A 121,896-nucleotide genomic window follows, 5' to 3' on the forward strand; every position below is an offset into this window, starting at 1 on the left:
ACATTGAGTACCATAACTTAATAAGAAGGCAACAACTGAATTTGTTGAAATCGATTTTCCTTTTGTTTCCAACAGAAAATCTTTGGGCCTGTATAATAATAAGATGCAGTGCATGGAGCAGTTAATTATCAATGAGTAACACAAAAAGCTAAAATTAAATTTCTTTTTGAATATGGAAAGAAAATGTTGAGTCTCCAGGGCTGATGTTTAAGCAAAAGAAATTTCTTGTACCTCTTCCACATGTGCATTCAAGCAATGCGAATCATGGAAAGGTGAATTTCAGCATGTACTAAAATCACTTTATAACGTAAATAAGTAAAATTATTTCAGAGATATGTACCTACAGAAGCTATAAATTAATGCCGAAACATTTTGGTTTGAAAGGGCAGTATTTATTTAAAATTCCAGCAACATAATTTTAACAGTAAGTCACTGAAGCAAAATCCTGTGGCACAAAGTGATGCTGCTTTTTGTGGTGCAGAGGGGCCTGCCTTCAAGCAGCAATTGAATGCATGTGAATACAGAGTCAGCACAGTTCTTGCAGGCTGGCTCTGAGCTGCGCTGAGTATTGCACTGAGTGCCACATCAGCTAATAATTTAGTTTAAACTTTGATAGAGACCTTTTAAGTTGAACATAATGCAATTTTTGGACAGGAAAACCTACCCAAATCGCCTCTTGTGTGGTAACTAGCCAGCCAGCCAGCCAAGCACTTTGCAGGTATGTTTGGTCAAGACAGGCAAATTCTGAGGAGACAGCTGGACTATAGCCCCATCGAGACAAAAATCTAAGCAATTGCAGAGAGCACCTCAGCACTGCCACACCACCAGCCTGGCCTCATCCACAGGCGAAGGGAGCAGCTCCATCCTCAGATTTCCTCCTTTCAGATCCACCAACGACCTCCGGGGTCTGAACGGGTAAAAGCACGAGAGCACTGCAAACAGGGAAAGCAAGAGAGGAGAAAAGCCTAAAGCTGTCTTCATAAGCTACGCTCCATCCTGAGGCACACGCACAGCTCCAGTGCCTTTGGTGGTAACTCCACTCACTCAGCAGCAAATTGCAGTGGCTTTACTTTAAATTTTGGTTTACTGCCAATAAAAATAGATTTAGCCATCAATCTCCAGTTAATTACACACACAGTTTCCCAGCCCAGCTCTCACCCCAGCCTGGCATGGGCAATTGTTTCCAACATTCAAGCTTTTCCCTTCGTGTTTGTCATGTCAGAAGAGGAGCCTGCTGCAAGAGCAGCATTTGCACAATAACTGGGAATTGCGCCAAGACACCCAATCTGTTAATTTGGACAGGTTTCCAAGAAGCCTTCTCATGAAAACATCCATGATGTCAACTGACCCAGCAGGATTTGAAATAAGGCCTAGAAGCAAAGGCTTCCTCTCAACCAAGAAGCCACATTTTTATTAAGCGTATCACACATACCTGTGCATCCTCCTGCTCCTTACAGGGACTCGACCACCCTTCTATCCAAACACCAACCAATATTTAAAGCAGGTTACAGTAGTAACTTGTAACTTCTTGTCTCTTCTCTACTTTCCAGCCTCGTAAGCACAGTTCAGCACGCAGCGGCACAGCTTGGTACCAGGCTCCAGGACTGGCCCAACTCGGTGTCCAGAGAGGTCATGCAGACTCCACACAGGAGAGCGACAAGTGCCTCTGAGGAGGGTTTGTAACCCCCAGCCAGAGACGTGCGTAACCGATGGTGGCCTCACACGGCCTGCAGTGCAGAAGGGAAGATGAGGCAAGCAACAGCCTCTTTGTACCGGGGTACAAGGTACTGAATGAAAATACTAATCCATGTATTTGAAATTCTACAGGGCGCTCAAGGTTTCCAAGCCCATGAATGGCCTTGTTCTGCTTCAGGACCAGGCACAAGTGTCACCTCAGAGAGAGGGGGCAGCCACCGGCCCAGACGGCTTCTCTTGCCACCCAGAGCAGAAACTAGGCAGGCAAAAGCCACACGAGTTTTTTTGAGAGGAGCTGACTGAAAGAGAAGGGAGATGGTGCAGAGTAGGCAGGGGAACACACGCATGCTCATACCGACAGGCAGGCTAAAAGGTCCCTGAAGCGTCGGGGCTCTTGAAGTAGACATCGTCCCGCACTTTCGCCCAGGTTACACCACACCCAGCTGAAACAGCCTTCTAAGTCAAACACAAACACCCAGAAAACATAGTTGGAAATATCTAACTGTTCAGTGGCATCACCTAAATCAGGTAATCAGTGCTCTAGTTTGATACTGATGAATCAAAGATATTAATACATTTACCAATGCATTGTTAGGCCCCCAATTAGTTGATACTAAAGTACTCAACTAGGAAAGTGTGTGTCTACAAAAGATGTCTCAAAATCTCTAACGAGCAACTATTCTTTTCAGAAGAGGATAAGAGCACTTCACTCGCAATATCTATTCAGATATTTTGACTAAATAAAAGCTAAGACTCAATATCAGTGAAAAGCTGAAAATTAACTTCTATTTTCTATGCTGTTATCATGCCTACTACCATGGAATATGAGTTCATTTAACAAAGCATTAGTCAATGAAAATATATTTCAGGCAGAAAAAGAAAAAAAGAGTAATTAGCAAGTTTGTCAACATTTTATCCATACGTACATAATGGAAACAATTATTGACACATATAAATATGAAAAGTTTATGGTTTACCAATATGGCTATTTACTATATTGCTGACTTTACTATAAAATGTAATATTTTATAACCATTTCCTCAAGGTGAATGACGATTAAAAATTTGTAACACCCAATTTCTTCAAGAACCCTAAACTGTAATGAGTTACTACTTGAACAAAATGCTGTATTATTTTTATTTAGAAGTGAGGACTGACTGCTAAGAGCATGGATATATCCTTGGAATTTTGTAAAAGTTCCATGAAATTCATAAACCACCAGCATGCAACACAGTTTGCACTCTCTTCACAAAATCTCAACTACAAATTTATGAGTCTAAGGACTATCAACCTTAGGATTGTTTTAATAATTTCAAATACTCAGTAGTCAATACACTTTTTTCTTTTCCTAAGCAGAAATGACAAAATAAAAGGCAAAAAAACCAAAGAAAAAAACCCAACCAAAACCCACAAAAACCCCCTGAAAGAATAAAGACATGAGAATCAAGGTATCTAGAAATTCAGAAGGCCACCTTAAGAAAATGTGAAAGCAACAGTTCTAAGGAAAGACAAATAACAGAAGCCTTACTGGACTATAAACCCTCACTGTGAAGCAGCCTCCTGAGGAATATTCACCTGTTAAGCTAGAGAAAGAAGACACATAATGAATGCCATTTACCAAACTGCCGAGTGGAACTGAAGATTTTGTGGCCTTCAGCAGTGTCCACCTAATTAACAAATGAGAAGATAAATGAAGATGACTTTTCAGCCTGTTTTCTTATGGCAAGAAACTGCTATGTAGAAATGAAAAGGTCTGTTCTCTGAAAAACGTTTCTATAGCCTGACCTTCCCAAAAACACTGAATGCATACAGCAAGAACGATAATCACGTGACAATACCAAACTCCGCTGCAAACTCCACAGCTACTGAGTAGCTCTGCAGACAGGATCACTGTTCCCACTAAATTTCTGATGTTTGAACAGAGCATCTTCTCCAGAAGAGTTGGCAGGTACTGCTTCCAAGAAAATCTTGAAAACAGTAGACTTTAGTGCTGGTAGACCACCGCAGAGAATATGTAAGAAGTAGAGACTAGCTATGGGATCATGCTCAGCCTGGCACTAAGCAAAGCTATCTGAAGAACTACAGTTCGTGTAGTGAACCCAACAATTGCTTTGGCCTGCTACTGAGGTCAAGGTAAGGTAATCCACATCTACTCCCAGCTCCTTCTTCCTGGTCTAGGTGGCTCACCTGAAAGAGTGAGGTCTATCAAAAGTCACTGTGAAGCAGACAGAATTGCTACCAGCCAATGCCAGGATAAACTGGTCTTCCGGAGCTCCTTACTGTCTCTCCTTTTTTTCTGGGGGCTCATCCTGAGAAAAAAGTGGAAAACTGAGCATTCATTTAGAGCATGCACCTCTCCAAGCAGAATATCTAGCTCGTCTACTAGTGATCAACAGCTGCAATGACAAAATTCCTGGTCCCTACCATTCTATGTCTCCTAGACTTAAGCTCTAAAGTATTTTATTTTTGTAATATATCAGAGGTATGGAATAACAGAAAAACAGTAATATACTTTAATACAGGATCAACATACATTGTATCATACCGTACTAAGAGACAAGACAGGCAAGGCTGTCACAAAAATACAGGCACTACTAGTATTTTATTTTAGATTACAGGAAATTAGAAAGTTTGAAAGCAGATGTGGAACAGCCACACCCCCCCCCTCACATTCAGCTACCATAGCCTGAAGGTTATGAGAGGTACAAGAGCAACCAAATAGTTTGATTTGTTTTCAAACAGCAGCCAAGTGCATGGGCCCATCTGTACCAGAAGTATAATTACCAGAAGACATCAGGTTCGTATTAATTTTTATTTTCATATATGTACAATTTAAGAAACAAATCTAAATTTGAAAAAGTTCAGAAATTATCTTTCAACAACACAATGTAGACATACCTTTGAGGCAGCAAATATTACTCCTATTAAGGCTCTTATGAAAGGATGAATATCATGCAAATGCAAGTAAAGAGTACATTACATTTCAAAATATGCAAACCAACTTCAACTTTAACTCTTTCAGAAAAAGAACATAAACATTATAACTGTGACCCACCGAAGCATTTACATACATGCTTGAAGCTAAGTACACGGACTAGATAAACTTAAGTAAAATGTAACAACTGTCAAGCTATCTTAACCAGATCAGAACTACAGTCAGTGATCAATCCCTTCCAACATCAGAGGTGCCAATGTCTGCACCAACCATGTCATTCTACATTCACATGGACCGCTGCTGACTGCAAAATTCCATATGCTTTTTCAGCCTGTAAGGCCCACATTTTTTAGCTTTGGCATTAATTTGTGATCACTGAAAGTACTTGATCCCTCCACTGAACCCGGGGAAGAGGCATGCACAGAAAGTGCCTGTATCATAGCCGTGCACAGCAGGAACTCCAGGCACTGCAGGAGCTGTGTAACAGAAGTTACTTCCATCAGGCATTTAGAAAGATTCTGATTAATTTCCATATACTGTACCCCTTGCTTATGATCTCAAAGAGTGAAAGCTGGATTTTTTTTTTTTTAAACCATAACAGCATTAGCACTAAATCAAACAAGCAATGCTAATCTACAAGAAAAAATTCTTACTTAATACTTTAGTATAGAAATGCCACTTGCACAAACAGTATCTAAAGATGGTCTAATATTACCAGCAGGGAGAAAGCTTCATTCCTTCTCTATGTCATTATAATAAATTGAAATTAAATATAATTAAGATGGTCAGCTGTGTGACTTTTTTATTGTCATAACTCAAAAATAACAGGACTGATAATTTGAAAGCAATGAATATGTGAAAAGAAAAAGAACAACAACTGTTGTGACCTCTCCCAGGATGTTACATGCACTGCCTGATGTGTGAAAGGTGCTAGATGACTACTTTTTCTTTCCTCAAACCGAATGCTAACAATCAAATTTTAGTCATCTACTCAAAAGGAAACAATAAATTATTTTCAAAATTTTATACCATGTAATTTTTTTGGCAACTATCAAATTGCCTAAAGGCCCAGACTTTTCAGAAGTTTTGTATCACATTACTTTCAATGCTTACAAATTTCTTACAAACAGTATTCCTCACCTAAGAAAATAGTAGTTAAAAGTAGGAAGATCCCTTTATTTCAGTCCATCTAATTTTGAGTCACAGCAGCATATCATTTAGATACTGCTAGGCACATACTGTGTGTATATCTGCAACTAGAAGAACAAAAAAGGAAAAGAAAGATCCATTTTACTTTAATCCTGACCAGCAGCTGTTAGCAATTTTCTTTAGTTATCACTGTGGGACATGATGGATGGGAAGACTCAATATGCTGAGGAACTAGTATATAGTGTACAAGTGCTCTCAAGGACTGTTGTTCAACAGCACATTCAGTTTAACTAGGAACTACAGACTGTACGAGATAACAGATAGATCCTGGGAGCATCTATCATTCTTCAGAGAAGCTGTCTGATCAAGAGGATAATATCTGGAAGAACAATTGCATGATTTTTTGCTATATAGCTAGTATATCACGTCATCGAAGGAGAAAAGTGAACATGAACTCAAGTAGTAACTCAAATCAAGAAATCTGCATAAGAGAACAAGTTGAGATATTACCATTTTAAGACTTTCCATACACTTTGCAACAGAAACTGGATACACAAAAACATGCAAGTCGAACAAAGCTAATCTACAATAAACAAAACCAGAATACACTTATTTCAAGACTTAAAACATTAAAATATTCACCCAGTGCTAAATAGGAGCAATGGAATAAGGTCTAGACCTAGCCATGTCATTCAATAAAAATTCAATTGGCTCTTCCAGTCTTTATTTCCCTCCTCTTTTCACTTGTTTTTATAATTTCAGGCCATAAACACTACCATGAGTGACAGGGAGCCAAAAAGCAAATGTAAATAAGGCATCTTCCTCTCTCTATTAATAGCAATGCTCCAGGTATTTGTGATTATATATGTATGTAGCTGCACAGCCTTTTTCCAGCCCATAATTACACGAGATGTCCTTCCCTCAAGGGTAAAGCAGTCAACTACTCTAATACCAAAAATATTATTTGAAAATACATCCTTCTTTTCTGAGCAGACCTATCCCATCCGGGTTGCATACTCATTTAAGAGCATGCATTGACACCCATCACTAACCTTCTGTCTGAAGGTTGTGCCCCATCATTATTAGATGTAGCTCTCAACTCATCAGATGAATCTCAACAGATGAGTACCCTTTTTTACACTACAAGTCTTACAAATAAAAGCCCAGTGAAATAATTAATAACTTGGTCCCCAAACAAAAGCTCCATTCCAAAATACAAAATCAAACTATTAATCTTCCAAATTGCTCAACCAAGTCATCACACCCGTTTGCCCCACACCTTAAAACACAGACTACCAAGACAGACTGGAAATTACTCAAACTTACAGAGATTAATCCCAGAAAACTTCAAAGACATTCCAATATATTTTTAATGACATAAAATATGGGCAGAACTCTGTCCTAAGACTCAAGAACTTTTTTATAAAGTCCTGAATTTTACAAATACAGAAGAAGGTAGCCAATGCAAAGCAGGAAATACAAAGAGTTTAAAGAGTTTTTTTCATCTCGGAACACCTCAAGCCACAGAAGGAAGCAAACTGCACTGGAAGAAATTTACAAGTAGTCTTCAAGGGAAGTACCATGTAAAGCACACTGCATTAATCTAGACTTGACATTATGAGGGCATGTCTCACTGTAGCAAGGTCCATACTGAACACCAGCTCAGAGGCAGAAGATTAAAGTAAAACATTAGATGTCACAGTCACTCTTCTACTGATCCGGGAAAGGCAGAGACTCCAAGGTGAGCAGAAACTATGAACCTGCTTAATAAAGGCCATTCTTGCAAAGTCAAAAAATCATACATCCAACACTTTCACCCCTTCATTAAAATAGAAATACTAAAAAGGAGCACTCCATAACATATCCCCATTGCTTCTGACTGACATGTTGAATCAAAGGTAAAAACAGAAAGTTAGCAGAGATAATTAGAGCAACAAAGATCTTTTAGCACAAGGCAGCATTGCTGAGCAGCCTACCAACCAGAAGATGAATTATTTTGTTTGTTACTTAAAAAAGAAGCTGTTAGTTAACTACTTCAGTTTATTAGGCATAGAAAAGTCTTCATCTAGAGGTCATTCTGCAGAACACCTCACCCTGTGTTTAAGCATGTATGAAGCCCAGCAGAAACCAGTGATAAAGAAGGGAAAAAAAAAGTATAAGTATTTGCTGGCTTTCCTTCCGAACATTTCAGAGAAAAATGTCAATTTAATGCTGACAGCAAACATGGATGTCAGTCTAATTAGATTTTTTTGTTCTGTCATGCTCCTGATCCTATCTAAGTACTCCTCTGGAAAAAAAATCTGATCGATGATGAAGGCACAATTATACAAACCTTAACATTCACTCTAAATGTAGCTATGCAAACAAAGGAGAGGGTACGGAAAACAAAGGTGAAGTATATTTCTCTTCAAATAATTAAGTCAGTTTATTTTCCAACAGCCATATAAATTTAAAATATGAAACAACAATAATACAGCTATAGAATCTAGGTTTTCTTTCAAAGCAGCAGCATATAAAACATATAAAAGCTAAAACCTCAGCACAAGCTTCAAAAAAAACAAGGACTGAGTGAATTTTGCCGAAGACATGAAACTCACAAAATACAGTACACAAAAATACTGGAATGCATAAGATATAAAGCTACACATTTTAGGTAAAGAAAGTCATCGTAAAGTATACAAAATTTGCAAAATTAAACCATGGGATTTGGGGGAGAGTACCATGAATACAAAGAAGTTGGCAATTAATACTTGTAGATGGAGAGAAGAAAGTGGCAGTTTTACATTTAGCATTCAGTTTTCAGGTTCACGACTTCACTTTCTTAGCATCCTTTTTTCCAGAGTTCTCAGTAGCCAAATCTGCTTTTCTCTTCTGTGACTAAAAAGGGAAAAAGAATTATTTTATAAATTCAACGAAATGGTGGCATTATTTAAAAAATAAATAAATAAATAAAAAATTGAAGTACATGACTAACTATTCAAAAAGAAGGTAAGTGACCCTAATGTATTCTATATTTCAATTTAGCTTTGTAGGATGTAACGGAAAGGCAAACAAAAATCTCAGATTTAGACACTTAATTCTGCTACCTTTTTATCTTCTTGAAATCATTACATGGTCTCAATGGTACAGGTACCACACATACCATGAATTGGATTAAAAGATCAGGACCTTGACTTATACACAATTCTGTTCTAAAGATGACAACTTTTCAAAATAAAAGAAGCACTTCTTATCATTTCTTCTTCCAGGAACTACTATGTAGGGGAGGAATAACAATCTGAGATTAAATTAAAGCAAACATATGATGTAAATAAGTAGGTAGAAAGAGGGCAGTGCTACGTTTTCTTAAAAAGAGTCTTCCTCTGCTACTTAAACAAAAGACTCTTATCAAAAATAAAAAGCTCCAAAATACTATGAATTGGGAATACCTACGTAAAATCTAGGAAAGCTGTGAATAGACAAATATTTCAGTTTAATCTCTCAACTAATGTTTTATACTAAAACAATCAGTGGCTACAATTATCTTTTTCATTTTCTAAAAAAAAAAAAAAAAAAAAAAAATTGAATTCTGCCCCACTAGAAGTAAGTGCTGCTAAACATACTGCTGTAACTTTTGCTCCTCTTTTCTTCTTTTCAGCTCTTTCTTTTTCCTCAATTTCCATATTTTCTTTTTCTATTAATGATATGAGAGTATTGCAGCGTCTCTGAAACTCCTAAGGAAACAGAAAACATCAAATTCTCTAAATAAATTATACAAATTCTCTCATTTACATAAATATGTTCAAAATTCTTGAATTCCAAAATACTTAAGTGTTCCAAAAACATTCAATATTCATGTACTAATAAGATGAGCTTAGTCATTGTTCATCTGTCTTTACCTTAGTGTAACCTTCTTTATAAACAGAAAGAGATGTACTGAAATATTCAACTTCCTGACAAGGAGTTTTCAGGATTGTCTGTATCTTCCAGACTGACACCCCAAAACACTGATCTGATCTTTCATCTTGTTTAGATGAAGCAAATTACAGCCTGCCAGCATACTATGCCAGATTTTAGGAAAAGAGGTCTTCAAGTATATCTTTAAAGCAGAGAGAAAAGGAATCAAAGCTATCTTAAGCAATACTTTTCTGTGGCACACAGACAAGTTTTTTGTGATAAAACACTGTAGAGCTCCAAACTGGCAAAATCTATCCAGTCTTAAATCATGAACACACTGTTGTATTTTTAGTCAAACAGCACCCAAAAGGTAGCAGGCCCTAAATGCTTTTAGCATCAAGACTTCCACGCCATCTGAAAGTGATCAAGATTAAATGCCATAAGGTCATTTATACATTAAAAAATATTTCCAATACAACTCTAAAAGTATCTGCATTGCAGTTAATAACAGTTGGCCTGGTTAATAGAACTCATTTGACTGGGACAGTTTCTTGTATCCCATCTCAAAAAAAACCAAGATCTCTTACTAAATACATGATAGTATTAATTTTTGTTATAACTATTCAGTATGTTCTATGTACATTGAAAACAGTGATTCCACGGGCTTTTCTTTCCAACTCAAAGCAGGAAGCTTTCTTCTGAGGAAAAAAAAGATGGAAAAATACCTTATCCCTATTAAATTCAATGAAGCAATTTTTGAAGCACAAGCTATCCTAGAGTTACCTAGCAGCATAAATCTTAACCCACAACTGGTCTATTTGCAATGAAGTGAACAGGTGACCTTTTTGCCCAGGAATTAGCCTCTATTTTCTCAGCATCTGTAACCTGTATATTGCCTCAGCCATCACGTTACATGATGGAAAACAATGCAGCCTCCACACTTTCTTGATCCTGAACGTTCTGAAACAGTCAAGCATATGACTCATCTTTGAGACATTAATATCCTCAAGCTTAACCACATTCCTTAAGTTCTATAGTTTCCACAGATTCCTCTACAAAGGGTGCTCCATGGCCTTCGGTGAAAGCTGTGTAATTCAAAATGGACACAGACAATCCTACCACCACATGAATTTTTTTTTACCACCAAAAAAAAATTCTTCAGGACATTTTTCTTTACAGCTCCCTACTGGAAATGTTCCAGTCTCATGCATATAGTTTTGCAAACAGAGTATTACGAGTCATTTCTACCACATCCATGTAAAAGTAACCCCACATCCCCCAGTACAGCTTCAACCATAAATTAGGGCACCACGCTTGTGCCATGGAATGTGACAGTCCTGCTGGAGCTAAAATACTTTCACTTCAACCAATAAAACCCCTCCAATTCCACCCACACAACAGTTTTAGATAAAAAGGCAACAAGTCTGAGAAAAATTGAGTGCAAGCCATCCCAACATATATTGCATCCCCAAACATAGAACAAGAGAGCTTCTGTCCCAAAAAACTACACTCTACAGATTAATAGATGATAAAAAGTAAGAGACAGAAGTAGAAAGATGATTGTCAATATGTCAGAAGCATTTTACATCCTTTAAATTTGTGTACATCGCAATCAAAGACTCAGGAGCTGTAGGTAAAGACTGATGACAAGCTGCTCCATAACAACAATCAGCTAGATTTTTTCTAGTATATAAGAAACTGGTTTGTGTTAAATTCAAGACAAGCAATTGTCGTGGTTTAACCCCAGCCAGCAACTAAGCACCATGCGGCCGCTCCCTCACTCCTCCCTGCTCCCAGTGGGATGGGGAGGAGAATCGAAAAAAGTAAAACTCGTGGGTTGAGATAAGAAAGGTTTAATAACTAAAGTAAAATGAAATATAATACTAACAATCATAATAAAAATATAAGAACAATAACAGTAATGAAAAGGACTACAACAAAAAAAAAAAAAAGAGAGAGAAATAAAACCCAAGAAAAGACAAGTGATGCACAATGCAATTGCTCACCACCCGCTGACTGATGCCCAAGCACCGATCTGCCCCTTCCGGCCAACTCCCCCCAGTTTATATACTGGGCATGACGTTCCATGGTATGGAATACCCCTTTGGCTAGTTCGGGTCAGCTGTCCTGGCCATGCTCCCTCCCAGCTTCTTGCACACCTGCTTGCTGGCAGAGCATGGGAAACTGAAAAATCCTTAACTCAGATAAGCGCTGCTTAGCAACAACTAAAACATCAGTGTGTTATCCACATTATTCTCACACTAAATCCAAAACACAGCACTGTACCAGCTACTAAGAAGAGAGTTAACTCTGTCCCAGCCAAAGCCAGGACAGCAATTAATCAGAAAGGACTAAGAAATAACCTTGATCCATTTGCCTATGGCACTAAGAAAAATCCTCCTCTTTCCTGGGGAAAAATGCTTGCATAAATACATACATTTATTGAAGTGTACAGGTTCATGGTTAGACTTTCCAGATGGACTACTACTCCAGAACAACATGCTGTGGACAGAGGATGAACTCACAAACAATTTTCTCTGGAGAATCACAGCAGTTGACAGTAAGATGTGACATGCACACAAGTTTCTTCTACACCTACCATCAGAAAGTATCTGCGTGATAAATCCCGCATTGAGCTACTGAAATTTCAATATGGACTGATCCATTCCATTTTATTACCATAAAAATACACTTAAGAGCTTAAAATGCCTTGCACCTTTAGAGATGAGATTTTATTCAGTGTGGCCTGATACATTTCTCTTTAGGATGGAAAGAGATAAGATGTACTTTGCTCACCCCTTCACAGCTATAAAGACTAGTATTGCAATAAATAAGATGGGAGCACTGAACCATCACCTTCTGCATGACTGAAGGCAGAGATGCTGACTTGGGAGTGAAAGTAGTCCTAAGCTCTGTCCACAGGCCCGTATATTCCTGTATTTACAAAGGAGTCATTTGTCTTACCTTTCTGCAAACCCTACCCAGTGTAAAAGAGAATATGCATAATTTATGACTTCAGAAAACAGAAACGTGATTCACTACTGCCATGATATTTTGCATTCTTCCTGCATGGACAGAAATAAAAGAACAATAACAACTAACCTTAAAAATTTAAACCTCTGTGCCCAGTTAAAAAAAATATTACAATTTTAGGCACTCTCAATCTCTTTGAAAACTTACATTTTGGGTAAATCATCTGGTTTTGGAATAAATAAATGAAGCAGATTTTTTGTTTTCCAAAGAGAAATCTTCAGAAGAAGAAACAGAAATAAGAAGATGGAAGATAAATCAGCTATTTATATGGAATTCAAGAGACACCTAGTGGTTAGTAGAACATAAAGTTTTCTCGAAGAGCCTGGTAAGTCCTTTTCAGAATTATGCTGTCCTTTCTGTCTTGTTTCATATCGGTTTCAATGATCACATGTGCATTTTCGTATTCCAAGAAGTTTTATCCACTTTCACTGAACTTACTGTTTACCCCTTTAGAAAGATTTGTATTTATACTTGGTTCATTATTCTTGGCATCAAGTGACCTTCCAGCACATTTCTTCATAAAAATTACCAAGCTAGTGCAAACTGGACCCACAGAAATTAATACTTCCACAAATGTCAGGATATTTGAATACCTAAAATATATCAGTGATTGGCAGTTATAAACTACTAAACCATACATATGATGACAATTTAAAACATTTAAGAAAATTAAATGCACGTTGAAAGATTACTTTAGCTTTGTATTTTCATACTATTCTTTTTCAACTGTGTAATAGCAGAAAAACTAAAAATATTAATATTAATGGATAGAATTTTAAGAGAAAACATAAGCCAAAAGATTCACTATATTCCCAGTGCCTCAATTTCAGCATTAGACACCACAGAACATATTTCTACACTTTAGCAAATGATTCCTATCCCCTTTAAAAAGAAAATTATACTGAACATAAGGATCTGCAAGAACATGTAAACTGAATATTTAACTCTACCCCTGACTTAACTATACATCAACTAATATTAAATGTTGAGCTACATTTTTAATTTTAGTACCCATTTCTATGATTTATTGAAATGGATTCCTCCATAGACAACTTAAAAGAAACTTCATAATAGACTAAATACTGGAGATTTTTCTCTTTATGGACATAATTTTAAAATCCAGTATTTCTTCACACAGACATTTTAGCAAGTAAAGCTTATAATTCTTTTTAATTAAGGGCTAACTGCTGCACTATCCAGAAACACTGTAATTGCTGAAATATCAAGTAGAAATTGTATTGCATAATTATAAGTAGCACTGGGAAAAGCAAATATTCCCACCTGTTCAAATACACATTTTAAATATTTTATCTTATGTTTTATTTATTCTTAGTATAGTACCCAGAACTCTGAAAGAACATTTTATAAACAAATCCTGAGGCCAGGAAATGAAGACAGTAAACAATAATGCACAATGGTTCTGCAATTGCTAGACTAAACTACGAAAAAAATCCACATTAGTATACAAAATGACATTTAAGTTACATGACTGCAGCATAGCATTTAATTAGAAGCTTGCTTACAAGACAATGGGGAGAATCTGTGACAGCTGTATAAGGGACAACGTGCTCCACACTTTTGTATCAGCCATGACCAACATGGTTTTGTATTCAAGCAGACAAAAAAAAAGTTCCAGCTCTCACTCATCACAAGTGAGTAAGATGAAGTTATTTCGGTATTATAAAAAAAATTTGGAAGTTCATTTTTCCCATATAAATACGTTCACATGAAAATGCACGTGTGTGTTTCTTGCATAAGGTGCACAGACTTACAAATTTTACTCGTAAGAAAAAGGAACTGAATCTGAGCTGAGATCTGAGCAAAAACCCAGGGCAGAGCTAACAGCTTTTTATCATTAAAAAGAGTCTCATATTCTGAGGTTGGTACCTACGTAGCTTATTATTTGCAACCACCAAAGCTTCTGTTAGTGTTATCACTTCCCACTTCATGACTAAATTAAAAAAAAAAAGGCTCTGCTCTTCAGAGAAAGGAAAAAAAATACAGCTAAAATTCAGAGTACTAGTCTACTTGCTATCAAACTTGCATTATATTCTCTAAGTATAAACAAAATCTTCAGAAGAGTATAACTAAAAAAAATATAAGCACTTGCATGTGATAATCCTTATTCACAACTACAAAGTGCATTTTAAACCAATCACTTCAATAATTAATTCTTACATGAATTACTGAATTTCCTCATGCTTTTAGAAATTAAGTACCAATATTAGAAAAGCTGTTCTTTTCTCCCAGTACATAATTCAGAAGTTTTCAGTCTTTAATATTGTCCAATAATTCTGAAAAGCAATGATATTTTAAGAGACATTGTTTGGTAAAACTTCTAGTTTGCAATAAAAGTAACAAGGATATTTGTAAGGATAGTCTACCTCTTGCATTAATCCCTTTGGGTAACATGGGACTTCAGCTTGGCAGGTTTTCTAATCTGTTTGTTTCAGCTGTATTGTGGTGTTTGCCATACTAAGGGAAAAGGTTATTTTATTAAAAACTAGAAGTGAGAATAAAACCCAAAAGTTATTCTTTCAGCGCCTGTTTCCTAGAGTCCAATATTCTGGCACAAATCCAAATTTTATGTGATGGTGCTTAAAAAAAGGAACAAGATACTTCATATAATGACTTAGTCCATGTAACTGATACTTACCATTGCAGTTCTAGATTTGATAAACCAGTCAAATCTGAACTGAGGAGCATTGCGCACACACTGCCTTAGTTCCTCGTACACATTTTCTTTGTCAAAGCCCATCTTGTGTAACATGCATATCAAAAATCTGTCCTCCTCTTCCGTGTAATTTTTCCCTTTGTTTGTTCCATACTGAATACGCAACTGATGAAAAGGTGCTTTATACCTTGCAATCTGTATGCAAAACAAAAAAAAAAAAGGACTATTAAACATACAATATTACATCCAAGATTTATTACATTTTAGTGTAGATTACTGACACATAGTATACTATATATGCTATACAAAAAGATAGAACTCCCATCCCCAACTATTCCTTTTCTGAAGGAATTTGGAATAAGTCAGCTGCAGAAAACAAAAAACCTGCAATGATTACTTTGGCATCGAGGGCTTTCTTGATACTGATCCTCCGTTGAATTCTTGCCTCTCCTCGTTCAATTTGAGCCATAATCCTCTCAATGTCCTGTAGTTCATTACAACGTTCCCAGAAAACAGCTAAAAACACAAAACATAATTTGTAAAATAAAATCTTTTCCTCTACTCTTACTACTTTACTCAGTTGAGGCACTCCAGCAAAAAAGGAATGCAGTTTGTGGTTCCATTAAATCTTGAAAGATTTGCTAATACTCTCCCTTTTACTATGCTAGCCAAGAAATAAACTTGCACAGACCCCTTATTCAATGTCTTTAAAAGTTAACTATAAGCAAAGGTTTAGTAACAACTGTAACAAAGCTTACATTCAACATAATTAATTGTAGTCCTGTAAAACTCTGAAAAAAGTTACTTTTAAGGATAGCTTTTCGTAACAATGGTGAAACAGGTTAGAGCTGCTAGTCTAGCAGTGAAACATTCATATTTCAGTTTTCACTAGCTATCTCTAAGGTCAGAGACTACTTAGTCTATCCGTTATAAAAGCTAGTAATTTGTGGCTTCTCCAGTGACACCTTTTAGCCAACCCAAAATAAATTCAACACTTTGAAGGGAACTCTTGTAGAGCTCTTCCTTTTTAAGCTATAGGAAGAACATTGCAAAGTTAGATTTTATGAAGGCGTTTAGTAAAATAAAATCCAATGATGAAAGAGGAAGAATTCTGTACAAATTAAAAAGCATTGTGTCAATACAAAAGACAAAGATACAGTGTACTAGCTAAAATAGCATATATAGTCACAGCATAAAGAATCATGTTGCCACTATAAGGCAGCTTCATGACTCCACAAGACCATGTTGTCAACGTAAATTAACTATGCCAAGTTCTAAATTTTTACTAATGAGGGATAAAGGCAGCTGAAGGCACATTTATATGCTGGAAATTCAACCTTTTCAACAGAATTAAGTCTTCTGAAAAGAACCATCGTGTACTTTTTAAAAAAAATTATTCTTACACACATCCAAATTCTACATCTTCTAATTTTAAAAGAACATGTAGCAAAAATGATGGTGATACCACGTGATTAAGAAATACATTTCAAAATATCACAAACCTGAATACTCAATGACCTCCTCAGGTGACTTTCCCTCCACCTCACGGGCAATATTGTCTATATCGTCACGACCGTATTTCTCATTAGCTTTAATAAACTGGTTAAAATCTCTTTTATTCCAGTTTGTAAAACCCTGTAAGCAGCAAGAGATCAAGAAGGCGTTACTAGGTAGAAGGGAAACATTCTGCAAAATTTTGTTTTATGTATGTATCATTTCCTCCAACTGGCAATGCCTCTGCAACATCCCATAGCTACAGTGGTTAATGGTCTTTCAGGATTTCCATAAACTTGCATTAACCAGGGTTTATTACTGAATCATTAAAAGCCTAAAGAGTTATTTTTGTGCATGACTCCACATGCATTAGTAAGAGTTTTTTAGTCTTCTTTCTTTTTAAACTTTTTACGCGGTATTTCTCCAAAGAAACAAGCTCAATGACAGGTTACTGTAATTTTAAGTCACCCTTCAGCAGATAACAAGCAACAAATTTCTTAGGAGTATAGGGTGCACCGATGCAAGCGTCATTACAAGTCCTTAGAGTAGTGCAAGTATCTAAAGCAAGAGCTCCTACTTCGGACATTTACAAACCTTGAACCAGACAAACAGCTAGACGAAAGCATAAGTATGTCAAGAAACAATCTCTAGTCCAAAAAGATGCAACCAAATGGAAACTCTATAGCACTGTCAAACAGAAAATTTGTTATGTACCAAAGAAATGAATCCAAAACTGAACAACAGTTAAGTGAGATGCAATGCACAAAAACATCATCCAAGAATGAGACATTACAATTTAAAGACAGGGAAAGGAGAAAACATCAAGAACAAACAAACAAGAAAATCACATGCCTGAACAGCGATTTGTAGTGCACTGAGTTTCTTTCATCACAGAAATACATTTACAAGGAACTCTGTCAGTTCTCCAGCTGAATAAACTCACTGCACAATTAGATAGCATCTTTACAAGAAGTCTAATACACACAATACAAATATTTCTTTTTAATCATTAACAGCAGTACTGACATGCAAATCAGCACCAGCTCTAATATTTCCTCTGCTATAAACAGGTGAAATTAATAGTCAAGTTGTGACCTTGCAAATTTCTTCTCAAGGTACACTACACCCAATTCTTTTACAGAGAATTTTCTGAATCAAAAAATCCTGTTACTTTTTGAGACACACCTTTCTCCTTAACAATTAGTTTTTAATAAGCCTACTCAGCAGGGTAACAGTCCAAAGTGTCAAGAAACTAGCCAGTGACAGGGATTCAGTCCCAGTATACAAGGAACATGCCTAACAACCCAACTGGGACAAAATTAACGGATGTGACTTGTCTCATACATCTGTGTAAATACCGTACACGTTGATAGAGGCTTGTCCTCTCCGACAAAACCCTTTTTGATAAAAAAAGATGCAAGGTAGATGCATATACGAGAAACCCACTGATTGGATTTCTGCATGTATTGCTGGGTAGTGCATCTACTATACAAGTCCTTGCCTCAGAAATGTTGCAGACATTCAAGGAAATATTAGGTGACAGACGTAAATTTGTTCAAGGACAGGAAAGGTCCCTCAAAGCAAAACCAAGCAAAATCATTACATATTGTGTGCTTTCTTCTTTCTATAACATCAGTGTAGCTTTCCTGTGCATATTTATTAGTATTTATATTCCATACCAGTAAAAAAAATATGATTAAATACTTCAGCTGTTTTTATTTTACCTGTGTTAGAAGCTTTTCTTTCTCTTCAGTTTCCTCAGTATTCAGAGGCATAGACTCATCTATCTTCTTTTGTTCTTCTTTTTGTACCTGAGCTGCATTTGGGAGGTCAGGATTCCTGGGGACCTAAAATCAAGGGTATCAATAAGCAGTAGTGCAACAATGTTATTAAAGAGACTTGTACACTTTTCTATCAACCTTGATTTACAATTTATAAGCATATGTTAGATCTCACAGGACTGATCTAGTCCACACCCACTAAGCATTTGTTATCACAGAACAAAAAAACCAAACCCAAACAACAAAAAAGCCCCACCACCCCACACCTTGGCTACCCTGAAGAAACCAAACCACAATAAAAATATTTTTTAAAATAACTACCAGAAATTTTCATCAGTATCTACAAAACTGTTGCAAAATTGAAAATATTATCCTCCAAGACAAGGTGATGTATCAAATACTGTCATTTATCTATGCCTGTTCCTTCTTGTCTCACAAGCTCTTAAAGTTTATCTTCACCTATAAGTAACAAAATGGTCCTATTCATTTTTTCTTTAAGAAACTTCAGCAAAAAACACTGTAGAATACATGTAAATGGTAAAAGACATTTTTTCCAACTATTAAATATTAAAGCACTGATCTGTACAACAGTTACCAAATGTGTTTCGCCTAGATTCAAATCTTATTGCTTAAACCCTTCCATCCAAAAATAGGACTAGATTTTGTCAAATGTATGTTAGGATTTTGTTATGCCCTATACCCACCACTTCTACACACAATGACTTAGGGATATTGTGAGAGGCAGAGCCTCACCTAGTGTCAGCTGTCCCAGGTCACTGATTTCAGTGGCACTTTTCATTAGCTAAGGATCTGCTCTCTTATATCCAACGGTTTATAATGTTTTGTAACTACAGTGAAATACTAAGTTCTGCCAGGTTTACTATAAAGCTATGCACACTGCCAAAGTAAGGACCAGACAGACAACATTATGTAAACAAGGCCTAACAACATTTTATTCATCCCCCTCCACATGGACACCAATCTAATATTTGTGACCTTTGAACTGTGTATTGCAATTCCATACCACACAACTGCAAACAAGCCAGAAACCAGTATCCAGTAAAGATTTTGTAGACCTTACGTATTTCTGCAGCAAAAGGCAAAGGAAGTTAAGAGCTGTTTTCCACATCTGGCTAAGAAATTTTCTTGGCTTTGGTGGTTTAACTTAAGACTGACACATAAAGCTTGGTCTCTACCTATTCGATACCTTCTGATATTGTTTATGGCAGTCTTCAGTTTTAATAATAAACTCTCTTCAGATGGAAAATTATACTTCCATTTCAAAGCAGAAGAAACTTAATCATATTTATCACTTCTACCACCAGTAAACAGTCATACTGAGTTTTTAAGATAAGTATTCATGTTTGACCTATCCAGTCTGACAGATTTCATTAACAGGACTGAAACACCTCTCCTTTTTACATGCATATTGTAAAGATTAGCAATTCTCTCATCCTTATTTGTTGGAGCATTAATTAAATAATTTCTTTCCCCAAGCTCATTATACTTCCTTTAATTCTTATATCTTAATTCTATCCTGCCATCAACATAAAATTGTTTGCTTCAAACCAGATTCTAAGACACCTTCTGCTTTTTCTTAAAAATATATTTTGCTAATATTAATTCTACTCTTTTCAAACACCAATGTCCTATCCGTTGCTTTGTATGACAAGTTTATGTTCTCCAACACGTTTTATACGTGATTTCTTCTTGCTGCAACCTGCCATGAAACATGGGGCTTTTTAAAGTAAGTTACATGTCTGGAAGTAGGGGATCCATTTGATTTACTCAGCCAATACTGGTGCAAGTAATGAAAATCAACATCAAAACAGAATCTGTGTTCACTGCTTGTCCAGTAATGTCAGCAGGGAAGAGGGAGAAATTCAGCTAAGGCACAGTAGGGGGGAAAAAAAAAAAAAAGCAGCTAAGTCTGTTGTCTAGATTTCTTTTTGTAGTAGTAATACATTCAGACTTCTCCACACCTTTAAACATTTTATATCCTAGCAAAATGCAAGGAAAATTGATGTCACTTTACTTACCTTCATATCAACACAAAGTCAACATCAATATTACCTTGTTACTTTCTGCACAAGATACACAAAAGCTATAACAAAAAAAAAAAAATCATACCCTGGAAGGTGATCTTATACTAGCCAAAAATTATTTTCTCACCTTAGACCACAGATCACACTTTTGGTTTTGAGAAGTATATGAAGCATCAGAACCGTCTTTCTTTTTTCTACTCTATTTTATTGTTAGGAAGCCACCACAAAACACAAAGCTACACAGATACGAAATTTTTAATGAAGGAAGGAACTACAGATTACTTTTTCTGTTCTGCAGTGGAACAAAAACAGGGGAAGAGAGGTTTTAAGCCATTTCCCTCACGATGAGAAGCACTTTGCAAAAAATAAGACCAGAATGATATATTTTTTAGTTGCTGTCTCATTTACTTATCTATTGTCAAGGTTGCAGTAAATCTGCAGAGAGAAACACAAATACATTTCACTAATTCGAAGAGAAAAAAGGATTACCTTATATCCTATAGTCTTACGATAATACAAAATTTCTTTTTCCAGAAGTTCAAATAACCGTGGTGGGAAAAACTGGAAATCCTGAATATTTGGTTGTTTTGGAGGTCGCGGAGCCTTCAAAAATACACAGATCATTAACATTATACAAGCTTGATTTCTGTGCAATTAAACTGCCATAATTCAGCAGCAGTGGCAACCTATCACTTTGTAAATACATTCATTTTATTACCAGTATAGGGTGAGAGCAGGGGATGCACCATGGGAAAGAAGAGGAGCAAAAGAACAACATAAAAAACCCTCCATACTTGCCAACTTCTTACCTTTGGGACTTTCGGTTCGCTAACACGTAGGGCTTCTCTGAAATAAGCATCAACTGCATAATTAGCTTTGCGTTCTCGTTTTGGAGGCTCTATCCATTCCATCATGCTCAGCTACACACAGAACAGAATAAAAAGATATTAAAGTAACTGTATGCTTTCCTAAAGTCGCAAAAATAATCACTACTGTGGCACTGCAAAATAGGAACGTATTTTTGCATGGTAAATCTAATGGTTGTGCTCAACAATTTGAATACTACAACAGAGCTCAAAAATAAGCTAGAAACTATAGCTAATTATAACATGTATTTAAACACATAAAAGATAATACACAAGTAAGGCAGTGCACTGGCACGGATAGATCCTTTTACAGTATTCTACTTACTTCAGACACCTGAGTAAGGTTATGATTCCATCTACCAAAACACAATGGAAGGACTTGGGACTTGGGCTCTGAATTCTATAATATCTTGTGATATGAATGAATTGCTTCTCCTCTAAATATCACAATGAATAACCTCTACAGAGGTTACAGCATTGGCAAAAAAAAAATAATCTATTAGCAGCAAATTATTCTTAACTAAATTACTTGAATTAAAAGTTACTGAAGCATATTTCAAGACTACGCTGTATTTAGCTGGCTTCTTGTAATGAAATTATCAACACGAAGAAAGAATCTTATGTATATACGCACACATCACACTCTATTCTCATTAACTATTTTATTTTTCTAAATGTTTCTTCAAAATTGATAAGAAACCTAGCTTAAAAGGGCATTCTGTAGTTAACAAATAAGAGTTCACATATCTGATTCCAGATAAGACCTTAAGGATATCTTGACTATACGTCCCGTACAAAACAGAGACACAGAGGTAACATTGTGGGACCCTGAGTAATACCTCTTTGTTTGGATGATCCTTCTATAATTAGGTAAATCGTTGTACAAACAGTTCACATTAATGTCTGTGACTAAAACCTTCACTGCAAAAAAGACTTAAGTCCAAGTTCCACATATAAAATCATTATCAGGCCTGTTTTTTCCTCTCAGTTATGTGGCACTAAAATAATACCGACCGCAGCAGTATAGTAGGATGCAATACAGTATCCTTTCTGCAGCAAAAATAACATTTGAGCAATATTATCAGATTTTACCCTGAAGAAAAACAGTGGGGCTGAAAGCTAATTTAACAGAAATTCAGAACATTGATGCTTCTGCAGAGCTAAGTGAATTTTTCAGTAGCTCCTTACTTCTCTAGAATAACCTTTATAGCTATAACATTTCTAGTATGGCCTTTATGCTTGCACCACTAAACCAAAGTCTTAACGACTAAGAAAAATTACCTTTTGTTTTTCTCTATAATCTTCACCTTCAAAGTTGTATAAGCTCATCTCTGTGTCCATAGTGAAATTTCGTAAGGAGCTCTCCCCCATTTTCTGCAATCTTTCATTCATTTCAGCTGTCTAAAAATACAGGAAGATACTTTTAGGCTCACTCAAGTTGTTTTATCTTTTCTGAAAAAAAACTAGCTTTCATTATTAAAATATTCTCAATGTCTTTTTCTGCTTTAAACTTCTACTTACATTTTTCTTGTAAGGACAGACACCCATAGTGCTTTTCAATTTTGAACAATCTGACTCCAAGACTTTTCATTAAACTAAATTTATTATGTTGGGACGTAGCCCTACAACTGTATGATTTAACTTTTCAATTTAAATGCAATTTATGCCCAATTCTTTGGAGCCGAAATGGTAGTTCATTTTTCCACAGAGCTACCTATTCCCTAATAAAGTTCCATAAAGGTTTTGTGTCTATTAGAATTGTTGGCATGAAATTTACGTCTTTCTAAAAGCCCACAAAATAAACAGTGTTTAAGATATGGTGCACATGGTCTGAACTTTGAAAATAATTATAATTCACTAATTCTGCTCCTTCAAAACTTTCATCAGCTTTAAAATATTTACAAATAGTAAAGTAATAATTAGGCATAAAAATAGATTTACATAATCAGATTTAATTTCTATTTTGTGCATATATATTTAATGTTTCACAGATTTCGAATTCCGTACAAAGCTGTTCTCTGACCTTCTTTTCACCTCTTTCTAAAATAGTGGTTATATCTTCTTCTGTCAGCTCGCTATCTTTGGAAGCAAAAACATGCGTGGCTCCATGTCGGATCATCTGCAGCATTTCATCTTTTGCCAGTTTGTTAGACTGTTGGTCTATGAGCCTTCCTAAAATTAGAAGAAACATGCTGAAAGTTATAATACAAGAGTTCTAGTAGGACCATGCAAACAGTGGATTTTTTTAGTTCACTGGTAGAACAAGAAAGGAAAACCAGAAGAACCATACAGAAAAAATTACATCTCACTTGAGCTGAAAACAAATAGAAATCAGGAGCTTCAGGAAAATAAAAAAATAACAACTTTGGATCAAGCCATAACAAAGAATGTTTCACATTCAGATAATCCAAGTTTTATGTTTAAGATCTTACTCTTAGAAAGTTAGCTGAACTTTTAAGATCAAAATCTTATTTCAAGATGAAAAATGAGAAAGTATTCTGTAATAACCGTTCAGAAGTACTTAAGATTTTTAACACTCACTTCACTGGTTTCAACCCAGATCTCTGAATATTTTTCCCAAAATTCTAATTTCTGTCCCAAAATTTCACTTATCCTATCTCGTCTCTTCACAGACCATCAAAATTTTGACCATCACCCTTTCAGCAGCCCACCCTTTTGGAAATACAACCAACCTTCAAAACTTAGCTTGAGAATCTTAGTTTTTGACAAACTATTCTTCCAAGAGCTTCTAAACAGAGACACACAAAGCAGTTTTAACGTTCAGTAAATTCACATGTGGTAAGAAGCACACCTATGTAATTATTTTTATCTGTCACGGAACGTATCTTTTTTCTTTTTTTCCCTTTTTAACATATGACAAAAATGAAGTAACATCTATTCAGCTGTCGTTTGCTTTCCTCATTTAGAGTCTTAATATAAGTCTATGCCCACATTATTTAGGAAAACAGAATTTTTTCAAAAATTTCAGCTGAACAATGAATAACTTATACATTATAGTTTCTTAGGTTGATTTAGCATACTGCTATTATACACAAGGCCTGCTTTCTCTCATACTGTACATTTGTACAGTTATTTAACCCATACTTTAAGGGACTGAACAATTCTGTTGCAGACAAACATATATAGCAGTTGATACCTTGTTGTATAACTATAGAGTCCAGTCTCAGTTTTATTTCAGCTCTTTCTACAATCCTCTCTTCAACAGTATTATCAGTGATTAGTCGAAACACCCGTACTGGTTTCTTTTGACCAATACGATGCGCACGATCCTAACAAACATAAATCAATGAGTGTTCAGCAACAAAAACTCACAAGCAATAGACAATTAGCTTGCAGTAACAGCAGACTGAAACTAGCATATATTTCTTGGTTCCTTGCTTATTCAAGAGTATACAAAAACGTAAAACCAGTATAGTAATATTTACTTATACCTGGCTATTACACCTTTTGAGTTTGGGTCATTCTATAGTAATAAATGCATCTACCTCATTGTAAATGAAGATAACCAAATGTCTGTCTAGACTGCAATTGGGAAGCGGAGATATAACAGCATATACATACATACATACATCTGCACCACTTTCAAACTAATTCTCTCACTTGACATAGGTATTGAAACTTTGGCATCCCTGGCTTGAGCATATTAATTCCATGGGCAAAGTCCATGCAGCCACAGCTTCAATACTGTAGTTGTCCCAAGCTAGCTACATTACAGCATCAATACACAGATCACATAGTACAGGTACAATACACAGCAAATGAGGTTATATGACTAACATACTATACTTATGTGTAACAAAACTTGTGTTCATTCTCTCTGGAAAATATGAATAAAAATATTATTTTGTCCTCTTAAACAAAAAAAAGCTAAACAGCTGGCCTTCAAGCTGTTGGTACCAGGATTTTCTGACTGTCCTTTAAACATGAGTCATTAAATCTTTTACTCTCCTGCATAATATTCATTTCTTCCTGAAAATCTTACTAAAGCTCAGAAATCACACTTGCCAGTTTCCAGGAAGTCGGTCGACTACTGGTAGTCAGCATGCATATCAAAAGGATGAGTTATTCATAGTAAATATTTAATGTGTTTAAGTGCATAAAAAAACAAAACCAAAAAAATACAAACGACAGAACAAATACCCCACCCCCCCCCCAATCACACAAGAAGGATCATGTGATTTTTATTCCACATGAAACAAATTATAGACTTGATTTTTTGATATTCAGCACTCAGAAAGAGAAGTTTTTAGTATGTTTAACCCAAAGATAAGGTTTTTTTTTCCCCGGCGTCACCACTGAATGGTTTTACACTTATGCAAAAACAAGGTGGGTTGCAAAAGCATAAGCTTCCCAAAAGGGAGGAATATAAAGCTGCTTGCTTTTAATTCTTTGCTATTATTTTGGAAACAGCCCTCTGTTATTCGTTTACTGTTGTCTTCTGGAAAGACAGAATTAAGAATAATTCTATGGATAAACAATATCGATACAGTACTTTGACAGAAGTAATCTTATTCAATTATCAAAATAATTAAGACGGATATTACCAGAGAAAAATCTACAGTTTCTTCCACAATTCTGTTCATGCCGTTTTTATTTAATTCCTTAGTTTCTTGGTATTAAATACAAAAAGAAAAATAACAAAAATGCAAGTTCTGGAAACACTTATACAAAATAGAACAATGACAATTTTAACAAATGAACGTGTATTAGGGAGCTAACTCACCATTGCTTGCAGATCTACTTGAGGGTTCCAATCTGAATCATAGAGAATAACCACATCAGCAGTGGCCAAATTAATTCCAAGACCTCCAGCTCTAGTACTCAGCATGAAAATGAATTTACTGCTGTTGGGAGCATTAAATGTGTCTATTGCTTCCTAAAAGAAAAGGTGTCATTAAAGTATCAGAGTTTTCAAACAAGCTTCCAATATGTTGGTGGCTCTTCAATGAAATTTCTTTGAAATTTAAAGAGTGTTCATACCAAAACCAATTTTTCATAGAAGTAAGAAACTGTAGGTTTGCACAGGTGGAAAAATCCATTCTGAGTCCACAAAATATTACATTTTTCATTTAGTTGAGGAACAAATGAAACCTGCTGTACTGTGGACTTTGGTTAGGAAAAACATATACCCTCAGCAGCATTTTTAAGCTGTAGTGTTTTTGCTTTACTTTAAACAATGATGTAGCTACTTACACATATATGTAAATAATAACTTCTTAATAATCTAATATGTAAAACAAAGACATTTTGTGTTTATATACAACTTCCTCACCTCTCTTTCTTCATGTGGTGTCTGTCCATCAAGTCGGCAGTACTCATATCCACGCCACATGCAATAGTCTTCCAAAATATCCAGTAAGCGAGTCATCTGACTAAAAAGTAGAACTCTGGAACCTGACAGAACACCACAGAAGGTTTCGTCGTTGGTTTTATGTTTTCACATTAATCTTATCACGCAGCCTACTATATAGCATGAGTAAGAATTCATGTGAAATATTCTGTACTATGCCTAACTTAGTCAAGTAAGTCTTTCTTCTGCAGTCACTTTTCTGGTGTTGATTTAACTTCCCCTCAAGATAGGTTATTTGATAATTTATACAGAAGAAATACACAGCTGAAGAAACAGAACACTTAAAACCATTGTAAGATAATTAGCTGACAACTGACGTGCACAGACAAACTAATCCTCTCATCAGAAATTTTCTTAACGACAGCAGAAGGGAGGCTCTGCTCTTCCTTTCCTTCTACTTCTCCATATGATTAGTCTTCCTCATCATTCCTGTAAGACCTCCTTCCCTCCATGTGTTAAGATCTACAGAAAAATGATTTTCAACAACAACCTCACTGAAAGTAATGAATTCATTCACTGGAGGAGAGACAAGAATGAATCTATGCAATTTTTGAAAGGTAGTTTTACTTAGAATGAGCATTCAGATCACTGCTGTTCATAAACGGTACTCACCTTGCTCTCTGAGTTTTGCTAGCAGTTTATCCAGAACTAACATTTTACCACTGTTAGTGATGAGATGCGTGTCAGTGGTGTAAGGAGGGCCCGGCTCAGCACCATCAAACAGGTAAGGATGGTTACAGCACTTCCGCAGCTGCATCAGAATATTCAGCAGACGCATCTTATCCATTTTCCCAGCTGAATTCAGGATATCAATATCTTTCATCAGGATCCTCGTATACCTGAAGTTTTACAGGCAATTTTGAACAACTCTCAGTTTTTATTTGATATTTAAAACATGAATGAAACCGTGCAATATCCCAATTACTTATTTCTGGATGTGGGAGTTTGCTTTGTTCATATAATAATGAGCTATATCGTTATGAAACTTGGCAAAAACATCTGACTGATAATAAGGATTTATAAATCCATACCTAAACATGAAAGGCAATTTGTCTGTGAGTGACAATGATCTGTCATTTACTGGGTTATCTTACACTTCCATTTTAGGACTACAAAGTGGATTAAAGATATCATTTATTTGACTGAAGCTGCTACAGTGACCTGGCTCCTTTTCTCACATCTCTTCTGGGTATGTGGCTCCTCAAGGTTTTATTTTAATTTCAGCTCAGACTTTTACTGGTGCACACATACTTGGATCAAAGGAGAAAACCTAGTAGGCATACGTTCTTTCAAATAGAATTAAGGAAGGAAAAGAAGTTTCTGCTTTCTTCCTCCCAACCCTTTTCATTACCCTTCCTAAGCTCTTTGTAACTTGTGCATCTTAAAGCCCCAAAGACAGCTATAAATAGGCTTCTCCATCTGACTGTCTTAACACGCAACTACAAGGAAGGAAAAAAAAACCCACCCCCCACCCCCCCCAAAAAACAACAGTGTGAAGAGCTGTAGTGTTCTTTTACATCAAAGAATCTTACTTTGATGTAAATAACTCACCATTCCCTCTGCATTTTGCTGAGCCCAAGATAAATTTTTACTTCCTTCTTTGGAGGCAAACTCTTTTCTACTTCAGCTTTTATGCGACGTAATAAAAATGGCTTCAAAACCTACACAAATTAAGAGTTTTTCCACAGATAAATTTATAAAATTGATTGCCTCAAATACAAAATTAACAGATTCAATTATCTGATATTTATTCAGAACTAATCAATATCTATTGCTGTCACGGTGACTCCTTCAGAAAATTCTGCTAAAGTCTGCCAAATGAATTTGTCCACTAATAGGCTAAGTTCACATGTAAATATGTAACACTACATAAAGATCGCCATATTCATCCCAGTTGTTATCCTAAGCAAGGGCCAAACCCATAAGCTTATAAAGTCTATTTATTACCTTTTAACATAAGCTCTGTTTCATTTCCACTAGCAGCATATACAAAATACACCAACATTTCAAAGATAAGCAATGTATGTTGCACTTCCTTCTGATTTGTTTTGTCAATTGACAATCTGACATTTGAAAAGTGTCTTTTATCTCATGCATAGTAAAAAAAAGGTAAAGGCATGCCTTTATTCAGGCTAGCATGACGTGTATCAGTCTACTATTCACAATAATAAATGGCTTCAAAAAGATCTCAAAATTCTTCATTTTCACATTTTATGTATATATTTTGTCTGCTTCAAACAGTAATGTTACAAAAAGCAGTATCTATAATAGTAAGTTCCAATATTTAATTCATGAAAATTCTGCTGGGCATTTCTGTAACTAAATACCTTCACGTTCATCTTCTCAACTTCAAGATGAAGGGGGAAATAATCTGTTTTTCTTTTTTACACTGTGTATGCTAATGATGACACGTGATTACAGCTTTAATTACTTACAGCATGAAGTCTTTCTACAAGTTTCTGATCACCAAGACAATTTTTAGTGTCGAACCATGAGTCAAAATCCTGTGGTGAGAAACAGCACAACTGGTATGAACAGTTTATCATCTCTAGTTTTAACAGACACATATTGACTCTCACTCCAGCTGAGTGTGGCATCAATCTTGAGACAAATGACTTCTATGAGTGAAAGAAAAATCAGTCTGCAATTCTGTGCCAGCTCCCCAGCACGTTACAACATTCAAGTCATATGAGTAGCTCTGCAGACAAAATACTATTACTCCGCTTAATTTACAATGGTTTTCCATGCTCATCACTGCAGGAGCCAAGTTCTTCCCCTTAGTGCTTGTGTAATGATGGGCAAGAAGGTAAAAAAGAAAAAGAAACCAGAATCCTTAAGTAAATGAGATGGACAACAGAGCTAAAACAATGGAAGCAAGCAATACAAGTACAAGGAAACATTAACAGTAAAAGAGGAGAAAGATGACTCAAATTCTAAATGAAAAAAAAAAGCTTACGCTTATTTGGATGCTTCATATTCTTCATTCTGCAGTGCTTTCCCAAATTTTGTTCCACTTTGCATAATTCTTGAACTATTTAAAGTATTACATTTGCTATTACTGGCCTGAGGCCTTATCTGCACTAACAGAATGCACTGTTTTAACTGGGTAGAGCAAAAAAAGCAGTCTACAGTTAGGTAAGCCACAGAGCTTCTACTGAATCCAGGTCTTCCACATCATATGTCTCTTACTAGGCTGGTCATTCTTTTCTGCAGATAGCAGCCTGGGAATCAAAATAACAAGAACAAGACTGTACTTCCAAACCTCAACTTACATCTGCAGAATTGAAGACATCAGGTAAAAGAAAATTGAGTAATGCCCACAGCTCGTGGAGGTTATTCTGTAAAGGAGTTCCTGTAAGCAGCAATCGATTTGTCGTCTTGAACTCACGTACAATCTCTGACAACTAGAAATACAACAAATAGTTATCATCATCATGTACATTTAAGCATAATGAATTTTCATCAGTTTCTGAAACAACGTCAATTAAGTTTAAAGACAGTGAGCTACCTATGAAATTCTTATTTACCACCCAATAGCTTACAGCTTATATTTTAAAAAAACACCACACCTAACACAAAATCCGCTAAAATCAGATGGAATCTTTTGTGTTAAACTATCTTCAAAGTATCAAATAATTTTGAGTTTACCTTAGACTTCTCATTCTTTATTCTGTGGGCTTCATCAATTACCAGGTACCTCCAGTTAAATTTTTTGAAGACTGATTTCTCTTTAATTACCATTTCATATGATGTAACACAAACATCCCATTCACCAGGCATCATAACATCACGGATAAAAGCAGCCTAAAGCAGAACAATTGAATTAATAAACATTTATAAATATGAACAATTTATATGGAATTCAGTGAAACCTATCTCTGCCAACATTACTGATGCTCTAAGCTAGCACACAGAAGACAACTCTGAAACATCTTTTCAGTAACTGAAAGTTACTGTAACAAAAGCCTTCAATCCTTTGTACTTTAGGCACAGACAGATCATCAGCTGGGTTAAGCAAAACACAAATTTTCTCCTATTCAAAACTAAATATTTACTCTTCAGCATAATTTTTCTGTAATTTAGATGCAGTTCATCTTTAGGGAAAAAACCCTCCGAACTAACTAGTCCAAAGACACAATCCACAAAAAAGTGTTTCAAAACAACTCACACAGCCCACTCCCATCTTCTCTCTTTCCTAAAGATCTCCCTCCTCTGTCCCATCTCTATTTTGTAAGGGATACATATCTAGGCATATAAATCCTTCCACATGAAAAAATACCACCCTATGGAAAAGCCACACATACAGGTCTCTAAGAACTGACTTAGTAGGGTACACAGATCACCCCAGCTAGTAGGACTGACAGAACTGTTCAAGTCCACAGCCTTGAAGAGCTGCCTAATAAAGGAGTGTTCTGTACAGTACTACACACTGACTTACAAATGCAAATGTAAGCTCAGAGGTGCTTTAGCCACCACAGAACAGAGAGATTAAGTAGAAAACGAGGAAATGAAAAGTTATGACAACACAAACATAAGACTCTGAAAGCAAAGAAAGTACAAAGTGAAGGCGCGCGATTCCCTTCAACACAATCTTAATTTCATTCCACAGAACTAGCAATAAACACACTGTGGTACAAATATTATCAGACTTTGAATTAAAACAATCTGCAAAGAGCAGTACAGTCAAATCCAAGACCACAGCACTGGAAGGAACTGTCCAACTCACTTGCAGAACCAGCAGTTCCTCTCACAGAATCATAGAATCATTTAGGTCAGAAAAGACCTTTAAGATCATCAAGTCCAACCATTAACATAACACTACCAAGTTCACCACTAAACCATGTCCCTAAGCACCACATCTACACATCTTTTAAATACCTCCAGGGATGGTGACTCCACCACTTCCCTGGGCAGCCTGTTCCAGAGCTTGACAACCCTTTCGGTGAAGAAATTCTTCCTAATAGCCAATCTAAACCTTCCCTGGCGCAACTCGAGGCTGTTTCCTCTTGTCCTATCACTTGTGAAAACAACCCCAGTTCCCTCAGCCGCCCCTCATAAGTCTTGTTCTCAGAGCCTTCACCAGCTTTGCTGCTCTTCTCTGGACGCACTCCAGCACCTCAATGTCTTTCTTGACTGAACACAGGATTCGAGGTGCGGCCTCACCAGTGCCAAGTACAGGGGGACGATCACTTCCCTAGTCCTGCTGGCCACACTGTTTCTGATACAAGCCGGGATGCCATTGGCCTTCTTGGCCACCTGGGCACACTGCTGGCTCATGTTCAGCCGACTGTCGACCAACACCCCCAGGTCCTTTTCCGCTGGCCAGCTCTCCAGCCACTCTTCCCCAGGCCTGTAACGTTGCATGGGGTTGTTGCAACCCCAGTGCAGCACCCGGCACTTAGCCTTGTTGAACCTCATACAATTGGCCTCGGCCCATCGATCCAGCCTGTCCAGATCCCTCTGTAGAGCCTTCCTACCCTCAAGCAGTAACAGGCACCCATGCAATCTGTATGAGGAGCCACAGAATTCACAGGAACATCCAGTTTGTTGATCCCCTTCAAGTTAGAAAACCACCCTATATCTATTTTAAGGCCTTCATTATGAAAGACGAAAAGCTCTACAACAGAATACTAGTTACATGGCAAGGCATGGACAAAAGATGCACGAGATGGACAAAAAAGGCGAAGACAGAGGTAACAAAGTGAGGGCAATAAAGGAAAATGAATAAACACTGTCACAATGCAAACACAGAAGAGATAAAAAAAATAGGTGCAAAAATCAGGAGACAACAGAAAAAGAGGTCAGACAGCTGTACTTTGATCCCAGTCTATTATTTCACCTACTGATTTGCATTTTTTCCTCATAGTTACAAGCATGACATTTTGCATTTTCAACACTAATATAGTTAAAGATTACTAAAAAATACTGTAATTAAGGAAGTAGCTTAGGGAGAATTCCACATACCCACGTACCCAAATACAACATCTTGTGTACATCTTTGAAATGTAAAGCACTTACTCTGGCATCTTTATCTCCAATAAGGCAAACAGCACGTAATGATGGAACCCAGCGTTTGAATTCATTCATCCAATTGTGCAAAGTTGATTTTGGAACCAGGACCATGTGTGGCCCAGGAATGTTTCGGTAATGCTTCAGGTAGCCTAATAATGCTATTGTTTGCAGAGTCTTACCAAGACCCTGCATTGACAAAGAGGGGGGGGAAAGAAACCTGCTAAAATGAAATACCATACAGAAACAGTTTCAAACAATTTTCCTACTATATAATTCTGCCACTTAAGTTGTTTAAAGCAAACAACACAGCAAATGTTTGCAATACAATTTCTTTCATTGCATTACAATTCCAGTTGTGAAAAATCTAACTGTTGTAGAACGATGCATATTATCCATAATATACATTAAATACTACAGGCACTTTAATGTTGCATTTTGCTCAATAATTACCACAAAAATTCCAAAAGATTACTGCTTACCATTTCATCTGCCAGAATGCCATTAACACCGTTTTCATACAATGAGATCATCCAGTTCAAACCTCTAACCTGATAATCTCTTAGTGTTCCTCCTTTCACATCTGTAAATGTAAGATTCCTCTAAGTAGAAAAATACTAATTCTAAGTAGAAAATTTTAACTGTGATCTGCTCAGATTTTAATTACATCAAAGCAAACAGAAAACTGTCAATACAATACTTACATGAAGGAGACTCCTCAAATCGAATACACACATTAGATGTTTTTCGACTCTCTGACAACAGCTCTTCATCTTCTTCTTGTTCTGTGCGCCTGTGACGATAACTAAAGAATCCAAGATTCATGTTTATATGAAATACTTTCAAAACACTGACTATAAAATCAAAAGAGACAAATTATAACAGAAAAATCATTGATCTACAATGTGTGTGTTCCAGTACCCTGACCAGAATCATATCCTGTTAATAAGTTACTCTTTATGGTTCATTCCAGCTTTAATTAGAAAGGCTGTTATGAAGCCCTCTCCTCCAGAGCCATAACTATACTTTACAACAAGTATCGTGAGTTCTCTAAGGTATTTTTCAATGAGCAACAAAGAAATACAAGACACACATCAGTGGTGACACCTTAGAATCAATTACTTGATAACTATACCATTCAGAAGAATCACATATTCAATTAAAAAAAAAAAAAATCTTAAAAAATTTATAAAATAGAAAATGCCATTTTGTAAACATTCCAAAAACTATTTGCTTGCTATTACAAGACCCCTCAGAAACACTACGTGCAGGCTATGTCTGCATTACTAACTAATATAGACAGACTGGTGGAGCGAGACAATTGGTGCTGAGGATCCAACATCCACACTACATGCACGTTGCCTTGTTTGAACTTGGTCTAGCTCTACTCTGGTGTCACTGACATGTCCACTAGCAGCTGGAGCACATCGGGTGCATTTCTGGAGTACATCTTCTAGTTCAGCGTCATGCAAAAGAAATTCAATTCATGTGCTCCAATATCACTCCACAATATGGACCAAAGCATGGTAAGTGGCAAGAATCAGGGAATTTACTGTAAAAGTGCATTCCTGATCCAAGGTCATACCAACGTTGATGGATCAGCGTGCACACACCAACCAGCTTTTAAAGAAATTATGATATACCATTAATAGGAGAAGTTCTAGACTTACTTAAAGCACAATCTCTATGTTACTAACTAAATAGATATGTTAAAATGCATAATTTGTTTGAAAGTGTAAGAAGTCAGAAATAAAAATAAAACATACTCCCCAGCTGAAATCAAACTCTGTTTTTCATCTTTCTTCATCCGTGGTCGTCCCAGCTTTACTTTCAATGGAGATGTTGGTGATTTTTGTGCCGCAGGCTGAATGAAATGTGCAAAAAGTTCTGTCTGCTTCAGGAGGAATTCAAACCTTTTTGCTCGATCTGCTTTCTGGTTTCCAAAGTGGGGAGAGAATTAAAAAAAGACAAATCAGTAACTTTTTTTCATAAAAAAAGTATTTTTTTAGATGCTTGTGAGAACAACTTATATGAGGAAAGACTGACAAGACCATCTGCCTACTGTTAGCCAACTCAGAGGGCTACAAGCCTCATGAAGTAGCTCTTGAGCTGCTAATTTATGCTAAGCATAAATTGCCTTAGAGCACCCAACTGTAACATGTGGTACTTCAAATGATCCGTCATGAATACCACAGCAATCTCAAAGACATGGCAGAACTCGATAACCTCATCCCAGCAACTCATCCCCATTCAAAACTCAAAGATTAGTAAAACAACCCAAAACCAGTTTACTTGTATAGATTGCTTAAGTCTGCATGGCACACCAGCAACTGTGAAGGGATGCTTTAAAGGACTGTCTACAAAAGATAAAGAAAAAAACTAAGGTTCTGACCTACAGTAAGTAAGGGATGAAATCCTAACCTTGCTCAAGTCGGTGGCAAGACTTCCATCAGCTTCAAGGCTATCAGGATTTGATCCAAGACAACAATGTGGTAGCTCTGCTTTTAGAAGTATGACTAAAGTAATGGATACACCAGCTTAATACTGCTTTCACTGAGGTTTGTGAATTTTGCTGTGAGATTCCAAATTTCAATCATTTCAGTTTTGCCATATCAATGAGGCATATGCACTTCACTATATAAACACAGCAAAACATATGTCCTTCTCTATATTTAAAAGACACATGTTACATAATTTTTAAGAAAAATATGATAAAATGCAAATGCTATCTGACAGAAGGCAATTGTTACCAGTTTCTCTATGCCATTTCTAAGCATCATGTAACACTGTACCACTTACAGCAATTTTCATGTGATCTCATTTATGTATCTTGATATAAAAAACAAAAGTGAAATTGTAGTTCTGTACCATAACCTTTCTAAGAAATATACAAACAACAGAAAGCTTTTCTGCAGCTACCTTATACGCAACTAAAAGTGCTCTAATAGCAATAACACAAGCCGAAGAAAAAGGCAATAAAAATGAACCTGACGTGCAATGCATGATCTTGCCACATGAGGGCAATGCATTTCTTTTAATAGTGCACCACTTACCAGCAAATAAACATCTTTACAAAGATCTCCTGGAAAAAATGTACTACTATTTTTCCCTTGCGTTCATTATTGGACCATTTGTGTAAATAACTTGAAAACCGAATAAACTGTAAATATCAAGTAAAACTTTCAGAAAAAAAATTCTAAAAAGGGGAGTAAACACATGGATGTTTATACTCATACAGGATAAGAACAAATCCATTCAGAGGATTTGTATTAAACTAATAATACATGATGGTTTTGGCAAGCTAATCATAACTGGTAAGGTTCTATATTGAATGCCACAATATACTTTTTTGCCTGCAAGATTATTGGCTGGCTGTAAGCAGCATGCTTTGATAAATAGTAAAGGTCTAGCTCACAACTGCACAATTGATGAAAGGTGGATTTTTTGAGCTCTATTCCCTTTGCCTCTCAGAACAACTGAACTAACATTCTAATTTAGGAAAGACGTAAATTCACCATGTATTCCTGAGAAACCAAGCTTAGTTATTTACTCAACTCATTCTCAATGTGTCTTTTTTTTTTTTACCTGTGTGTCTTCTCTTTGGCTAAAAATTAAGTATTCATACAAGTAGGTATCATTTTTTTTTAAGTCTAACAGTGATACTCTTCCCTAGCTTCTATGGTATCCAATCCTTTCAGACTCTACTGTAATTACTAGGCATCCATTTAACATGAAAGCTTTTAAGAAACATGCAGCAAGGTACAGATACCAGCTTCAACCAAGAACTTACTACATGTGTCATTCAAGAACAACTCTTGTAATGTCCTCCTGGTTTCTGCCTCTTTGTAATACAGAAGTTACCCTGTTATCTCTCCTCTCCAGCGCTACAAGCTCCCTTCATTTGTGTCATGGACAGATCCTCTTCTGCATTGTTACAGCACATATGTTATGGGGCGTATCAACATTTAAAACCTTTATGTTTTCATATGACGAGAAACTGGCAGCATCAGTATTTCTCTCATTTAAGAAGAAGCGTAAGGATGCCTCTGACATGACTCAAGGGGTCATCAAACAGAACTAGCAGATACAGATTCAAAAACAAAACGGGAGAGTTCTAAATATAAAATGCAATTGAATAGAAACTCCTTACCACAGGAAGGTGTGGATAACTAAACCTAGATGAGGGGAAAAAAAGCAAGCAGACAAATCCATGGAGAAAGGGAAAAAAAAAATTCCACTGACAACTACTAAGTATAAAAACCACAGCCTCCAACTCCAGAAATCATGCAGATAAAAATACTTGGAAGAGTGGGACAGTATTTAACAGAACTATCACTATCTGCTTCCTCTGTTCTCATATTCTTCACTAAATACCTACTGTTAGCCACTGTGAGAAACACCACATTAGACTAGACATTTAAATGAATCTTGATTTGTTTTTCTTTTCTGACACATCCAGTCTGCAATAACTCCTTGTAACTGCGTTGATCTAGTTCAAGCAAACAAACAAACGTCACAAAAAGCTGCAGTATGTTTTGTCGTGAAAACACTTACCATCTTCTCTTCATATTCTGGGTCAACTTCTTTTTCAGGTCTAGCTGCCTTTGGAGGAAGTTTGAGTTGAAATGGGGGATCATTTTTCTGGAATTCAAATTTTAAACACTTTGTAAATATCAGCTTCTTTATTTACTAAAGCAAAAAGATATCAAACTGAACAAACCTACACACTACAAGATAAGCATGCTACTTGTTAAAAATAATTATTTCAAAATGAAGTGACTGCATTAATCGTATTATTTCACCCAAAGCAGAACCTGAAATCCACGATGAAACTAAAGAGGAGATATGACAAGATAAAACGTAAGTTGAAGATTTGTCTCATCCTCATGTTTATCTCTACAAATAGGATTCAAGTTGAAAGCATCGAAAGAAAGTACGGAAAGAGGACAAAGTTTAATCTTTCACAGAGATCTTGCTTTAAATGCATAATTAAATTTAATATCTTGAAAAGATATTTTAAAAAAATTAAATGTGATTTCTAAATGTAAAATTCCTAACTGTAAATTGCTGGCACTTGCATCTTGGTTGGGTTTTGTTTGTTTATTTTCACTTCTAGATGAATAGTCACGAGTTCATTTGGAAATACAGGTTTAACTACACTTAGCCATATACCTAGGAAGAGAGACAAATTAAACAACCAAATCTATCCATGCAGCAACGACTGCATGGTATGCCCTTAGACAGTTAAGAAAGATAAGTTTGTCTAACAAAGTTAAATAGATATGTGCTACCAGAAAAAAGTTGTCTGTCTACCTCAGGTAAGTATGAAGTTTCTCCTGGACAAAGCAGAACTACTCAATATTATGAGAAACCCTTTTAACTGCAAGTTTTCCAAGTAAAATGTAATGCAATATTATCTTTCTAAGCCCCAAGGCAGATGGCTCTAATGCCAGTCCTGTTGTTACTCAGATTTCCCCAAAAGAAGAAAACTTATGGTGGCATACAAATCAAATTTATTCAGAAATAAGTATTGGTGAATAACACACTCTGAGTTAAAGAAGTAAATGAACTGACATGCAAAGTTACTGCAGCCACAGCACTATAAAATCACATCCTACACCTTACCTTCCAAGACAAAACACAGTTTCCCTGCCCCCCCACTCCTCATTGGAGTGTTTCTGTCGAACATTGATGGCCCCAAAATATTAGAAATAACAAACAGGAGACTGTCAAAAGCTGATGAAAGAGACAAACAACTTAAGGCACATGCGTCCCAATACCCTTTCTCTTCCTCACAACTTACAAGGGAAAAGAATATGCTGTAGGTTCACTAAAATACTATTCTGTGCTGGTGGAGCTAGATGGGTAGTAGGGACGAGCGTCATATCCAAACCTGCTTCTGCAAAATGTTGAGTTATAAAAATCTAGACCTTGTCATTAAATTTTGATATGAGTAAGAATACGTCTCTCTTATTGCCAACTGGATCATGTACCTAATACAACACAGAACCACAAAATACTTCATCAAGTCTGTGAGAGTTTTACCCTAGAAACTTTACACAATGCATCTTCATCACTTAGAGGGCTGACTTAACAGGATCAGCAGAAGCCTCAGCGCAAACAGTTAATTAACCAGCAAAAAAAGTACTTTCGTTTTTAACTCAGCGAGCTAGCTGGTAACAATCTGCCTCTGCCCTAGAAACGTTTTGCATTAAAGATTAAACCCTAGATAAGACAGTCCCCTGAAAACTGGTGTCAGTTAAGCACCTTACAAGAAACATAACCATGCAGCAGTTTCAAAAGTAACAGACCCTGAGAATTCCAAGGATCCAAAACACTTCCCCTTGAAATCTCTAACTAGCCTAAACAGAGCTACTAACTTCAGGCTGAGAGATTTCTATCTAGTAAGTGCAACAGTTAGTCCTAAATTGGGTAGATCACATGAACACCTAAATAAATGACTGGGAATAAGAACAGCTGCTGCTTTAGTTGACTTTTCTCTTGTAACCTGTGCTACTGAGAACCTCAAACAGATGCATGAAGAATAATGAGGACGACTCCTTTTGTGTTTAACTCACATACACAAAGCGGAAATACATTCCAAATAGCCATTAAGTTGAGACACTGTTTTGGTACTACTACAACAAGAAAGACTATTTATAGTGAAGCAAAACAGTGAGAGGGGAACAGAGCACAACAGGTTGTATTATATGCCATTATTATGCAGATCATTAACTGTATAGCTATGTAACAGACCTGTGGCCCAAGGTGAAGTGAAATTCCACAGTCTGAATACAAGCTCAAACAGCAAAATCTTTTTTTTTTTCCTTTCAGAAACATATTGACCAGTATGGCACAGTAGCACAATGTTCATAATATTCAAAACCATTCACTGCTTTCAAATGATTTCTCCAGGCAGGCATTCTCTAAACATTTAGTACCAACTTTTTATCAGTTAACATGTATAAAATTTTGCAGAGTAAGTTGCATCCAAAACAGAAATAGCCCTTAAACTTTTTCCCCTGAACAATTAGATAATGTTCAGAATTACACTGTACTGTATCTCATAGCTGTTTGTATCCATAAGTAACGAAATAAAGAATCAAGTGTTCTTTTCAGGCAAAAATGGACTTTCATCAATTGGAATTAAAATTCTGATTGCATTAATATCAATGTTTCTGCAATTTTCTCCAATATCATAAATATATGACACACGGTCATCATTCTTACTAAGTTTTTATAAGAGTCATTCTTCAGGTTAAGTCTTGTTCCATTCCCAAGGATACCCGAATACGTCACTTTTTACATTCCTTGTGTCTTAGCCTGCCGTCTTTTTTCCAAAAAACTAAAGGGAGGAGGCTGGCAGCCATACGTGCTCTTTTGAGGGGTTTACTCTGCATCACGGTTGCATTTTAGCTGGGCAGAGGGAATGCTGAAGCCCTGAAGCGTGAGGGCTGGGACAGACCGGTTCAGCCGTGAAATCTCCGAGCCGCCACCGCGACATCTCCCCCCAGGGCCCTCGACCCTGCGGAGCACCCCGGCTCCCGCTGGGCCCCACGCCCACCGTCCCCATCCCGCTCCGGGACAGCTTTACCTGGGGACGGGGGAAGGGAAACAACGAGGCGGAGGGTACCAGAGGAGGGGGCCCTGCAGGAGCGCACAGGCTGCGGGGCTGGCGGGGGGTCGATACGGGGCAGAGCCGCCTCCATGGCACGGGAGCACAGGCTAAGCGGCCAGTACCGGCGTGCCCGGGCTGCACGGCTGGGAAGGGGTCATCATAGGGGTGCCCGGACCGTACGGATGGCGGCAGCTGCTACAGCGATGCTGAAGGACAGACGGGGGGGAACCGGCCTGCACGGCGGGGCCGGGGGGGGGTGTCCGGGCGGGACCGGCCTGCTGGGCCGCGGCTCTGGCTCGGCCGGGCCGGGCCCTCACAGACTGCTGCAGAGGGGCCGGGTGGCCTCAGGGTCGGGCGGCCGCCTCAGGGCCTAGGCGGCGCGGCGCGGCCCGAGGGGCGGCTATAGGAGAGGGCGGCGGGGCCAGGCGCGCTCATTCCCGGAGGCTCCATCGCCCGCAGGGCCCCCCCTGCCCGCCCCCGCAGCGGTACCTCCTCGGCGCCGGGCTCCTGCGCAGAGGCCGCCGCGGCGGAGGTGGAAGGCACCTCGCCATCCGCCCGGGCGGCGCCGCTGGGGCCGGTGCCGGTGTCCATTTTGTGCGCCGCGGGTGCCTCAGCCACCGGCGGGGGGCAGGGGGCGGCCCCACCGCCCCAAACACCGCGCGGCCCCGCCCCTCCCGGCGGCCCGCCCGCCCCGCGCGGATCTCGCGATACTTCCGCGAGAGGAGGCCGAGGGCGCGCGTTTCCCGCCGAGCGGCGGTGGTGCGCGTGGAGTGGGCCGGGGCGAGGCGGGGAGTCATGGCGGGGCGACGTCTGCGCCGCAGGCGGGGGAAGGAGGCAAGGCCTCCTGTTGCGGAGTCAGCGGGGCCTCTGGGGAGGCTCCCGGGACCAATTGCTGGCCATTCCCTGCTGGCTGCTGCACAAGGGGCTGCCCACAGCCCACAGAGGCCTCGCTGCCTCCCGTCTTCTCGGGTGACACCACAGCTCACAGAAGAGAAAGTGGTCAGGGCTGCCACATGCATAAGCAATAGCTCTGGACGTGCCTAATGGCAGTGTTAGATGTACTGCACTGTCTCAGGGCCTCCCAGGCATCCACTATTTCGGAGACAACACTGGCTTGGAGGGGCGTGAACCGGTGCAGCCATTGCTGAGGTCCTTTCCATGTCCCACCTGCCACCTTCGTAATCTGCAGAGGGCAGCCAGCCTGTGCTTCACGTGCAAGGGGCAGGATGTGCTCTCCTTCCCCTGTCTTCCCAGACAGGAGTCCCTTGTGGCCCTGGCACAGGCATGTAGAGCACATGGACTCTAGACCTGTTGTGGAAGAAGGAAGCATGGGCGCTGACATGGAGAGCTGACAGAAGGATAAGGTGCTGCAGGAGCCAGACAGTAAAACAGAATGGTATGGGGCAGAAAACTTTCTACTTGCAGTTCATTTTCCTTGGTTCCAAACCCTGTTGCAAATAGCAGGTGTGTTTTCCTAAATGCCCCAGGCTGTATCTGAGAAAGAATATCATCTCTTAACATCTGCAGGGCTAAGAGGTACCAGTGGAGCTCCCAAAGCAAGAGTAGCTTATGGGAAGAATTTATTTTTTTCTTAAACCATTTCAAATTCAGCAGTGTTTGTGTATTTCATATTGAAAATTGCACTAATGAAGCCACTCAATTTAGTTACTGTCAATGCACGCATTTCTGACTGTCCATGCAAGACCTTCAGATTCTCAGCTGTGAAGTCGTGACTTTGCTCATACTGCTAAAGGATTCCAAAACAACCCTTGAGATGGCAGACTTAAAATGAAAGCTCCAAATCAGCCATTTTGTATGGTGATTACTTACAAAGGCAATATTGTGAGCATTTTGTCCAGAGAAATAGATGAAACCCTCACCCAGTAGGCAGAATGAGCAATAAAAGCTTTTTCATTCCAGTAAAAAGCTCGGTAGCTGTTACCAAGATCTTTTTGCATAACTCAGCAACTAAGCTGAGCAAATGGGTTATTGCAGCTCACATACACTGCATTTAGAAAGACCTCTGAGACCTCTTTTGCATCCATACATTGACTCCGATAAGGTGCCATTTTGTGAAGAGTAACTGTATGTCTGAACTGTTCCCATGACTGCCTGATTACTCTGAAATTCGGTATCTGAATTATGGTCCAACACAGAAGATTTAAACTCTAAAATCCCCTTTTTCATGTTGTGAAACAGCTGCAAAACAGTAACAGTGCTGTTCCAAATTATTTAGCACCCTGTTGCCTCCTGCGTCTGTTGCATAGTTTGCAACAAAGCAAGGCCCACAGCGTCTGCAGTAGCCCTTCCGCATGATTTATTTTTAAAAGCTTTGGGAAGTACATTTTTCATAGCACAATTGAGAAGAGTGACATGACTGGTTTTGAAAGAGTACTCCAAATAGCTTTTCCAAGCAGGGCTATCTAGAAAATGTTTACCGTTAGCTATGCAAGAAGTCTCTAAGGTGGGAAAATTCCAGTCTATGACGTGTTTGTTCTTAAGCTTTACGGAAAATAGCTCACTAACCATTTTTAATATTTGACTTTCCTACTCCAGTTTCAAATGCTTGTAGCTTCTGTTTATGCAAAACACTCTCGAGTGTTTGTCACAGCTTGCTTTTTACTTGAAATTCACAAGAACATTACATGCTGTACAAAACAATCAAGCTGCTGCTTTCATGAAAGATCCCCTTTGGATATTTTTTGCTTGTGTACTTAACATTTGCATTTGACACTTTGCATAGATGTTCTGAGTTGCTTCTCTTAGACTATGTTGTGTACTCCTGTGGATCCACAGGCCATTGGCTGAAAAAATCACTTAGTCATACAACAGTATTGTTATATGATAATCTAATTAATTACAAAAAATAGTAGTGAAGTGCTTTTTTGTACTTACTTTATATACTATTTTTTGTACTCATATCTTTTCTAACATATTTGCAAAATTCCATGGAATTTCTCCAGTTTTTTTTTTTTTTTATGTGATTGGGAGGCAGGGGGCTAGTTGTCATGTTAAAGCTGAAGATTTAGGTATTAGCTCTTTGTTTTCCCAGGTTTATTACTCCTTATTTTACAGTCTGCCGGACAAAATCACCAGGGCTGAATGTGTAGTGTCCTACACACTAAGGTTTCACAGCAATTAAGAAGGCCTCCTCTGTCCAACTCAGAAAGATGGCACTGGACAGATTGTATGATGAGAATTATGTTTTCTTGTCAGACACAAACAGAGAAATTGCATATACTTAGGCTCACTGTTAACCACTTTTATGTTTCAGACACTGCTGAAATATGTAAAGAGTTGTGAGATACGGATCCAGGAGCGTTTTCATATACTATCCAGGTAAGACCGTAAGATTTTTGAAATTTTGGACTGTGGCTACTCAACCTTTCCCAAACAGGGGACTAATTGTAGTGGTCTTAATTTATCTAGCACAGATATATTGGGTTTGGGTAACTTTTAAAAATAAATCTTAGTATTCTGTGGAATTACTTTATAGGCCAAGTTGTTATAAAAGCCCCTTCTGTGTGAGTTTGTGTGGATGAGTTGTATAGGTACCTACCTATGGGTATGGATGGGGAAATGTTACCAAAAAGCAGGCTGAAGAAAGAAATAGTACATGCTGAGAGATAGCGTGTGAAAATCCCCCAAGAACTGATAAGCTTTAGAGACCAGTAGACCTGTTGAATTCACAAGAACAGATAAACTCAGTACACCAAGAGTCTGCCAAATCCATACAAGGCCACCAGCACGCACAAGCGTCAAAAGATTGAGTCACTCAGACCGCAACCAAAAAGCAGTGGCTATGGCTGCTAAATACAAGTGAAGCCGACAGGGCTGCGTATACACCTGCTGAAAAAGAGGAGCCTTTCAAAGACTTTCTGAGCGCCTTAGTAAGCAGGTGGGGTTGGCCTCCCAACTGCTGCACAAACCAGGTAACTTAGCGTGTGTATGCGTAATCAAACCATGTGAATGCACTGTGTGGATAGTTATCTGCTGTTAGCAGTAAAAACCTGATTCTATGGATAAGAACAGCTTAAATAATAAAAGGTGTCTTAAATACCGGTTGGGATTTGTGTCTTCCCTGACTTGAAAATCCAGTTTACAAGTGACAGTACCTCTGTCAGGTGCCACTAGGTGGCAACACCGACCTGTACTCGCCTGAGGCCGGCTGCGGGAGTCCTGACATAGTAGTCTTATGTACTACTATTCAATGTGAATGCTGCTCAGTCTTAAAATTGTTTGATCAAGAATAGGACAAAAAATTATATAAGTTAGATTTGTAAACCATCTTTTGCCTGCTGTTGTTTAATTACTTCTAGAACTGTATCGTGTACATTCAGTACCTTCCCCCAGAACAGCAAAAGTGTCTTGTTAAGAAGGGCCTCGGGTAGGTAGTGTCCTCTGACTTTGGGATCTGTTCACTCCCTTGTGCACATTCAGGAGGCTCTCCATTAAATGCCGTAGTCCAAAATCCACATCTACTATGCTAGTCATTTCTAGCTTAAATGTACTAGCGATGAACTTAAACCACAACTGTGTAAAACATACTAGCTGTAAGCAATAAACAGCTTTATAGCTCAGAAACAAACAGGATCTGGGAGTAACAAAAGTGCTATATCTGAGGTGTTTGTAAGTTGACTTGCATAGTTGTCACCTCTATCTCTGTACGTAGATTAGCCTAGCCCAAGTGTGAGCAACTACAGTGCACTAACCATGTGTTACACTGACTGCAGTGTCATGATCTTGCTTAAAATGCTTATATCAAGTGTTGCTATTTAAATATTGTTTATATTAAACACTTATCTTGTCATCTCAGTTGTGACCTGGTTCAGAGTTTCACGGTTGCCTTGGTCAAAAAGACATTGGTGACAGGGCTGAGGAATCAAGTCCTCAGGGCCCAGGGGCACTAATAGACCCTGGCCACCCTCCCTTGCCCATGGAGGCCAGTCTGAGCTAACTCCCAGGGCACAGCAAGGGCCGGCTGCTCCCTGAAGGATGGGGAGCCAAACACAGTAGCATGGCCAACGGGGCAGGGACCTCACCAGCTAGCGTCCAGCCCCACAGCACCTGAGCAAGGAGGGCAGATCTAGCAATGGTAGCCAGGCTCCACCGACGGTCCAGATCATCAGGTGAGTTAGTGGTAACAAAGCAGATTCAAGGTCAAGCCAATCCACAGGTCAGAATCACATCTGGTGAGGGCAGCCAGGATCAGGCACAGTCTAGTGATCAGCAGGCAGGTCCAGCATTAAGCTGAGCTGAAGACCAGTCCTACAGCACTCCTCAGGCAGGGACTGAAGGTCCAGGGCTGAGCCCAAATGAGGCTCCTGGACCTATGGGCAGGGAGTGTGAGGGAAGGCCCCAGGTGAGGCTGGCCAGGATTATTAAGGCCTATTAGTGCACTCAGGCTGCTAGCAAAATCATACGTCTCTTAACACAGCAGAAAATAGGCAATATTTTCCTTGTCTGTATTTCAAGCATCTTCCAGACAGAAGTGCTCTCAAACAGCTCTCCCTAGGCTTTTTCTGGTGTTCGTGCAGGCTCTTATGAATGTGTCAGGGGTTTCCTTGTATCTCCTTTGTCTTGTTTCTTGGTGTTACTGCCTCTTACGTCTCTTCCAAAAAGTAGTTTACAATACAGCCAATCTAACAGCAGTCTGAAAATGGTGGTCTCACTACCCTTCTCCAGGTGGGGTCTCGCTCTGTACGGTCCTGTGCAAGCAGTGCACATCAGCAAGGCTGACCCAGCAGAAAACTATTTCCCGTCTTTTATAATTTTCCTACTGGTTTAATGCTCTAAACAGACTTGCTAGATGGTCATTAAAATGTCAGAAGTGATACAAGGAAAGCGGTGGGAGGAGTTCGTAGCTAGGGGCAGGAAGGAGAGCGAGGCCTCCCTTCCAACAACAGCTGGCTGCTGGGATGTAAATAAACCTGGACTAAGTTCACACCCTGGCACGTAATCAAATTCCATCTACCACCATCTCTGTCTCTTGGTTCTCAAGTCAACTCACAAGGTAAAAACCTTCCGCCACACATCTCTTGTGCAGTTTTAGTTATGGCCTGCGGTTTAATATGTGCCTCCTATTGTTTAAGTTGTCTTAACCGTTTACCTGCTCCCTCATTTGGCCTAAGCTAAAGGAGAACATTGTACGGAGAAGCTGTTTTCCAAATCTCCTAGGAGGGACTTCTTTCAGCGAAGAAATGACTGTTGTTTCTGTGAAGTCTGCTGCCTGGCTGGAGTGGCTTGTTTGGCAGAGAAACCATCTCTGCCAGTTTCCACTATTACGTCTTCTGTTGCTGAGAATTCAGAAATGCCGCCTCCGTACATACGTCAGTGGTTATGTCCTTAGAAGTAACTTTGGTTATGTCCAGTGGCACAATTCTATGCATTCTTGCACTTACCTGTGCAGTTCTGTTTCATTCAGATCCTTATTTCATAGGTTGCCTTCCAAAGTTTATCCACTTTAGGGTTCCAGATTTTTTCCTTCCTCATAGGATTAGAAAGAAACCTAGGCCTCCTCCTCTAGAGCTTACAATATAGAAACTAATTCTAAAATGAGCTCTTGGTTTATGCGTCACTCATTTGTAAACCAGGTTTTGCTGAAGATGTCATTTCTGAGGATGTCCATTGCTGCAGAGCTTTGTGGCTGTTGAGCAGATAAGAGCAGTCCAGCCCTTGTATGACGTAGTTCATGGCTACAAACAACAAGTGGTTACCTGATTCTGCCTCAGTTACAGGCACAAGCACATCCGAGCAATGTACTCCAATAGGCTTGACATTAAGTATTCTTATAGAAAGGGGATTTTTTAAATTTTTTTTTCGTGGTGCAGGCTTCATATTCATGCGTCAGTTTTCTGTATCGAGTTTTCATTTTACCTGACAGACAGTCTCTGGAGTTGCCAATAGGGTTTGCAAATACAAGACCTCATTCAGCATTGAAAACTATAACAAAATAGCTAATGTATCCTTTGTATCTGGTTCAAAGAGCTGATAGCTGTACAAATACTCATTGTTTTTTCCCATCTTGTATGCAATATTGCATTTTTAATTCCAGGTTTTAGCAACCAAAGCTTTACTGTGATACTGCAAATGGCTATATTTCCCAACCACACAGGTTTTTTGCTAAACGTTTTTTCACTTGGTATCCACTGTTTTTTTGGCTGTGTGTTCATTTTCTCAGTGGGAGAGTTGGGAACTCTCACAGTTTGGTAAATTATGAAAGTGAGAAGACTGTCATCTCTTCATGGATGTGATGAGCCAGGTTTATGTGATCACATTAGAATGTGTTAATTTACTGAGCCTCATCAGGAACTTATTGCAAAGATGATTCCTTAATTGCCTATATGGATACCTTTAGTCCTTTGCAACTTTGAAATTAAACATAGTGGCTCCTTCCCCCCACACCATGTTTCTGTGTTCCTGACCCCTTGCAGTGTTACTGATGTTTCTGCAGGTGAGTGGTGGGTTGGTTCAAGGTTCTAAAAAGCAAAAATTGAGCCCAACAAAGAGAGTTAGCAGTTTTTTCTCAGATCAGCACAGCAAAACAACTCAACTGCCCACACACGCAAGGGCCAGCGCCAATACAGCAGCGAAACAGATACATGGCAAGATGGAGGGTGGGATTGCAGCCACACTAATTTGTATCAGTTTAAGCTACCATAAACCAGACTTTAATAAACAATGTTACAACTGTGTATTCTGTGCTGACCTCCAGATTTTGCCCACCCACAAACAATGATGTAGTGCAGATTTAACAATGATCAGGGATTCCTTTGGAGGTCATACAATAATTCCTGATGTAATAAGCTATGACTTTGCCAAAACCTGGAGCGTTGTGTCAAGAGAGCCCCTGACCAGAAGAGACTAGTTTTGTTGAAAGTGAAAGGCATTTTAAAAGTGATTTTAGATCAAAGCAAAAGCTGTCAAAAGAGGTTTTTCCAACTGAAATAAATCTGAAGCATACTTTGCTGCTCACTGCAATGGCATCCTTTTCTCCCCTAACCTATGCAGTGGTTTTGCAATATTGAAAACCTGTAAGTAACCTGCCCATAACAGAGACAGAATCTTACAAAATTTTGAGTATTTGTGAGTATCCAGCAAGCAGGCCAGTGCAATATAGCCTTTAACTCTCTTTAATGATGGTTGAAATTCTTTCTTCACAAATTCTCTGCCAAAATAAATTATCTTTTTCTTAAGCAAAAGCCTGTTTCTGTGGGTTTGGTTTCACACTGTTATCCCTAAGCTGATTACAGACTATTTGTAAATTTAACAGTTCTTGTTCAAAGGTTTTAGCATGCACCAGGATCTCCTTTAAATACAGGAAATGTGCAGAAGGATGCTGTAAAGTACTGCCTCCATTAGCCTTGCAAACATGGCAGATGCATTGCATAAACCAAAAGCCATCACTTCAGTTGCCACAGGCTTTATCCTGCTGTGAAAATACTTTTAATCCTGTCCTTTTAATCCATTTTTATTTGCCAACATCCACTCACTGTCGAAAACTAGACTGAACCTGGTATATTTTCCAGAGTACTATCCATTTCTGCCGAAGGATCTATTAAACTAGAGTAGCTGTTTTTAGTTTATCCTAGTCCACATAGAATCTGTTTCTGCCTTTCCCCTCACTCCCCCATTTTTTTGCTATTTTGCTTCCCTGACTGCCTCGGCCTTCTTTCTTCCTCATCCTGTAATGATTCTTCCTTTTTTTTAACAGTCTCAGACACATAGCTGCCTTCAAAACAATTCTTCCTTTCCTGCATTTACATTCTTCACACAGGGCAACCTTTTACACACATAGTTCAGAAATCTGGTCTGTTTGTTGTAAAACCCTCTACGCAATCATAATTAAATAAAGTATTTCATTTTTCCTTCAGTTACGTAGAAGGGAAGGGTATCTGTTTCACCCACTGTTTTGCCATCTGCATGAAAATTTCTCACAACTCACAATGTAAGAGGTAGGGTTCCTATAACTCTCAGTAATGTGTTTTGGGGCAAAATAGAGAACAGAGGCAGACAGTGTCCTGTGTTAATTTTCCTGTGTCCATTTTCTCATCACTCTGGAGTGTTCTCTGGTCTCCGTAAGAATATTTTAGGGAAGCCAAGACCCATCCTGCACTTCATGATGAGCCTTCCACATTTGTGTGTCTGAAAATAGCTAGGTAGATTTTTTTCACTTAAACATAAAACTACAGACTACTTCTTCCATCTGTTTCTGCGGGCCTTCCTGAGACCTTTCTTTAAGCTTCACATCCAAACTTCAGGCTGCTCCCGAAAGTTTGGAGTAAACTGGTTTCAGCAAATCCTCGCTTTCAGGAGATTAAAATTAAAATTTAATAATAATTTGCTATTTCTGATCTGGAAGAGGCATCTTGACGTCATATAGATTATTTTGGATTTGTGGCTGTTACAGATTTGACTGTGTCATATCACCAGAATCCATCAGCTGTGCACAGGTAAATTCCTCCAAATTGCCATATAAAGTTCATCAGTAGACCCTCTCACACGTGGGCTGAGTAGTATTCATCATTGTTATATATGAAAAAGGAAGTAGATTTTTCTTAGCTTCTAAAAGTAATTAAGACAATTAGAAAAGACATTTTGACTCTTTAAAAAAGCCATCTTTTGTACTTCTGTGTCTCCTCCCTCAGCCGCAAGGATTATTTGCTGACCTTGAGGGGCTACTGATAAAATTACCCCATAAGAAAATCCTCAGAAAAGGGTTGATACCAATGCATATGTAGAGAGTAACAGCCACGACTTGCTTGACCAGCTATGTAGACATCATAAGATTGTTTACTAGTCCCCAAACAGAAGCTGAAAAGTAGCAAAAGCGCAATTTTTAATGTGTGCTTCTGTGGATGACAGAGAAGAGAGAAACCTATCTTCTGGCAAAAGTGCCAGGCCAGAGGTTTGTACCAAAGTGGGGATCTGTTTGTTACCACCCCCACTTTAGAAAAAGGCAGTTGTTTTGCAAATAAATACGCTATTCAGCAGAACGCCAGCTCTTCCACCAGTTACTTTCCTGAACAGGAGACTTTCCTATGAGATGCTGGATGTCTGCTGCTGTTTCCCAGAGGAGATTAGTGCCAGAGGGCGTTGGTCTGTTTTCTGAAACGGTTTGACAGAGTTCTCCCTATGTGTTACAAGAGCTTTTGGTAAAATTAGATTCTGCCCTGTCCATAACAATAAAGGCCAGACCCACATGCAGCTTACATAGTTCATATACTTCCTGGAGCAAAACCACAGCAACGTTCAACTGCCTGTTTTCTTTTTTTATTTTCACAATGGCTCCTGCTTCGAAAGCAGGTATCTGACCGTTGGGTCCCGCTGCCATTGGGAGCCTGTGGGTGACCGAGTACGCAGCCCGGTTCAGGCAGAATATATTCATCAGTTAAGCAGTGTAGTGCAGACAGGGTCGGCATCATTCTATGCCAGTGGTCAGGCTCCAATTTTTGTAGTTAATTGTTTAAACAACAACAACAAATCATGTTGCTCTGATGATTTGTGTGCATCCCTCTATTAGACCTGATTTGTATAGTGAGGACAAGCTACTGAAAGAGAAGAGAAGGGGCTAAGTTATCCCCTGTGACTTTGCTGAATTTGTCCTTGTGCATGGAAAGAGAGTGAAATATTTGTCTGCAGGGGGGAGCAGAGTGGTAACTGTCAGGAGCAGCTGGAACATATATACTGTGTCATGTCTTTTGGTGGTACTGGGCTTTTCTGCTTGCTGTGGGAATGCTGCAGAGGCATGTTAGCATTTTGCTGAGTAAGTGTGGTGTGAGCTCCGTATATAAACAGGGATCAGTCACTAGATGAGAGAAAAGGGCTGTTCTCCCAGGGCTATGGCTGTCTCTTGCATGCACCTCAACCTTCACAGTCCCTGTGGGGTTTTGTAAATTAAATGTGGGACTAGATTCTGGGAAAAGTATATGCTTGTGGGAATGTCAGTCTAGATAACTCTGGTGTCTCTTCCTGCTTTGATACCTATAAATTTGCGAACGAAATAAATCCTCCTGATTCTTCCCATCCTCTCCATCCTGATTATTCTTCTGTCCACAGAGAAGCAAGGACTTTCACTGCTCTCAATATTAATAATAACACTACCAGTTGCTCTGCAACATGAAAATGGGCAAGCTTAAATAGCACACTTACTTCTTTAAATCCATTGCCTGTCGGGTCATGAAGGAATTTCCTATCAAATGTAATTAGTCAATTTGTTCTCTTCTGTTTTATTAGTAGTCAAGTGTTGTTTTTCTCTGAAACATCAGTAGCCTAAGTTAGGAAAGGAGAGGATTAGACCAGTACTTTCACGACGAGCAGAGAATTCCTCTTAGGTGACTGATGTGAATTGCACACATATTCAGGGTCAAACTGATGATGCTTACTCTGGTCTTTGCTAGTGGCACGTACGATGTTAGTCTGGTGAGGACCGTACTGGGTTTGCGTGGCAAGGTTTTGGTAGCAGGGTGGCTACAGGGGTGGCGTCTGTGAGAAGCTGCCAGAAGCTTCCCCCTGTCCGATGGAGCTCCAAGACGGACCCGCCGCTGGCCAAGGCTGAGCCAATCGGCAACGGTGGTAGCGCCTCTGGGATAACAGATTTAAGAAGGGGAAAAAAACTGCACAACACCAGCAGCAGTCAGAAGAGAGGAGTGAGAAGATGTGAGAGGAACAACTCTGCAGACACCAAGGTCAGTGAAGAAGGAGGGGGAGGAGGTGCTCCAGGCGCCGGAGCAGAGATTCCCCTGCAGCCCGTGGGGAAGACCATGGTGAGGCAGGCTGTCCCCCTGCAGCCCATGGAGGTCCGTGGTGGAGCAGATCTCCACCTGCAGCCTGTGGAGGACCCCACGCTGGAGCAGGTGGATGAGCCTGAAGGAGGCTGTGACCCCGTGGGAAGCCCGCGCTGGAGCAGGCTCCTGGCAGGAGCTGTGGCCCCGTGGAGAGAGGAGCCCAGGCTGGAGCAGGTTTGCTGGCAGGGCTTGTGACCCCGCGGGGACCATGCTGGAGCAGTCTGTTCCTGAAGGACTGCACCCCGTGGAAGGGACCCACGCTGGGGCAGTTTGTGAAGAACTGCAGCCCGTGGGAAGGACTCATGTTGGAGAAGTTCATGGAGGACTGTCTCCCGTGGGAGGGACCCCACGCTGGAGCAGGGGAAGAGTGTGAGGAGTCCTCCCCTGAGGAGGAAGGAGCAGCAGAGACAGCGTGTGATGAACTGACCGCATCCCCCTTTCCCCGTCCCCCTGTGCCGCTCAGGGGGGAGGAGGTAGAGAAATTGGGAGTGAAGTTGAGCCCGGGAAGAAGGGAGGGGTGGGGGTAAGGTGTTTTAAGCTTTGGTTTTATTTCTCATTATCCTACTCTGATTTGATTGGTAATAAATTAAATTAATTTCCCAAGTCGAGTCTGTTTTGCCGTGATGGTAATTGGTGAGTGATCTCTCCTGTCCTTATCTCAACCCAGGAGCCTTTCATTATATTTTCTCTTCCCTGTCCAGCTGAGGAGGGGAGTGATAGAGTGGCTTTGGTGGGCACCTGGCATCCAGCCTGGGTCAACCCACCACAAGGACAAACACTCCAGCATGATCCAAATAAAGACAGATTCTTGAAATTTGATTGAGACATATCAGAACATGGGTGACCTGTACAATTTGTGTAGAATAGAGAATGATTTTACCTTCTGGGTTTCAATTTTATGTTTTACATTTTATTTATTTTTACTTTCTCTGTAATCATGTCTACAGTTCATATCCATGAAGGCTTCTCAGCTTATGATTTTATTCTAGGAAGCGTCACAGCAAGAAAAAAATTCTCTCTTGTCAGGCTTTGAAGATTTGCTAAGACTGGCTCCGATCTCACACAGAAAGAAAGAGAATTTTATCCTAACTGCAAGTCATTTTGGTTTGGGTTTTTTTCACTGGTCAGTCATTTTTGAGAACATTCCTGTAGCTCTGCCTACAGCAGATTTGGAGAGGCAGGTACCACTGGCTGAAGTTATTGTTACCAAGCAAAACCTGATCTCTTTCAAGGTAACCATGTGATATGTATAAAATAAAACCTTAAAAAGCGAGACAAATAAAGTTAAGCAAACATAGGTAATTCTACACTTTCAAACCTTTCAGCATTGCAATAATATTAAGAAAATATTTTTTATTTTTAAACTTTTTAAATTGGGTTTTACCAGTGATTTCAGCACATATTTTCAAAACATACTTGAAGTCCGAAACTAAATGCTAATGGATAAATGCAAAAGCTGGAACTAAAATAGAACACCCCAAGGGTTTCGCAGAAATGTTCAGCCAAAATCAATTTTTCTTTGCTCTTCTTTCTCTTCACTTTCCATTCTGTTTCCAACCTCAGCTCACTCTCTACATATGTCTTCAACTGTAAGATTTTTAAAACAAAGACCCTGTCATTCACCATCATGATGAAGGATTTAAGTAAAGGATTTCATAATTTAAAAGTGGTTGAAAAATTTGTGCATGGAGCAGGACAAAAGTGAAATCCCACTTCTTCCATCAGGGCTAGATACCATTTATTTTTAAGTCTGCTATTGTCAAACACATATGTGAGTGACACATTATCAGCACAATGAAAATCATTAGGGTAAGAAAATAACTTTATTTGCTTTTTTAATGTTTGGAGCACAAATACCAAGAAGGCACAGCAGCTTTCATAACAAACATGTTAACCCCCACATGCTCTGCTTAATTATGATTTCTGGCTTCCTGTATTTCCCCTCAGGCTACTGGCACCATAAGTAAACTGGCAGAGATTTTATTTATTCTGAATATGCTGAGCTGCAACGTGCAAGTAGTTCGGCAGGTGCTTCACAAGCAGCTGAGCCATTCCAGCAGTGAGGACAGGAGCCATCTGACAGAGGAGCGACACATCTAGCAGGGAACAGAATCGCTGTACCCCTCCCTGTCACCATGGCTACCACTCAGCAGGCGTTTTTTGGGCAGAAGTGCCAATTTAAGCAACTGCTGATTTCTTATTACTGCCCTGCATCACCCCCTCCGTTGGTCAGTTACGAGTGTGTGGTAGGCCACAGCATTTGTGAGATCAGGAAACTGATCCAGCTGGAAAATAACCTCTTTTTGTTGACTCTTTTTTTTCCAAACAGTCAGTTTTCTGATTCCATTCGTCATGTAGCCACACGAATATACTGTGCCTGTGTAATGGAGGAGATGGCAGAAGGGCAGGGACAAGTGGCTTAAGAGATGGGGACTACTGGTGATTTAAGCAGCATTATCACTGAGCGCAAGCAAAGGCAGAGCCAGAGCTCTCCTTAAGGCTGTGGTTTGGTATTCAGTATTTAGATCCGTTCGGCAGTCCAGGTTCCTTGCCACCCTGTCCTGCCCCCTCCCCGTCTCCTCTGCTGCCTTGTTGCAAGCGCTTATGCAGCTGCACAAGGAACCTGACAGGGGAACCCATCTGTCTGAAGAATGATCCAGTAAAAAATGGGTATTTTTATGACACTTCAGGGATAACACATGAAGTATATCACAATTCATTTTATTTTGGCAGACTAATGTTTTAAAGCCTTCAGGTTTAAGGCTATCATATCTGTCAGAGTGACACAGTCAAGTCACATGTGGAAGGAAAGTGTGACTTTCCTTCCCTAAATAAGTTCCATGGCTGGATGCGTCCCTCCAAGGAGAAGCGTTACAAAGCCTTGTTCACAAACCTGCTATTAAACATGTGAAGTTGTTAAAACATAAAGGATATAAGGAGCTGAGTGAAGGTGGTAGTAGAATGTCAGGTTGGGAATTAAATAATATTGCAAGGCTGCATGAAAGTCACTTACTCTGAAACAAAAACCTATCTAGAGAAGTCAGAGCACATTTGAAATAAAGTGTTTATAGTTTATCCATGACAGTTTTCATTTATGGTAAGATTCTTTTAAGACCGGTGATAATGTAAAGCACTAGCAACAGGGATGCTATGAGTTTATACAGATTTATTTATACGGTTATGTAAATGTACATAGGGCACATATTTATATATTATACGCTATTTATAGTACATATTATATTAAATGCAATAAATACATATCGCCACAACATTTTTGCTTAAAATCTTGGAAAAAACCAAGCACGGTTTCCAGTTTGTCAGATTCCAGCAGTGACACTGCAAGCCGTTGCCAGCCTGCCCTGCCGAAGAGCTCCAGCACAGCTCTGAAAAATTCTGTGAAAACATTAAACTCTCACCCAGGCCTGATACCACTGGCCACACCTTGCAGAGTCAGGCTCCACCGCGAGTGCTGTGCCTAGGCAGAGGCATATGAGACTCCTCAGAAATTACAGACTTGTAAAACCCAGTGAAGAATCACTGCGTCCACTTTAAATCTAAGTCAAAGTTATAAGCAACTTCTTAAAAATGAACACAAGCTGCCCTGTCCTTGAAAAGCCAGGAGTTTCCCATCCTGGAGAGAGACACTAACTCCAAGGATATCAGCAATGTGATGCACTCTGTGGTCGTATTTTTTAGTTGTGACAGTGGAATGGCAACCTGTCTCCCTGAAGTCACTTCTGAAAAAGTCTGTTTCTAAGAAATCTGCGATGACGTGACCAGAAAAATCAAGTTTATTCGTAGTAAATTCATACAGGGGACCAAATGCTGCTGAAAAACCTTCAGATCCACGAAGTGAAGAAGTTTGGAAGTCGTGGACCAGGCAGACGGTGGAAGCTGAAGCGGACATTTCAGTGCGGACAGAGCACAGCAGCGGTGCGGGCTGGCACCGCAACCGCTCCGCCGGCGCCGCCTGCGCCTCCCTCGCCAGGCCAAAGCCCTTCTCCTGCCGCCGAGGCCGACCCCGCCTGGGGCACCACGCCGAAACAGTACTTCATGGGGGCCGCCGCAGTCACCGCTCCTCCCGGAGCTCCCAAAGCTCAGCCGCGGTGCTCGCTCACCCTGCTCCCCCGGGGCACGGGAGCTGGCAGCATCCCCGGGGCGCGGAGCGGGGCTCTCTCCCCGGGGCGCGGAGCCGGGCTCTCTCCCCGGGGTGATGCGGCGGCCGGCGGGGCCGGGCGCGGGAGCCGCCCGCTGGCGGTGGCGGTGGCGGCGGCGGCGGTGGCGGTGGCGGTGGGTGTCGCAGCCGCCGGCTGCGTGGCGGCGAGCCCCGGCCGCCCATCACGTGCTCGGTGTGTTGCATTGTGTTTGCGGCGGAGGGAGGGCTGGCCGTGTCAGTGATCAATGTCATGACTTCCTCCTCGGGCTGGAGCAGTATCAGAGCACAGCTGAAGGAAGCTGATTACTGCTGGTTTCAAATTGGCTGGGAACAATACACACGCACACGCACACGCACACACACGCACACGCAGCCCGCACCCTGGCTCCCGCGTCGCCGCTCCGCGCCGGGGGGAAGATGAGCTCAGGGGACGTCGTTTGCACTGGATGGCTCATTAAATCACCCCCCGAGAAGAAACTCAAGAGATACGTAAGTGCAGAGGCTCTGCTGATATTTTTTCTCGCTAAACGGATTTCGGCATGTGCTCGGTGTCTTACTCTTCCTTTGAAACGTCTCGCCTGTTTCGGCTTCGCCTTGGACCAAAACAAAAAGATTTACAAGTCCGTGCGCTTATGGGGTATTTTAGTTTTCACCGATATTCTTGTGCCCTTTGGAATTAACCTTTCCCGGCTCGTAAGATTATAATACTTCAGTTGTTATGCAACATATCTTAGGTTAAAAACCACATTTCGGTTTCAGTTAATGTTGCCGTAACTAACAGAATTGTTGTAACAGAATTTCAGATGTCGGTTTTCCAGGGGAGGGCAAGAACCTCTTGAAAGAAACTAATACTTTAAATTCTGAGTCTCTGCTTTGTTAAGATGCTCTGTAATTTCTATGACACTTGCTAAAGGCAACATCTGCAATAGTTTTATTTACCAATTTCATGTGCCAGATGCAGTTGCTAGCAGAAAGCTTTACTTTTTGTCTGTGATAAAGAGGTGCTAGAAGATGCCGTGCTGTAAAGTTCCTGGTAGCTGAAAGGTGAAGGGGGCTGGTGAGAAGAAGCGAGCACTGCATGCATGGAGAGCTGCAACTGCATTATGTGTAAAGGGGGCCCCTTGTTTCGTTCTGTATCTGCCTGCCTGTTTTTTCTGAGAAAAAGGGTGTGTGTTGCAAACATAGGAAACTGTATCATTGTAGGGCTGCGAGGACGGCACCCGGGCAGAAATAAATGACCCTTTAAAAATTGCTTGGGACAGCATTAAAAATGTAAGCCCATCGTGGGCCATTTTGCATACTCATTTGTGATGGTTCTTCATCAGGCATGTTGTTACTGTTGTTACACTTTTGGAATCGGTGCTACTCGTTTGAGTCATGCACTTCTAACCTAACTTACCCCAGAGCACTGCACTGTACTAGAAGGATGCCACCATATGTGTCTATCACACTCCCGAGCCATATACATAGCTTACATCATTTGTCGTATTCACTTCTGTTTATCAGCATTTTTTCTGGACTGCTGATGTTAGCTTTTTCTAGTAATATGAGGAATAACTGTCTCGTGAAGAATGTTGTAGATATCATTTGGTAGTGTATTTTTTCTTTGCACTAAAAACTAGGAGAAAGGATAATTTACTGATGTTAGAATTTACTTTTAACTTATTCTAAGCCAGAGTTTCTTCTTTTAGATCGTAGTGTTGCATTGAAATGGCTGAATATTTGATTTGTTCAGTTAGCATCTTCCAGTTCTAAAATAACCACTATGATGTGTCTCAAGGGAGCTGCAAATAAAATATGGATATCTAATTTTTGTTATATTTTGTAACAAGTGTACTAATAGCACTGTATAGCAGGCACTAGACAATGTAAGAGCCACTGATTCACCCAGCTGGTATCATTAGTAACTCTGTCAGCGAAGCTATTTTTGATGACTCAATATTCATAAAAGGGCAAAGTAGAGAAAACAGAATGTGATAAAGCTGGGATTTGAAAGCCCCCATTATACAGTCAATATAATAGTCACAACAGGGGCTCTGATCAGCTCACAAGACTAGTTGCAGTCTGCTCTGCTCAGATTTTGCACTACAAAACCTAGGGAAATTGGGTCTGTGTTACTCTTCAAACATCAACAACTAGATTAGCCAGATCTCTGCAGATTAGGCTTTGTTTTCTGGTTAGGAGGATAAACTACTCCTTTGTCCATAATAAAGCAGAAAGAAATCTGCTGCAAGTACAGCAAAGATTAATGTCCTTTCTCATACGACTGGTTACACAGTGGATGCTACAAACCAAATGGAAATTGTTTCTTACCCGCTGTAAACTATTTTTTTCCCACTTTTTATATAGTTTCACCAGCACGGTAGCTTGTGCATCTTGCACTGGGGTGGTAGATAGCTCAGGCTGAACCACAGTGACTGCTTAAAAACAACACAAGCTTTAAAACAATGACTGTTTAAACTGGCTTCAGTAGGTGTCAAGTGTCAACCGCTTACAGGAGAATGGTGTTGGCTCTGGTTCTGAACTGACAATATACATAAATCCCCAAGCTTTACACCACCCTTTGTGTTCAGCTGGCAAAACCCGTGGTCTGAGCTGAAGCTTCCAGGGAGCTTCAAACGCGGGCTTAGTCTGCTGCTCATTGGGACCTCTCTTGCACTGGAGTGACTCAGTTGCTCTCATGGGGTTGTCTCCCAGTTTACATTTTCCTGAGTTCAGCATCCAGCCTTTGTCAGGTCCGGCCTGAGGGTCTCTTGTTTTACACACAGATAAATTCTTAATCCTCAATCTATTACAATCACTAAGAAAATCCAATTAATTTCAGTGGAATCTGTAGTTAAGAGACCAAAGTGATGAATTCAGGTTGTGAGACTGGGAACTGCAGATAGTCCCACTGAAGCCACTGAGAATATATACAGTGTTTGTAAAATTAAGCAAATAATACATCTTTGCAAGATTGGAGCCTAAAGACCGAAAGCCTGAAGACCAAAGTATACCTTCATTTATGCTTGTTTTCTAATGAAAGCAGTTAGGTTTTCTACACATAAACAAGTCAGAATTTGGCTCTAGGTAAGCAGAACATTATTTTCAAAACTTTAAAAAGCGAAAAGCAGGTGTTAAGAGTCTATATTTTTCCTGTAATGTCTTACAAAGCTGATGCTCTTAGTAGCACTATTCTTAGAAGTGTCTTATCATTCCCTAACAAAGGCTGCTCTCTTACATGTGCAGGAAACGAACATGAGATTAATTACCCAAGTGTAACTTTCTGTAAAAACAGAGAGCTTAATGCTAAATGCAGAGGATTCATTAGAAAGCACAGGGAACTTCACTTCAGCAGGCAAATACTCTAATAGTGGTTTAATAGCATGTACAAGGCTTTTCCCTCTGTCTCATACTTGAACCGTGAATCCACCATGTCAGCCTATCTAAAGAGGCAGTTGTGCAAGGAGTCTCCCGGGAGAGCATTTGGTGTGTTGCAGTTCTTTGTCCCCTAAGTGTGACCTGAAAGCTGTGCTGCTCTCATTTCCCCACTTGGTTCCAGCTTTTCTCACCGGTCGGGGCTGTGTGGGCCTGAGGGGAGCCAGGGAACCCCCAAAGCTCTGGGGGAGCTGGGTATGGGGTGGGGGCAAGAGAGGAAGAAGCTGCTACCAAAAACTAGGAAGTGGTAGTGGTGGAGGTGAAGTCCATCATGCTCTAGACCAAAAATGCTAAGTTTCAGGCACAGCTTGACACTCAGCCCCATGGGAGGAAAACCTGGCCCCACTGGAGACTTTTTGTATTGATATTAGTGGATCATGAGTACCAGCCTCTGTAGGAAATTAGATGTCATGGGAGAATCTGCTTCAGGTTTGATGGGTTTCGCAGTACCTTATATTAGTGCTGAATACATCCAACCAGGGATTTAGATTAGGCATTCAGAGCCGCAACGGAAAAAAGTGTTTATGTTTGTTAAAAAAAATTTAAAAATTCAGAAGGCTCAGGGTGGTGTTGTGCACGTGTCCCAATTCTGTAATGTCAGCCTTGAACAGCCGGCTTTTTGATACTTTTCATATGGAAATATATCTGCTCACTGATTGGTAATATTTGTTTTCTGTTCATTGGAGAGGGGGAAGAATGGTTTCATGGCCTAGGAAACAAAGGAGTTACTACAGCCAGTGCAAAAAAAGTCACTATAAGGAGAAAAAAGACATGGAACAAGGCACGGAGGATGTCTAATGAAATAAGAGACTGGTGCCATTGAGAAGACACATTGTTCATGTGCTGATAAGCAGAAGGAGATGGGATTTTTAACAGGCAGCTAAATTCAACCTATCCTCAAATCGCTGTCCTGTATCCACATCTGTGAGGAGCAGCAGCGGTACAGAGCAAGCCTGCCCGCCGGCTCCGGTGAATGCCACGCCAGTGTTTACTTACTGTTAGTGTTAAGTTACGTGGTTTGCAATAGTAAAGGGCTATATACAGATGCTTGCTTGTTGTGAGTCAGTGCAGCTCCATTTAAGTCAATGCTGCACAGCTGTACCCCAGCTGAAGAGCTATTTTTAATCTTCCGTACTATACAAATTGATGAGGGAAGACCACTTGCTCAAAAAAAGGCAAGTTTCCCACTTTACTTGAGTGACTGGTTTCTTCAAACATTATTGAAAATCAAAATTCCTTGTCAGCATCTCTAGAACAAAAGTCCAAAATGGACCCCGTGTTAGAAAATTTAGCCTTGCACTTCTTACCACACTTCTTCTTGGAGTGTCTCGTCTGGGAAGACAAACAGAGGTGTAAATTAATGTACCAGATGCAAGAAGCTAGTAAAGCAGTGTCCGTTCCTGCTGTCTCTGAGCGAGGGGCCGCAAGTGCCGTCAGAAGGGCACAGCAGGGCAAGTAGCTGCAGACGGACGGCTCTGACTGTTGGGGGGATCTGCCAGAACTCGACCACAGCACAGTATTGCTAGGGTTTTACAAGATAAGGGAATCTAGACGACTTCTCCATTTTTAGCTGAAGTTCTGGTATTTATCAGGAGAACAAACGGGAAGTTACTGGCCACTAAGAAGAAAAAGTAAAGTAGAATTATGGAAGAGTTTGCTCAAGTAATAGGAACAAGAGTCCCACAGCACTGCTGAGGGTGGGTGGGATGCAGAGCGTCTGCTCCCCGATCTAGCATTGGGCTGGTGTCAGCAGAGGACACTGCCACCCTCGCCTAAAAGAAATCCCCAAGTGCTGTGTGAGGTCAAGTACTTCTTCTGCTGGTTTGGGATTTGGGGGAAGTTTCTGAAAAATAACTATCAAAGAGAAATCTGAACTTAATTTTTGTCCATAAGCCTTTTTATTTCCAAATGCTTCCTACAAAGCCTCACCTCTCGAGCTCTGTCCCCTCTGAATAGAGAGTTACGGCCACCTTTCATACCCTGCTGGAATCAACATCCCAAACTGTCATTGAAATAACTGAGTTTGTTTAACCGGTTTGTGCAGGTTTTGTAACTCTAGTTTATAGGCTGGGTGGGAATAGGAGTCCCGTGTGATGGAGAAAGCTGACAAAGCCTTTTAGCTGGTTCTAGTTGTAAGTTTTGTACCTATGTTTTTTCCTACTGTTACTTCATTTTAAAATCCAGCGTATATTCTATCTGGTTTGCATATTAAGGAAGAACTCAATTCTGAGAAAATGAAGACTTTCGTGCAGAAGCTCCTATGCCGCACACTACCTGTTCCCTTCTCTGTGAAATCCTGAACAAATTGATCTCACTGGTAAAATAACAGCAGAAAATTTATTTTAGGGAGGAGTTTCCATCATTGGAGTTAAACATTTGTAATTAGCTAAGTGCAAATCAGACCATTTTCCACCACTTGACCTTGTTTTGGTAGGTTAAGTGCGATGTTTATTCTAGACCATTTTCTTCCATTTTAACCATATTTTGGTAGTTTAAATGCAATGTTTAATGAGCTGATAGGCTGACTTCTAAGAAAAAAATAATTTCTAAAAAACACTGCTGTTCTTGGCAACCCGTGTATCAGAACGTTAAGCAGAATAATTTCCCTTGGACTATTTATTTGGGTGGAGACATAATAGCCCTGAAGCCCCAGTTTAATCTTTGAGCACATGTTTTCAGTGCACAGGAATGTCCAGCTATTGGTTTCTATTCAAAACAGAAACCCGCAAGTTATCAGGTCTTTGCATTCAAAAATAGAGACTTAAAAAAAACATGCTAGTTTGAAATAGAGAAGGAAATGTTAAGTTGAGTGGTAATTAAACTAGTGATGCAATCAAACATGGTTTAGAGGAAAAAGCATTACAAGTAGTACTTTGGTGAACTCTTTGTTGTAGCATGAAAACTATAATATGGATAAACACATCACTTCTACCAATAATGCATTAAAATGCCATGAATGTGTATTATGCCAATTTGATAGGTTTTTAGGGAAAAGGACAAGTTTACTCCTATAATGTTACTCAGTAGAGAAACAGTCATTTTATTTGCTTTCTTGTCCTTTTCATTTGAGTTGGAAATGAATTAGTAATGTGATAAGACAAGGAAAAATTGCCATCTTTGAAATGAAATTTGCATGTCAAAACATTACATCCAGCCAGATAAAATAGATTTTCCTCTTTCTCATTTACTTGTGGAATAAAATGCAATACTTCAACTTTTTATTTTTTCTGCTTTACAGTAATATCCTTGACTTGTTTCAGTTTGTGTTGCATCAGGAAAAAAACCCAAACAACAAACATATAGCCATGCAAAACTCAGTTTTAAAATCCGTTGCAACTTGGTATTTGTTAAAAAGAAACCAAAACTGATGTCTAGTCTTCATGGCAGAAAAATACTCCCTTTCTGAGGCTCATTTGTAGCTTTGTAATTGTTAGAATGAGACAACTCTTCTTAGAGATTCTGTTATTCCCTTCCCTTCTGATGCCAGAAACCCCACCTGCCCCTGCAGTCAAAACTGCTTTGTAGCTTTCTACAAAAGCCTTGAACAGCGCATTTCAGTTATTCAATATCCTTTCCCATAGAGCATTTTACATAAAGGCAGTAAAATGTCATTATTAGTATGAATTTAAAATTACTTACATGAAGGTGTTAATTTAAATGGAACTTAGATTGTCATCTGAAAGTTTTTGACTCATTTTTGACAATGCTTTTTAAAAGACAATAGTTTCCGTGAGCCCTGTCAGTGACAAATATTATTCATCCTGTGACTCCCAAGTCTCGGGGGCTGTGGGTTATGTATTCATATTTCTGTTGGACAGAATAATGGCCATAATGGGACCCTTTCTAAATTTGCAACTGTTGTAATCTCAGCAGACTGCATAGTTTGTGAACAATCTGTTTTTACATACCAGACTTGCAAACTGTTTGTAGAAGTTCAAGGATTTTACAGTTGTGAAGCCATTTTTTCAAGCTGACATGAACTGGTCGTGCCAAGGAGAAGCCAATAGTTCGGAACAAGCATGAACTATGTTTTACTTGCAGACTTTACAAACTGAGCAGTAAAGCCACTAAGTTTACAGAAGTATTGAGTTTATAAACGCTGGGAAAGCTCAACGTGTATGCCTGCTGTAAAGCTGCACTTCCAAGATCTGTTGCCGATTCCACAGAAAAGCCACCGGCATTCAGAGGTGACTGTGTGCTGATCAAATTGCTGTGAGATGAGAAAAAGCATCTGAAGAGATGCCAGCTGAGTTTACAGTAGCAATGAAGAAACAGTTTCATGAGAAGTCATACACTGCTTCATGAAGTGCTCACTGCTATTCCAGCTACTACATCTGTATTGTTTACTAATATTTATAGTGGAAGCTTTGCAAGCTTAAGAAGTTTTATTTTTAATAAGTTCAACAATTTGAACCCATCCTAAGAAAATGATTGAGTTCTCACTGAGGCCTTAGGTTTAAAAATAAGAAGCACTTAAGAAGCTCAGGGAGTTGCTTTTTTGAGATACTTATGCGCTTTGCTCCCACTGAAATAGGATTTGCAAAATGTTTTCACTGGGTACTCCTCTGACTCCAGGGCTGTTTTTACAGGTCTTCACTGGCTAACTTTCCCTGTAAAACAGTGGCATTTGGACTATGAGCTGAAAATGGGACTGTTACTCCAACTTCACTTTGTGCTTTTTAGAATGTTCCTTTTTAACAGATAACTCTGAGCGTCATATCACCCTTGAGCTATGGATTATAAAATAATGGTGAACTGTTTTTGAAAAGTGAAGGAAAAACACCAGATAAATCCCATCATCATTTCAGTATCCTCCCCAAACTCCCGCTTTCGTCTGTGCTGAGCCTGAGAAATATTCAAGCTGAAACATCATTAAGACAAACAAACAAAAAGGTTAGGGGACAGTCTGGTTGGCATAGGAAGAACAGGCTTCGTGATGGTGACACTGCTTTGGTTCCCCTGTGCATCCTTCTGCGTTGGGTTTGCAGACTGGAAACCTAATAATACTGGCTTGTAAAGGGAAAAATAGAAGCATTTATTTAAGTGTTACTAGACTGCAATGCTTTAACAGTTTTCTTATGAAAAATATGTTCTTTTTTTTCTTTTCTTTTTTTCAAATTCACAACTGAAAGTACTGTTGCTATGTTACTGTAATGGTGTGTAGGCTGCTAAATAAATAGAGGGAGTTTAGTCCATGCCAGAAATAGAAAGCCAGGTCAGAGGTGACATTTGGGACATGTTGAGAAAAAAGAGAATATATAATTATTTCTTTCCTTCCTATCATTCTCTTCAGTCTCATTAACCCCAGACTACTTAGAAGGAAATTACAACAGAATTTCTGGACATGTGAGAGGACTAAAAATTCACACCTCTGGAGTTCCACTAAGTGTTCTGGCTTTGTTTTTTGCAAGATCAAATTTGCAAGGGAAACTGGTAAAACCGTGGCACCTCACACACTTGTGAATTGAATAGCTACTTCGAGGTATCAAAGGGCATGGGGAAATGTTGAAAATTCGCTCTGCAAAGGTGTGCTCAGAAGGGAAAATCTGACAGAGGGAACAAGCTTTGAGAAAATGTGCTCCTGTGAAGCCACAAACAGGAAATTTGAGTCCGATGTCCTTTTTGGGATAGTCTGACAGGTTACCGAGGACCAGATATACAAAAACATGCTTAGGCTCTTGTGTGAGTAGCCCTAGGTACCTGTTTGCACCTTCAGCTGCCTAAACATCTTTGTAAACCTGGCTTGTGAACGTGCATGAGTGCCTCATTTGTACAGCAGGGTCATTTTTATCCCTCCTCTGCTGCCTGCATATGCTCCTCGTGTACAGACCTTAGCACAACAAGCTCTCGTTTAAGCTCCAGCGGCTGAGTCAGTAAATGGTGGGAACTGCAAGCCGCTAATGTGAAAACTAGAGCCCAGTCCTCCCTCCATTCGTGTCAGTCGGATCAGAAGCAACCCTTATCCTAGGAACAAGCACTGCAGCCTTGTTACTTGCGGACAGCAGCCTCTGACTTTATTTCCCAAATGTTATTGCAGATGCTGGATGCTCTGGGCTGTGTTCCACTAGCCACAGAGCTCCTCAGCCCCCTCCCAGCCCCTTGCAGGCATCGCTGCGGGCATGCACGGCACCCCGATGCTCCGGTCCTGCCTTGCTCTTGGCCCTGCTGCTCTCACGTGAGCATCGGCAGCCCTGGGCCCTCAGCAGAGCAGCTGGGAGCTGTCAGACCTTCCTCCTAGCAGGAGGTGGGACACAGAAAGACAGACCAAGCTCGCTCATGTGTGAGTTAATTTAGCAGATTTGTAATTAATCTGGAAGATCTTCTCTTTAAATATCTATGTTTACTTACAAACAAATTATTAATGTGACACGATACGAGGCATCTAATTTCTTTGTGAATTAGGGAAGAAGCCCACAGCCATAACCTAAACCAGTTCAGTGCATGCAATCCCATTAGAGATTTCTTTGTGGTATTTTTGTAGTTCCACAAATCTGTTACTTTCCTACAAAGAAACAATGTAAATGTGCCCCCTACCCAAGAGACCTTTGGATCTGAGGCATTCCAGAAAATCCCACATTTACCATAAAACTTATAGAGGAGGATTAAATTAGAGGGTACAACAAGAGCCAACGATGCTAAGTGCAGTTATTCTTGGTCCTAAATTGCAGGGTTTTTAAAATTTTCTCTTTATTTGTTAACACTGCTTGAATGGAGGGCTGGAATTTGAATGGCTAGGAGTATTTTCTAACACAATGGATGTGAATAGCTGGTTTAATAAGAAACTTTCCTAATTTTCAGCCACAAGCCAACCCCCAGTGCCTTAGACCTTGAGACATGTCCGCAGAATGTCTGAGGTTCTGTGTCAGAAAATGAACGAGTAGTTTAGAATCCATCAGGGTTGTTTATTTACTTACATTAGGAGTTTGCTGCTGCTGCGATTGGAGACATTTCTTGTTTTCTAGCACAACCAGTATTCAGCCTCAGACTGAAGAAGAGGGTGTTAGAGGCTTTCTTGTCCCCTGTGGAGTTCAAACCCTCATTTGGGCTCTGTCAAATCCTTTACTCTTGCCAGAGACTGCATTTATCTCAGACCCTAAAGAGCAATTACTATGATTTATCGTCTTTGGAGTGAATAAAATTTTACCAGGCATTTTCTACACAGAAATCTCCAGCCAGAAGTGCAACCTACAGCCTGTCCCTTCCAGGGCTTTGTTGCCCATGCTCAGCAAATTGCCCAGTTTTAACCATCAGCAGCAGCATTGCTAAATGGAAAGGAGGATGAATTACACCCTCTGCAGTTCTGTTATGTTATCCTCCTAAAGGACCTATTTGTCTTTCATTATATTTCCAGGTCCTCTGTGCTTGAAATGATCTTCTAAACTTTATAAGTAAACTTGGTTTGCTGGCTGGTAAATTAAAGCTGTTTACCCATTAGAGTATTCCAAGTGGGCTGCAATGATGTTTGCCTGTGCTCTTTGTTGGGGCAAACAGCTTGATTGTTAAAACTGAATGAAATTATGTCGAGGCAGAAGATGGCAGCCGTGGCCAGATTTCAGATAAGCTATAGTTAGCTAGGTGAAGATTAAATATCTTTACACTGCTGCTTTAAATCCCTAAGGACTCCCCTCACCGTGGCACTTACCTTGTCGTGGGTTCAGAGGTGCTTTAGTGAAACTTGCCATTCGAGAACAAGCGACACAAGTTTGGGAGGTGAAGAGGAGGTGAAGAGCCAGAGCGAGCTTGCGCGAAGCAGTAGCTGTGCAGTCCTTTCCAGAATACAGCGATGGAGAGGGATAGTCATAGAGATGCACCCCAGTGATATGTCTCAGGAACATTTCCAAGCAAATGATTTGCATGTAGTTTAGCAACCTGAGCTATGTGAAGATTTCAGCAGCGGCGGCCCTAATTCTCATATGCTCAGAACTTACTGTGCACCCACAGGCAGGTTTCGGTTTGACTCATTCCTCGGATTTACTGGATTTGGAAATGGAACTGGGATCTCTATATGAGCATATCGTTGTAGGTTTTAATTCAGAGACTGGGGTTTTTTTAAGAAAGCCACTGTTTTATGTGCCATCTATGCACAGGAATAAAAGATAAGGAGCAGAGGAAAGCACTCAGATATAAGACCTTGTACTGTTAATGGTTATAAGGCCTAGGATCATTTTGTTGCAGGGCAGCTGGCCACTTCTGATTTGCACCTAGGGTTGCTGCGGTCAAGGTACCTGCTCTGAGTAGAAACGTGGTCATGCAGAATCACTCCAGATCTAGTTCATAGTGCCAGTTTAGGGCAGGATCTTCATGGTTCCTTGCTGGGACTCACAAGAAAAGGCACATGACCCTACACAGCAACAGCAGCAAGTAAGTATGGTGATGTACCACAACTGAGTCTATACCATCAAGCAGGAAACTTTTCCCTTCCAGAATAAAATGCACCCATAATGGACAGAAAAGCCAGCTAAACATTGGCTTTAATAAGCTGCTGGAATTGGGCAGGTGTGCAGTCAAACTGGAAGGTTAGATCTGAAGCTTTCGTTTGCATTTATGAGTTTGCACAATCTGTTTGGAATACCTCTTTGTCCTCTCTGAGAAGATTTCAGATATAAAGTACTTAGACTCATCAGAAAAAAGTATCCTGAAATAGAAATGGCACCTCATGTTCTCTAGCAATATAGGAGCTTAAGGAGAAACCAGAAGCCAAAAAAATGCAGTCTCAAATTCTAACCCATTATGAACCTATTTATGGGGAACGTTTAAATAATCTGAGCTGTTTCCCCTACATACTCCTTACTACTAACAACAGTACCTTATGACTGGTGATATTGCATCTTCATTAAACACTGAGCTTGAATATCAGAGTTGAGTTCAGGTTTTTCTCTTTAGCTTTTGTATCAATTGGCTGGATGCAGATCAAGCACAGAGCCATGGTCCTCAGCAACAAGGCAATGGGGAGAGAAAAGCAGATAGGAGGATTTTGCCTCCCAGTGGAAACCCCCAGATCTGCCATTATCAGAGCTCGTGGTAGCGCCAGTGTAACTGGGAGAGGTGGTATGTGGTATGGAAACTGCAGCATTTACTAGCTTGTAATTGGAAACTGAAGACAATGGATGGATAAGAATATGTTAAAATGCACAGTTTCACTTTATTTTGTGTAACATCTTTCGCACAAAACTTTCCACTCAAAGAGATTACAGCCAGATAGAATTATGGTGAAAAATAAAAGCAGAGTTGCAGAGAAATTGGTTACTTCTTAAAAAGAGTAAACTGTCACTGAAAAATCTCACTTTCTATTTGAGAGATAAAATCTATGCATGGTGCAGCCATTTTTGCTTTGCCTGGCATAAGATTTGCATGACTCACAGCCAGCAGCATGCTGAGGACCTAGAAATACATAATACAAAAGCAGATGCTGGCTGCTGGCCACTGGCTGGGGAATTCCCATACCATCTTTGAAATGATGATCCTGTTTGATGGGGCAACACACAGAGTGCGAGGCGAGTGCATATGATGTTTCTCCCCTAGGTGAGGTTATTAATCTGAAGGGTGAGAGACAGTGTGAAGGCTGCTAAACACCTACTATCGTAGCAGTCAGTCCCAGCTGGTGAAGATGGGTGATGTAATGGATCAAGCAGGAGGAGAAAGTTTTCAAATGGGAGGGTGTAAAATTTGAAAGGCTGCACGTAGGAATGAAGAGTTGCAGTCCTAATTCGAGTACGCAGGCAGCTCAGCAGATGGCCCAGCAGATGAGCTGCTATGCACCACAGTATGTGTGAGAACATGAGAGTAATGGTGAGGTTCCACGCAGAAACGTAGCCCTGCCCTGTGCATGGTATGGGGTAACATCAGATGCCATGTTCCTTACCCCAGCTGGGCCCTCCGTCCCCCATCAGGGCGCTTTGTTGGCTTGCACACCGAGCTTTCCACAACAGTATTTCATATTGCTGTTCTGCATTACAGCAATTTCCTCCCCCATGCTTTGCCTTCCCTCTCCAAACAGAGCAAGAGCCATCCCCCGAAGGGTAGGTCCTTGCCAGTCACACTAACACTGACGTTACATTGCTAACTTCTCCTCCTGCCTTAGGCTGCAGCTCTCAGGCTGAGCTGGCACACCTCTTGGGGTGGAAAACCTCCCGCTGCAGGCCATAGAAGAGCCTCATTGGGATGTTTTGGGTTTATTTCCTATAGTTCCAGTTCCTCCAGCAGTGAAGCGCAGTGGCCAGAGAGGTTTCATGTGCATCCTATGTGACATCCACCTTCCCTAATAACTGCAGCTCTTTGGGAATTTTAGGGAAAAACTTCAGAAAATCTCTAAAAATCCATTCTCTGTTTAAGAACAGAGCAGTTTGCATCTGACTTTCACCAGGGGATCTGTTTTGCTGCTTACTGTTTGTGAGAGTTTTGGGCTCCATTTGCAAATCACCTACGCACTTATAGCTAGATCCTGGAAAAAGCATCTTTACCACTAATAGCTTAGAGTAGCCATTGCCACCTCACAGTCGTGTTGCACTGCCGCTCAGTATAACAGTGTTAAGAGCTTTGTTTTTTCCAGTGGTTTTCTAGCAAACCTCTGTTAATCCAAAGCAATATAGTCATGTGGGAAATTGCAATTATCCATGTTTTGTGATAGAGCAAAAATCTGTCTTGCTAACCAGTTTACATGTAACATATTGATGAAATGACTACCACTAAGTTGTTTCAAGAAGCTCCATTTCCAATGCAATCTACAGGAAAATTACATAGGTGTATAATGACGCATGAATTCAAATCACTATAATTATGCTGATAAACATCTTCTCAGATGTTCTGGGGATGAGTGACATCTTTTTCCTTTATCTTAAACCGCTTCTGAAGCAATAGAAACTAAACTGGGAACAATGTTCTTTTTTCCAGTATCAGAGTGTTCCCATGGCATACTTATGCCAGCAGATACATGGCAGCTCAGCTATGCTAGTAAAACTGCAGACAAGCCCTTAGATTCAAGCAGCAATGACACAAGCAGTGGTAATCCCTCCTTTCCCACATGCTATCCTGTCAGATTCCTTTTATCATCATCTTGCAGTTTTAAGAGCATAATTCAGGTTTTGTCTCCTTCACCCTTGGTATATTTACTTGAATTGCAGAGATTCTTTAATCCCTCCTATTTTTGTTATGGTCCCCTGGAGCCGACACTAAGACTACCAAACACACTGAGCTCGTTCAAGAGTAGACTGTCATTTCCGTCATGGGTTGGCCAGTCATTGGGACGACAGTAATTCTGTGAGCCCCCAGTGAAGGTCGCTTGGAGCAGGTGGTGGACTAGGATACAGGGTTGAGGATATTTCACTATTGGACCCTTAAAGTGTGTTTAGCAAGGAGAATGTTCTGATCTTCCATAATTAAATTCTGTACGTACAGCAGCCAAACAACAAGAAAAGAATCCCGGTCTATATTCACTGTTTGTAAAACAAAACCCTCTGAAGTGTCTCTTGGCATAAGGACTGTGAGTCAAAGTGGAAGGTTTTATGTTAGTAAAGGAAAAATTAAACATCATCATCTGTCTTATTGTAAAGAAGCAGCAGGATGTTAAAAACTGCATTATGCTGGCTCACATTTTTTCTACATAAATGAATTTTTGGGGCATCATACATGCTTGCAATAAAACAGTTAAATAGGAAATAGTGAAATACACTATGATTTTTACATAACTTTTTCTTTCATAACATGCTTGTGCAATAGAGTAGTCAGAATGCAATAATCAAACTATGTTTTTCCATGCTTGAACATTAGTGGCCATCTGGAAGATTGCTTGCTACCTATATTCAGTGAATTGGCTGAGCGAAGAAGTCACCTCCAAGGAAACTGAAATTAGTTTTATGTGTTTGGGTAAGATGACTTTTGCCAGGAAGAAACATAAAGAGGACAAAAAAAATCTTGTTTGCCACCATTCCTCCTTGGCGATGGTGTCAGTCGGCACCGGGGTGCTAACGCTGCTCACGGACCCAGGCCGTAGCCGCCTGACTTACCCAGGGACTGTCCTCCCATAGGAATGGTGGCAACAGGCCTGATGTGTTTCTGGTAAAGACACTGGAGGAGCCTCCAGAGCAGCAAAGAGAAATGCCCGAGTGCTGGAAAACACCCTAACCTTTTGTAGGAAGATCCTGTAGGAAGCACTGACCACTTCGGAGAAGGGCTCTGCCATTGCAGATACCCTTTCTGCCTATAGCACTTATAATTGTAGTGTAGCACCTTATTTGAAAAACTTTGGCTGAAACGGCTGGTTATCATTCTGCTAGTGCAGGGTGTTGCCTCTTCTCTTCCCAGTAAAAACGCTGAGCCACAGACAGGATCTGTTCTGGGTACAGGCTACAGGCACTCTCATTAGTCAGCAAATACCAGAGCCCCAGGGCAGGGAGTCAGCAACAGGGAACAGGGAGGGGGGGACACGTCCAACGCCTGTTGGTAGTCCAGTTATTAAAAATAAATGTTGACTTGATGAACTTCTAACCAAAAACCTGTTATGTCAGAAGGGGACTCTTCTAATGCTCAGCTCCTAAGGTCAGGGGTATAACTGTGATAAGGCTGGGGACATCTCAGCTGGGTGGAAAGAAGAGCTGAGCTATCCAGATAGTTATCTAACTACATGAGGCCTCAGCAGCTCTGACCCCTGTTCTTTTGAAACCCATGTCTGACTATGTTATATATTTGGCTTACTATTATTCCTGGATTTGCTCAGCTTTTTGGTGAAAATGTCACTAGTTACTAATTTAGTTCAGTGGAATAAGAAAGAGTCCAACTGTGTATGTGTAGTGCATTTAGTGGTTTCAATCCTTAGCTTATAATTGCTCTTTCCTGAGTATGATGCTGTTGGGAAAATTCTTAGTTTTACAGTGTCAAGCCATTAATTAATCAAGGACCAAACCAGAAGCAGAGCACTGTGGAGAAGATTCTTAGGTATTGAAAGTCACTGATAGTCAGCCTCTGTGGAAATGGTGCCTGGCTGCAGTTGGGGAACTTGCCTTCCAGTTACACATTCCCCTGGCTGCAAATGCAGTGCTGCTACTCTTTCCCTGCGCAAAGACGAGGCACAGCCACTGCATGAGTCATGGATCTGCGCTCAGCTGTGTCTGACACATGAAACTCTGGAGCAGGACAGAGGCAGCAGCTTTGTGGTGTAGGAATGCAAGACACATGCACAAAAAAAGGAGTCTCATGCTCAGTGCAGCCCAAGACTTGAAGGTCTCTTTAGAGGCCTTTGGCTTTGCTGCTTTTCATTGTATCCAGCCAGCCCCACCTCTCCTGCATTCTTCCTTCTGGTGGTTTTCATGGCTAACCCTCAGCATCCATACAAGTGCTTCCCTGGCCTCCTTGGGTGGCTGTGACCCATGCTAGTCCACAGAAAAGCAAAGTAGCCACAGGCTTAGGAAATGGCAAACAAACAGAAAGATCTCTTGTTGCTGTTTCTCGCCCTTGAACTGCAGCTTCTTTAATCACACTTTGCAAAACGGATTGTGGAGCAGGGTCGTTTTGCCTGTGAGTAGGGCTGTGGTCCTGGAGGTCTAGAGGAGCAGAGCTGCTTCTCTCCGAAGGTGTTTCTAACACAGAGCACGTGACATCTATCACGTAACGCCATGACAAAATGGTGTTTCTAACACAGAGCTGAAGCAATTTGTGAAGCGAAATTAATCATAGGTATATGTCATGGTTTTTGATTTAAATGTGGATTAGAAAGTGTGTATAGCAACAGCCTATTTCTAAAGACATTGATTCTTTACAGCAAAAGAATGAAAGTGAAAATATCCTGAAAAACAATAAAACAAAGAGTACTGTAGCTCTGGCTCTGCAAAAATACAAAAATTTCGCATTGGATGCAAGAAATGGTATGGGGAAGGGGCATGGGATTGTTTTAGTGCTTCGTTCATCTTCAACTTCAGTTGTATGTTATGGGTCTGATTTTGCACCTGGTTTTGCACTCAAGAAAATCTTGAGTTCCCCTTTTAGCTGTCAAATAGGAACAAACACAGAATCAGCCATAGAGAAGGAGTCTTAGATTAAACAAATGCAAAGTCCTAATCCAGCTCTCTTTCAAGGCAATTGGATTAGTCTGCTTGATTTTAGTAAGAATTGAAATAAACTATAATGGAGAGGAGACTCAGGTTACAGGAGCAAAAGTAGCATTCAGAGAGATGGACAAAGATGTCCTATGGCATATTTAAAATACCAGCAGGATAGTCTTCTACTGGATTATTGAAAGATGAGTACCCAAATATCCCCAAATTCAAGGATAGTCTTAAAACTCTGTCTTTATTTTTTTTCAATAAGACATTGTGTAAATTATGTATATTGTTACTTCAGGACAGTAGCAGTGCAATAATACTAGTAAGCACTGTAATTCGCAACTTTTGTTAAGTAATAAGAAAGTCACAGAATAAAATATGAACGTTTGTGATGGGTTTAAAAAATGAATTCAAACAATCAGTAAGACCAGAAACTCTGTAAGTGCCAAATTATTGTTGCAGAAGTATACTTTTTATCTATGGGTCATGATTTCCAAGAAACAAGTGAAAAATGTAAACAATTCCAAGCATTTGTCCCTTTGGGCACAGGGTGTATTCAACAACAGCAAAAAGTACTTCATGGACAGAAAAGAATTGTTGGCCAGGGCATTTTAGACAGAAGCCAATAACGCCTAACTTGGTGAACAAGCAAGAAGAAAAAACTTGCAAATGGTTTTATCACCTGATTCATAGAAGTTCTCCATTCACCTAAGTTTTAAAATGAAGTCTCCTTCAAGTTTAAAGAAACAAACTGGAAACCTTTTTCTGTAGTAGAATTCAAAGCAGGAGATGGTTGTGGTAATTACTGGCAAGCAAATAGTAAATACTCTCAGAGGTGAAAACCACAGAGCTGGAAATCATGCCTCTGCTAAGCTGGGTCAGATTCTGTGCTTGATTACACTGCATGAATAAATTATTGGAAGACACACTTCAGTTCTTTTTTCTTACTTTTGCAAAGCAGGGCAGAAATATGCAGAAGAGCATGGCATCGTTAGTTTGCTGCATTATCGGTTTAGAGGTGCCCTTTTGAGTAATACAGGTACAAATATCCCATTGCTCCCAGGCTAGATTGTAAAATTTGTAAGACTGTATAAGTTATTTAAGCATCTAAATCCATTTTGTTTCCTATGTCAGCTCTTTGATGTTTGTTTGATCCCACAATAAAAAGTTAATTGGTATACCAAAGATAGGCTGAGAATCCATGCTGATAGGGTGAATGAAAATCGGCAGCACCCAGTCTTTTGTTGGTATGAACATTAAATAATGGTACTAGGACTGTTTCATCTAAAACAAGAAGCACATTGGAATGCCCTAAAAATCAGTAAAGTTGCTTTTTCTTTAAAATCTCCTGGAACCCAGCTGAGCAAATACTGTAACTTTTGGAGCTGCCGGCTGGCAATAGTAATGCTTCATGTTTCACCTCCGGTCTTCATCTGTCCTACTTCTGCTCTGATTGCACGCAAAAATAGTTATGGCAGTGATCAAAGTCAGAGCAAAATTCTTTGAGTTGTACCTGGTATAGACCAAGGCCATCAGAAACGACAAATTTCAGGCAGTGTTGAGTGCAAAACCAGAAAGTGACCGAGGCTTTTCTGTTTGTTGCAATACTTGAAATTTCCCCAACAAAATAGTTTGCTGGGCAAGGAGTCGTGTTGTAAAAATCTCCCTTGCCTTCTTTGGAAGCTTTTTCAGTTTTCCTCCACGTCTTACAGTCAATCTATCAGCTTTCTGAAATCAGACTAGTTTTTGGCATACTTACATAGTTTGAGACATTACATTGTATCACTTGTCTTTATCATGCACAGTATGCGTGGTTTTTGTATGTATGTGTCTGATTATTCTTGTAACCTGCTGAAATCAGAGAAGGAATTTTTCCCCTTGTTTCACTAAGGCCAGGATGCCATTCATCATCTTCCAGTGTGATACTGTTTTCTCCCTCTATGTCTTCCCTCTAAATCAGAGTCTTCAGGAACAGAAGAGGCACTTCGCTTGGCATACTCCTGGGAAACAGCTCCCTGTTATTTTGCAATGACTTCTAACACAAACATCAAGACAGCATCACCATATGATTCTTCCTGGGCTTTGTAAACTGTTAAAAAAAATTATTGTCTACTTAGGAAAGGCTTTTCTATCTGCAGAAGGATTAGATCAATCATTAAACTTTCTCACAAGTTCACGTGTATGCTTGTGTTTTACCATCTCTTTCAGCCTGTCTTTTAAAAGCCTCCTAAAACCATCAGCACCACGTCAATGTCCTCTGAACAGCCCACATCTATGCTACAGCCACACTTGCTCTTTGGCTGAAAAATGTCCATAAACTTGTATTTTAGGATCCACTTACTTCTGGCTGAGTTAGCAACGTGTACTTTTGTAACACAAATCTTTGTCCTGACCAGGGGGTATTTTACCTCCCAGTTGGCTTTATTTGAATCTAGCAGTTAGATTTAACATTTTAGTAACCGCATCAGTAACACACAGCCTGGTTGGGTTACTGACTGTGGCATACATGTTACTTTTTACACTGCATCCTAACGAGTCACATTTACAAACTGCTTCTCTGAAAAACGTGGTAAGAAAGAGTCATAAGTGAAGGAGAAGAGTAGGAGTAATTCCGCATTCAGATCTAAATTTGTGTCAAGTGTGGGATGAAGTTTAAAATAAGAAAAGATAATAGTTGGGGTTCTGTTGTTTCTTTCCACCTTTTTGAAAAGTCAATTTTGATCACACTCTTTACCTCTTTGAAAATGTAAATTCAAGTGATGGACCTTTGCTAAGGTGTTTCATGAGTTAAAATTAATCTTGAAAGTTAGCAGGAGGTGTTACTTGCTCTGTATTTATTTCTACTTTATTTTTTCGTATCTGACCAGAAATGGGTAGCATGCAAATGTCTCTTTGTGGTTTAAACAAATAAACCATGAAGTCTAAAAAAGGAAAGCAGTTACTGCTTTCTGTGTACAACCACTGCTTTCAGATGTCTCTTTTGTATCTGCTAATGCCTGTGACTATGGCTCCATTTTTTACTCAAAAATATTCTGTGTTGTTGGGGTAGGAGGGTCAGAGGAAGGGATTTTACTAGTTTGGTTTTCTCCTTGAAGGGAACTCCTGCAGTATCCCTCCCCTGGAAATCAGCAAGGACCTGTGGAATGGTACAAGCATGAACCCTGTCTTTCCCTACAGAACACAAAAGATTTGTTATTCAAAATGTCAGTTAATCCATAGTAGAAAGCTGTAAAGATTCCAAACACGGTGCTCATCCCCAAATGCCCCTGACAACATCCATGGTTTTACAGACGTCCTTTCTACATGCTGTTCTCTGCACTGTTGCTGTATGCAACACCCAGACAACAAGGGCAACACCTTAAAAGAAAATCTTTCTTCTCATTCAGGGCCACCCTTTTGGGTTATCATGTGCAAGAATTAATCTCACCTTCGCAGGACAGAATTTCTCTCCTCTGTGCAACTCTGCTTCAAGTCTGTAGACAGCACTTTGCATTAGTATGTCTTAATGAAAGCCAGAAGAAAATAGTAACTTCATTATATTTTTCTTTTTCCTCTTTAGTGTATTAGTTTATTTTTGTCAACTTTGAGCTTTTAGATTTAATTTAGCTTAGATCGTTTTCAGTTATGATGAGGCACATGGCTTTAGCGAACTGTGAGCTCTCACCAAGTCAGCTTTGCTGCTCCTGTTAGACATTTTCTTGGTCCTTGCTCTGCTGGAAGGTTTGATGCTTCCAGACTGGTGTTTTTCTCTCATGGTTTATTAGTGAGTCATAAAGGTCTTACGCCACTGTATTCTGATCTATTTTATTTACTGGTGATACATACTTCATGGCCCTCTAGTTTAGCAAAATTTTTTTTATAGAGAATAAATAAAACAGAAACACAACTGAAGGATCAATGACAGTTCTCTTCATTTAAAATACCTATTATCCTCTGTATTCAGAGTTGTTAGGCATTCTTGCACTTCTACAGGTCTCCAGGGATTGGGTCAGACATTTATATAATTAAGAGTTAAGCATTCTAAAGTTCAAACTGCTTTGTTCTTCATTTGTGATTAATCTGGTTTCTCACACTGCACTTCAGCCTTTGGTTTACGTACTTGGAAAGTGTTTGGTTACTGAGCTGCCTTTCTTTATAATACCATAAAAAATGAAAATACATTGTAAATTTTGACTTTTTTTAGAGAGGAAGAAGAAACCCATTGTGCTGAAGCAGGAACACAATGCAGTCTTGCATAAGCAAATATATTTTGGTTTAAAAATAAAATGTAAATTTTTTGAGGTAATTAATTTGACTGCATTCTGGCTTCTTCTAGAAGACCTTACCCCTTCCAACTTGAAGTTTCTATTTACCGACACAGCTGATGATAGTGAACTGACCGCTACTGCAGGCATAGGAAGACTGAAAGTGTAAAGGAGGTCTAGAGCTTGAACAAAATCTTTCTTATAACTTAAGAAAATAATAGTGAGAAACCCTATAAAGAGCTTTCTGAAACATATGGATTATGAATACACAGAAGAAGAAAGATCAATTCACAATATTCCTACAGTCCATTAGCCTCAAGTGGATTTACAAAGCATGTCTGATGATATTCTGGTTGGGGGCTGGCTGTTATTCGAGGGAGCTGTGCAGAACCCACCCCTGAGCTAGCATCTCCTGTGGAAGGGGTGAGCATCTAACAGCATCTGCGCTGAGCTTGTCTGGCTGAGCATCTTCTAGGTAGCTGGGAAATGTACTGCCTTGCTGTCCAGACTTAAATTCCTTTTCATAACTACAGGTAAAAAATAAGCGTGTGATTCAGAGTTTGGCTTCAGCTGACCCATGGGTCGAGCTGCTGTTGTTTGTTGTTGTAATTTCTATAGTTACACTGGAAGCACTCTGGGCATTTAGGTATTTTGACTGCCAAAAGCCAGAAGCAACTAGTTGGAATAAAAGTGTTAATAGTCTGATGGCTGTGTGTGAGTCATAGCCACAGTGGCCTTTGAGACAAAAGAGAGATTGCTCTGAGTACAGCAGTGGAGAAAGCCCTTCCTCTGTGCAGCCTTACACACTCATTGCAGGTCAATTTTAAACTTCCTTACTCAGAGCACAAACAGCTCTTCTATTTATACAGTCCGAGCTCCCATACCCCAAGATCCCTGTATCACAGAACACAGAATCATAGAATCATTTAGGTTAGAAAAGACCTTTAAGGTCATCAAGTCCAACCGTTAACCTAACACTGCCAAGTCCGCCACTAAACCATGTCCCTAAGCACCACATCTACACATCTTTTAAATACTTCCAGGGATGGTGACTCAACCTCCTCCAAAGAAATACTTAAGGGATCATTGCAAGGCTTGCAGAAGCAAACCCTGCCTTGCTCTTGCTGCTGAACCCCAGGGACACTTCTTCCCAGGCAGCTCCCGGACTGGGAGAGGTTAATCGTGCCTGCTGGTTTTGCATGGCCCACTTGCAAATCAAAATTAGCGGGCATCCAACGTTCAACACCCGAGAAGATTTCCACGTACCTCTCATGCACACGTTCATGTATGGTGCTTACTTGCCTCTCCATGGTGCATGGCTTTTGCATTAGAAGAGGAAGTGTCCTCTCAGTTTCACTCTATACACAATGTGTATGTTTCAAATACATACTGTGAAATAGCATTTTTCAGAAAGAAAACCTTCACTGTCTTTGAAGTGAGAAGATGGTTACATAGGAGCACATCACTTAGTTGGAGTCAAGAGTCTCACTTCATCTTGCCAGGCACTGCTCAGAGTTTGGGCAGTGAAAATGGCAGGAAAAACTTGGACTATAGCCCAAAAAAATGCAGGCTCAATTCCTCAAAGTATTTTAGTTTAAATGAGGTCAAAGGCTATTCCTGCGCTTGCTGTGAAGCATGTGCTCAAGTACCTTCTGGAACTGGGATCTAAACTTGGAGGGCAAATGATTTGGTTATAAATGATTTGGGGTTTTTTGGTACCCTCAGGAAACAGCCTGCAACAGAAGAGTTTGTGTCAGGTTGAATTTCGGAGATTAAATAGTGCACTTAGCCTTTTGGACTTGAGAGATAAGGTCTTCTCTAATTGTGCTAACCATGCTGAAGTCTGAGGATCAAAGTGCTCTAAGGTGTTTGTTTGTTTGCTCTGTGCTCAAACAGCCCTTATCTCACATCACTTTTTGTGGGATTCAGTTAGCAAAACCAGTGCCAGTGAACTTCACGCTTCTGCTTACAGCTCCTGACACGATCATTGCTCTGTAGACAGAGCAGATCGTGTTGAGTTTCATTGTCAATGTGAAGATACAGTACCAGGGGTTGTGGCATTACAGCGGCACAGCTTCCTGCTCTGTCAGCAAGCCTGGAACTAGGTCAAACAAAAAAAGCAAATAATTGTTGAAGTATTAGAAGATGTGTATCTTCAGGAATGGGGCAGGGGGCTCTCAGCTCTGTAGCCAACCTGCAGACCATTTTTTGCAAAGAATTCCAGGAACTTCATGAGAATGCACATAGAAATTCAGGATAATCTAACATTTTTGCTGACATGAAATTTGTCTGTTACCATGAGAGAGCATCTCGATGCAGAAGGACCGCACAGTGCCATAATGTGGGATGCCTATCTGGGTTTGTGTCGCAGTGCAGCATGCCTATCTGGGTTTGTGTCAGAGGCCCAAGAGCTATGGATGGAAAAAGAAACAAACCCTGGGATGCTTCGTGATGAGGAGCGAAATCGTGCAGAAAAAGAGCTGAAGTCTGAAGCAAGTCTGAGTAACAGGCTCTCTCTTCTGGGGCTTTGTTTTTCTGGTATAGTAGAGAAACAGCCTAAGTCTACAGGGAGCTGAGCTGCAGTGTTTTGCATCTTTTTTTGGTGGTGTTTATTTGGGGGATTTGTTGTTGGTTTTGGTATGGTAAGACTGCTCTCACACCTACACACTGAATTACGTTATGCCTAGATAGACGCTCTCATCGCTGGCCTACTTTACACTTGCTCACCAAAGTGTGAACTATTACATATATACCATGACCCGGTCTTTTTAATGATAAAGTGATATCAGGCATATTTGCATATTTGTTCTTAAATAAAATTCTAGATGTGTCTGAATTGTGACTGTAGTCACCAGCTCAGAGTCTGCTAACAGTGGGAGCAGGGGGGAAAACCCACGCATATGAGAAGCTCAGAAGAATCTGTTAACGTGCATTATTCTCATGGTGCTTGTGAAGATGTATGGTGGCTTCTTACTGTACAGCAAGCAAAGTTATTGGGTCGAATTGTTGGAATTAAGGTGTGGTGAGAAAGATTAATTACTCAGCCCTCGGATATCTTTTAAACCGTGGGTGAATAGATGCCTCATGCTGTGATGGTCCGTCACTGGGTTTTTGACGTATGTGATGAGGGTAGAAAAAGAGCATTGCATGCAACACCATTGATCACAGGCTACAAGTTTTTTTCAGTCTGCGAGTACTAGTAGTTTTATTTTTAATTTCAACGGCTCGCCTCATGATACTTCCCCAAACTAGTCCAATCACCTTGAGGAAGTTTTCCTATATAGAACATTAATATGTGTAGAGCTGTGGTATCACTGATTTTTATAACCATTTAAATAAGAAGGTAGAGATCTTTGAATTAAATTATAATTTCTTAGACTCATTTTTTTCCACAGGTACTTTTTAATTTCTTTCCTTGAAATACACTTTCATTAGTTGCTGTGTAATGATTTACCACTAAATGGAGTTTTTAGAATAAATGTGGCATTTATTTTTGCTAACAGGGATACTCTATATCCGTCCATAAATATCTAGGCATTTGCATAGCTTAATATACAATTACTCATGTTCTTTATGTTATAATTTTGATATTAAAGAGGTACCATTGTAGAAAGCTTTCTTTCCCTCAGCAGGGGTTATTTTATGTGATTTGAAACAAGCTGCATTTGAATGGAATTGGAATTCAGTAAAAATGCACAAAAGCATTTAAAAACTTTTTAAAAGGATTTGAAATTAATTAATTATGTGAAATTACCTACAAATAAGCTAGGTGTTTTTTTCTGTGTTAAATTTTTCACCCTGTTTTGATTGCAGTTCTTTTTTTTTTTTGTAAAAACATATTCAAATACAAAATTCCAGTTTCTTTGACACTACCTATTTAGAAAGCAGTAAGTGAAATACACGTAGGAGTCAGAACTTTAATGCAAACTGATAAACTGCACAGTCCAGTACCGCTTCCTTCTGCTATTTAAGAGAAGCGTGCACTGGAGCTCAAAGATGTGATGTTACCCTTCTTACCATATTATACAATTATATTATAAATCACATATACTGATACATATCAATAATACACCTGAATTCCCTTGAAGCTGTGGGTGGTGTCCATGCATAGAAGTGTTAAGTATGTTGAACTTGGGTGTTAGTGCTCATTTGCAACAGAAATGTGACTTGGCTTTGGGACAGCTCTGCTTTTGCTAGGCAGGAAGAGCCAAATCTTTTATTTCTTACCCGCTATGAAACACACTCATGATCAGAAACAGCACAGATACAACCACCAGCTGCAGAGCTGGGGAGAGCTGTTGTCCCAGTCCTGCCCAAGCAGTGCCGAGCAGGGAGGGCTGATGCCGGCAGCAAGTATCTGCAGAGAGCCAACCGGGGAGGAGACGGGGCTTATAGCTGGGCTGGCCTGGATATGGCCTGAGTATTCCCCAGTGCCAGGGGATCCCCAGCTGGCACTGCTTGGAGTTTGTTGGCCAGAAGAGTACAGAATTACTTTTTCAGTTAAGGATCCTGCCCACCAGGTGATAATATGTTCATTTGTTCAAAGGAATATCAGTAAAAGGCCAAGATCATTCCTGCTCCAAATTTTAAGAAAGGAGAGTCAGAAGCAGCCAGTCTGGGGGTGAGTCACACAGGAAAACACTAGCACACATGACTTGTACGTAGTGATTTTGCCTACTGATGAGTAAAATACAAGAAACAACTAAAAGCTTTCTTTGAAAAGCCTTTGTTTGAAGTACATGGTTCCTTAATTCTTTGGGAGCTCCCAACAGATCTGCCGAACGACAAGAGACCATCTAGGTTACGTCGTACCTTGCCTTTACCAGCAGTGGCACCGTGTGTCAGAGCTGGTGTGTGGAAGGACAGTAATGACAGCTTGCGTGCCGAACAGTTGTGTAAAAGCTTTATCTAGGGCTTAAGATGGAGCATGTCCTGGTTGCGCAGGCTGGCTCTTATTTACCTGGGAGCAACTGGAGCCTTTGCAAGTGCCATTACAAACGCCAGTGCAGTAGTTGTGATTGCAAACTCCTTGGATCAAAACCCGTCTTTTTTGGTTTCAATATTTTTGTCTAGTGCAACAGGGTCATGGATGAAGGCCACCAGGGAGTATTACAATACCATGTCTGCATCTAGCCCTTTTTTGGATTCCCAGGGATGCACGGGTTTGTCAGACTGTAGGTATTAGCTTCTTTCATGGTTAGCAAGAGAGCGGTCCAGTGTCTTTCTCCAGGTGTCCCCCCACCCAGCCAGTGCCAGAGCCATCAGCCTAGCAAAGGTGATGAGACTCCTCCTCCTCTTCAGCCAAACAGTTGTGCTGAAAACATCAGACCTGGCAATGTCACTTTTAAAGGCTGCTAAAAGTCAGTTAAAGATGTAACAAAAAAGATGCAGAAGACTGTTAAAGATGCAGGGAAAGCAGAGCAGTCCTCCCTCACCTCAGCCTCGGCGTCTGCCCAGCGTCACTGGCTGTGCTGGCTGTGGAGGCAGAGGAAAGCTGGAGGAGGAGGAGGGGGAAGCTTGCACAACTATTACTTGCTCTCATCATCCCAAAGGATCAATTTTCAGACCATTACCTACTTTCCCACACATGCAGACACACATACTTCACTGATCTGGAGAGGATTTATAAGTTAGCATCTGAGGAATAACTATCATTATACAGACACCATTTGCTTTAGGGGTTGTTAGTGGTTCTCCAGTAATGGCTAATGCCGAAACCCAGAAGCAGCCCAGGCCCAGTTGTCCTGCTGGAGACAATGTATGGTGCTATCAGCTTATTTTTCTCTAAGGCACATGTGGTATCTTTGGGATCTTTTAAATCTGTCTTCAGCTTAGTCACAGAGCAGAGGCTTTCTCCGTTCCTAAGCCAGCCCGACAGACACAGCTATCTAGCAAGCCAGACTAGCCCTCTCCAGCACAATCGCAGGAAGTTATTCCAAGCCTCAGACAAATCCCATTTCTATCTCTGGAAGAGTAAAAGGTCAAAAAACACCAGGCTGTAGCTCTGCCAGCAACAGCAGCCCTAGCCGTCGCAACACCACGGCGGGGCTGAGCCGAGGGGAGCGCGAGCCCAGCGGCTGCTCCCGCCACGGCTCTGCCTTCCTGGCAGGCCTGGCGGCTCCTGCCCACACGTCTCCAGGAGGAGGTGGAGGTGCATGGGGCTCCGAAAGGGCTTCACAGGCTGCAGCAGCCCACAAGCAACCCCAGGAGAGGGAAGAAGGAAAGCGTAACTACCAGGTTACCAAAGCAGACTTTCTCTGGAAGTCAGTGGAGCCCCCTGATCCCGCCTACCATATTACTGTTGGCGTCCAGCCACATCCCCATCCTCTCCCAGCAATAGGCAGCTTAATTAGCACAAGTCCTGATTAGCTCTTGCCCTCTGCTTGCAGTGTTCTAGCAAAACAGGAGGTTTCTAGGGCTCTCTGCAATTCTTTAGCAGCAGCCGGGTGCTCCAGAGCCAGCTCTCCAAGCTGCCCTGGCCTGGCCATGCCCGCCACGCAGTGCTTTGGACACTTTGCTGTTGCAGTGGCTGCTCCTGCAATCAAAGCAGGGACGTGAGGCATAGTCTTTCATCATCCCTCACTGTTCTCGTAGGATTTCAGTAATGGCCTCTTCCCTCCTGTGGCTTCTCTGGCTTTTCTGCTTGGCGTTAGCAAAGAAGATACATCATAACAATGCATACAATGGTCAGCCCACGGCCTGATGATTCAGAGCGCGATGGGGCTACTCCACCCATAATAAAAACTTGGGTGTGATTTTGAGAAACCGTTGCCTGAGGAGGTGGGAGGACTGTCATGACGGCTGTGCCTCCCTCATCTTGGGGCAGGGGTTTGCTATCAGCGCTCTGCAGGTTGTGGTGATGTGAACTGCTGGGGACGGAGCTGCTCCTCAGTGAAGTTCTTCCTGCTGAGCTGAAGAGCCTGGTCCTTTCTCTGCATGATCCCCGTGGTTCATTTTTTATTTGTCCTTTTTCCTTCAGCTTTCCTGCTCCTCCCATTCCTGTCCTTCCAACTTTCTTGCCCGTTTGGGGCTCCCCTACTCTCCCTTTGTAGCTCTCACTTTAACTCTCCCTTTGAAAACACTTATTATTGCTCTACTTTTGCCTTGCTCCTAGGACATAAACACTCTTGAAATGACCCCTGTTTAAACACAGCCCTCATCCCTTCTCCCGTTGCTACCTGCAAGCACCAACAGGCCTGTGATACCCACATGCTGTCACTCCTAAATTAACCAGGCAGGAGTCTAAATGGCAGAACCAGGGGGCAAAACATTGCCTGCCAAAACAGAAGTGGATTTGTGACCTGTTAAAAAAAGAGACCTGCAGTGACCAATAACTCCTGTGTGCATGTGGAGAGCTACAGAGAACAGCACTTAAAAACAACGGTGGCTAAGGCCTGCATTGGTGCTGATAGAGCTGTGAGCTGCGCTGTCCTCGCTGGTGTGGCACGCTGGCACCTGCTGGCACCCAGGTACCTCCTTTGGCCTGGAAATATGTTTTAGTCACTTGCTGAAAAACCTCGCAGCTCTACTCCCCACCAGTGCCGGAAAGCTTACTCTCCTCCAGGATACTGTATTCTTTATAAACAGGGCTGAACTGATCCGCATGGCTCCCGAACACCACATTTCAACTGAGGGCAGCAACAGGGAAAGTCTTATTTGTTTTTCTCTAATAGACTGAACACTGTGGGTTCAGCCCAGAGCCGAGGATGTTTCATACAGTTTCTTTGTTGTAAATCTGTCTGTCTCCACACCCTCCCTAAGACAAATGCTCTGAGCAGTGGTTTCTTTGCCAGCGCGAAGGCACTGACTGTCAAGGATCTGCACTCTTTGAATCAAGCTGAAAGCAAATTGTTGGGCACAAACGTTCAGTTATTTAACCATTCTGTGGCTGGGGCATCACTGGTGGGAGGAGGAGGAGAACTCCTGGGACTGGGAAGGGAGTGCAGTGCCTTCCACACAGGCAGGAGAGCCCTGTGGATTAACTCTGCTTGCACATTCAGCTGATCAGGAAATGGTTATATCTGGGGAGAATTTGGAGTTTTTATGTGTCTACTTTGTGATTTGAGCAGATCTGAGTGTATAAGGCTGTCTTGGCATTTCTGCTGTTAGTTTCTCTGTCTTCACGGATCTCTCCCATGGGATTAGAAGCAATAAAACCCACTTAAAAACTGAAAATGAGGTTATATGATTTCAAAAATCAGCAGAGGAACTCCAAGCCAGCCTGAATTTCACTTCAGCTCCTGTTTTGCAGTTCAAGTTGACAGCGTCATGTTAGCATTAGCATCAGCCATGCTTACATTCACTTCCTTCTGAAGTGTATGCAATCACTGAAGACAATGCAGAGGACTGCACACTTTCGGTTTTGAAGATTTATGAAATTTGGGCTGGGTGAGGTATGGTTTTAAGACCAATTGACAAATCTTCCCGTCAGAGGAAAGCAGAATGCAGACTTCGTGGTCATTACGAAGGTCAAGAGGGGGCCCTTCACCCCGACGCAGCATGTGGCCTCGCCAGCTGGTTGGGATTGCGTCGTCCCGGGGAGCCCAGATGTGCTTCAGATGCTCCCCCCATTTCAGGGCACAGGGGGAGCAAATGTACAGATGTTTACAGCAGGGCAGAAGGCATGTAGGTGACCGTTGCACAGAGCTGGTGGCACTGACCTGCCATGACCAGCTATGAGGGGCTGCCCAAGGCACAGGGGGCTGTGAAGGCATCGTCACTCACAGGCACTCGAGTGAGGCAGGGTAACGGGGAGGAAAGGGGATGGCCGAGGAGCTGGTGGAGCTCTTCGTATTCCCCACTTTCTTGCAGCCTTGACATAGGAGAGGGCGGCTGGGTGGAGGCGTGACAGGCCCTACCAGCCTCATTCTTGCCAGACACAGCAGCCTGGGTCTGAAGGATCCCTCATTTCTTTAGCTGCAGACACCAGGAGGGTGCGGGGAGGCACCTCTGCCTGCAGCAGCATTCCGTTTACCTCTGGGGATCATGGATGCCATGTGTTTCTCCGATGCTGGTTCATTCAGCACCAGCAGCAGAGGGGGTGGGACATCCCCACACAGCAGCAGTCCAGTCTTGATGCCTTCTCCTCCTCTCTGGTCCTTTCCCTCGCTGCCTCCAGGGAGCCCTGGTGCTCCAGCCCTGACCGGGGTGTGCAGCGGGGAGGCAGCCGGCAACACGCATGCAGAAGATGATGCAGTCACAGACTGCATCCGCGTCCTTACTGCTCCTTGGTGACCTCATTTTCTGGGTGTAGCTCAGAGTGCAAAAACCACAAAAAAAGGGGATAGGGAAGGGAGGAGAAGAGATAGAGAAGAAGTTGCAGAAAAGCAGAAATAAACACTGTAGTTTTGAAAATGACTGCGGAAAAACCCAGCTGGCTCATTATCCTCACTTTTGTAACAGTAACATTGATCCTATTTCACCATCCCACAAGCACATACTCTTCTGATAGTTTTACAGTTTAAAAAAGATTAAGATCCGGATAAGCTGCACAACACCACTGCCTTCAGCCACGTTTACCAGTTTACATTTACTAAGAATCTGGCTTTTGGTGTTTCATAGATTAGTGTGCTGACAGGTTGAAAAATGATAGAAAGGGAGCTATTACCCTTCTCCCACATTGCTCATATTTAAGATATTGCTGAGCACATTAATTGCACGTTGTTCCCAATAGATCAAGCTGAACTTTCATTTCTGAAATCTGTTTTTACTCCCAAACTGTTCCACTATTTGTGGAGTTTGGCAGAGAGTTTTACTCCTGCTGTACTCGCAAAAAATCTGCATTACAAAATACTGACAACTGGCCGAAAGTAACCCCAAAGAAAAGGCACCTGCTCAGGAAAGCCGGCCCATCCTTTTGCAAGCTGCAGCTTCACAGAGGAACCAGGACATTTTAGCTATGCCTCAGGAGCCAGACAGCGTGCGAGGGCAGGCTCGCCAGCTCCCTCCAGCCTGGGCTGCTTTGGGGCAAGCCACACCACTCGAGTCTGTCATGATGCTGGTATCACAGGAGTGTCATCGTGCCATCAGTCACCTCACGGCAATGAACCACTCTGGATGTGAAATCCACGGGGTTCTGCATAAATGAGTGCTTTTTTTCTCTCTTTCTCTCCATCGCATTTGGGGAGCCCCCGTTGCCCTCCCTGGCACCCAGCAGCCCTCCTAGGATTTCACGCACATGGGACCTGGCCCTTCACGGCACAGGGAGGACCACGGCCAGCTGGTGAGGAGCAGCCCTGCTCCTGCCCTTCTCTTTCCACATGACCAGAGTGGGGAAGTTCAGACACTCGCACCGGCACAGGGTCGAGGTGGATAGTGGGGAAGCAGAGGCGGATGCACAGCCAGGCAGGACAATATAGTGCATCGCACCTCATCATTTTAGTGCCACATTGAATTTGGACTTACTACACCACGGAGACAGCAGGACACTACCCAGTACTAGGTTAGGCACATTCCTGAGTGACACCGATCTGCTGCCCACAGGCCAGCATGTAGGAAGCTGGTTTGGAGCATCCTGAACTTGCTGCCTGGGTTGTGCACTGCTGTGGCCGCCTGAAACCCAAGCTGTCCAGGCAAAGCTGGTGTTTGGCAAGTCTGGGCGATTTCCTAGGAAATAAATCATGGTACATAGTTGTTTTTAATGCTGCTGTGATCAGAGCGCAAGCCGTAAATATGAAGGAATACCAGAATTCGGAGTGTTAAGAATAAAGTGTGCAATGTGCCAAATGTAATTGTTTTCCTTTTGCAGCCTGTTATATTCAGATGTTGAGGAAATGATTTAATATTTCTGAACATGTTGTGATTTCATCGTTTGGTTCAGCAAGGGAAGTTTGAGAAGTCATGCAAATTAAGATAAACATTAAATATGCTGTTAGTACTTTATTTGCCATGCTGAATTTTTTCTATAGCAGTGCTATACAGGGTATGCCAGCCCAGGGCACGTAGATGTCTTCACACCGAGACGAAAGTTGCAGCAGTAACAGGGGACTGAAAAAATTTAACCTATATGTGACTCGCAATTGGAAGGACCAGTCTCAGGAGGTGAAAAGAGAAAGGACTGTGGATGAGCAATACAGCTCAGGACCCAGGCACACAGTCCTGAGCCTGTGCCAGAGGCCACTGGGTTTGCACCCTGGTGCTCATTCCCAGCTCCGTCGGAGCATTGTGCTCCATGGGCCGGTGTGAAGTGGACAGAGCATGAAACGATACACTGAGAAAAAAAGCACAGGTCTGCAGAATTTCACAGGCAGCATTGCCTTCCCACAGCAGAGTGGAGAAACGTGCAGTTATCTCCTAAGCATGGGAAGTTTACATGATGAATGTTTGGCTACTCGAGCTGACTTTAACCAGCTGACTTTGTGAAATGCACCTAAAACGTGAAGGAAAGCGGAGCTCACGGGTGTTATTTCTTCAAACCCTTAGCACTGAAAACCCTGTTTTCTTGGATGAGACACAGGGCGCAACAGCAACAAAAAAAATTCTGACAACTCAGAGAGAATTCTTAAACAAACAGAAGAAAACCTGGCACAGGGAGCATTGTTTATATTTTTCCTAACATCTATGTATTTTAAAATAAAAAATCACAAGCAGTGGATGCTGTATGTTATGAGCCATATGAGCGATGACCACTTTTCCACAAACTAAGGAGAATGAAAAAATAATTCTAAAAATGTGTAAAAACCAGCTCAGCCTCCTGTGAAGTGTAAAGCAGAGGTTAATTTAAGACAGCTTTTAAAGAAGAAGAAAACCCAGTTCTGGAAATGTAACACTGCCTAGCAGAATACTTAAGGGTAAAACAACACAATTTAGTTGATGAGAAGACAGCTGAAAACAGCAGAACTGCAATCAAAATAGATTTTTAAATTCCTTAGCGTAGCTCGTTTTCCAATATTGTACTTTGAAACGAGCAAATGGGGTAAAACCAGCTATTGAGCACTTCCAGCCTCCTTCAGTGTTGTTGAGCTTCAGCTCAACCCCCTCTAGAGCTAGCATGGGCCATCTAATATACCCACCAGTAATATGCATTCATACTTACACCTAGGCAATACAGGAACAGACTTCATCCAACGCATTTCACCATGTGTTTTGGTTTGTGTCTTACCCACACTCTTAGTGTACTCTTTAATGCAATTATGATATTTACTAAATAGATCTGACAAATAACTCTCAGTTTATAATCTGGTTTGTTTTCTGTAAATACTCAGTGAGGGAATCTGGCCGGTGATGACTGGCTTCGGCTGAGCATCTGAATCACACAGCACTATTTCCAGTTTGAGACTGGAGAGACCCAATTTCTTGAATTCGCGTTTCAGTGTTGAGGGCAGCCTGTGTGTAACCCACAAAAACCAGGCTAGACCCATGAAGGGAGAGTTCATCTTCTGATGTGGTTGATAGAAAGGCTCCTTGTCAGTCCAGAGGCAGATTTCCTTTATTCAGATAATTTCTTCATATCATGTTTCCATTTTTGGGAATCGCTGCATTTCTCAGAGCTTCCTGTCAAGAGGAGGACCTGGCCCCCTCAGAGCAAATGGGAGCTTTGCCATTTGCATCAGTGAAGTTTAAATGTCACCGCAAAGGCCGGGTGGTTCCCGTGGGACTGATTTCAAGCCAATACGTAGATCCCAGCAGAGATCTTCAGAGTCTGTATAGCTAGGAGCATGCAGTGAAATCAGTGCGCCCCTCCACATGCCTAAATCCAGAGCTCATCTGGATACTAGACAGTTGCTGTTATGATATTGAATTTATTTCTATTTTTCTTTCTCTCTTTGTACATATGTCCAGAAAGGTTGGTTCTTATTTTCAACAAATGTGACCTGCTCTCTAAGAGAAGTCCTCCCACACATGTGTGCCTCCTCCCTGTTTTTCTGCTTGCCTCCTGCACACTTCCTTTCTCCAGGCAATTTTAGGAGTGAAATGAAGTGCAAAGGTCAAAGACTTTGCAGCATGTAGCCGTGACTTCAATAAGGACGTAAAAAAGAACAGTCCAGATTTGGCCCAAAGTGGGTGTGGAGGATACGTCTTGTTACTCCTGTGCGCACCAAGCTGGGAGATCAGCTGAGCTGCTGAGCAAAACCCTGAACGCGGGTTCATTTCCCTACATTGAACCACATTGTTATGATCAGGCAAAAGTGCTACAGCGTAAACATTTGCGGCTTTTATTCTGATCCTGCTGGCTACCCTGGTTTTCTTCATTAGGTCTGACAGCGTGTTGTTGAAGGGTTTAGTTTAAAAAAAAAAAAAGCGGTGTTGTGGTCCCCTACTAAAAGAGTCACTTTGCCCAATTTCCTGTTTATGTTCCTTCTCTTCGGAGCTGTCGCATCATGTGAGCACAGACAGTTATAGATAGGCTGCGTGACTGTTGCTGACCTCACACCACATGTTCAGTTAACAAGGTGAAACAGCAAAATTTGTTCTGTTTGTGTAAAGAATACTGAGAAAACTGCCAGTTCCAAGTAAAATAGAGGGAGAGGGACTCCCGATAGCCCGAGGCAGGGTGCAATCTCCAGGCAGTTCTTTCTGGTCTTTAACTGCTTTGCACATCTGTATTTACATCGTGCTTGCGAGTTACAAGAAAGGGGATTAGTCCCAACTCTATTTCTTTCCTTAGTGAATCAGGTTTGGAGTCCTTCCATAAAAGCTATTAGTTTAGCAAATTTGCACAAAATTTGTCCAAACTTCAGTCCCTTTGGTGTATACATTTCCTATACTTGCTTCCAAAAATGACTGAAAACTCCTGTGACTTAGCTAGCTTCAGTTATCCAGTAGATGATAATACCCAGCATTTATATTTCAGAACTGTCATTCCTTAAACAACCTGGGAGCAACCTAATTTTTATTAAGATCTCAAGGATCCGTGCAGAGCCTTCTAAAAATTCTTTAAGATTATGCAAGACTTTTGGATTAAAGCCATTCTAAGAAATAGAAATTTACCTCTATTCAATATTAGATCTTATTACTATGTTGGTATTAAAGAATTTATTGTGAACAACTCAGAGGGATCTTAAGGGTTTCCAGGCCATTTTACACAAGTAGTTTTCATGTAACAGTAGGAATCCCTATCATGCGGCATGAGGTTTCAGTGGCACTTTTCCTACTAACAGAAAATGAAGTTATGTTGTTAAATCCAGGAAGACCTGTGTCAGTGTGTTAGTTTCTCCTTTCTCCCTGTTTTCAACTCGTTTCTGTAAAAAGCCCAATCCTGCATCCTGAGAAATCAGAATTTTATTTTCTAATTGACCAGAGGAGCGGCACTAAGCCAGACCAGCGGGTTTCTGTCTGTCGACCTCTGCCACCTTAAACAGGTAAATAAGGGTTTCAGATGGAAAAGTTGCACTATAGCTTGGGCGAAGCCAAACACACAGATGTGAGTGCATACCTGTGGGTGTACCGATAAGCATCCTGATTATCAGGAACACAGCGTAACTTCAGAGGCAGGTGTATCCCTGTGACAGCTGAACAAATTGCAACATATGTGGCATGTAATGATCATGTACCAGTTGTCAAGTGCTTTAGGATTTAAAGGTGAAAAAAAGCACTCCAGAAATTTAAGCTGCATTCAGGATGATAATAATGTCATTTTAGATACTACGCATAAACACGCTGTGAGGGAATATGGAACTAAAAGTCTTGGCTAGCTGGCGAGGCTGTAAACATCCTCATGTAAAGAGTCCTGCCTGTAAGTCTTCACTGTCAGGGAGCTTAAATGCCTGCAAAAATGTAGCAGCAGTCAGAAAGTGTCATTTGGGGGGCAGCTTAAAGGAATTAATGTTTCACTGTGCCTGCCCTCAGGAAGGAAAAAATGTGCCGGAGGAGAGGAGGGCTCTGGGTGGGAGGAGATCCTTGAATGGCTTTAATCACTTCAGTGCTGTCTTCTGCTGCTGGGACCTCTACTCTGAGCTGCGACCTACTTTACATCCCCATTAAAAGTGAAAAAGACAGACAAAATGAAACAGAGAGTATGAGGATGCTCGCGCTGTGAGTCAATGTCCACCCCTGGCTGCCCCAGCAGTTTGATACCCCCCCAGCCGACGTCACGGCTGCTGGGGCTGCAGCGTGCAGGGATCCGGGAGGGACAGCGTCTGCCTGCCTGCCCCGGGCAGGGGCAAGGCCAGCTGGCCAAAATCAGCTTCCCTCCACCCGGGGCTTTTGCTCACCCATCGCAGGATCATTTTGATGAGAGCTGGTGGCCTGGTAGAAGCTCTGGCAGCCCAGGTGGTGGGTGGCCAGCCCAGGGCCAAGGCTGTACTAAGAGTGTTGTGGCTGCCTGGGCTCTGCCACACCTGGAGGCTTCCGAGCTTGTGTGGAACTCACACCGCAGCCGGCTTTCTTTTCCTTAGCTTGATTTTTCATCAGTTCTTCAGATCCCTTTGGGCACTGCTTTATAATGATGCCGAGTCACAAAAATTTCAGTTGCTTCCTGAAAGCGTGTGAGACTCTCTTTACCATCTTGTTAGTCCCAATGAAACACAGCCAAGCGCAGTGGGGGATTTACTTTATTTTTTTATTAATACCAACTGTGTCTTTTTACTGGCGCCCTGCAGATGCTGTCAAGATTGCTGGCCAGCCCTGGTTGCTTGGTGCTCCTGACAAACCCCACTCGGCCACAAGCCTCTCCCTGGGAGGTGCACCCCTCCAGGGCACGGCTGGGTTTGTGCCCTGTGGTGGCAGTTAGCTGTAATTTCATAATGACTGATGCTTATGCTTTCTATAAACGAGCTCAAAGGGGCCTGCACATATTTGCAGGGCAGCTGTTAACAAGAAAAGCGCCAAGCTTTCAGCACCACTGCTGTCAAAATAGGAGGAAGAATAGAGAAGTCATGCCCTGGGCTGACAGTGGGGAGGGTGGCTTATTTACTTCATGCCTGTGTCAGGATTTCACTGTTAAATGAATCCACTGAAATAGGATTGCCATCCTGCCATCCCTTCTTCGGTGTTTTGTTGCTATGGATTTCACAGGTAAGGCTTTATCGGCCCGGAGGCATTTCCGTAGCCGCGGGACACTAGGAAGCAGTGAGTTCTGTGAAGTGTTGGTGGGGACAGTTCGGTCCTGCCTGCGCCGCATGCCCCAGGGCAGGGCAGGCATGCAGCGCTGTGAAGCCATTTGACACATTTCAGTCCCCCCAGGCGACATGGAGCCACGGTGTTTTTCTGGTGTGGTAGGGTTTGTTGCAGCCCAGATCAAAGCCGGGGAATTCTTCCCGTAGCAAGATCTTGTGGGATGAGATGCTCCATCAGCATCTTCCCCTGCAAAGCTCAGGGACCCATCCAGGGGGCATGACCGCAGCACCAGCGTTTCTTCTCTGCATGAAAGCCCCTTGAGACCCACCTGCCAGGAGCCATGGGGAGAGTGAGGAGAGGACAGCAGTGCTGCTCCCCTTCAGCCAGCAGCGTCTTGTCGAGCAATTCCCACTTGCATGAGGAGCAAGGAGATGCTCTGTCAACTTGCCAGTGTCCTCGGAGGAAACCTCTGATCAAAACGTTTGTGAGAAGCACAGTTCTCGTTTCTTTACTGCTCTTACTAAAGGACAGGGGACATGAGTGAAATGACATTTCTTCATCCAAGCGTCTGCCTCCTTCCTCCCCTCTCCAAAATGCAGTGGTGTTATTATTCATTTTACTTTCAGAACTTGTTTTCTTATCTTCCACAAGGTTTTTAAGAACTTAGAACTCCCAAATTTTTGGGTCACTATGACTTTGACCCTTCATGCCCAAACAAACCCATTAGCTTTACAAAGAATCTGCATGTTTATTAAATAGCAGTGACTCATTCTGTTGCAGATGTTTGTATATGTAAAGCACCATAAATATTATGGATTAGGATGTAGACCAGGCAAGGGGAATATGTGTAGGTTAACAGGCAACGTACGACTCTGGGACTTTTTCTCCTTTTTTTTAGTGTGTGTCATTTTTTCTTCACAAACCACAGCTTTCTTTTTGTGAGAAACAGAAACAAAGGAAACCTCTCTGCTTCTATAGGACGTCATCTTAGATGCTTTATTACAAAGCTTTCATTGCGCTTACAGTGCAGGAAATTTTTTGGTTAGTGTTTTTAGTTAATTAATGTATCTGTACCACCTTGAAAGGAAGAAGGTATTTCCCCTTCCACTATGCCCTCGTTGCATCTCCTCCGAGGAAGTCTTATGCTGACTTTCTTGAAACAAGATTCATTTAGAGTCATACTGAAACTACCACAATCAGAAAGACAAGTGACTCAATAAATGACTCACGACTTAGCAGATGGAAATACAGTGTTAGGCTGTAGTCTGTCCTGAACCCATTGTGTGATGGTCCTTTGCACAGGATGAGCCAGACCATTTGTGCTAGTCTGTGTTGCAAGTTGTTTTGTATGGGAACACTGGTTAGCTCAGAGCTTTTTCCCACCATAGCTGAGCCCTAACCTTGAGAAAACAGAGCTGTAGGGGGCATGAACAGGCAGGGGAAGGGAGAGCTGATGCCTTTCCAGCACCCATGGGGATGCACCTCAGCTTCCAGGCACCCAAGCAAAGGGAGAAAAACTACTGCAGAAAATTTCTCTTTCTATTCTCTAGGTTAAATACAATTACATGCCTGTGGAGGCAGAGGAAGGCCCTAAGGGAGGAGTATTCCTCTCTGAAACTGAGTATTTATTGATTTTTCTTTCCCAGCCATAAACCATGAGTTTCAGCCTCTCACTGGTGAAGAAGTTTGTGAGATCTGAGTAAAAAATAAGGGAAATCGGACAGCAAGGGAGACAAAATCCAAGAGAAGCGTTAAACCAGTGGGTAATGCGCAATGAGCTCAGCTGCTCCCAGAGCGCTGCACGGGCACACACTGGAAGGGACAAGCAGGCAGCCTCATTAGGGAGAGATTTATTATGCAGAGCTGATGGGAGCTGCAGACCAAGAGCCACAACTGAAATAGCAAAACCATAACTCCAGCTGAGGGACAGGCTGGGTGGTTTAAGAGGTCTTTTTCATCTCAGATTTCTGTGAGTGAGTTAATCGAGTGCTATTACCAAGCAATGCAGGCTACTGAGCAGAAGGCGTGAGCCCTACTGCAAGGGTCTCACAGTCCGAGGAGCGCAAGCTGTGTGGGACTGGCCCTTTTCTCTTGAAAGAGTGGCACAAAGAGCTCCCAACAATGTCCTTGGCTCTTTGAATGCGAGGATGCTTGCTGGGAGCTGGTCCTGACTGCTTCCCGACGCACAGATTCCGCTTGCAGGGACCGTGCTCTGCAGTCCCAACACCGCCCACTCTGCGCAGGCAGGGGAAACTCTCTTAACTTATATGGTCTTAATGCGCTTAGACATCAGCTGCTTACAAACCTGTCTACATATGAATTTTAACTTCCTCTTTTAAGTCATTTATAGGAAATGCTATAAAGTTCCGCCTAATTTTTTTTCCCGAAGAATATGTTTAAAAATTGTTCTTTAAAAAAGAGACAAGCTTTGAAAACTTGTATCTCAAGTGCTGGCACTGCTGTGGGACTATTATCCTGCAGGTCTGCTAGTTCTCTTGCCCCAAGGATGCCTTGCGGCTCAAGGCGGCAGAACCGCAGTGAGGAGCAGGAGGGCACACAGGCGCTCCCAGCCCTCAGCCAGCCACGGGAGGGAAGCCATGCCAGACCCTTCTCTGGTAGCATTTGCTGCTTTCTTTTTCCAAGGGAGTTTGCGGGATGAGAGCAATCCCAAATGTTCACACCTTTCACAGTCCTCCCCATCACTGAGCTCTCAAACTCTTCTTTCAGTGTCAGACCTCCCCACAGCAGGCCTGGGGACGAGCACACGTCCTTTGCCCAGAAGCACAGCTGCAAGGCCGCCAGGCAGGCGAGGAGTCGGTACACATCCACTGTTCGTTCTGCTTCCCTTGCCATCCCCTTTGCTGCATTCTGTAAAATGAAGATTATCCTCATGGGGGAGTCGTGAGCATTAATTTAGCCGGTAAAGAATTTCAAGTTTGTTGGCTATTCCATGTTTTGTTGTTAAAACCAGAAAAAATCAAAAACCCACAGGACAAGTTATATTTCAGGCCAATTTACCTCATTTAGCTTGTATGTGCTCTAATTAATTATTTAGATTTCAGATACTGGCTATTTTGTACATACAAATGAAAACGTGGTCCTCAGACAGAAGGTAAGTGATGAAGGTCTTTGACTAAACCTTTCCCATGCAGGCGCTCAGCTCCCATTCTGGCCTTGTTCACCAGCTAGCTGTTTTTTCAGCAGATAATAGGTTTGCTCGTGGCCTGTTTTATCTGACATTGCCACGGCGGAGCAAACGTTCGCATGTAATAGCAGCCCTTTTTAAACCTCACACCACTCATTCAGCAGAAGCAGAGATGTCAGATTGTGGAAGTAGCGATCGCTTTCTTAGAAACCCTACTGAAATGGAAACGGAGCTATTCCTCTTCCCTTCAGAAGTGGCTCTGAAATTCCCAAAGTGAAAAATTCAGGAGCAAGTAGAAAACACTGATAGCTTGCGTTGCACAGAGCAACATGCTGGTGTCTGACCAATGCTGCTGCAAATTCTTTCTTCCTTTTGGCACTGAACTATTCCACTTATGAAGGGCAGATGAAAATTGTTCTAGATTTATGTTGGCTCTTGTCTGATTATAGTTGTGCTTTTCTGATAAAGCCTTCCCTCTAATGCCAACAAAGCTTTGGAGGACATGTAAACGTATCATCATCGTACAATTCCTTCATCAAGAAGGAGCTAATTTCCAGAGGCCCCCAAATAAATGTAATATTTCTTATGGATGCGTAGATCCTTTCCATATTGTAAGTGAGGAGCCTAGGCTGAATCCCAGGAATCGGTTCCTATTTAAATATATAGGTTACTTCATCTCAACCATGGGAGCGCAATCTTTCACCCTTAAATTGATCCAAATTCTCTTGTAAATTTGGCAGTGTGTGCAGCTCTAGACTAAATATTGTCAGATATTATTGGCTCTGATCAGCTGAAATAAATCCCTCCTCGCCATAGCCCCGCCACTCTGGCCCTGCTGGCTCCTCGGATGCCCCTGCCGGCCTCGAGCCGCTGCGGGGGCTCAAAGGTGCTCTCTAGCCTGATACCGGCACCCCGCAGCAAACACAGGAACGGGTCCTCTGGGCACAGGCTCACAGTGATAGCCACTCTGTGCCTTACAAACCGTGAGGAGAAAGGTATTGCAGCAGCACGAGGGTGCAGGTTGATTGTACACACAGTGCCACCCGGGACTGGAGGGAGCAGAGAGCAGAGCTCCTTGCTGTACCACGGGGTACTGGCACAGCGCACCCTTCCCCAGCGAGGGGTTTGCAAGCCGTGGGGAGCCCCCTCCAGCCCCGGGAAGGTGCTCAGCACCTTGCATCGTGGTGCCAGCACAGGCACAGCTTCTGGTTTTGGTGAGTGATGGGGAAGGGGAGGAAGGCACACGCTGCACCACACTGCGTCCTGGTCTGTGGGCGAAGGTCATGCTGCAAAGACAGAAAACCAGGGATGGCGGGAAGAACCGTAACAGGGGAAGGAGGAGGCAGCCTTGTGACTGGTAAATGGTGAAAAGAAAACTACCAAGAATGTACAACTATGTAAAACCCCACCATGCTCTGCCATGGGGCTGGGGTGGGCACTGCAGAGGAGCTGCCATGGGGCATGACTGCCTGCCTTGCAGGGCAGGGGCTGGGAGGTGCCAGGCACCCTCTGAGCCTCTGGCCCAGGGCTGAGGAGCCCCGGCCCCTGCTCCAGCAGAGTGGACTGCATAGTACACGAGCTGCCTGGGTCCCTGTGAGCTAAAAGCTGCTGCCAACGTCTTGTCTGGCCAAGGCCTGCCACAGCTGGGATCCCAGCAACTCCAGTGAGCTGCATCCCCTTCCCCTGGGGAAAGGAGACATGTAGCTCATTGCAGGCAAATGCCAGGAAAATGAGGAGAGGATATTTGACTCTTGGAGATAAAAGCCTCATGCTGAAAGGTGTGTCAAAACCCCTGCTTTGCCTACGCCACGGAGCGGGGCGAGTCCTGTGTATTGGCAATGGCAAACCGGCTCGTGTCCGTTTGCAGGCAAGCTGCGAGTGTGTCGAAAACTTGGTGCATTGTACACTCAACATTGTGGGATAAGCAAAAATGTTTTGCAGTACAACATTTTGCAAGTAAAAGCACGTATTGGTGAAAGTTTCAGAATGGAAATGAGCCATTGGGGGGAGACAGTGATGGGACTGGATATGTCAAATGGGAGAAGAGGTGCAAAGATGGTCCTTCAACCCCACCCACGCACTAGCTGTGTCAGTAGCTGATGCCACTTTCTTCCTAGAGAGTGGAGGAAAAAAAACGGAGCCCAGAGAGGCGAAGTGCAAGTGCACTGTGTGTGTATGGATGCAGTTTGATGGTACAACGAAGCTGATGTTAAGAGCACGCACCCAGGGAAGAGCTGGTCCCGTCCCCTCCCACCCTCCTACCCCCTTCCCGGTGCTGGCCTGCCTGCGCTCAGGCAAGGCTGGATGCTGGGGCATTGGCCCAGCAGCGCTCTCCATTTCCCAGTGTGGGATGAGGCTGTTTCTGCTGGTTTTGCTCCCCGAGATGGCTCCCTTTGGCAGCAGGCAAGGAGCAGCCCTGGCACAGGGCAGCAGGAGAACTTGCCGGGCAGCGCCGGCAAACTCCCCGTCGCCCAGGCTGCACCATCGCCCTGCATGGCTGCCACCCTGCTGTGGCACCTGCACTGATTTCAAGGGGGGCTGAGTGCTTAAATGCCTTTGAAGATCTGAGCCTGCAAGTGCTGATACACCTGCGCCGCTGACTCAGGCTGTGCCTATTTAAAAGCTGCCGTCCCTCGCGCCTCTCCCTCCCCTCGGCGCCAGGTCCAGCGGCGGGTCGGCGGCATGGGCAGAGTACTTGCTCTGGTCCCTGCAGCTCACAGCAAGATACTGCCATCGATTTCAGAGGACATTATCTGGGGCAATGAACAGCGGCAGCCAGGGGCTGTTAGTTTGTCCGAGCTTGCGGTATCACCAAAGGGCAGTTCCTCTGTTCCTCTCCGCCCCTCACCTTCCTGCATGTTTCCTACCACTCACGTGTTACCCCCACAAGAAAAAACTACTCTGTTTTCAGCCAGATGGGGTGCTGGCTGGCTGCACGGGCCCCACCACAAGCCTGGGGAAGGCAGGGAGGGTGGCCGTGTGGGAGATGGAGAGGAGAGGCCCACCCTTCCCAAGGGCAGTGCAGATTTGGGTAGCTATCTGGCATTATTTCCCCTCAGCCTTGTTTTCACGGCTGCCCAGCTATGATAGCCAGTGTTTTCTCATACAGCCTCAGCCCTGCTCTCCTCTCCCATCATAAGCCGCACTGATCGGGCACCTCTCCACCTCCAGTCTCACAGCGCCAGCCAGACGATAAGCCTGATCAAATTGTGTATCTGCAGGGAAACAGGTTATCAGGCAGCTTCTCAGCTAGTACAAAACCAAAAACAGCAGAGCCACAGCCGCTCACGCCATGCCAAAGCCAGCCTTTGCCTCTGAACGGAGGGACCATGAGCTTTTCCGCAAAGCACAGCTGCAGTTTTCTCTTTCCTCTCACTGGCTGCCCAGGTTGTGCTGAAACTACAGACCCCTTTAGGCTCATGAAAATTAAAATGCTAAGGAAATGGGGACAGGTACTGGGCCATCCTGCCTAAGGGTGTTGTACTGGCCACCAGCAAGTAGCTCTGAGCTGGCCCCAGCCTCAGGGCTGAGCTTCCACCTCCCCACGGCTGCGTGGGTGCCAGCTAGGCAGGGTGTCCCCGGCTGCTCCCCCATCCCATCCCATCCCATCCCATCCCATCCCCTCCCTCACCTCATATGCAGGTGATTTCCATCCGATTTCCATCCAATTTCCATCCAATTTCCATCAGAAGGAGCCAGGTGTATTTAAGCTGCAGGGCTAGCAGCCTTGGGAGAGGAGTGAGAAGTGGTCTTGTAGTCTTGGCGGGGGGAAGATTGGGGATCTGATGTGTCCTTCCCCTCTCTGCCTTAGCAGCCTGCTTCTCTGGGAGGCAAAGGAGCAGGTCTCATTTGGCTTACAAATCCTGAAGTATTTCTCTTTTGTTGTTTAGGGGTGAGAGTGTGTTAGGGGCTGTGACCTTTCTGTCCTGATGTATCTGTGGGGTGTGCATTAACCCTGTGTTGCACTTGGATTGCAGGTGGCAGGGATGTGGACTCTTTCTGTGACTATGCATGTGAGATATCTGCTGGGCTGTATTCTACTGTTGAAGCTTGCTAGTCAGGAAAGTGTTTTCTCCATTAAACATTTTTCCTTTGTTTCTATTTCCTTTAAGGGGGGGTGTGTGTGTTCTTTTTTTCCTGGCTCCCACAAAATTAGTCTTGTCTGAGATATCTCAGTAATCTGTTATCTCTAGCTACTTTCAACAGAGACCAAATCACTTTCAAACCTCAACAGGTCATGAGGGCAAGAGTTAATTTTCTTTGTGCAATATGCTTTGCACCTCACCTCTGTTTCCTGTTTATTCCTGATGTGACCCCCCCCTCTGAAAACCTCTCCTTTACACAGGCTGGTATGTGCTTGTTCAGTCTTACAAGAGCTCCTTCTGTGATATTTCATTCTTTGGTCCCTGTATACTGTTTTTGAAGAATCTTTTGCTTTCAAAATAGATTAAGGTACTGCCAGGCTGAACAGACTACTTCTAGATAAATTTTTGGATGAATATTGACAGACTGTGAAAAGCTTGCTGCACTGCAAGAAAGTCTCTTTTGAGTAGGAAAAAAAAAGCTTTTTCTTGACAAATTATTGTTGCTATTTTTTGTTGATCATTTTAACTATCACCATGCCCACGGGAACTCAGTGTCAGCAAAATCTGTAGTACCTGTATTGATCCTAAACTGTGCCAGTAAGGACTCTTACATCTTAGTGAAAACATCCTGAACTCTGTTATTTTGCCTTAAGGCCGAATGGTTGGCTGTCTTTAAACTGACAGACAGATCCACTCTTTGCAAAATGAGCATGATTTTTAACTTGAACATAAGCTATCACCCAGATTTATGTCACTTTGACAAGTCATTTTGCAAAGAGCACTGGAATAAGATTCAGGTAGGGAGGTTGCGGTGGTGGTTGTTCAGATGTTTCTTTAATGCGCTTTTAACTCTTACGAAGGCAAGGAAAGCAGCCAGTGGCTGTACAGTTGTTGCAGGCACCCGGGCAGCGCGTGAGCCCCTGCACCTCTCTGGGGCTGCCATCAGAGCTGGGGCAGCTGCAGCCGCAGCTTCGGCCGCTCCCTGGCAGCCACCCGGGCCTTGCTGGTTTGGGCATGGCTTTATCCAACACAGGTTTTTATGGAGTTTGGTAAGGGGGAAGCTCCTAATGTCCTATTTCAGCTCTTCTCTGTGGAACAGAGCTCAGGGTGGATTTCTTCTGGCCCTCAGAGTAGGTGTGTTGGTGACAGCTGTAATCAACATAGAGGTGCTTATACTGTTGATGAACAAAAACAGCTGCTGGAAAAAAGGGAAAAAAATGTTGTTTTGCTCCTAGAAACTTGCATTATAGCTTTGTAAAGTGATGCTGCATCTTAGTCCTGCCAGGACTTCATTTAAGCCTGCATGGGACCCATACCTTCAGTCACAAGGGTCTAAAAGACATCAGTGCTCAGCAGGTTTGCTTTGGGTTGATGGTCACTTGAAGCAGTGCCCGTGTAAATAGATGTCCTTCTGTAAGGTTTGGAAGTTTTCTGTTTAACTTTTTAGCACTACAACTCCCTTAAGGTTTGTTCTGGGCTTTCAGAAGTAATTGGCAGCTCATTAACAGCTTTTTATTAGCATTGAAAACCATAGGAGGGAAGCTGCACAAGTCATCTGGAGCCCTTGGCTTTCCTGGGCAAAAGGCATTTGTTGCCAGATATTAGCTCATGTACTGCAACATGGGGTGCCGTCCTAGGTGTTTGCATTTCACAAAGAAAAATGTTATGAACTCTTCTATAGATGAGACGGTGAAGTATCAGATCATTTTGATTACGCCACGCTGGCAGGCTGAGGGCGAGAGGAGGGGAGAAGTCTTGCTCCTCTTGACCTCCAAAGGGGCAATCCTCTGCCTTTTTTCCTGTCACAAATGCAAGCTGATAGCAAGCACTTCAAATCAAAGTCACAGTTTGGCCAGCTTATCAAAACAACTATAAAACCTAACAGAAAATAAGTATGTGTGGGCTGAGTGATGTATTATGTGGTTGGCACTAAAAGGGCCCTGTTTGTGCCATTTGCAGGCATGGCGGAAGCGCTGGTTCGTGCTGCGCAGAGGCCGCATGAGCGGGAACCCGGATGTGCTGGAGTACTACAGGAACAACCACTCCAAAAAGCCCATTCGGATCATCGACCTCAACGAGTGCGAAGTGCTGAAGCACTCGGGGCCCAACTTCATCAAGAAGGAATTTCAGAACAACTTTGTGTTCATTGTGAGAACCACCTACCGCACCTTCTACCTGGTAGCCAAAACTGAGGAGGAGATGCAGATCTGGGTGCACAACATCAGCCAGATCTGTAACTTTGGACATCTAGAAGATGGCTCAGGTAGGATCATGCTCATCTTGGGAGGTGGGAGGATGACCAGTGTCTGGGCTCCTCCACACCAGCAGCTGGACCTTGCTGGCTGGCTGGTAGGGCTGGGCAGGTGGTGTGGGACTTTGTTTCCTATAGCTCCACACAGCACTGAGATGCTGCTAAACCCTGATTTGAAAGTTATCAGGGATGTCACTAGGTAGAAATAATAGCTGGCTGCTTGGTCTCACTTTGATGAAGCAATTCCTGCTAGAACAAACAGCAGGTCCTTAATAAGAAAAGATACTGTTTATATGACAAGCTGAGTGAGTGTTATCTTCTGGGGCAGTTTATTTCATTACATGTCCCGTATTTATTTAGTTTGGCTTAATGTAAGACACCTGTTCCAGGAAAGTGTCCTACAAAACTCGCATTTTCTCAGGCTTTGCTGGATGTGGAATGTGCACAGACTTGGGTGTATATGCACGTACATAAATCAATGACGAAAATACTGAGCTGTCTTAGTCTATTAATGAGAAGAAAAATAAAGAAAAGGCAGAGAATAGGAGAATGTTAGAAGTGTGTGTCTAGACTTAAGAGATGGTCCTGCCAGTGAAACATAAAGGCAGCCTGTTTTGCCAGGACCTACACCTCTATGTACTCAGTGGGGTGAATTTCTTGGAAAGCTTCCAAGACTTAACCACTCCAAGGTGGATGTAGCCAGTAATTAAAGTCGGGACCTGTATCATCATTAACTTACCTTTCAAATGAGACAACTGGGCTCAGATAACAGCAATCTGTCTTTCCCTTGACATTTCCAAGGGGCAGATACAGCAGCAATTTGAGAGCTTCATAGGAAGTGAGTCAGAACAAAGTCCTTTGCTGTGACAAAAGGCAGTGCAAGAGCAGAAAAGGGTGGTGATGGAGGGACACGATCCCAAGGGCAGTAATATGTTTGGGGGTATAATAGCGTGGCCAGGCAGATTATCCGGACACAGTCCCTGTGATGCCGCGCTCAGACCTCTACTGGTGTCTGCAACTGCCGGATAGCCATAGTGTTACCTTGTAACTTGAAAGGAAACAAAAGGCTATGGTGAGATGTTTTATTTTAATCTTTCCTGGTTCCTGGCCACCTTTAATCTTCTCTTCAGGGGTTTATTCTGAGGGGAAATGGGAGTGGAAAAAGCACTGCAGTGGTCCTGTTATAAATGTGATGTCTGCTCTTTTCCCATTCGCTTTAGAGACCACCAGGAAAATGTGCTGACGTATTTTCATGTGCCAGTACAAACTGCCCATGAATGCAATTTGCAAACTAGAGCTGGTAGCTTTGAGGGATTGGAGTCAATAGCCCTTTGGTGCTTGGATGTAATTAGGGATATTCAGTAACCCCCTTCCTACTGATCTGCCTTTGTTGACACTGAAATGTTGCTCTTGCGTTGCTCCTTCTGGTGCGGTATTATTTTAGATATAATTTTACCAATTACTCTGAAATGAAGGTAAGTCTTTCCATGCAAAACAGAAAAGAGGAAAAATATTTTTTATCTCTGAGATGTGTATGTAGACTTCTCCTGGCACTCTGTTGAGGATGTGCATGGGGAGATGTGATCTGTGGCAGAGGAGCTAAGACAGCAGCTGTCCCAGGATAGAGGCATTTATACTGGGAAATGTCTGTTCTGTTATACTGGTACAGTGCAGCATTGCTCGTAAGACTTACACATGGGCAATACTCAGAGTATTACACAGTGGTATTTCTCTTCCAGCAAAGATTGCCAGTGTAGACACTGATGGACGAGAAGTGACAGCTCTTGCTGCAGCAGTTGGAAAAGCTGACATCCCAGCTTTCCGCTTCATTCAAGGTGGATATTATCCCCCAATAAGTTCAACAGTGCAGATCATTTGCCTTGGTTCAGTATAAAGTCTGGCACATGAACTTACAGCCCTCGTCACAGACAGCGTAAGCTAAGCTTCCAGACTTGTATCTCTAATGGCGAATAGCTCACAAGATCTATTTTTCCTGCAGTTCACACTGACGAGGTCAGGTCTGAGGTGTATTCAGGTCAGGCTGCAGGGCATGTTCAGATCCTCTGATTTAAATCTGCACAGTTCCACAGGTTGCACATCACATTTCAAGTTGCTAATTGCTTCAGCTTTTTGGAAACACCTAAATCCCCCAAGAGCTTGTAGGTTTAAACAAATTACCCTTAAAAATTAACATAAGAAGAGAAAAGCTCTATTAAATGCCATATGCTTTTTTAACTTGAATGCTACTGTGTTAAAAAAAAAATAGTCCCTGAAATGAATCATCAAAAGAAAGACACATCAATTGCAGGAAATTTTAATAAGCTGTTCTGTGTATTAAAATGAATCTCAAAGCCAATATTATATTGTGAAATCAATCATTCTTAATCCTTGCATCTCTGAAAATTTGCTGTGACTTTGAGGCCAAAACCAAATCTGCTGCTTTCTCCACTTAATGCACAGAAAGTGCAGCCACAGGTTTATGCAGTGACTCAGCTGTAAACACTGTCCCGTTGTTCCCAGTTAGTCCCTTCCAGTAGCAAAGAAGCTGGATGAACAGCCGGGTCCTAGTCATCAGAGGCCTCCGGTCTGACATGTAAGCAGCCAGATGCAGACCAAAGTTAGCAAAACGGCGGCTGGCCCTGTGAGGACAGCTTTTTAGTCAACAAGAGAGGGGACGGCTGAGAGACGGAGGCGAAATGCGAGCTCCAGGCAGATGTCAGGAAGCACCTGGGAGGGCGGCTGTCGGGAAGGACTCGCCAGCAGCAATCATCACGCTGCAGCACTCGGCTGCCACAAGAAACTGTGCCGCTGGCTGCGCTGAAAATGACGGGGGAGCTGGCACCTTCAGGGGAGTCAGCTGGAGGAGAGAGGAAGAGGCCTCCCTCCCTATTTTCCTACTGTTTCTATGTAAAATCTTGCTTCCACCTCTGGTGAAGGCTCCCAATAGAGCAGTCGTTCCCCAACCCCACGGGACCCGTGGCCACGCAGAGGATCGAGAGGACGCTTGGGCCAAGTGGCTGGGCAGGAGAGGGGATGAAATGAGGTGGCTATGGGACATCATGGGCACACTTTGTCCCATATGCAAGCTGAAACCATGATTAATTGACACAATGCAATATAGCAGCTTTTCATTGGAGAAACTGCTGTGAAAGTTGTTTAGCCTTTTTCATTAGGAAGCCTTACTTTTAAAGATTGTAGCTGTGCATTGAATGCTCCCCCAGGCCATGCCTTGGCAGGCAGCTCCTCAGCCCAAGAGGGGCCTTTCATCTTGGGTTCCCTCTTCGCTTCTTCCACAGGCTCCAGGTATTGTTCCACATCCCATGTAAATGCCTTGCTCCTTCTGGATGCAGCCCTTACCTGAAGGTGCCTGCTGATCTCCATCGCTCCCCTGTTGCTCTACTCTCTCCCACAGCAGCCAGGGCCACAGTGGAGCCTGATGTCTCTGGGGAGACCCCCTCACTGGTGCCTTCCCTGCACAGTGCATGGACCAGGATGCTGGCAGGGTCACCCAAAGTAACAGGCTACCCTCAGGTCCTTCTTGGCTGCTGGCAGTTAGATTAGAGCATTTCTGTTCCTCCACCTCTCCCTCACCTCTGGTTGCTCTGTTCGTACTCATCCTTGCCCATTGCTGGGACGTCCTCCCTTTCTGCCTGCTCCTCTGATGGTTTCTTTGCCTCCTTAAATGTCTCTCCCTTTTTTTTTTTTCTTTTGCCAATGTGCACAGACCCTGCCCGCCATGGGGATGGTTTGATTCCCCAGAGCCTTGCTGCGGCCACACTGGGGAGCATCTCCTCCAGCCAGGGCAGTGTGCTGGGAGCAATGGGAGCCAGGACCACTGCACTGAGGGGCTACCTGGAGGGACTGTGCTCTCCTTGCAGAGACGCTTTCTCCTGAGCGTCTTCACTTCATTTCCCCCTTCTGTTCCCATACAAAGCGGGGCAGGTAGCATCCCAGCAGGCTTGCTCGCAGCAGCACCTGGCCCTTGCACAGGAGTTCAGGGGAGGTGTGACAGCTCCTCCCAGCCCATGCTGGAGGACAGGCACTGGGGCTGCTCCCTCCGCACTCGCCTCTCAGTGAGAGGAAATCCCTTCTCCGCTGCAGACCCAAGGCTGCTTTTTAATGTCAGGCTCTGGCCCCTGGCCAGGAGGGCTGGGTGGCATTTCTACCTCCTTGGTATGGCCATGCAGCCTGGTGGGGGGTTGCTGTGAGCAGGACCCCCTTATTTCACTGTGTCCCTGCACTGCTGTTGCACCATAAAAATTTTTGGGGAGGGGGCTGGGGTCTGTAGCAGGAGGGAGAAATCCTCTGTTTCTCCAAGCAATGGCCCTGCATTGACGGGGAAAGTCATCGCAGAGGATGTGGAGCATCCTCTGCGCTGACTTTCCCCGTCAATGCAGGGCAGAGATTTTTTGGGTTAGTAGCCACCAAAGCAGTTATTTTGGCAGCCGAAGCCTCCCGCTGCCTCTCTGGCAAAGGGGAGGGCAGGCACCAAACCTATTCTCTGCCTTCTCACTGTTGAAAGTGGCCATGCATAATTTATTCTACCCAGCTGCTGTCACAGTACAACTTTAATGCATGCTGATTCAGTTACCAGCTGAGCTGACAGGGATGGTCTGTTAAGAGCTGGCTGCAGGTCCCTGAGCCCCCGAAGGTTAGAAAAGGGCAGGTCTGTGCTGTCCCCATCCCTCCCTCCTGCTCACAACGGTTGCCATGTGGTCTGCAGCCCGCAGCCTTTCCTGATGGGATAATCCGTGGCTAAACCCTGTGAGTACCAGATGGAGTTCAGGCCTGTTTGTTCTCTGTGTTAATAATCCCGAATGTCATTAATTTCTTTCTTATGCGTTGTGGCAGTTTTTATTTAGTGTTGCGTTTTTTTTTTTTTAAATGTGGTCAGATGGTGACGTGAACATGCTTTTCTGAGATCCCTATGGAGTTAGCCCAGTGCATATTTGATCACCCTCAGCTTGCAAGACAGCTCTCCGAATCCAAGATTTGAAAGCAGAGTTACTGTCTGAGCCAGCACCATGAACAAGAGAAAAGTTATTTTTCAGATGGGAAGGCTGCAGCCCTCAGCTCTGCTTTGCAGATGTGAAACCCCGTAAAAGCCATTCCTTCCAGATGCTCACTGCTGAAATCCCACTGCTATAAGCACCTGCTCAAAATTAAGCAAATGCTTTCCTGAAGCTCGAATTTAATCATGTGCTTATGTGCTTTGCTGACCTGGGGTCCACCACTGCACCAGACCTCCAAAGCTAACAGGAGGAAGCAGCAGAGAGTCAGTACTGGTAGGTGGGAATGAAAGAGGCAGCTCCCTCCCCAACTTAAAGGGATGAGGTGTGGGGTAGTGCAGGGAGAGAAGATCAGCTGTTTTACTCTTCTTCTGACTGAGATCAGAAAGATGACGGAGTGAAGCCCGCTGTGGCTGGTGTGGAAGTCTGGGTGACTAGAGGGTTTTGTTTGTGTTTAGTGATGTTGCTGTCTAACCACCCAAGTCTTGGCAGCCCTCTCCATCCCTCCTGACCTACTTGCACATATACTTAGCACCTCCCAGGGTTCAGAAGTGACTACAACAACCCAGTACCTACAGTAGTCACCCCAGTGACTGCAACAACCCAGTGCCAAGGCGTGTTGCTGTGTTGAGCTGAGGACTAGGTAGAACCTGCCAGAGGATCTCAGGACCTCACTACACAGTGCTGGATCTGGCCTGCAGCATGCACGCAGGTAGTCAGGGGCTGGTTCCCAGCATTTCCAGCAAATTCTGGAAGAGAATTTCAGAAATTCAGAGAAATCTGCCTTCTTGCTATGCTTTGAAGGCATGTTTTTGCTTGGTTTGGTTTTATCAGCAGTAGCTGGTTTCTTGTGTTTGTTTTTGCTGCGGGGTTTTTCATTTTGAAGAAGGGTTTTACAGCTTTGACTTGGGTGGTGTCTGTGCTTCAGCCAGAGAGATGGGTACCCACTGCCGAGCCCTGCAGGTGTCAGGGACGGCTGGGGCGCCCAGCGAGCGCTGCCTGGTCCCTGCGCAGCCCTGGTGAGAGAACCACCACGCAGCAACTTGAAACTTCATTAGAAAACTCATATTCTCTAACTGAGGGCTTGTGCTCCTGGTGCTGCTGTCTGAGCGTGTTGCCAGGAGCAGATGCCTTTGGGGAGCTGCTCTGCAAAGACACCCCGGGCCCTTGCCACTCCACAGTGCCCATGGTGGGAGGCCCCTTGCACTGAGGACTCGATTTTTTGAGTCAAAATGCCCCAAAAGCTGGACCAGAGGCTGTGCTTAGCCTTAAGTCTCTGTGGCTCAGCCATCACTCCTTCATCCCTCCTGCCCAGCATCCCCAGCTCTCTAGCGGGGACGGAGGCTGAGAGCGCACTACAACCAGACTTCTCTCTGCTGCCTAGCAATGCTCGGGCCAGATGGGTACGAGTGCCTCGGCCGTATGCTGCCAGTGAATGGTGGCCTTGGTGGTCGCAGGTGAACCCTGAGCTGAGCAGAGGGCCACCTCTGTGCAGCCTGGGCTAGCCCTGCTGCCTGCAGCCCAAACCTGCTCCTCTCCCCACCACCACCCCTCTCTGTGCTGAGGGGGGACTGGAGTGTTATGCCCAGGGAAGGAGGGAGCAGGGAAAATGTCACTGAGCACAGGCTCCCCTGTGTCTTGTGGCCTCCAGAAAAGTAGTGTCCCTTTTCTCAGCAGAGCCAACAAGCCTCCAGCTGGGCAATAACAGCTACACCACAGCTCTCGTGGCTTTGATGTCCAGCCTAGAGAGGCATAAGGAGTTTGCAAACAAGTTCAGAGGTGCAACAAATCTGGCTACTCCATGAGCCACAAAGCTCAGTTTTGTCCACTGAGATCTAGAAAGTGGGAAAAAATCAATCCCTTTCCTTGTTGCCATTAATTTGAAGTGTTGGAGATTAATAATTAATTAGGTCCTAAAAAATACTTGATAAAACAGACTGCTCTGTCTCAGCACTTTCCTCAGCAGAGGCTGTCTTCATTACTGCAGGAAGGATGCTACAGCCCTGCAGGAGTGGGGGACCCCAGAGCAAGGGGTGTTTGCACCTCCTGCAGCCCCTCAATTTGGCAGCTGGCTTGCCCAGCCTGGGCAGGGGGAGCAGCTACAAAATGGGGCTCCCTTCTCCCCAGAATCAATTTTTGCCTTGACCCATTGCGGCTCTGCGATAAAACATCCCTGGTGCCAAAAGCAAGGTGGTGACGGCTGGGAGAGGCAGTGGGCCAGGGTGAGTCAAAACCGTCCCTCAGCCAGAGCCATCCATTCTCATTGCAGGTTCGGTGGAGAGCCTGTCTCACACGACCTCGTCCCCGCAGCCATCGCCGGCCGCCTCCACCCACGCCTCCCGCATTGCCGATCCCTCCTTCTCGGTCGACCACACTGCTGCTGACGCGTCTGCCGCGGAGGAGACCCCCAGCGAGTCAGAGTCGGTCTTCCTCCCCGACTACCTCTTCCTCTCCAACTGCGAGTCGGGCAAGCTCAGCCACAACAGGTAGGTCTGGGGTCTGCCAGATGCTTTGGGCTGGAGCCACCCTCTGTCTGCCCAGTGATGCCCTGGGAAACTGGGGCAGACTGGTGCTTGAGCCCGGCCACTCAGGGTAGGTCCAAAGCACAGCAGGGGACCATCAGCTTAATCCAATTTACAGGGGGCTTTTCATAGCGTAGATTAGCAGTCAAACGTAGTATGTTGGTCCTGTCCCTTTCCAGGGTGAGGGGCTGGGGACCTCACATACGGCCTCCCTCCAGATGCCTTTTACAGGGTGTTCCACAAAGTGCCCCAGCCCAGCTCAGGGGGGACCTTCCACAGCCATAGGGAAGGGACAGATTTTGTCCTGAACTGTGGGGTTGTGGGGTTTTTTTTTGCTGTGCACTTGCTCAGTTGCAACCAGGAGAAAAGGAAAGCACAGGTCCTGACCTCTGTCTCTGTGCAGGTGTGACAGCTGGTCGAATTCGGACAGATCTCTGGAGCAAACCTCATCGGACGATGTTTTTGTCGACTCCTTGCAGTCCCAGCCCTCCTTGTACCTTGTACAGCCATCCAGCGCTGGCACTGTGCACCAGGATGGGGCCCCACTGGCAAATCCCAGCACTGTGTCCAGGAACATAGACATTAGCGGGCCACCCAGTGACTTTTCCTCCTCTTCTCCACTGCTGGGGACGCCGCTGACACCAACCTTTCAGATTGACAAGAGCCAAAACGCGTTGCCCTACGGTGTAACCCAGCTGGACATCCTGTCCAACACGCCCCCGCCGCGGCCGCCCAAGCCAACCCACTTCTCAGACAGGAGAGGGGATGAGGTGGGCGGCGGGGCCCTCCAGAACGGGCACGCAGGGATCTGCCGGGCTCAGGTCGCTCTGGTGCCCAGGAGGATCTCCTTGTCCAGCTTGGACAACGTGAGGAACTGGAAAGGTGAGTGCATTTCCGAGAGCCAGCCAAGCAGGACTGGTGTGAGGCATGGAGCTGCCCACGAGCGCAGAGCGGGTGCCCACCTCCACTTGTGCCTCCCTGTCCTCACCACTGCGAAATCATACACCACCCAAAGCAACCTGAAATGCTTGTTTCAAATTAGTTAGCCAGCAGGCTTCAGACCTGTCCCTCACATTCAGCTCCTGCTCTGTAAAAGCCCCTCAGTGTGTACACATGGGCAGCAATTTGGCTGTAATCTCTTCAGGGTGCCTCATGACTTGCTAGTTTTCCATGCCCCCTCCCTCTCCAAAAAAGAAAGCAGTAGAAAAACAAAAATGAAAAGCCAGCCACTGAATCAGGCAATGCCAGGCTCTCTTTTTGCAGGGCAAAATATGGGCTTGCACATTGGAAATGCCTTTGTAGCTGTGCTGCTTTGCTACATCCAGTCCTTTCCATAACAGCAGCATGTCTTTTTGCAGCTTAAAGTAAAGAACGGGAAGCCAGGGAGACGCTGGGGATGGGATGTAATCCCAGTTGAACCAGGGACTCTGTGTGTCCTTGAGCAAATCCTGCTCTGTCCTTTGTACTTCAGTCAGGGTAGCCTGAAAACCCACTGCAGAGTGAGGCTCTGATGCAGAGCAAGTTCTGCTCTGAGCTGAGGTGACTTTTCCACTTGTTCTTGAAACACCATCATCGCAAACAAAACTAACAGTCAAAACCCCAGAATATCAAGGTGTCAAAAACCAGCATATGCAGTATGAGAAAGCTTTATTTTGTGGAGCCACAGAACAGAGGGAAGCAGCTGGAATACCTGGCTGGAAATCATCAAGTATTTTGCAGTGATGTGTCTTTTTTGATGAGGAAGAAAATGTCAGTTTTTAAGGACAAGCGTCCTTCAGACTCCTGTGATTTGTATGACCAACCGGTGTATAGGGCCGTTAGATCTTGCTCTTAAAGCTCAGAAGCTAAAGCAAGGAGACCTCTGTCCAGCCTGTTTATCAGTGTACAAACAATTCTTGGAAGGTTTCTGGAGAAACACCCATCAGTGGAATTGGTATTCTTAATTATCAGTTACATTTGGTTGCTCCCTGAAAGGTGCTGCTCTTCCTTCTGCATGTGTGCCACTCTTAACGCCGCCAGCGCGCTTGAGACAGTTAATGTTCCTCCAACCCAATTTACGCTGAAATGTTTTTAAGAGGATTAAGTGGCCAAATGTCATGTTCTGCTACCATGCTGCAAGGTTATCTCTGCCTGACAGGGGGCAGCAATGAATTAATAAGTGCTGCTATTTTTTCTTAAGTGCAGCTGAAACTATTTGAAAGGTTAAACTCTGAATTAAAACGTGTTTAACAAGAAAGATCGGAAAAAGAAACAGGGAGAAAGCAGCTGTTCCTCACCAGCTCCCAGAGTGAGCCCACCCGAGTTATTTACTTCATTTTTTGCCCTTGGCAACCTGTAAAAGCTGAACAGATGTAATTAACCCAGTGCAAAGGCAGTGTATGCTGGTTGCAGTGCCATGAAGGGGAATGAGCTATACATGTGTAAGGCACCTGTATCCTGGCATCTGCCGGACCGTTGTGCCTGAATGTCTTTTTGCCAAAATAATAAATAAATGTAGCTGTCCCAGCACAGTGACTGTGTCTATCTGAGTATATATCCGCACTAACAGTATTGCTTTGTTCTTCAGCACTTTTGCCTTTTATGCTGATACCACCACAAAGACGCCCAGTTGCAGTGCAGTATTGACACCTCCACCATAAGAGCAGGGACTGGATTAACATGGTTGCGGGGTTTTAAGCATTCCCACAGAAAAGCCATTTTCTGCACAGGAAATTATTTTCCAGAAAAGGATGGTACTTGTAAGCATCTCCTGCTGCTGATCTTCTATGCACCAAATGCTGGATTTCAGATTTTTTGCCTTTTGCTTCAAAAATAAAATTGACCTACACCAAGACAAAGGCCAGCCTGCACAAGGGGACACTGTGACTGGTGACCTTCTCTCGGGCTGTTTGTTCCCCATCAGCTTGAGCCACTTGCACCACATCAGCATTTCTGGGTGACAAAGAGAAGAATTTCTCTCCTACCGTTAAGTTCCCCCATGCACCCTCTGTACAATAACATGTGCTTCCCTGGCACCTTACATACGAGGCTCCTAAATAACTTTCCAAACAATAATGAATTAATATTCCCTACAGTCCCTTTTCATATAATTTCCCCAATTTGACAGATGGGAAAACAGAGTGGGACTAGAGCAGGAGCTAGGTTTAAATTTTTCCTTGGTTGCTTGCTCTCCACACCAGTCTTTCTCCCCAACTGCTTGTGTTACAGGAAGCATAAGTTACAGCTGGATTATACATGAACATGTTTCTTGGTTTCATCATACTTAAAATAGATGTAATCGCTCTTGAAATGCTACTGAGTTGGTTCTGGTCTTAAGTGTCATTGGATTTCCTCATTTAGGATAGATACTAGGAGTTATGGAATCTTTATAAAGCTCTAATTATTTTAGAGCCATATGCTTTACTCCAGAATTATCTCCATAAGGTTGCACTGCCTTATCACATTTTTAATCATGTTTTTTTTTCCTCACAGCAGACATGGAAGGCAGTTCCTTACGAAGTCGGGATAAGAGGCTTAGCTTGAATTTGGTAAGTACTCTGCTTGCATAAATTTAAAACATTGGCACATGACAAACTTCAGAAAGTTAATCATTTCACATCCTGATATTCAATCATTCTCCTGTGTTCAGCAGAAGAACAAAAAAATGGAAGAAGCATTTGGCTTTGGGCAACTTCTGTGCTGCTGCTTCGCAGCCACAGGAAGCCTTTGAGAGAGGAGGGAGGGGGAGGCCACAACACTGAGCAGCCTTTTTTTAAAGCAGATGAAGCTAGGTCTGTTGTTAAAAAGGATACCAGTAGCCTCAAGAATTAAACTGTTAACCAAAAGCACCTGAGAAAACTGCTTATCTCTTAAAACAGCGTCTAAAGAAGCCTATCACTTCATGATCCTGAGGGATATCTCCTCTTCAGGACATAGGAAAGTCTCTGTTCTCAAAGCGCCTGTGATTCAGGGCTCTGTCAGTCCAAAGCTTCCTGACTCAGAGTTTGACAGACATGGTTATATGCAGCACCATCACACATCACATAGCCAGTCTTCTCCCTGGCGCTGGATACTGTCTTCTGTGTGGGAGATCCTTTGCTGCTTGTACGTAAGCTTTGATAGTGGGCAACTTATATTTTTCTCCCCTTTGAAAGCTTGCAAGATTTGTAATCAATCCCTCTCACCACTCAGCCAGCACTAACCTGGATTAAATTAATTTCTAGTGTTTATTCGCAGCTATCAGAAGCAACTTGTAGGTCTGTGTGTCTGCTGTCTCAGCTTGCACATTTGCAAAAATCTAGCTCATCAGATGTTCTCCTTTCAGATGTTTTTTTGTATGAAGGACCCTCCTTCATTTTATAGGTCAGAATTACTGCTGGGAGAGGTAAGTGCGGCCTCACTGAAGCTGGAGGATTTAACCTACTTAAGTCACCAATAAGTTTGGTTCTAGTTTCCAGCAGTGACTTGCGAAGCTCAGAAGTGGACTTCTCCAAAGCTGGAGTGTGCATCTGAACTCATCCATTTGTCTCGTGTCTTTCCAGCTTGCACCTCTCAGAAAGGTCACATCAGGACTTTCCTGGCCTGGAGCTCGGCTCAGATCTGTTGCCAGCTTGCAGCCCCTCCTGGCTTGCAGGGGGTTAGGTATTCATTTATTAACTTATTTCTCTTTCTTTTCCTCCTTTGCTTCTGAAGCCCTGTCGGTTCTCCCCTCTCTACTCAACTGCTTCAGACAGCACGGAGGACAGCTACGTGCCCATGCGCCCCAGCACCTCTCCCTCTGCGCCCGGCTCCGACTGTTCACCCGACGGCTACATCCCCATGAGCCCCGGCTCAGCCACGTTTACCTTCCCTGTCGTCAGCACTGAAAAACTCACCAGCCCGTTACCTGAGCTTCCCTCGGACCTGGAGCCCCCTCCGGTCAACCGAGACCTCAAGCCTCGTAGGAAATGTAAGCCCAGACCTAAAGTGCAATTGGCAGCCAGGGGGTCTTGATAGCGGGGACACGGGTGACCTCCTTTGATAGCGTCCTTGGCACGTTTTAAAGTGCTTCCTTCTCGCTCTAAAAGAGGGATTGAATTGCTGTGTAGGTGGCTTATAGTACTGTAACATAGGATGCGTCTGCAGGGTTGTTTGTGAGCAGAGGAAGAGCGTCCATGCCTACTTTTGCAGTCGAAGACCGGGTAGATGCATTAGCATGGTGCATAGCTTCAGATCCCCTCTGACTGCAAATGACCAGGGGGATGTAGCCTTGGAGAGACAGCAGACTAAATCCTGCAGCTCTAAAGTATGTGTACTGCTGTCTCACCAGCTCCCTGACCTTCCAGGAACAGGACATCCAAACACTCAAATACTCAAACTTGATGTGTGGGCTGTTGGTTAAACCTCTGTTGGGTAGGCGCAGCTGTCTTGGTTTAATTAGGAATTTCCTGCAGATGCTTTTACTGATGGTAATTTTCCACTCCTGCTTTTCATGGCATCTCCAAAATCTGGGTTGTACTTCCAGAGTATATACTGGGGACAAAATTCAGCTTTGCAGTGGAGAAATTGCCTAAACCTAACCCATATTAAAGCTCTTTGGGCTGCAGAGCCACAGGGCTACTCAGAAATTGGTTCAGGCAATGCTATTGTGAAGTGGGGACAGAAATTCAGACCATTGCCAGGAAGCAAAGCAAGCTCAGGTCCTTTCTTAGAGGGTTTTGAGAACGGAGTGGAAAATGTACATTGACTGGTGAGAGGGATGACCTTGATCTCCACATGTAGGACCTTTTTGTTTAGAAGAGAGTTTTGACCTGTAGGCTGCACTGGCGTCTCCTCTTGAAGGCAGCATATGCAGAGCAGATTCGAGGCAAGCACATGGATCTTGTGGGGCATTTGCTCTCCTTATGCCCATTGTATTTATTCTGTTATTTTAGGGTAAATGAGGGACTTTGCTTTCCAGCGCTGACTGAAGTGGTCATTTGTTACTGATTTCTGTCTTGGTTATATCAGTTATGTTCTGTGAAATACTCTGTTAGTTTTTTACTGTTAATATAAAACTGCATTTTTCTAAACAGTCTGTACTTTTCATTAGCTCTGCTATTGGAAATGTAGTTCCTTTTGTATCTACTTGCAGCACGGCCACCTCCTCTGGACTTGAGGAACCTCTCCACAATCCGGGAGCATGCTGCTGTGACCAGGATGTGGACTGTGCCTTAGTAAGTCAACAAGAAACCTGCCGTTCCGATCTTTTAAGCATTAACATTGTGGAATGGAGTTAAAAATAACTTATCACATCACACAAGAAACAATTTCCTGGCAAAGTCCACAAACAAAAATTCCCCAGGGCTCCTTCCAGCATCCCCCAGGCTTTTGCTGTCTTTAAAAAGCAAGGCTCCCTTTCACGACGGGCAGCTCCAGTGCGTTCAGCATCACACAGTGATGCTCAGTCTGTTTTGAAGGTTCCTTTTGAAAAGACTGAAGCTGGTGTGCACCCTGGTGTGGCTGCTGCGATGGCTAAAAGCTTCGCATGCCTTAATTATTTTTTTTCAAAGTGATAGAGCCATTTTTGTTCCTGAAAATTAATATAGCAAAGGAGAACCAGATAAGATAAAGATCTTGTAGCCTGGGTGTAGACTTCTGCACTGCCACACAGCAATTCAGACTTGATCTGTTGGTGTGACCTTTTGTCACTGGAAATTAGTTGTGGGGTAAACCAAACGCCTTTGGTCCCAAAGCCCAGGTAGTATGAACAGATGACACTGTTGGACTCCAAAGGCAGTGAAAGACTTGTCTTCAGGGAACTCGTGAGCAGGGGAGGACTGCAGCCTGCTGGCTGGGGGGATCTTGGCGCGAGGGGGAAAGGCTGACAGGAGAGCCAGCTGTGCTGAAATGTGCATGCAAAAGCCAGGAATTCCTACCAACCTCCTCTGCATTCCCCGGGCGCTCCGAAAAATGTGGTTTTTCGCTAGCGTTAGTGCCAGACAGGGCATTTCAACTCCCCCGCCTCAGGTAGTCATTTGGAGGGCAAAACGGACACGAGATGGGCAGTTTCTCAATTGCAGACCCCTCTCTCAGCCGTACAGTCCAAAGCCAGTTAAGCCCTTCAGCGCTGCCTGCCACATGCTGCCTGTTAGGGAAACCCAGTAGCCTGCGTCCCAAGCATCCCTGCCAGAGCGCTGTGGTTAATTAGTGCTGACACAGTGCAGAGTCCTGAAGGATAACGAGCTTGGAGGGAGTTTGCATGTTTTACATTAACAAAACTAAAAAAGAAGTATGCCCGGAACTAATAAAGCAAAAGGAATTATACTGTTCATGCTGCACAAAGTGGCCATCTAATTTCCTAATAACTAACCTCATTGTGCTAGCCTGCAATAATTTACTCACGATGTACCTCTGACAGTTATGTTAGTGGAAGAGATTTCCTTGTACAAGGGCTGAGTCGCAGCCATCTCCATAGCACAGATAGCATGTGTTTACACTGTGTTCAAAGCCAGACAAGTTCCTCTGCATGCACCTCCAGTAGCTGATTAATTCACATCAATCTCCTAAATGCGGATACCCGCACAACTAAGTAACTGCCCCATCAGCACGTATTACCCAGATGAATGATATCTGTCCAATTGCTCCAATGTTTTATGCTTTCTGTCATACCAGAGATGGCAAACTTTCATAAATCCCAGAAAAAAAAAAATCAACAAACCCACTCGTAGCAATATAGCACACTTTTTCTAGAACTAAGGAGTGGTTTTGGACATCCTCTCCATAAAGGCTGCAGCGTTAGTGTGAGTTTATTCACCATATGGACTGTGTCAGGCTTTGGCTTCATTTCAGAGCATCTGTAAGATGCTTCCTTAACCTCTCCTGTGTTTTTCTTCATAGCAATCGAATGAGCTTTATCTCACCAGAAAGAGACGGTATTAATTCAGCAAGAATATTTGCCAATTCAGTTTCCGGAGAAGAGGAAGAAAGTTACATTCATATGGTAATCTTCATTTTCACACAGCCATCCTTTGCTTTATTCTGCTCTGTCACATTGATGGAGAATGCAGAAGTTTGTTTTCTAAGAAAAAATGTTGAGGAGGTTTGTCCTTTGCCTTCTGTTTTTAAAAAAAATGATGAAACGGTTTTAAACCAAAGACACTGGGACCAATTTACGGAGAGATAAGGGAAGCCCTTCTTCTGCTCTGCAGAACTCAGCTGTTCACCCACGAATGTTGCTGAGCAGTTCCAAGAGATCACAGGGATCAGCCATATTTACATGAGAACTCATTAAGGCAAAGGAAAATTAAATCTTTTCACCTTTTAAAAGTGTGCCCTGCAAAATCTCCTAGGAAATGACAGAAAGCCGTTAGTGCACTTCCTAAAGAAACACACCAAATATTGTGCAGAAACAGAACTCCCATTAAAGTCTCTTATTGCTTCTGCTTTGGCTGGTGGCACTAACCCCACTTCCCATCCCATGAAACAAGAACATCTGGCTTTGTGGCTTCCTTTTCTTCATTCACTCTTTAGCCATATCTTGCAAAAGACCAGAATCTCAGTTTCCTTTGAATTTTAGGTGGAAATGGATCTCAAATCCCTTGTTCTGAGCCAATGTCTACAGATTTGGCTCCATAGCCAAAGCCCAACGACAATGGCTACAGAAATATATTGCAAAACTGACCACAATCTCCATGAATTGTCTCAAATTTTAAGCCACACCTCTACTAGATCAAAACCTGCTCAGGAGGGCAGTTCCAGTTGTAACTACTCCCCATTTGATTTTTCTAGTCAAATAAAACCTTCCATAAATTTGTGGTCATCTGTGATTTTCCTGAGATTAATTTTCAGTTGCTAGATTTGAACAGAATTATCACTATTTCTTCAAATTCATAGAACGATGATGGTTAAGAGGGCACCCCTGCAAATCTGAGCCTTCCAAGGGCTTGGGTTGAGAAGCTGGGCACAAATCGTTCCTGATAACATTGAATGAAAATCAGCCTGGTTTGCTTGTTTTGCCATAATTACCAGGAGAAAAAGGCTCTCACAGTTTCTTTATGCCATCCCGCAATTAATCAGCATTATCCTGTGGCTAGCCACCAAACGCACCCTTGGCATAGAAAATTACGTGGGTGCTGGCCCTCCTCACTCGCGTTCTGCCAGACGAGTCTCCCACCTCACAGTTGTAGTCCTGCTTCCTTTTAGGTTCATGTTTTAAGAGCATTAAAAGTTTCTCTTCTTTCCCGACAGGAACACAGACAGGCAACATCTCCGTACAGTGGTGCTTTTCCATGGACAAGGAAATCTAACCTTGATTACTTAGCATTGGATTTTAATTCTGCTTCCCCATCCCCTGTACAGAAGGTATGAGTCATCTGAAAAACCCCACAGCCTCCTGTCTTTTTGTCTGCTGAAAGGAAAACAAGACCGAGAGTCACACTCCGCTAGGTGCCCTAACTATCATGATGAAGCCAGTTGTGTTTCCAGCTGACTGCATTTGTGGCAGGCTCAAGATTAATATAATAAAAGCACTATTAGGGTGATGACAAGTTGTCCTTAGCGTGACTCATAGGGATGCCATTAACACGAGCTCGGCAGAGGGCACGAGCCTGCGCTGGGATGTACAGCCGTGAGGGCTTGTGGGCAAGCTTGTTGGTGCTTGCAGGATCTCTGCGTGCTCTTTCATTTTCATCCAGTCTCCACAAACCCTTTCCTGCTAGTTTTCCCCCAAATCTCTTTGCAGTAACAAGTTTACAGCCCATGATAAATTCACGGGGTAAAACTGTACTATCTCTTGTAACATGGCAAAATGTGCATCTTTATTCTTGCATCACCAAAAGCATTTCAATTTCCTTAGCAATGCTGAGAAAACACATTCCTTGTTCCAAAGAGCTTGTAACCTGCCCAGGTGGTGGGTAGGTACCACTGCAAAGCAATGAACTGGTGTCGGTTTGAGCCGTTTTATGTCCTGTGTATCATTTGCCCCATCAGCTAATACTCCTGGACGCAGAAGACTCAAGACTCCTAAGCTTTCTTATTGAAACCCTCCCTGTAGTTAAAATGCAGTTAGGTTATCCCTGCAGCAGGATCACTTGGATGAGAAGAGAATGATTATCTGCATGGAAAAGGCCAGAACAGCACGTTTCCCTCGCTCACTGTGCTGGGCTGAGTGACAGGGTAACAGATGGATAATTATAGCTAAAGCAGGCTGTAAAGCAATGCTTTTGTCAGCTGATGTCACTATGAGCTTCAAGGTGAAGTGAAGCAATCAAGGAACAAGGGAAAGGGAAAGCAGAAAATCAAGCCGAGTTTCACTAGCATCCCTTTTCAACCCTAAAATTAATACATTGATTTTTTCCTCTCTCCCCCACAGAAACCTTTCCTCTCTGAGGAGCAGAGGGTGGACTATGTCCAGGTAGATGAACAGAAGACTCAGGCTTTACAGAACACTAAGCAGGAATGGACAGATGAGAGGCAATCGAAAGTCTAAAGGAAGAAGATTTGGGATCTGGAGGATTTTTTTTTTTGCACTGGAACCACAATGTTAATGAAGCAGCTATCACAGTAGAGTTCAAAGGCAGAGGGAGTTGTAGGATGCTTACAGTCTGTAGAGGAATGGCATTTTTAATAGAAACCTTTGATTTCAGCTGGAAATAGTATGTTGAATGCGTGGTTCACTGATGATTAAAGTAATGCATTACCCTTTTTACTGCCCTTACCAGTAAGCTACATGGTACCATTTTCTGGCATGATTCTGCGACGAGTCATAC

The 121,896-nt window shown here is 42.5% G+C and overlaps 2 protein-coding genes across 3 annotated transcripts; one reads left to right on the forward strand and one right to left on the reverse strand.

Annotated features, from left to right (window-relative positions):
• Window positions 1-4,488: 4,488 nt before the first annotated feature.
• Window positions 4,489-41,137, reverse strand: SMARCA1 (SWI/SNF related, matrix associated, actin dependent regulator of chromatin, subfamily a, member 1). The gene is made up of 24 exons (XM_050902034.1): window positions 41,036-41,137; window positions 37,483-37,569; window positions 34,695-34,861; window positions 33,633-33,733; window positions 33,411-33,511; window positions 32,938-33,117; window positions 30,568-30,723; window positions 30,192-30,323; window positions 29,355-29,423; window positions 28,471-28,580; window positions 27,532-27,758; window positions 26,842-26,963; window positions 26,293-26,445; window positions 24,706-24,838; window positions 23,572-23,720; window positions 22,830-22,949; window positions 21,492-21,602; window positions 21,172-21,285; window positions 18,581-18,703; window positions 16,865-16,997; window positions 15,760-15,878; window positions 15,345-15,557; window positions 9,382-9,492; window positions 4,489-8,656 (listed from the first exon to the last, which is right to left on the reverse strand). The coding sequence occupies exons 1-24, from the start codon at window positions 41,135-41,137 to the stop codon at window positions 8,585-8,587; spliced, it is 3,105 nt and encodes a 1,034-aa protein (XP_050757991.1). The 3' UTR covers window positions 4,489-8,584.
• Window positions 41,138-56,852: 15,715 nt separating this feature from the next.
• On the forward strand, window positions 56,853-121,675 carry GAB3 (GRB2 associated binding protein 3). 2 transcript variants are annotated; one of them, XM_050901848.1, is made up of 11 exons: window positions 56,853-56,977; window positions 103,368-103,671; window positions 110,938-111,154; window positions 111,594-112,072; window positions 114,662-114,717; window positions 115,862-116,117; window positions 117,282-117,363; window positions 119,027-119,129; window positions 119,226-119,228; window positions 120,377-120,490; window positions 121,500-121,675. In XM_050901848.1, exons 1-11 carry the CDS (start codon window positions 56,906-56,908, stop codon window positions 121,614-121,616), a joined length of 1,803 nt encoding a protein of 600 aa, XP_050757805.1. In that variant the 5' UTR covers window positions 56,853-56,905; the 3' UTR covers window positions 121,617-121,675. The 2 variants fall into 2 exon arrangements, with proteins under 2 accessions (XP_050757805.1, XP_050757804.1); XM_050901847.1 differs by lacking the exon at window positions 119,226-119,228.
• Window positions 121,676-121,896: the final 221 nt, after the last annotated feature.

Source organism: Gymnogyps californianus, chromosome 9 (genome assembly GCF_018139145.2).
Source record: "Gymnogyps californianus isolate 813 chromosome 9, ASM1813914v2, whole genome shotgun sequence".
Taxonomy (NCBI): domain Eukaryota; kingdom Metazoa; phylum Chordata; class Aves; order Accipitriformes; family Cathartidae; genus Gymnogyps; species Gymnogyps californianus.

Bases quoted from the DNA above. Each gene is read 5' to 3' on its own strand.
- GAB3 (XM_050901848.1), top strand. From the start codon at position 56,906: ATGAGCTCAGGGGACGTCGTTTGCACTGGATGGCTCATTAAATCACCC. The intron at 56,978-103,367 runs GTAAGTGCAGAG...TGCCATTTGCAG, and splicing joins AGAAGAAACTCAAGAGATAC to GCATGGCGGAAGCGCTGGTT. The intron at 116,118-117,281 runs GTAAGCCCAGAC...ATCTACTTGCAG, and splicing joins CCTCAAGCCTCGTAGGAAAT to CACGGCCACCTCCTCTGGAC.
- SMARCA1 (XM_050902034.1), bottom strand. From the start codon at position 41,137: ATGGACACCGGCACCGGCCCCAGCGGCGCCGCCCGGGCGGATGGCGAG. The intron at 24,839-26,292 runs GTGAGTTAGCTC...TATGTTTGTTAG, and splicing joins AAGTAGATCTGCAAGCAATG to GATCGTGCGCATCGTATTGG. The intron at 23,721-24,705 runs GTATCAACTGCT...TTCTAATTTTAG, and splicing joins CTCTATAGTTATACAACAAG to GAAGGCTCATAGACCAACAG.